At 42.5% G+C, this 126,479-nt stretch overlaps 3 protein-coding genes and 1 long non-coding RNA gene across 19 annotated transcripts in view; 1 reads left to right on the top strand and 3 right to left on the bottom strand.

Moving 5' to 3' along the window:
• Positions 1-9,879: 9,879 nt before the first annotated feature.
• On the top strand, positions 9,880-26,019 carry LOC112217540 (probable ribonuclease ZC3H12D). Of its 2 annotated transcripts, none has more exons than XM_024377886.2 (6): positions 9,880-10,056; positions 20,152-20,706; positions 22,286-22,425; positions 22,976-23,213; positions 23,543-23,649; positions 24,185-26,019. In XM_024377886.2, exons 2-6 carry the CDS (start codon positions 20,378-20,380, stop codon positions 25,216-25,218), a joined length of 1,848 nt encoding a protein of 615 aa, XP_024233654.1. In that variant the 5' UTR covers positions 9,880-10,056; positions 20,152-20,377; the 3' UTR covers positions 25,219-26,019. The 2 variants fall into 2 exon arrangements, with proteins under 2 accessions (XP_024233654.1, XP_024233655.1); XM_024377887.2 differs by having other exon boundaries at positions 9,889-10,056; positions 22,979-23,213.
• LOC112217538 (TGF-beta-activated kinase 1 and MAP3K7-binding protein 2) lies at positions 25,774-97,860 on the bottom strand. Of its 14 annotated transcripts, none has more exons than XM_024377872.2 (8): positions 97,540-97,860; positions 35,737-35,935; positions 33,924-35,631; positions 32,547-32,707; positions 31,772-31,862; positions 29,295-29,390; positions 28,810-28,911; positions 25,774-27,856 (listed from the first exon to the last, which is right to left on the bottom strand). In XM_024377872.2, the coding sequence occupies exons 2-8, from the start codon at positions 35,836-35,838 to the stop codon at positions 27,744-27,746; spliced, it is 2,373 nt and encodes a 790-aa protein (XP_024233640.1). In that variant the 5' UTR covers positions 35,839-35,935; positions 97,540-97,860; the 3' UTR covers positions 25,774-27,743. The 14 variants fall into 14 exon arrangements, with proteins under 14 accessions (XP_024233640.1, XP_024233642.1, XP_024233643.1 ...); XM_024377874.2 differs by having other exon boundaries at positions 29,310-29,390; XM_024377875.2 differs by having other exon boundaries at positions 29,295-29,333.
• A 13,366-nt stretch (positions 97,861-111,226) lies between these two features.
• Positions 111,227-112,876, bottom strand: LOC112218065. The gene is made up of 2 exons (XR_002948554.2): positions 112,548-112,876; positions 111,227-112,442 (listed from the first exon to the last, which is right to left on the bottom strand). It is a non-coding gene; the product is annotated as an uncharacterized LOC112218065 (long non-coding RNA).
• Positions 112,877-114,867: 1,991 nt separating this feature from the next.
• Positions 114,868-126,479, bottom strand: part of LOC112217537 (cyclin-dependent kinase 19) — a 64,308-nt gene continuing 52,696 nt past the window's right edge. For both annotated transcript variants that reach the window (XM_024377870.2, XM_024377871.2), the window contains 7 exons: positions 124,659-124,802; positions 124,325-124,394; positions 124,068-124,140; positions 123,768-123,865; positions 123,341-123,419; positions 117,797-118,036; positions 114,868-115,504 (listed from right to left, as the gene is read on the bottom strand). In XM_024377870.2, the coding sequence (XP_024233638.1) occupies positions 115,388-115,504; positions 117,797-118,036; positions 123,341-123,419; positions 123,768-123,865; positions 124,068-124,140; positions 124,325-124,394; positions 124,659-124,802 (821 nt within the window). In that variant the 3' untranslated portion in view covers positions 114,868-115,387. The remainder of the gene's footprint in view (positions 115,505-117,796; positions 118,037-123,340; positions 123,420-123,767; positions 123,866-124,067; positions 124,141-124,324; positions 124,395-124,658; positions 124,803-126,479) is intronic.

Below are 126,479 nucleotides of genomic sequence, written 5' to 3'. Positions count from 1 at the left end.
CGAATGAGATGCCACTTTGAAGCTCCTTATAAGGAAGGGGTTGTTTTGAACTTTTACTGAGTGAGAGAGCATGCAAGTATTGTTCTCTTTCATTTTCGTAACGGGTCACCAAACGACCTATGGGAACTCCTTCCCCTTCACGCTGTGTGATTGAGATGCTTAATATCAAATATGTTTACAGTCACGCCACACCTTTACTGTACCATGGGACCTGTCACTATAAAAGATGGTGTGGCATAACATACTGTCTTTTCTTCACTCTCACATTTATATATTTTACATTACGCGATTAATATTAATCCCCTTCGGATTACTTTGTTACGGAATTACGATTTTTCAACAACCCGAGGAGGTGCCTGAGGTGATGATTTTATTATCAAATCTACTCCTCTCTCGTTATTGTGCCTGCCTATACTAGCTAACTTTTATTTATTTTTGTCTGGCATTTCCATCTTTGTGTGTTAGCTAGCTTCGGGTCTATCCCGTTACCTCATAAATTAGCTCCTAGCTAGCTAGCTAAATTAGCCACACATACAGTGAGCTCCAAAAGTATTAGGACAATGACAATATTTTTGTTGTTGTTTTGGCTCTGTACTCCAGCACTTTGGATTTGAAATGATACTGTCATGGGGCCCGCACCCAAGTTTGATGAATTCAGTTCTTCAAAGACTAAGACATGCATCCCTTTGTTCAAAGACTGGAGCATGCCAAATGACCGAACCCCTGCCGTGCCAAGCATATGCACTCGCTTAGCTACAGTTCATGGAACAGATGAGAATGCTTTTAGATATTTCTCCCGTATGGACAAATCATTTGCTTTGCTTGTTCTGCCTGCTTCTCTCCAACACATTTCAGGCCAAGAGCTGCATAACAAATGATGCAGGGCATCTAAAAAGGACACATGAAAGCACTTCTTCAGCCGACAGGCTTAAGCAATTCAGCAGCGATACTAGCCTTGCATCAGAAAGAGCTGCAGGAACGCCTCTCCACAAACTATGACGCTGAGACCATGAAAAAACTGGCTACAGTTACAGACCTGATCATCCAATGCCTCCAGGGCAATGCTCAGATGGTTGGGAAATCTTTGGCAACGCTGTCGGTTGGACAACGGCACCTATGGTTAGCGCTGTCCAAGCTCCCTGACAAAGAGACGGTTCCACTCCTGGGTGTACCCATATCACCTGGCCAGACATTTAGCCCAGCAGCGGCCCAAATCCTCAACTCCTAGGTGTACCCATATCACCTGGCCAGACATTTGACCGAGCAGCGGCCCAAATCCTCCACTCCTAGTTGTACCCATATCACCTGGCCAGACATTTGACCCAGCAGCGGCCCAAATCCTCCAAGTGTTTAAGGAAGACAGAGAAACACAGATGGAGCTTCAGCGCCTCATTCCAACGCCTCGAATGCATCAGCCAGCAAACCATTACTCCCGTCCCAGGGCCCCAATTGGGATGCCAATAAACCAGGCTCAGACTCACGCTGCACATGCTCAGGAGTGGAGGAACAGACACTCTCTGCCCTACCGAAGTGGTGGAGCGCAGCATCGCCTCTTTTGATTTGATTTTATTAGGATCTCTTTTAGTCCCCATTTGGACTAATCTTCCAAGAGTCCTTAACATTAAAATACAATTTATAATACAAACACACTTTCACATATAACACACTATTACAAACATACATAATACACTAGCATAATGACCCAATAAATACTCAATCTAAATAAATATTGATTCTTCATCTACTATAGTACCACAACATCTCTATATACTATATTTAAATTGTTTTTAAATAATGTTTAAACTTATATATTGAAAGGTTTCTAGTTTGCTCAGTTAATTTATTCCATTTCTTTATTGCTCTAAATCGAAATGTTCTTTTGACCATTTCTTTTTTCTGTCTGGATAACGCATAGATGGTGGACAATCTATTCCTAGTATTTACGGAATGTCTGTCTCTTACCAACTGAATACCACTGTGAATAGAACTTGGCCATTTTAAATTATGTATATTATAAAATAAGATAAGCATGTTTTTTTCAATTATCTTGTCGATTGATGGCCAACCAAGAACACTGCGCATGACTGCAACAGAAGAACCATATCTCTGCCTTAAAACAATCCTTTATTCTTTATTCTGTGAATTCTGCAGCCTCCTAACTTCACTAGATGACGCATTTCCCCAGACCACCGAACAATAGTTCACTTGACTCTCAACCAATGCCTGTGTTATTTGCTGAAGGATTTTCCCTGGTAAATATTTAGCTATCCTTCTGATTATGCATGCTGTTTTAATATTTTTTTTTTTACATAGATTAGTTATTTGAGACGACCACGATAAGCAGTTGTCTAGCTGCACTCCCAGTAGTTTGGTTTCTACCACATCTTCAATTTGTACTCCTCGCATACTTAATTGTATCCCATGCTGTTTTGGCCTTTTCCTAGTTGAACAGACCAACATAACTTTGGTTTTCTTGGTGTTTAAAGCAAGTTTGTTTTGGCAAACCCATTTCCTGATAATCTCCAAATCTCCTTGCAAAGCTTGCTGTACCTGTTAAACCGATTGTCTTGCTGCATAAATTGTAGTATCATCTGCAAATATAGTAGCTTGAGTTTCAACCAAGGCATAGGGAAGGTCGTTGGTGTATATTAAGTAGAGAAGTGGCCCAAGGCAGCTGCCCTGCGGTATTCCACAGTTTAACACATTAGGGGAAGAAAATGAACCATTGATAGAGGTGGACTGTTTCCTGTCAGTTAGATATGACTGTACCCAATTCAATGCTCCCTCCTTAAAACCATAATGCATTAATTTTGTCAAAATAATTTGCCTCTTGGGCACACCGTATGCAGGCTGCGTCCCCTCTGCACCACAGCATGCAGAGCCTTGGTCACATCAACACCGCTTTCTAGAGCACCACCTTTCTAACTGGTAAAGGTCAACGGCCAACAAATGGGTGTTACGAACTGTAACACAAGGCTATGCACCATCATTTTGTCAGCGACCCCACACTTCAGGGGTGTCTTGAAAACAACAGCTCGCAACCTTGCTCAAAAGCAAACACTCTGCTCAGAAATCTCATTGCTCCTGGAAAATCATATAATCGAAGAGGTAGAACCAGTGCAACAAAACTGCGGTTCTACTCAATCTATTTTCTGGTGCCAGAAAAGGGTGCCTGAATCGTCATCTTTCAGCACTTCCCAATCAAAGACAATCAAAGTCATACTTCAATCAGTACAACCAGGTGATTGGTTCACCACAGTGAACTTGAAAGACACATACTTTCATATCCCCATTCTATCAGCACACAGTAAATATCTACAAAAAAAAATGTGCGTTCAACCCTTCAGCCTTTTGCTCGCCCCTCACACTTTCACAAAGTGCATAAGCTCAACGCCAACCCCACTTAGCCAAGCAAGAGTCAAGGTCCTGAACTACTAAGATGAAAGCTACTGCTTTGGGCAAGCAAACACCTCCCATCAATACACCTTCCGGGGTGTAGAATCTGGCAGCAGACCTTCTATCCTGAGGAGGCCCTCTTCCTTCAGGCTGGATACATCCCACAGTAGTGGAGATGATTTGGGCACAGTTTGGAAGGGCCATCGCCGATCTGTTCGCATCGCAAGACAACCCATTGTCCTATGTGGTTCTCCATAAAGGGTCCAGCAGGCCCACTCAGGTGTGATGCCCTGTCACACAGATGGCCAAGGGGGCTGCTGTATGCGTTTCCACCAATTCCCTTGGTCCCTTAGGTCTTGAGGAAGATCAGTATCGAAAGCGCGTCAGCGCTACTTGTTGCTCGACATTGGCCACGGCATCACTGGTTTTCAGACTTTGTACAGCCGACAACCATCCCGACCATGGGATCTCCCTCTTCGAGCGGACCTCCAATCACAAGCGAGCGGCAGGCTTTTGCACCCCAAACCCAGCATACTGAAGTTGTGGGTGTGGACCCTGAACGTCACCGCCTTATAGCTGCAGGGTTGGCCTCCTTGATAATTGATGCAGTTCAGGCAACCAGGACATCCTCTGGCACATTGGATTACCAACGCAGTGTCAAAATCATACGCTGCAGCAGGTAGACCAACTCCAGACGACATGGTGGCTCAACCCAGATAATAGGTGAGCAATACTTTGAACCCTGTACATGAGATGGATGTTCTATACAGAGGCCTTCCACTCTTGGTGCTGTTGCACCCAATTGAAGCCTCATGTTGTAAGTTCTAGCTTTCGGTTTGCTTGTGTATACAGTTGTATACCACAGTTGAAATTCTGAGTTATCCTGTAATTATATTCTGTTACATCCTGTGGGGGATACAAGGATATCTGGGCTAAGTTAAATGGTGAGCTATCCCAGTCTGTTGTCCGAATGACCTCTTCGGTACAGCCTCTCCCATAGGTCGTTTTGTGACCTGTTACGGGAGGGGGGAGAGAACTTTGGGTTACGGATCTCTGATTAGAGACACGAGTCGCCAAGCTGTCATGTCGTTACTCCACCTCATTGGGGTTTGAGTGAAGTAATAGACTGTATGTCACTGTAAACATCTTTGATATTAAGCATCTCAATCACATTGTGTGAAGGGGAAGGAGTTCCCATAGCTCGTTTGGTGACCCGTTACTCTACTCAGAGAACCAAGGTTACATCCGTATCCTAACATTTTCCACCCCCTTGTCTAACCACTGTCAGAGACTTCCCACTGGGCACAAACATCAGTTCAACATATAGTTTTGATTTTATTTGGTTGAGTCAACTAACGTGAATTCAATGTGAAATTAACAACAAATATCACCATGTCATTGGATTTAGGTTAACAGTTTGGTGAAAAGCATATGAAATGCCCTGATGTCGATGACTTTTTGCAAGTCCAATCGGTTTTACACGTTGATTCAACATCATCACATTGATGTTTTCCATTGAAATGACGTGGAAACAACATCGATTCAACCTGTTTTTGCCTACTGCACTTGACAAAAGAAGTGAATATAATGGCCCTGGAGAAATGTAAACCATGAGCAGACAGTTATAGGATCCCACGGTCAGAAGCTGATTCCCATTATTGACCCGAATGAGGAAAAAATTGGGACAAATTGCACAGTCCTTTGACAGTCACAGTAATCCCGTTTGTTCTACAGACAGACAGGTGTAAAATGTGTAATGTCTCAGTTGCAAAAGGATGGAATGTACTTGTGCAGTTGTAGTCTCTTAATCCTTTTGAATAGTAGTTTAATAAACAAAAAACTAGACAATAACTTATACAGTCAACAATGCAAATGTTTGAAAAACGTTATACCCACTTTCAAGTTCAGTTATTTTCTACTTTGTTATACAAATCAACATGTTCAGTTCTTTAAATGTATTTCTTCCACAGAAGAGACACAGCAGTTGATCATGATGTGTGATACCACAAACAACAACAACAAACAACATCATCGACTCTCATATGGGCCACTTGGGCACGTTGAGCCGACAATGTCTTCCACAAAAAACACCAGGGAGAACCCCCAAGACATTAAAATATCACTTACCTGACAAATTGCCTGATCTCCAGTGAATTTGGTGATTTGGCGATAGGATGTTTGCCAATGTTGATACAGTATCAACTGTCAGAATAAAAGAGCAAGGTTTGTCAGTTCCAGTAATCCTATCAGGTTCAGAATCAACTTAAACGATCCTCCTCTTACTTTATTCCCCTATTATCAAATAAATCTAAAATGTCTCAGGGGAAGTGCCGAGGGCAGAATTGGCAATGCCTCCTGTGGCATAGGGCCCGTGGGTGAGGAGGAGTAGAGAGCTCACATTTGCTTTGCCTTCACAACTGTCAAGTGATATTTGAATGTCTTGGGGGTTCTCCCTGGTGTTTTCTTTGGAAGACATTGTCGATGTGGTACCAGGAAACACTTTTGTAAGCCTACAGCTCAACGTGCCCAAGTGGCCCATATGAGAGTCGATGATCATGCTGAAGGCTGTTGTTTGTGGTATCACACATCATGGTCAACTGCTGTGTCTCTTCTGTGGAAGAAAGACATAGCATTTTAAGAACTGAACATGTTTATTTTATAGAGTAGATCTTACGGACTCACTTTATATATATAGTACCTCATAGATAGATAGTACACCAAAAGTATGGTCTGAGACTTGTGAGGCAGAAACCCATGTATGGATATTTTATGTGGAACTGGTGTGAAATGGCTAGCTAGGTAGCGGGGTGCGCACTAATAGCATTTCAATCGCTCTGAGACCTTGAAGTAGTTGTTTCCCATTGTCTGCAAGGGCTGTAGCTTTTGTGGAACGATGGATAACGGTGCTTCGAGGGAGACTGTTGTCGATGTGTGCAGAGGGTCTCTGGTTCGAGCCCAGGTTGGGGTGAAGAGAGGTACGGAAGCAAAACTGTTACATACACTACCGTTCAAAAGTTTGGGGTCACTTAGAAATGTCCTTGTTTTTGAAAGAAAAGCAAAAATAATTGTCCATTAACATATGTCTCACAAATCCTTAACTGGCAGCTTCATTAAATAGTACCCACAAAACACCAGTCTCAACAGTGAAGAGGTGATTCCGGGATGCTGGCCTTCTAGGCAGAGTTGCAAAGAAAAAGCCATGTCTCAGACTGGCCAATAAAAAGAAAAGATTAAGATGGGCAAAAGAACACAGACACTGGACAGAGGAACTCTGCCTAGAAGGCCAGCATCCCAGAGTTGCCTCTTCACTGATGACAATGAGAATATTCTACTTGTTTTGTTAAATGAACCCTCCACTGATTCTCACTACCGTCCATGCAGGCAGATAAGGATGTAGAATGCAAGACATTTTTACCAGGAATCTCTACCAGCTGGAACTGCCGTATTTTGAACTGTTCCTGCGAAAGCAGCCGTCATGCATGTCCAATGAGATTGCCTCACCTCAATCAGAAATCCATGACTATTTTATGTAAACACTCGGAAGAAATATTCTGTAAACGTATCGCGCATACATCGAATGTCTTATTTTGTTATTGTTAATTGTGTAACAAGTGTTGTATGATCATTCTGTGCCTCACGCATGCACGTTGAGATGTTAAAATAACTGACTAACCTACTGTATTATGTCACCACACAATTTGAATGAGTCGGATAAAGTTTACTGTACCATTGTGCATTATGCTGTGCTGCATGCATGCAAAATATTTGAACTGTGGCTATGGTGATTTTCCTCATCTGTTGTTCAGCCGACTTCTTTGTGACATAAATACTGTATTTTCCAAATACATGTATTGAATATTTGTCATTCATTTCCTGACATACAGTACCGGTCAAAAGTTTGGACACACGTACTCATTCAAGGGTTTTTCTTAATTTTTTACTGTTTTCTACATTGTAGAATAATAGTGAAGACACCAAAACTATGCAATAACACATATGTGATCATGTAGTAACAAAACAAGTGTTAAACAAATCAAAATATATTTTATATTTGAGATTCTTCAAATAGCCACCATTTTGCCTTGATTATATTTTTGCACACTCTTGGCATTTTGTCAACCAGCATCATGAGGTAGTCACCTGGAATGCCTTTCAAATAACAAAACGTTCATTTGTGGAATTTCTTTCCTTCTTAATGCGTTTGAGCCAATCAGATGTGTTGTGACAAGGTAGTGTTGGAATACAGAGGATGGCCCCATTTGGTAAAATACCGTGTCCATATTATGGCAAGAACAGCTCAAATAAGCAAAGAGAAATGATTGTCCATCATTATTTAAAGACATGAAGGTCAGTCAATAAGGAAAATGTCAAGAACTTTGAAAGTTTCTTCAAGTGAAGTTGCAAAAACCATCAAGCGCTATGATGAAACAGGCTCTCATGAGGACTGCCACAGGAAAGGAAGACACAGAGTTAACTCTGCTGCAGAGTTACCAGCCTCAGAAATGGGCAATTAACTGCACCTCAGGTTGCACCTCACAGAGTTCAAGTAACAGACACATCTCAACATCAACTGTTCAGAGGAGACTGTGTGAATCAGGCCTTCATGGTCAAATTGCTGCAAAAAAAACACTACTAAAGGATACCAATTATAATAAGAAGAGTCTTGCTTGGGCCAAGAAACAATGGACATTAGACCAGTGGAAATGGAAATGTCGCCTTTGGTCTGAGGCATCCAACTGTTCGATTTTTGGTTCCAACCACCGTGTGTGGTTCCCACCGTGAAGCATGGAGGAAGAGGTGTGATGGTGTGGGCGTGCTTTGCTGGTGACACTGTCAGTAGTTTATTTAGAATTCAAGGCACACTTAACCAGCATGGCTATCACAGCATTTGGCAGCACTACACCATCCCATCTGGTTTGCACTTAGTGTTGCTATCATTTGTTTTTCAACAGGACAATGAACCAAAACACACCTCCAGGCTGTGTAAGGGCTATTTTACACATAAGGAGAGTGATGGAGTGCTGCATTAGATGACCTGGCCTCCACAATCACCCGACCTCAACGCAATTGAGATGGTTTGGGATGAGTTGGACCACAGGGTGAAGGAAAAGCTGCCAACAAGTGCTCAGAATATGTGGGAACTCCTTCAAGACTGTTGGAAAAGCATTCCAGGTGACTACATCATGAAGCTGGTTGAGAGAATGCAAAGCTGTCATCAAGGCAAAGGGTAGCTACTTTGAAGAATCTAAAATATATTTTGATTTGTTTAACACTTGTTTGGTTACTACATGATTCCATATGTGTTATTTCATAGTTTTGATGTCTTCACTATTATTGTACAATGTAGAAAATAATTTAAAAAATAAAGTAAAACCCTTGAATGAGTAGGTGTGTCCAAACTTTTGACTGGTACTGTAAATGTTTTTAGAAATATAAATTTGCCCTGTGCGTCTCCAAGCATTCTCTCCATACAGCCTAGCCCTAGGCCTATGGCCTAAAGTATAGGCAATGGATCATTTCATTGAGACCACACTAGGCGCACTTGATATTGAGCGCCCAGCAGAGAGTCAGGGATGAGGGGCAGCATCGGGCACACGTTGAGATATAATATGCAACTAATTCTCAAACACTGAGCTATATGACATGTAATCCATTACAAATGACATGACCCTCCCCCGGACTAAATAAAACAATACTAAACCCTCCCCCTGAATGAATTGAAAAAGTATGACTTTCCTCCATTATACGACATATTACACTCATTACCGGGATGGTTGTTCCAGTTTAGATGATTGAGGTACTCTCAGTATTCAATCTTCCCTACCCCAGCAATCATTCTGATTGCAGGTTGCAAGTGAAAAAATGCCACTTAACCCAACTCTGTCCGGATTCAAACTGGAATTACACATCACTTTGCAAGCCAGCATAATGTGACTTGCAGGCCTGATGTGGCCTGTAAACCAGGACTTTCCTAACACAATTGAAGAAAGGCCTTACTATACAGTATATGTAATTACTGTCGTAAAGAATGTTATTTTAAATGCTAATAAGGCTGGTGAAACCGTTCATAGACGGTTCTAGGAAGAACCCTCCAAAAGTGAAATGGTTCTCCTTGCAAGAATCTTTAGATAATTAAATGTTTTTTGGGTAGAACCTTACATAGAGGGTCATAGGTAGAACCCTTTGCAAAGGGTTCTACCTAGCACCAAAAAGGGTTCCCCTATGGGGACAAACCTGAAGAACCCTATATGGTTCTATTTAGCACCTTTTTTTCGAAGCATGTTGTGAAGCGGAATGTAAAAATGGCTCAACTTACCCCACTCTCCCCTATTAAGTCTCAAGGAGACCCACTGTGTTGTAGCCACACCAGGAAGAACAGAGAAAGGGGGAAAACCCTCTGGAAACCCTCTGCTCACATACAACAAGCTTTCTAGCCAAAACTCTGCATGGGGCTACAATGAGGAAGTGAAATGACTGCATTTGTCTTTTGCTTCCTTGCTGGCAATGGTCTGAGTAAAGTCTCAGGAGACTTCCTCTTATGAATAAAAACAGTACACACAGGTTCTGTCTCTCAACGTGACCGAGTTGGCTCTCTCATTCACACAGCAACAGGCTCGCTGCCAGACAAGCAGGCTGATGCTTCTTCTAACCACCACAAAAGTAAGTAGAGAGAGAGCAAAATTAGCATCTAATATCCAAATCTTGTTGAGCTGCAAGGGTTTACAGTAGGGAAATGTTTGTAACTTCTTAGAGCCAATGTAATTTTTTTGTTCGTTTTTGTTTCTGTGATAGTTCATTTGGATTATGTGTCTTCCTGATATACAGTATATGTGTGTGCTTAAAAGAGACTACCCACTGGGCACACAGTCATCAGCCAGTTCTCTTTTCATATCATTTCAAACAGCATTGTAAACATTGAAATTAGGGTAAAACTTCAACTTCAATACATTGACTTAACCTGACTAACAGGTTGTTGCATCAATCTAATTCCAGCATAATCATCAGATCTATGTACTGTGTATGTAGAAATTGCGTTGAAAACTCCATGTAGAAATGATGTTGAATATTAGACATTGGTTATTTGGCCTTGTTTCAATGTTGATAGTAAAATGGTATGTTTGAATCAAAGTCATTGTTTCAATGTTGTGCCATCAACCTAAATAAAGAGATAAATTGAAACAAGATGCAAATGCACAGTCCAAAGATTCCTGTCTGAATAGGAAAACCTCTCTGATCTTTATGGTTGAATCTGTGTTTGGAATTCACTGCTCGACTGAGGGATCTCATAGATAATTGTATGTGTGGGGTACAGAGATGAGGTAGTCATTCAAAAATCATGTTAAGCACTATTATTGCACACAGAATGAGTCCATGCAATTCATTTTACTCCTGACCGCATGTAGGCTTGCCATAACAAAGGGGTTGAATACTTATTGACTCAAGACATTTCAGATTTTCATTTTTCATTCATTTGTCAAATGTTTGAAAAACATAATTCAACTTTGGCCTTATGGGGTATTGTGTGTAAACCAGTGACACAAAATTTCAAATGAATCTATTTTTAATTGAGGCTGTAACACACACAAAAAAAAATTTAAGTCAAGGGGTGTGAATACTTGCTGAAGGCACTGTATCAGAAATAAATCCTAAATAATAAAGGTCAATATCTCATTATTTTCAGAAATAAAAATAAATAATCTCAAACTGCAGTGGTCAAATGATTTGCACACAGAAGCAAGCACCAACGCGCATCACATGTGCATTGAGCGTGGCAAATGCGCTCTACAAATTAAATATTACTTTTATTATCAAGACAGAAAAATATACACGTAAAAGCTTAATTACATAAAGGAATATTCGTGGGAATATAGCCATAATATAAATGACAGAAAGGAGAAGGGAAAATATTTGAAAAGTCTACAGTTTAAAAAATACATTGAGAAGATGCTGCTCCCTTGTGTGGATGCTACTTCTCAAAAATGTTGATATCTCTTATAATATCTGTTGTGCAATTTTTTTTATTTGATTGGAGAAAGAAAATGGTGCAATAAACTAGTGAACTATTTACCACAAAATACAGTTGAAGTCATAAGTTTAGATACACCATAGCCAAATACATTTAAACTACGTTTTTCACAATTCCTGACATTTAATCCTAGTAAAAATGTCCTGTCTTAGGTCAGTTAGGATCACCAATTTATTTTAAGAATGTGAAATGTCAGAATAACAGTAGAGAGAATGATTTATTTCAGCTTCTATTTCTTTCATCACATTCCCAGTGGGTCAGAAGTTTACATACACTCAATTAGTATTTGGCAGCATTGCCTTTAAATGGTTTAACTTGAGTCAAACGTTTCTGGTAGCCTTCCACAAGCTTCCCACAATAAGTTGGGTGAATTTTGGCCCATTCCCCCTGACAGAGCTGATGTAACCGAATCAGGTTTGTACCCTACTGCTCGCACACAATCTTTCAGTTCTGCCCACACATTTTCTATAGGATTGAGGTCAGCGCTTTGTGATGGCCACTCCAATACCTTGACTTTGTTGTCCTTAAGCCATTTTGCCACAACTTTGGAAGTATGCTTGGGGTCATTGTCCAAATGGGAAGACCCATTTGCAACCAAGCTTTAACTTCCTGACTGATGTCTTGAGATGTTGCTTCAAATTTCCTTTCTCATGAGGCCCATCTATTTTGTGAAGAGCACCAGACCCTCCTGCAGCAAAGCACCCCCACAGCATGATGCTGCCACCCCCGTGCTTCACAGTTGGGATGGTGTTCTTTGGCTTGCAAGCCTCCCCCTTTTTCTTCCAAACATAACGATGGTCATTATGGCCAAACAGTTCTATTTTTGTTTCATCAGAACAGAGGACATTTCTCCAAAAAGTACAATCTTTGTCCCCACGTGCAGCTGCAAACTGTAGTCTGGCTTTTTAAAATGTTTTTAAAACTATGGCGTTTTGGAGCAGTGGCTTCTTCCTTGCTGAGCGGCCTTTCAGGTTATGTCGATATAGGACTCATTTTACTGTGGATATGGATACCTTTGTACTTGTTTCCTCCAGCATCTTCACAAGGTCCTTTGCTGTTGTTCTGGGATGGATCTGCACTTTTCGCACCAAAGTACGTTCATCTCAAGGAGACAGAACACATCTCCTACCTGAGCAGTATGATGGCTGCATGGTCCCATGGTGTTTATACTTGCGTACTATTGATTGTTACAAATGAACGTGGTACCTTCAGGCATTTGGAAATTGCTCCCAAGGATGACTCAGCCTTGTGGAGGTCTACAATTTTTTTCTGAGGTCTTGGCTGATTTATTTTTATTTTCCTGTGATGTCAAGCGAAGAGGCACTGAGTTTGAAGGTAGGCCTTGAAATACATCCACAGGTACACCTCCAATTGACTCAAATGATGTAAATTAGCCTATCAGACGCTTCTAAAGCTATGATGTCATTTTCTGGAATTTTCCAAGCTGTTTAAAGGCACAGTCAACTTAGTGTATGTAAACTTCTGACCCACTGGAATTGTGATACAGTGAATTATAAGTGAAATAATCTGACTGTAAACAATTGTTGGAAAAATTACTTGTATCATGCACAAAGTAGATGTCCTAACTGATTTGCCAAAACTATAGTTTGTTAACAAGAAATTTGTGGAGTGGTTGAAAAACGAGTTTTAATGACTCCAACCTTAGTGTATGTAAACGTCCTACCTCAACTGTACTTACAAAATAATACATATAGGAGCAAATCAGCCTGAATATCAGGACACACAACTGAAACGCATTTCAACAACTAATTAATAAGCACATTGCATGTGAAACTGTTCTTTAGAAATTGCAACTCCTCTGTCCCCACGAAAAGTGTGTTTATGGATCCATCTACATTCATTCCACCTGGGTGGGCCTATTGACCCAGCTGTTATTGGGCCTATTGACCCCACTCTTGGACACATACTACAGACTGCTGCATAAACACATACACAATATATACTAAAGTACGTGGACACCCCTTTAAATTAGTGGATTAGGCTGTTTCAGCCAAACTGTTGCTGATAGGTGTATAAAATCGAGCACACAGCATTGCAATCTCCATAGACAAACGTTTGCATTAGAAAGGCCATCCTGAACAGCTCAGTGACTTTCAATGTGGCACTGTCATGGGATCAACCTTTTCAACAAGTCAGTTTGTCAAATTTCTGCCCTGCTAGAGCTGCCCTGGTCAACTGTAAGTGCTGTTATTGTGAAGTGTACACGTCTAGGAGCAACAACAGCTCAGCTGCGAAGTGGTAGGCCACACAAGCTCACAGAACAGGACCACCAAACGTTGAAGCGAGTAGCACGTATACATCATCTGTCCACGGTTGCAACCCTCACTACCGAGTTCCAAACTGCCTTGAAAGCAACGTCAGCCCAATAACTGTTTGTCAGGAGCTTAATGAAATGGGTTTCCATGGTCGAGCAGTCACACACAATGCCAAGCGTCGGCTGGAGTGGTGTAAAGCTTGCCGCCATTGGACTCTTGAGCAGTGGAAACGTGTTCTCTGGAGTGATGAATCACGCTTCACCATCTGGCAGTCCAACGGACTAATCTGGGTTTGTCAGATGCTAGGAGAACGCTACCTGCCCCAATGCATAGTGCCAACTGTAAAATTTGGTGGAGGAGGAATAATGGCCTGGGGCTGTTTTTCATGGTTCAGGCTAGGCCCCTTAGTTCCAGTGAAAGGAAATCTTAACGCTACAGCATACAATGACATTCTAGATGATTCTGTGCTTCCAACTTTGTGGAAAGCCTTCCCAGAAGAGTGGAGGCTGTTATAGCAGCAAATGGGGGACCAACTCCATATTAATGCCTATGATTTTGCAATGAGTTGAAGAGCAGGTGTCCACATACTTTTGGTCATGTAGTGTATATCCAAGCTAGAGGCTTCTATCCCTTATTTCAGGAATAACTTCCTCTATAGTCATCTGCGAGGACAAGGGAGGCACTGTTACTGTACAAGACTACACTGCCTATACCATTGAAGTACTCAGGCAACTGAATGACCCGCAAAACACCAGTCTCAACATCAACAGTGAAGGGGCGACACCGGGATGCTGGCCTTCTCGACAGAGTTCCTCTGTCCAGTGTCTGTGTCTTAATCTTTTCTTTTTATTGGCCAGTCTGAGGCTTTTCTTTGCAACTCTGCCTAGAAGGCCAGGATCCCGGAGTCGCGTCTTCACTGTTGACATTGAGACTGGTATTTTGCGGGTACTTTTTAATGAAGCTGCCAGTTGAGGACTTGTGAGGCATCTGTTTCTCAAACTTGACACTATAATGTACTTGTCCTCTTGCTCAGTTGTGCACTGGGGCCTCCCACTCCTCTTTCTATTCTAGTTAGATCCAGTTTTGCGCTGTTCTGTGAAGGGAATCGTACATAGTGTTGTACGAGATCTTCAGTTTCTTGGCAATTTCTCGCATGGAATAGCCTTCATTTCTCAGAACAAGAATAGGCTGTTTCAGAATAAAGTTCTTTGTTTCTGGCCATTTTGAGTCTGTAATCGAACCCACAAATGCTGATGCTCTAGATATTCAACTAGTCTAAAGAAGGCCATTTTATTGTTTCTTTAATCAGGACAACAATTTTCAGCTGTGCTAACATAATTGCAAAAGGGTTTTCTAATGTTCAATTAGCCTTTTAAAATGATAAACTTGGATTAGCTAACACAACGTGCTATTGGAACACAGGAGTGATGGTTGCTGATAATGGGCCTCTGTACGCCTTATTTAGATATTCCATAAAAAATCAGCCGTTTCCAGCTACAATAGTCATTTATAACATTAACAATGGACAAATAATGGACAAAAAAATTGCCTTTCTTTCAAAAACAAGGACATTTCTAAGTGACCCCAAACTTTTGAATGGTAGTGGATATCAAGCAAGTATTTTTTTTTCCCACAAGTATTATCAGATCAATTGTTTTGTACAGATAATTTTCAGACTCAAGTTACAAATGCTGGTGAACACTCAAATAAAAATGTTTCACAAATGTAGTGCACTGGGCCTTAACTAGTCCTGTATTAGCGTACACATCCACCCCAAACTACTTCCTGTGGCTATGTCCTTATGATATCACCTTAGCTCCTTACATTCATTCTATTGATGAAAACCGTTGTTTACCTCTTGTGTCACACATTTCATTCAACATTTAATTCTAGCTCACAATCAAGGACAGCTGTGTATTCCCTTAAACAGTGGTGAAGTGTGGGCCTGTGACTATGTAGCCTTGTGACACTGTCCTACTGGACTCTGTGCAGGTTCCTAGTTAAGTGTAATGGAGTACTATGGATTGTTGGAATCTTGTTATCTTCCTGCAGATGGCAGTATTGAGTCATGACCTGAGGGCCCACTTATTTTCTTTCTCCAATCAAATCTAAACGTAAACTTTTCAAACATATTCCATTCTCCTTTCTCTTGTTTATATTATGGTTATATTCCCGAATTTCACTAATATCTCTTTATGGAACGAAGCTTTTAAGTGTGTATTTTCCTGTCTTTATATTAATAATAATAATATTTGATTTGTAGGGCGCGTTTCCCACACTTAAGGAAGATTTTAAGCTTTTTGGTGCAGTAGCCTATGTATTGCCTACCTAAAACATCCATTGATACATTTGAAGTCCTTAAAAATAGAAATGTCATATCCTAGTAAAATATAACCTAGATATACATCACATTTTGAAAGGATTCAGACCCCTTGACTTTCTCCACATATTGAGTTACAGCCTTATTCAAAAATGTATTAAATTGTCCCCCCCCCCTCGTCAATCTACACACAATACCCCATAATGACAAAGCAAAAGCATGTTTTTAGATTTTTTTGAAAAACAGAAATATCACATTTACATAAGTATTCAGACCCTTTACTCACTACACAAGCCATTCCTGTGTTGTCTTGGCTGTGTGCTTAGGGTCGTTGTCCTGTTGGAAGGTGAACCTTCACCCCAGTCTGAGATCCTGAGATCCTGAGTGCTCTGGAGTAGGTTTTCATCAAGAATCTCTCTATACTTTGCTCCACTTAATCTTTCCCTCGATTCTGACTCGTCTCACAGTCCCTGCCGCTCAAAAACATCTACACAGCATGGTGCTGCCATCATCATGCTTCACCGTAGGGATGGTGCCAGGTTTCCTCCAGACGTGACACTTGGCATTCAGGCCAAAGTGTTCAATCTTGGTTTCATCCAACCAGAGACTCTTGTTTCTCATGGTCTGAGAGTCTTTAGGTGCCTTTAAGCAAAAAAAACTGTCTGATTAGGAGGAATAATATCCGACAATACCTTTTTAATTCTTTGCGCTATGCATTTTGCGAGAAACACTGAAGTGTAAGGGACCTCCAATTTTTTGAAATGGATTGGATCTTTATATTTACCACCTGGTTCCTGTTTCAGGAATAATGAAATCAGACCTTCTTGTTGAGTATCTGATAATCTACCATTTTATAGGAATGTTTAAAACATATTAATAATGGTCCTCTGAGTACATCAACAAAGGTTTGGTATACCTCAACTGGTATGTCATCCAGCCCTGGAGTTTTCCCGGACTTAAAGGCTTTAATAGCATCAAGGAGTTCCTCCTCTGTAATGTGGCCTTCACATGAGTCTTACAGCTGTTCATTTTACATTATTAATAGAAAAAAAATCCATAGAATTAACTTTGGTTAGTGGAGATGGAGGAGACTGAAATGAAAACATATGCTTAAAGTACTTTGCTTCCTCTTTCAAAATATTATTTCATGAATCATGGGTGACTCTGTCATTAGTTTCAGTAAATCATTTTTGGTAGCATTTCTATGTTGAAGATTAGAAAAGAATATGGGGCATTTTTCTCCATATTCCATCCAGTTCACTTTATTTTTTATAATAAACTCAGCAAAAATAGAAACGTCCTCTCACTGTCAACTGTGTTCATTTTCAGCAAACTTAACGTGTCAATATTTGTATGAACATAAGATTCAACAACTGAGACATAAACTGAACAAGAAGTAACAGTCAGTATCTGGTGTGGCCACTAGCTGCATTAAGTACTGCAGTGCATCTCCTCCTCATGGACTGCACCAGATTTGCCAGTTCTCGCTGTGAGATGTTACCCCACTCTTGCACCAAATCACATGCAAGTTCCTGGGGATTTCTGGGGGGAATGGCCCTAGCCCTCACCCTCCGATCCAACAGGTCCTAGACGTGCTCAATGAGATTGAGATCCGGGCTCTTCGCTGGCCATGGCAGAACACTGACATTCCTGTCTTACAGGAAATCACGCACAGAACGAGCAGTATGGCTGGTGGCATTGTCATACTGGAGGGTCATGTCAGGATGAGCCTGCAGGAAGGCTACCACATGAGGGACGAGGATGTCTTCCCTGTAACGCACAGCATTGAGATTCCCTGCAATGACAACAAGCTCAGTCCAATGATGCTGTGACACACCGCCCCAGACCAAAACGGACCAACCACCTCCAAATCGATCCCGCTCCACAGTGCAGGCTTCGGTGTAAAGATCATTCCTTCGATGATAAATGTAAATCTGACCATCACCCCTGGTGAGACAAAACAACGACTCGTCAGTGAAGAGCACTTTTTGCCAGTCCTGTCTGGTCCAGCGACGGTGCCCATAGGCGACGTTGTTGCCGGTAATGTCTGGTGAGGACCTGCCTTACAACAGGCCTACAAGCCCTCAGTCCAGCCTCTCTCAGCCTATTGCGGACAGTCTGAGTACTGATGGAGGGATTGTGCGTTCCTTGTGTAACTCGGGCAGTTGTTGTTGCCATCCTATACCTGAGGACGATCAGCTGTCCGTCCTGTCTCCCTGTAGCACTGTCTTAGGCCTCTTACAGTACGGACATTGCAATTTATTGCCCTGGCCACATCTGCAGTCCTCATTCCTCCTTGCAGCATGCCTAAGGCACGTTCACGCAGATGAGCATGGACCCTGGGCATCTTTCTTTTGTTTTTTTTCAGAGTCAGTAGAAAGGCCTCTTTAGTGTCCTAAGTTTTCACAACTCTGATCTTAATTACCATCTGTTAGCTGTTAGTGTCTTAATGACTGTTCCACAAGTGCATGTTCATTAATTGTTTATGACTCATTGAACAAGCATGGGAAACAGTGTGTAAACCCTTTACAATGAAGATCTGTGAAGTTATTTGGATTTTTACAAATTATCTTTGAAAAACAGGGTCCTAAAAAAGGACATTTCTTTTTTTGCTAAGTTCATTTTACATTTGATCTTTCTTGAATAAGTTCCTATATTTCTTTTTGTTTTTCTTCTAACTTATTCTGTGTCTCTATGGTACAGTTGTATTTCTATCTATCTGTACTGTTAGTCCTTCTATTTCTTTTGTTGATATGGACTCTTTTGAACTAAATTGCTTTTGTTTTAGAGATGAGCATAGAATTGCATGGCCTCTAAAGGCACATTTAAAAGTGTCCCATACATTAAGGGGATCTGCTGTACCTATGTTACGTCGGAAATAGTCTGTTATAAATTCTTCTGTCCTAGGTAAAAACCAGTTATCATCCAATAGGCTTTAATTAAACTTCCAATATCTTCGCCCACGTGGATTTTACTGCACTTTTGTTTATGTGTAACTCTGTGCTGTTGTTTTTGTCGCACTGCTTTGCTTTATCTTGGACAGGTCGCAGTTGGAAACGAGAGCTTGTTCTCAACTGGCCTACCTGGTGAAATAAAGTTGAAATAAAATTTTAAAAATAAAGTCGGCATGTGTCTAGTCTGGTGCAGAATGATTCATCTCTGGTTTGAGATGAAGTGGTGTGAGGGGATGTGGTTACATGTAGATTGTTCAAGCTGTGAAGAGGTGTAAGATCAGAAACACTGTTCTCACATGCAAATGAACATGGGGGTGTAGGGTACCTTAATGTAAATTGATCTTCAACTTGTTCTGCATGTAGATGACTAACTGGCATGGTGTTCTTCTTTGTTCCGAGTTTATACTAAAACATGGCGATGTTCGTCTTAGCCTTTCCTCTTTATCCAAGTCTCTTATCAAACCGATGACACCACTGCCTTTCAAAGTCGAATGCAAATCAGGAAGAAAGGGTGCTATGAAGGAACACATGATGGGGGTGGATGGCATTTCACATAAGGCCTAACAATTGTATGTGTGCATACAAGTGTAACTTCACATTCTAAAATAGAGATAAGGGGTTTCACTGAGGGCTTGTTCACTGTTCACTGTCTACGATCTGTGTAAAATACACGTTATCTTAGTATCGTTGACAACTTCTTGCTATTCTTAGAGTTAAGCACATTCCGGAACCAGAATAGAAGGTAAAGGGTGGGCTGAACCTGTATGGAATGCATGTCACTTTCACCCTCCCAGTCATTAGTGCAGTCACTTTGTAAAATAATTATTGGGGTTTTCCAGATTATCTTTAGAAGATGTCTGACTGGGTTGGTGTTCATGTTTTTGCAAAACAAATATCATAAAACATTTCTGTTTTGAGACCAACATCCTCAACGATTCCAGTGGTGTATATTTGTTATGACAACGGACACTGGTATCAGACACCAAATGAAAGCATTAGAGCAGGGCTTTATTTAAGTTGGCCTGAGACTACAGGGGCTTTCTCGACCTGTTATGACGTGCGTGCGTGATCATGAGGCTGTGGCAGCGCAAGCAGCCAATTCTATCGCTGCCAGTCTAACCACATTCAAAGTGTCTAAAAGTCCCTGTGACTCCACCATGATACTTCCTGTGTTTACAGAACCAGAGAATGCCTCACCTCAACCCTCGCCTCTTCTGCACCTGTCAAATCTTCCAAAACTGACACTGTTGCTGTGGAAACCATGATGAAATGATAGAAAAGGGAGGCGAGGAGGATTCCCCGACAGACAGAGCCCTGCCAGGAGCCTGGAAGGAGGACACCTAGACTACTTAGAGACACTGACAGAACTGAGGGAGGAAGCCTAACTGAGCTGAGGACCAGCAGCATGGACCAGCAGCATGGGAAAGTGGAGCGCTTCCTCAAGCTGGGCTACTCCCACAGTGACATTGTGCGCGTGTTGGAGAGCCTGCGCCATGACGCCCAGACAAACGACATACTGGAGGAGCTGATCAAGACCTGCCAGACCCCCACTACCACTACCACCACCCCATCCATACCAGCCAGCCGCTCAGCCTACTCCAGCCCACAGCTGATCCCCCGAGGCTGCAGCTCTCCCCAGCCCAGCCAGCCCCTGTGGCCCAGCTCAGCTACAGACAGGGATCCCACTGGGGGATTCAGACCAGTGGTCATTGATGGGAGCAATGTGGCCATGAGGTGAGTTTACTAATCCTCCATTTAGGACTATTGGGATTGTAGCATTAGATGAATACAGACAGAGTACTGGATGAAATGCTGGCACAGATGATTGTAATGTAAAAAAACACAACAGCACATAGGGATTTATCTGGTCACGGACAGTACCTGTATTGTCACGGTACATTGCCCCCAAAGAGAGCATGTGAAGTAGTACATCAATGTTCCTTTCATTTTTACTTTATGCGGCTACCTGACTTGTCCTATTCTGGGCAGATGTTACCCACTGAGGTATAAATAACGGTGTTAACATTGCGTGCCAGTAACTGAATGCTATATCCACTCCAGTTTCACTTCACAGACCAACTCATCTCATGCTTCCTCATTAATAGAGAGGGAAGTGAGAGTGGGCGATGCTTTGAGGTGAATTTCAGAAGAATCTGTGGTGGCTGGCAGGTGACCACAGGTGTATGAGAGGATGACCTTTGCCTTCAACATAAATAACTCGTATTCAGATGCAATGGCAATTGGCTATCGATCAATAGCATCAGATATGCTATAACAATAGTGAGAGAAAAAAATTGTTAAAAATACTCTGCGATAATCAACAGGTGATGGGGAGGGAGGGGATGAAACTATAGCAGAAACTGAGAGGAACAAAACAACAATGTTCACTTCTCATAAATCGGAGATTTTCTTTCTGACACAGATCACTCGTCTTGAATTAGATCTGCTTTTTGTGGGGGACTGTCGCTGAACTTTTGAAGGTTTCTACTTCTAAGGCACAGTCACTCCTCTCATACTCACCCCTTTGGCAGATATCTCAGTGACTGTGCAGTTTGCTTACAAAGCCACCTTTGATTACTCAAGTCCTGAGTTTGCTTGTCCCGAAAGGACTCTGTCTGACTGGAGAGAAAAAAAAATTCTACCCAAAACACTGTCTCAACTTTCTAAGCAAAGGACATCTTTCTACTCATCATTGTGCATTTTCTATAACATCATTGTTGTTCTAGTGTTGTTGTTGGGTTCGGGTGCCCCAGTGGTTTAAAAATAGGCAATGAGGTCTTATGTTTGGTGCAAAGCTGCCTACCACTTCCTGATGGTTGATTGCTCTATTTACTGATGCCTGTAGGCAAATCCTCATCCTCATCCTCTCTCAGTGAGCTGCTGTCAGTCAGGCCCTTTGAGGCCTCCGCGCAACCAGTCTTAGACCTGTCTAAAGTTCCGCTGGAGACATCACGCCACTACCATACAGGATGCTGCAGCTCACATCTGTCATGCGAGGTTAAATAAGTGTAACATTATACCTTATCCAAGCTTTTCCAAGAACAGAAGAGTAGTGTTGTTGAAGAGGCACACAGAGATTCTGAGACTTCCTGTTATTCCAGTTTATAGTCATTTGGGGAGATAGTTTTCCCTTAAGGCTGGTTTCTGGGATTGAAGGACACACAAGTGTCTTTGCTGTGGTTCTGCAAAAGAGTTCACATGAATTGGAGTAGTTGGGTCACACGGCTGACAGGATTTCTGAGAAGGGAAAAGAGATGTGACAGCTGTTTAGAAGTGAAAAAAGGAAGCTAATTTTCATACTCTGTCTTTGTAGCCATGGTAACAAGCAAGTGTTTTCATGCCGGGGGCTGCTGCTGGCAGTCAGGTGGTTTCTGGAGAGGGGTCTTCGTGACATCACTGTGTTCGTGCCCCTGTGGAGGAAGGAGCAGCCCAGTCCCGAGGCCCCCATGACAGGTAGGACACACACCTGTTATACTGTCTGACCAGGGCTAGATGGCACTGTGGTGCTAACGGTCAACAACACACAGAGAGCTACAATCCCTTACAAAACAGATTTGTTTTGAAACTGCAGTACAAGTGCTGTGGTATTTTGCAGAATAACTGCAGTTGAACTGCAGTTATACTGCACTGTAGCTGTAGTTACACTGCAAAATGACTGCAGTATGGACGCAGTATTGCAGCATATTGCTGTTATACTGCACTCTGACTGCAATCTTATTTTTCGTAAGGGACATTAATGGTCCAGGTTTCAATCTTCTTTATGGTCTTTTATAACTGAGAATTGTTGTTCACACCATGTCTTTAGACCAAATGGCACCATTTTCCCTATGTAGTGCACTACCTGTGACCAGGGCCCATAGGGCTTTGGTCAAAAGGCTCAGGTCAAAAGTAGTGCACTATATAGGGAAAAATGTGCCATTTGGGACAAAGACCATGTCTTGTTAATGGCTGACATATGACCCATCAACTCTGTGAAACCCTAACCTCTTGTCACGTGGCCCAGCAGATCAGCACATCCTCCATGAGCTGGAGAAGAGGACGATCCTGGTGTACACCCCGTCACGCTGCGTCAACGGGAAGAGAGTGGTGTGTTACGACGACCGCTACATCGTCAAGCTGGCCTACGAGTCCGACGGCATCGTTGTGTCCAATGACAACTACAGAGACCTGCAGATAGAGAGGCCAGAGTGGAAGACGTTCATAGAGGAAAGGCTGTTGATGTACAGCTTCGCCAATGACAAGTAAGTCTCAACACTGAATCGCTCAGCAAAGGTCAAATCAAATCTCATTTGTCACAGGCGCCGAATAGAACAGGCGTAGACCTTGCTGTGAAATGCTTACTTACAAGCCCTTAATACCTGATGCAGTACCTGATGCAGGGCCTATAAGGAGGATATAAACCATTTTAAATTGGGGTTGGGGACAGGGGATACAGTACGAGAGAGATGGTTCCACCACCTACAGAATCACTCCAGCTTGTAAACATACGATAGATCTGTAACAAAGGCATGGCTTCCAAGAGTTTTGAGCATCATGCTTACTTTCATCTTTCTATGACTTTATATTCAAGGTTCATGCCTCCAGATGATCCTCTGGGAAGGAATGGCCCAACGATTGACAACTTTCTGATGAAAAAGCAGTGGACCCCAGAAAACAAGCAGCAGCATTGCCCGTATGGTTGGTAGATATTTTTTTACAATACACTTTTATGTTCAGTTTCCTTTCTCATTTATCTGGGGGGTTTCGACTGTAACTCCAATATGAGCCAGCTGAGCAGGATTTGATTTCCAGTTTGTGATTAGCAGTTGGGTCTTGTGATTTGATTTGGTTGCCTGTTGGCCATAAGAGAGCAGCTCCACTCCAAGGCACAGTACCACTCACAAACAAAAGGCCTTTTTATCGACACCCAGGATAGTAGAGCTTCAGATTAAACAGCAGGCCTGGGATTATTATTATTATTACTCCTGTCAGGGGAGTACAAAGCTCCCTCATAGCACTCCACCGTGTACCTAGGGGATCAAAAACAGGCTGGTGACCAGACTTTATTTTTGTTTGCCTTGCCAAGTGTGTTTACAGTACTGAAGAAGGGGGGCTTTACAGTGCACTCAGACGGACACACATCCTTGTTGACAGTCTCTTTAAAGAGATACATGGTCCATCTGCAAGCCGTGTTTTGAAAGCCCATAAATATTCCTTATTTGTTTCTTTCCAGGAAAGAAGTGTACTTACGGAGTGAAGTGCAAGTTCTACCACCCAGAGCGCTCCAACCAATCACAGCTGTCTGTGGCAGATGAGCTGAGAGCCAAGAGCAAACCTACTGCTCAAACAGACAGGGAGCGGTCATTTCTCCCCTCAGGCCCCAGCCCTGCTCTGATCCAGGAAGTCAGCCAGGAGGCCCACCCTTACATATCCCCTTATGAGCTGGATCTAACTACTACTCATCTATACAGATATCTATCCACACCGCCTCCCCTTATAAAAGAAGAGCATTCCCATTCCCATTCCCACAGGGCTTCGCCTAGCGATCAGTTCACCAGCCAGAGAAAAACAGGCAGCCCAACTCTACACCACAGGTCCAGCCTCCGCCTCTGCCCCAGCCCAGACACTGACGAGGCCTTCAGCTCCCTGGAAGCCTCCCTGTCCAGACTCTATGTCCAGGACCAGACCAACAACACCAAGGGGCCAGTGGTGTCCTACACCTACAGCAGTGGGGTGGCCAACTGCAGCCAGCACAGTGGGGACTTCTACCCTTCCAGCACTTCCAGTAGCCACGCCAGCAACCAACAGAGGCTCAGCCTGGGTAGACCCTCCTCAGCCTGGGATGCCCCGCAAAAACTGCCACAGTGTGGCTGTGACGACTCACAAAGCTTTGAGTGCAGCCCGTGCATGTACAGACAGCAACATCTCCAGTCAAAGCTAGGAGGGTGCTCCTATGCTGTACACAGTAACCATATCCATTTCACAGAGCAGCAGTACTTCCAGAGTCCTCCCCCACAAAGGCAGAGTCACAGCCTCCCAGAACACAGCCCGGGACAGGGCCTCTCTGGCGAGAGAGTGGGGATGACCAGGTCCAATGGAGGTAAAGCTCCAGAGAGTGAGCAGAGGAGGAGTGTGAAGAACCAGCTCAGCACCCTCTTCCCCCACAGCATGGTAGACTATGTGATGAGTGTGTACCCACACACCCTCAATATGTCAGAGCTGGTGCCTCTGATTCAGAGGTTCCGAATCAGCCACATTCCTTTCTAACATGCAAGACCTGTGATCATTTCTCTGTAAGCATTAAACACAGTAGTCTTCAGCAGACTAGAGGAAAGCCTGAAATGTAGCAATCTGAGCTGAATGTGTTATGTCAAGTGCAATGCACTACTGTCTCCTGAATGATGCTAGTTCATTTTGAATCTAGCATTGACTTAAATATATTCAAAGCAGCATGTGTTGTTTTATCATGTAGCCTCAAACTGAGGGAAGCTATAAGACAAAATGGATGTTGACCTGTATGGTATGCAGAATAATGCTGTCCTTGTCATTTTTCTTATCCATATTAAACATAAGTCATTGGCAATTGTCTGATTATCCATCTCATTTACACACTGCCAAGCTCCCTGCACTTTACCGTACCAACTATTTTAGGTCTCTACTGCCATCTATTGGAGTGAGGAGAAATGATCCAAAGACAATTGTCATCACGTCACCACAAGCCAACAACCAATGGAATGGAATCAACATGTAGAATATCCAATAAGAAATCCACAATAGATTATTTTTTTTTACAAATAACTTCCCAGCTAAAATCAAAAACACTTTAGATATCCAAATTATTTTATTTTGTTTTATTAATAAAACAAGTATGAACTGACTCTTCACAACGAGCTTTGCAGATAAAGCTGAAAACTGGGTTTCTTTGGGGTTTTTAGAGAGAAAAAAAAAAACATGACATAAGTGCTTAAGAGAGACAAAGAATTTAGCTTCTACCTAATTGTTTTTTTTAAACAATATACTATGCTTTGGTAAAAAAAAAAAAAAAAAAAAAATCTTGATTTGTGACTGCATACATAATCAATACAAATGCCAATCTAAGGCATTAATGTAAGGCAACATGTAAAAAAAAATTCACAAAGAATAATAAACTATTCCACAATTAAGGTAAAATCATTACAATGGTAAACTTTTAAACCATCCGCATCAAACAAAAGCTTCACAGGACAAATGAAACCAAATAAAAACAAGATACAAAGAGGACAGTCACCATTTTGTCTCACTTTACTAGAAATGTAAAGATGGCACTGTCCTTGTCGTCTTTTTTTTGGAGGATATATTCTAAACTTCTGGCCAGGAGGAGATATGGTAAAGCACATACCTATATAAATATCTGCTGATTTTGACACAGGAATACTTTGAAAACATATTCATTCTGATCTTTGGAACACTCTAGAAAACCCAATTTATACTGCATAGCAAAATAGTCTGATTTCTGAAAGCCCTCGGGAAACAGTTGCCTTCCACCAAGCTGTACATAGACAACACCTTAATACAATTACCAAAGTCTTTTCTTCCATCTGATTTGAAAGCGTCTATTTTGATGCAAGTTTTAGGATGAACTGAAAAATTCACGGGTCTCGTGACGCTGAGGTGTAAAAGTCCCCAAATATTAAGCCTACATTCCAGTTGTCAGATAAGATGTAATTCTGCTTCGGAGCTTTTTTTTTCACCAGTCCAAGAGCTCTGGCATCCTAGAAAACTCGTCCATCTTTCGATTTTGCCGCATCTGCAGATCGTACACAGGGAAATCTGCATTTACACAAGCGATGAACAACAGACGGAGTGAACGAAGCTTCAGGACTGCAGAGTTTTCATACAACTGCTCCCCCTTTTTTTCCCTTTTTTTTTTAAACACGATACTTAAAATTCTCACAGAAATCAAGTAAAGAGCTTAAAAGGGACACTGTGCTTATTGGTTTGAAAGAAAATGGAAACAAAACAAAGTTATTAAAGTCTATAAAGCTATGCTTACAGGAAATACAAGTGTTTCATAGTGTGAGGAAGAAGGCATTTAAGGCACATTCAAAAATGATGTACAGTAAAAAGCTCAGGGGTATTTCCTCCCCCTATGTACTGTACACAAAGCATGCAATTTATTTTCCGTTCTTTTTACTGTAGATTGAAGAGATTGATAAGGGACACTACAGGGGAGAACGAGAGGCAGGTTTTGGTGGCAGTAATAACACTGAGTTTCCCCCAGCCATCCTATAGAAACAGAAACCAAACAAATAGTCCACAAGTAGTCTGTTAGTTTTCCCTTCAGGTGTGAGGTGACAGCTGACCAAAGTTCCCATTCCTGATTAGGCCATCACAAATCAGCAAAGGCACCCATGTTGGTTTTCGTGCGTGTGTGTGTGCCCTCACACTGCAGGACACCGATAATACTGTATAAGGAAGCAGCGAGGCATCCCCAGGGGTAAAGTCGCCCGTCGAGCGTTGAGCAGGGAAGGGGGATGACCCCACGCATGCAGAGACTCCAAGGTGAGGTATCATCCAACTCTGCTGGCTAAGTAAAGTAACACAACCTGTAAACACTATCCAGTCAAGCCTTCAGCATTCTACAAACCTCGGAGGAGGGGGGGAAAAGAAACAGGCCCAAAATGGAAAAAAACTACAAACCCTGTCCATTCATTTTCTTACCACTAGCAAAAGAAAAACCTTTCAAATCTAGTTTCTTTGACTCTCATAGAAAAGTGGAGCAGGGTGTTGGATATTGTCGGCGTCTTTGTGGCTCAGAAGTGCCGTGGGAACTCGCACTGTTCACAGCGGTTGAGGGCGGGGTGGTTGAGGAAGGTGCAGGCAGTGCAGCTCCACTGCGTACCCTCGTCTTCCTCCTGGTCTGACTCTGGATAGAGGGGAGGGAAAGAGAGAGAGAGAGAGAGGGAGAGAAAGAGACTTTAGTCACTCAACAGACTACAGAGAAACACACAGACATACAGGCAGCTGCAGGCAATGAACATCAATCAATGTGTTCTCAGACTGTCAAGGGTGAATCAATGTGTCAATCAATGTGCTGGTTTGTTTTTCAGCAATAAAAAATGAATTTTGTCACTGCACCACTGATGGTTTGAGTTGGCAGTTGTTGGTAGTTGCTGAATCACTGTGGTTCTTTTACCCTCCAGGATGTGTATTGCACAAGAAAATGATTAAAGGGGCAAGCCGCAGTTGAAACAATAAAAGCATCCCTCTGCTTTTCAGTAAAAAGCAGAGGGATGGGCCTGGAGAAATACAACCACTCTCAAATTCATAGACAGAGCTATGGATGCAAGTATTGACCATTGATGATATTAAAATGATAGATTTAACCATGTTGACACTACAGTGTTTGTTTACATGCACTGTGTTTACATTGGAGTAAAACAAGCTTATTCTTTGAGTTTTGATGGGGTACAACAGTTGAACTAAGCTCCTGAGGCATTTATAAGTTATATTCTTCAATAATCAATGGGTATATATCATTAGTTTATAAGTCCAAAAATGGGATGTAGCAACTGCATATTGCCCTTTTAATGCTAAGAAAGTATCCGAGTGCCAAGAGAATCCTGTCAAATGTTCAAATAACAGGAAAACCTTTCATCAACAAATGTGCTTGAAGGGATGACTCAAGTTATTTTCTAGTGGTCAATGGTGCTTTCTAAGTATGAAATGGCAAAACGTTATGTAAAGGTCATCTGTTGAAAGATTGTTATGGTGTGCAGGTTGGATGGACAGGACTGACCCAGTATGACAGAGGAAAGGGGAGAGGTTGGACCACTGGGACAGACAGAGGGACAGACAGACAGAGCTACAGGTACCAACCCAGGGGGAGAGCAGCGGGAGGAGGAGGGGCAGAAGAGGGCTCCATGGTTAGCGTGGAGGTGACATTAAATATTCTTCCGTCTGTCCCCTGACCCTCTGGCTCTGACAGGTCCCAAGCACAGGATGGAGGGAAGGAATGAAGCAAGAGACGGAGGCGAGGAATGGCATGAAAACAAAGATGACATATGCAGAGGTGAAAACAACACCGCAAGTATGAATGAAAACACCAATGATGCCAGGTTTTACAGATACTTGAATGAAAACACTTAGGATGAAAGGTAACATACGTGATGAGAATGATCTAAACAACGCAGACTTCACCCAGATAGACAGAAATAACCCCTGATAGAAACCATAACAAGTACAGATCTCAAGCCCCATTATCAATAGATATTCATCGATGAAACACCAAGAGAGGGGAAAGTGGAAGCGGAAGAGAGGGTCAGGTTGTCCAGAGGCGACCATGCAACCTTTCCTAAACTTACCAACACGTAAAGTACCTTTGGGTTTGGGTGGGACGGGACCTAGGAATCCAATGTTGTCATAGAAGTTATGAATTGCACTGGGATTAAAGTGGGGTCCTGCGACAAACAGGACAGAGACATCATAAGCAAAACTGAAAGCATCAGTACGCATAGCATACGAACATACAGTTGAAGTTGGAAGTTTACATACACCTTAGCCAAATACATCACAATTCCTGACATTTAATCCTGGTAAAAATTCCCTGTTTTAGGTCAGTTAGGATTGTCACTTCATTTTAAGAATGTCAGAATAATAGTAGAGAGTATGATTTATTTCAGCTTTTATTTCTTTTATCACAGAAGTTTACATACACTCAATTAGTATTTGGTAGCATTGCCTTTAAATTGTTGAACCTGGGTCAAATGTTTCAGGTAGCCTTCCACAAGCTTAAGTTGGGTGAATTTTGTCCCATTCCTCCTGACAGAGCTGGTGTAACTGAGTCAGGTTTGTAGGCCTCCTTATTCACATGCGCTTTTTCAGTTCTGCCCACACATTTTCTATGGGATTGAGGTCAGGACTTTGTGATGGCCACTCCAATACCTTGACTTTGTTGTCCTTAAGCCATTTTGCCACAACTTTGGAAGTATGCTTGGGGTCATTGTCCATTTGGAAGGCCCATTTGCGAATAAGCTTTAAATTCCTGACTGATGTCTTGAGATGTTGTTTCAATATATCCACATCATTTTCCTTTATCGTGATGCTATCTATTTTGTGAAGTGCACCAGACCCTCCTGCAGCAAAGCACCCCCACAACATGATGCTGCCACCCCTGTGCTTCACGGTTGGGATGGTGTTCTTCAGTTTGCAAGCCTCACCCTTTTTCCTCCAAACATAACGATGGTCATTATGGCCAAACAGTTCTATTTTTGTTTCATCAGACCAGAGGAAAGTATGATCTTTGTCCCCATGTGCAGTTGCAAACCGTAGTCTGGCTTTTTAATGGCAGTTTTGGAGCAGTGGCTTCTTCCTTGCTGAGCGGCCTTTCAGGTTATGTCGATATAGGACTCGATTAACTCTGGAAATAGATACTTTTGTACCAGTTTCCTCCAGCATCTTCACAAGGTCCTTTGCTGTTGTTCTGGGATTGATTTGCATTTTTTGCACCAAAGTACATTCAGCTCTAGTAGACAGAACAAGTCTCCTTCCTGAGTGGTATGACGGCTGCGCTGTCCCATGGTGTTAATACTTGCGTACTATTGTTTGTACAGATGAACATGGTACCTTCAGGCGTTTGGAAATTGCTCCCAAGGATGAACCAGACTTGTGGTGGTCTACAACAGTTTTTCTGAGGTCTTGGCTGATTTCTTTTGATTTGCCCATGATGTCAAGCAAAGAGGCACTGTGTTTGAAGGTAGGCCTTGAAATACATCCACAGGTACACCTCCAATTGACTCAAATTACGTCAAATAGCCTATCATACGCTTCTAAAGCCATGACGTCCTTTCTGGAATTTTCCAAGCTGTTTAAAGGCACAGTCAACTTAGTGTATGTAAACTTCTGACCCACTGGAATTGTGATACAGTGAATTATAAGTGAAATAATCTGTCTGTAAACAATTGTTTGAAAAATGACGTGTGTCATGCACAAAGTAGATGTCCTTACCTGACTTACCAAAACTATAGTTTGTTAACAAGAAATGTGTGGAGTGGTTGAAAAACGTGTTTTAATGACTCCAACCTAAGTGTATTTAAAATTCTGACTTCAACTGTACATGCAACAGTCACACATACAGCAGCAACTGTGTAGGAGTCACAGACCAATAAAGTAAGAGACTGCAGTCTAACACACAAAGACAAATAAAGAACTCAGAAAACAAAGCCATGACTCTTTACTCCTCACAAATCCATCTATTGAATAGAAGCCATATTCAATTCTGAGCCACCTTAAATTCTCCATTCACCTGTGTGGCTGTGCTAGCTGGTGTATTAATCCTGTCGGCCGTGGAGAGCGGCCAGGTGGGCTATAAATCCCTTGTTACCAACCAGCAACAGGATGCAATTCAGGAAACAACTGGTAGTTAACATTACAATGGCAGCACCTTGACTGCGTGTGCCGAGGGGATGTGACCAGACCAGGCCTGGCAGAGGCAGACAGACCTACTACTGTACAGCTGTACTGAACACAGGTCATGCTTCCCCACTCTGCTTCACTCTGTTATAGGCCACATTAGTTTCCCCTCTCTGACTCTCTCGCTCTCTCTACAGAGCTACCCATTAGAACATACAGAAATATGACTAAACAATGAAATATGACAACCCGGGCTATACGAAGGAGTCGATCTTAAAGCAACAAAGACAGCACGTTAAAACACCATGAACACACTGGACGTACAGCACATGCATGCACACCACACACAGAGAGCTGGTGTCACGTTCATCCCAACACCGGCAAGCACGCTGACAAAGCGCACCCCACGAAACCAAGCCGAGCTGCCTACCTCTTGTTTGAAGATCGATTTCTTTGGTTAAAAGGTCGATGTCAATCTGCAGTATCCTGTTTTTGCATCGTAACTGCTGCATTTCCTCAATCTGATAAGAGAGAAGGGAACAGGGTCATATAAACCGCCATTTACAGGCAGGCAGCAGCATGGTATGCTGATGAGGCACAGTGGAGGAGTAGAGAGACTGAGAGCCTCGGCACATGCTGTTCGGTACAGACTCACAACACAAGCCTGTAATAAGTCAACGGAGGTGCACGGAGCCAAGTGGGCTAACAGTGTCAGGAAGAGAGTTATCTCCAGGTCTTCCTGGCCTAGTGAATACACAGAAAACACAAGAGCTACTGAGTTCAACTCCAGGCTTTTAACTTTAACCTTCCACGTCCGCGGCCCTGACTAACACACAGTGATAGTTGACTCCAAAAAATGCTGATTCAACAGAAAACTCCGAGCACCACTTGATTTGCGGTCTGATATAGTTCAATAAACCCACAGCTGCACGCTTAACGTAAACCTGACATTGGGTGAAAAAATGCAAAGGGAGGGTGTGTGTTTTTTGAATTGCCCCAAAGAATCATGGTTTCCTTAGAAAATACATTAAATACACCACGCGACTCAGGAGCGTATTGTTGAGTCAAATTGCCGAAGACCTCTATTAAGACAGTTGAATACAGCTGCTGCACAAGGAAAGGAACATTGATGTTCTCGTCGCTGTAGTATCTCTCTGTGGGAGAGTAGTGTGTGTAGTGGGAGAGCAGTGTCTGTGCGGACTTACCGAGGGGATTTGGGACTGGGAGTTGGATCGTTCTAGCCGTCTCCTAGTCAGGTCATTCTCCATCTCGTTGACCTCCTCTTTTAGCTTCTCCAGCGTCCTCTTTTTTAACTCCAGCTCATGCCACAGCCGGTCCATACGGGCCTTCTGGTGAACCAACAGGGCTACAAGATACATAGTACACATTAACCCTGTGACATGGGGACAGACTGATGGCTTATCTCTGACTGCTGAAGTACATGCCTACAGCACAGGCTTATGGTGTGTTTGAAGAACCGCAAAAGCTAGATACATTTCCCTTTTGGAAATAACGCTACGTGCAGTGGGGCTGAGTAAGAATCATACAGTAGCATATTCGTTCTTCATTTCATGGCCTATTTTAGAAAGGGCTTCTGGGGGAGTGAACAATGATCCCGGGGAAAAACTTGCTCAAAACACATCCTAAGAAGTGTTACATTGTCTTATAACGCATTCATAACATGCTTGGTCTTATAACGCATTCATAACTGTCCCTGCTTTAATTCATTCATTCCCTACACAGAAAGACCAAAGTAAACAACAAACATAATACCCCCCCCCCACCACTCAGAAGTAGGCTTTGTGTTTTTCCAGGCAGACGAGGAATGCATGTAGAGGGCTGCAGTGAAAGATAAGGGTCAGAAGGCACAGCCTCAGGGCTGGTGAGAGAGAGTAGAAGCCCCACAGTAGTCGCAGCAGCAAGTAAGCGTCTAGCAAAGGCCACAGGCACCGACTTGCACGTAATCCAGTCAAAGTCCAAAAAAGGAAACGCTGCGCTCCAACACATTTGACTCACACTGCCGCAGTCCAAGGGCTGTCAGCGCAAACCCAGCATTATAGCAGCCGACTCATGCTCCAATCACACCCCTCCCCTATGCGAGTCACCTTCAACAATTCATCTGCTCCCTCAAATCAGGCTGAGATGAAGCAGGGTTTTAAAGCCAAGAGGTTTTTAATGAGACAAACGTAGATGCAATTTGGCTTTAAAAAAAATGCATTAGTGTCAATATTACAGAAATCAAAGTTAAAAGCAGGCATAAACGATACGCAATAGTCAAATGACTTTCTTGGCAGAATGCAGTGGAAAAGGCATTTACTACTGGTGGACAAAAATGCATTCTATTCCTTACTGTCATGGGGGAAAGTTATTCTCAAAGTGGATGTTACGTCTCTTTGGCCACTTGACTTTTGTTGCACATGTGACTGAGGGATACCATAGTTCAACTTAAACAATTGCACAACTAACTGTATCCGGATGTGTGTTTGTGGGTGAGTGTCTATACTTCCTAGTGACAGACCGTAACTGTCGACAAAGCAAAGCAGCTAACGGCTGAGATTTTAGTAACCCTGATCCTGTCTTACCTTGTGTGTATGCAGCGTCATCTGAACCCATGCTGAGTCTGCGTGGCTCGCTGGGCCTCTCCCTGTATGCAGACAGAGGGTCTGAGAGATGATGGGGCTCTGGCTCCACAAAATGGTGGTCTGACGGGAGGCTGAGGAGGTTGGTGGCCTCAAAGGTAGGGGAAACGACGCCAGGGGACACTGCTGGGGGCTTGTTGGGGGACACTGTGATTTTGAAAGTGTACTTGGTGTTGGGCTGGGTGACCACCACCCTGGGTGAGGTGGCTGTGCCTGCCCCTCCCATAGACGCGCGGGACTTGGGTGGGTGGTGGTGGATGTAGGCGGGGCCCATGCTCACCTGGCCCCCCATATTCCGGGCCCCCTGCGACCCGTGCGGAGGAGGTTGAGCAGAGATGTAGACGGTTGGAGGATTTCTGCCTCCACCGTCATCGTTATTAGCAGTAATGTAAAACTTGGGCTGGGAGCGAGAGCCGGTTGGGACCATGACGGCCTCGTCAGAGGGGGTGGTAGTAGCAGCGGTGGGCGGGCTGGCAGAGATGTAAACAGTGGGCTGGCTGCGGCTTAGGCCCGGGCCTCCGATGGACAGGGGGGTAGTGGTGGTGCCAGGGGCTGCCCCGACAGAGGAGGAGGATGACGGGCAGGAGGAGGAGGTGGAGGAGTTGGAGCGGGGGCTGCTGCTGGTGCGCAGTGTGGTCGTGGTGGAGTTGCTCCTCTGAGGAGATTCAAGTTTGATCTCTATCTGGTTCTTGCGCGGTCCGGTGGAGATGTTCTGGATGTTGTACTGGCTGAAGGAGGACATGCCAGAGGGCATGACCGAGGACGAGGCACCAGAGGAGGAGGCCTGACCTCCAGAGGGGGCCTGGAGTATAGAGGGGGCCTGTGGGTTGGTAGGGGAGCTGATGGGCATGTAGACATGGGAGGTCTGGTGGCCCTGTGACTGGTGCTGTGAGGTATGTGAGGAGCCGTGCTGGTGCTGCTGGCAGGAAGGGCCTGTCCGGGAGCCAGGCAGTGAGGTGGGATGGGAGATCTGATAGATCTGCTGCTGGGGCTGGGAGGTGGGGCTATACTGGGCCCTGCCAGCCTGCTGCTGCTGGCTTTGCCGGGTCGTACCGCCGGGCTGGGTCACATAAGGCCTGATGTAGATAGAGTTACCCTGTGGACTGCTCAGTCCAGACTGTGTATGGGGCCCGCCGTGTATGTGCAAAGAGGTGGGGGTGTTACGTCCCGTCTGGATGTTGGGGGCCAGGGTGACGGTGATGGGGTTGAAGCGGGGCGTCTGCTGGCCATGATGGCCCATGGACTGCCCTTTGCCCCCCAGCTGGTAGAGTCCCAGGTGCTGGGGCGGCTGGGGCTTGCGTGTGGGCTCCATCACGGCAAACACATTGAGGCTGGAGGGTGCCTGCACAGGGGCTGACTGGGGCTCCTGCTGGAAGAAGTCACTGTTGGGGGTCTGTCCTGTCTGGAGGGGCCCGTCACTCAGGCTGTGGGACAGAGTCCTGCTGCCGTTCATCCTCAGGCCGTCCCGTCCCGGGGCCGCATGCACATTTTGAAACTGAGACTGCAGGCCCAGGTTCAGCTGGGTCATGTGATTGCGGAGCCTGATGAAGCTGGGGTCGTCGTTGTTGCTGAGGTTTCCTCCTTCGCTGTACAAGTACCCCGGGCTCACCTGAGACAGGTACTCACAACAGGCGTCCAAATTGTTGTCGTTCTGAGGAAAAGAGAAGCTTCAAAATCAGTCATTTGTGATATATCAGCTAAATATATTTTGGTGGGTAAAACCTATGGATTGGAAAGGAGGATACCCCAGACTCACCTGCAGAACACACTGGGAAACAACACCCTCTGGAACTTCAGGGAACTTCTGGCGCAGGTCGTGCAAAACCCGGATGTCAATCTGGTGGCTTCCCTGGGCCATTCGTGTACTGCCAGGTCAGGACTGCTCTGCTCGCTCCGTTCAGCACACTGACGACGCCTCAGTGGTGGCAGCACCTCAGCCACAACTTGAGCATCTTCTGGAAAACAGACGCTTCGGTTAGTCGCCCCAGTTGTAACTGAACAGACACACATGTAGCAGTTTCTGGGTTCCCCTACTACTCTCATACACACCCTCTCTTGGTCTACACAGAGTAAAGAGACAGTGTGTACTGTACCGGTACCAGTCTGTGTTTTGAAAGTATGTTAATGACAAGGTAGGCCTATGCGTGACGCAGTGACAGGGAAGGAGGGAGCACACAGCAGCCTATTCAAACTTCATACTGGTGAAAAAACACCCGTCAGACATTTTGAGGTCGCCTGTTTCATCACGGTGGGGGGAGCTCTCAAAACAATATTTCAGAAATCCTTTTCAAAATAGGAAAGGCTTTCATTTTCACAGCCCTTCCCCTCCCCAAAATCATCTTAATAAAAGAGTAGGAAACCACCTCGGACTATTGAGGAAGCAAAAGACTCTCCAACCGATCTTAACGTCAACATTGTCTTATTAAGGACAGAGCAGACCCAAACAGTAGCTCCCAGAACTGTAGCAATCTGCACACGATCGTCAGTTAAGTCAATGCTACAGAGGAGCTTTGAGGCAAGCAAAAAAACACCGCTTTACCGCCGACAGACCAGCGTCATTCACACTGAGCGACAGGGCCACACGGTGTGGATGATGCTGACCTTCTCAAGAGCACGGAATTGAGGGTCTTTTGACCCTGGTGAATATTTAGCCTAGATATAGAGTCGAGGAGAATAGTGGATGTTCACGAGAATAGCACGGTGTAACTTGGTGAATGTCTTTCGCACATGCCCACACTCTGGAGCTATTTCTAACCGCACTCAATCAAAACGTCCTCGAGCGGGAGGCTCAGAATTTGCCAATTCAAAACATTGTGCTGTAGGCCCCGAAAAAACCTGCAGAGATGAATCCAGTGTGGGTGGAGGATGAGCATTCTGGATTCTCTCAAAGTTATAGGTCCCTTGATGGTAATCCAAGCCATCAGATTGGACGTCGGGCCAAATTAAATCCAGAAGCTACTTTAAAAATATTAAACACAAAGTATGACCGTCTGATAAGAGGAGTGAGACATTGCAGCTTTGAGGCACATTACTCCTGTTGTGCCAAGGAAATGACATAGCAAGTAGCAGTGCTGTCTTATCTGAGCTGGGAGCATGTGTAATGTCATAACTGAGGAGATGTCAATCTGGATGACAAAACATCCCACCAGAACTGATGATAACAGTGGGAGGAGTCACAGGGCTACTGTCAGAAGAGGGAGCCAGCAGCAACAGGGCTCTGGAACAGCCTGAGACTGACTCAAACGAGACCGGCTGGGATAACATCTGAAAACTGGCAGGATATTGACTTGGATGATACAATGAAACAACTAGCCCGATCGTGACACACTATTGCAATGTGTCCTCACATGAGAAAAACGTGTAAATCATGTTTCAGAGAGTGAGACACAGAACAACAAAGGCTGGGTACATCATTTTCTTTCAGCCCAGGCACTCAAACTGTCAGTCAATGCCTTCTTTTGTCCTTTGCAATACAAGGAAATGGAAGGTTTTGCAATCACACCAACCAGACTGAAGAATTCATTTCACTGCATAAAAAGATGAGCAAAGGAGTAAGCAGGAAGGAGAGGCTCTCTCTGCAAATACAAACTAGAGGAATATAAATTTGCCATATCACAGATTACATGTTTGGAGAAAACGTAACCGCCTCCAGCTAATAAGGTCTATGGAAAACAAGGCTTTGATGTTTCAATCACCGAGCCAAAGCTGGGGCTCCTCAACACTACTAACGCAAATCTACCTAGTGTGATTTAGAAACAGGAGCATAGGTCAGCCCAAAGGGCATAGTGGTGAACTCTTATGATCCACCATTCAGGCTCTTCTCGTAGGCTGGGCTGCAGGACTAGTCTGTCTGTGGGAAAGGAAATTCACTACTTGGCAACTGACCCAACTACAGGTCAACATTGTGGTTAGAGTTTTTTCCAGCCTTCAAAAAACAAAAAAAGGTCCACACTTCCTTATTGCACATAATTACAGCCCAAAAAGAAAAGGCCCTGGTTTGGCTCAGCTTCACAGCCACTCCTGGGCCTGTGGAGGGAGGGAGCAAAGGGGGGGGGTGGGGGGGTGGTCATAGGTCCTGAGAGGAGAACTATGGAACCAGGGAGATAAATAAACAAAGCTCCCATTGCAGAGCTGTTATTCCCAGTGCCAGAGCACTGACCCGCAGCTCCAGGCTAATTTCTGGAGGTAACAGCCCCTGCCACGCTCTTGTCAATGGACTCATTCACTCAGTATGAGTGGGTGCACCATAAAAATGTCCGCTTCAATTAGAGAAAAAATGTAATGGGTATTAACGATCAATGCACGGGAGCCTTAAGTGGAGAGATTGTAACTGGACACAGTGCTGTCGCAGCATTCCTGACATTTTTATTTATTTATTTTACCTTTATTTAACTAGGCAAGTCAGTTAAGAACAAATTCTTATTTTCAATGATGGCCTAGGAACAGTAGGTTAACTGCCTGTTCAGGCAGTTAACCTATGACAGATTTGTACCTTGTCAGCTCAGGGATTTGAACTTGCAACTTTGCGGTTACTAGTCCAACGCTCTAACCACTAGGCTACCCTGCCGCCCCACATAAAAAATATATTCTAAATATATCCGCCCCACATTACATATTCTAAACAAACAAGTTATAGCCTACTTCATCTATGTCTTTTTATGTTCATATGAAGATGATGAATACAACTTTGTTACAACCTGAGGTGTGTTACTTTCCTGATCTGGTGTGTAGCTGCAGTAGGTAAAGTTCACAGCTTCTATAAATGAGAACCTGGAGGGTTGTAGGTCCAAGGTAACCCTATTTGTGGGGATCAGATATCATGATATATGGCCAGCACATTTTACTCTGATTGATAGAAAATAGAGGCCCACTACGCAGCCAGCCAGCCTTTCCCTCCATCAGTGCCCCGTGCCTAACACACCTTTCAACACGGCCAGTCCCCTAGGTTAAACCAGCTGGTACATCTTCTGGTTTATGCCATCGACACGCCAAGGCCATTACCACGGTGAAAATCCCTATAAATCCCACAGTCTTCAATCAGAGCAGTCCTCTGCAGCGTCAGGCACCAGGCAGCAACACGGCTTGGAATGTCTAACTACCTCGCAGTCCAGCGAAATTTAAACAAATAAAGGGACTAATTGGCAGTGGACGCTCTGAGGCCTGCTGGCAGGGGCCCCAGTACTCCAGTGTGGCCACGTGGTACACACACACACACACGCACGCTACCGTGCAAACACACATCTGCTGTGGGTCAAGGTACGACGACCGAATCATTCACTTCAATATTTGGGGCCAAGCACAATTGTGAACAAAGGAGTGTTGTCAAATCCTCAAAATCAGTGCTACACCTGAGAGCTTCAAGGCCTCATTCAACAACCCAACATTTCTAACTATCCAAGGAATATTTGAACATTGGAGTGAGTACAATAAATCCTATTCCAAATACACTGAGTACACAAAACATCAGGAACTCTTTCCATGACATAGACTGACCAGGTGAACCCAGGTGAAACCTATCCCTTATTGATGCCCCCTGTTAAATCCACTTCAGTGTACTGTAGATGAAGGGGAGGAGACAGTTTAAAGAAGGATTTTCAAAAGACAATTGAGACATTGATTGTGTATGTGTGCCATTCAGAGAAGGCACAAAATATTTAAACTGGGTATGGTAGGTGCCAGGCACACTGGTTTGAGTGTGTCAAGAACTGCAAAGCTGCCGGGTTTTTCACGCTCAACAGTTTCCTGTGTGTATCAAGAATGGTCCACCACCAAAAAGACATCCAGCCAACTTGAGACAACTGCGGGAAGCATTGGAGTCAACATGGGCCAGTAATCTCTGTGGAATGCTTGACACCTTGTAGTCCATGCCCCAACTATTGGAGGCTGGTCTGAGGGGAAAAGGGGATGCAACTCAATATTAGGAAGTGGTTCCTAATGTTTTGTACACTCAGTTGTATATTAAGTCCATTTAAGCAGCAGCTCATCTGAGAAATATTAGTTCATGTTTAAAATATTTACAAATGAGTCCCATTTTGATGCACTGTGGTTCAGACCACCGTCAACAGCTTGTCTTAAAGGGTAGGTAGGAAGCATGAGTTTTTAGTCACCAAAGTAACAACACAGTGTGGTCAAAGACTTAGTAACTTAGTTGTTGTCACGATCTGGTTACCTATAACTACACTGCTCAAAAAAATAAAGGGAACACTAAAATAACACATCCTAGATCTGAATGAATGAAATATTCTTATTAAATACTTTTTTCTTTACATAGTTGAATGTGCTGACAACAAAATCACACAAAAATGATCCATGGAAATCATATTTATCAACCCATGGAGGTCTGGATTTGGAGTCACACTCAAAATTAAAGTGGAAAACCACACTACAGGCTGATCCAACTTTGATGTAATGTCCTTAAAACAAGTCAAAATGAGGCTCAGTAGTGTGTGTGGCCTCCACGTGCCTGTATGACATCCCTACAACGCCTGGGCATGCTCCTGATGAGGTGGCGGATGGTCTCCTGAGGGATCTCCTCTCAGACCTGGACTAAAGCACCCGCCAACTCCTGGACAGTCTGTGGTGCAACGTGGCGTTGGTGGATGGAGCGAGACATGATGTCCCAGATGTGCTCAATTGGATTCAGGTCTGGGGAATGGGCGGGCCAGTCCATAGCATCAATTCCTTCCTCTTGCAGGTACTGCTGACACACTCCAGCCACATGAGGTCTAGCATTATCTTGTATTAGGAGGAACCCAGGGCCAACCGCACCAGCATATGGTCTCACAAGGGGTCTGAGGATCTCATCTCGGTACCTAATGGCAATCAGGCTACCTCTGGCGAGCACATGGAGGGCTGTGCGGCTCCCCAAAGAATTGCCACCCCACACCATGACTGACCCACCGCCAAACCGGTCATGCTGGAGGATGTTGCAGGCAGCAGAACGTTCTCCACGGCGTCTCCAGACTGTCACGTCTGTCACATGTGCTCAGTGTTAACCTGCTTTCATCTGTGAAGAGCACAGGGCGCCAGTGGCTAATTTGCCAATCTTGGTGTTCTCTGGCAAATGCCAAACGTCCTGCACGGTGTTGGGCTGTAAGCACAACCCCCCCCCTGTGGACGTCGGGCCCTCATACCACCCTCATGGAGTCTGTTTCTTACCGTTTGAGCAGAAACATGCACATTTGTGGCCTGCTGGAGATCATTTTGCAGGGCTCTGGCAGTGCACCTCCTGCTCTTCCTTGCACAAATGCGGAGGTAGTGGTCCTGCTGCTGGGTTGTTGCCCTCCTACGGCCTCCTCCACGTCTCTTGATGTACTGGCCTGTCTCCTGGTAGCGCCTCCATGCTCTGGACACTACGCTGACAGACACAGCAAACCTTCTTGCCACAGCTCGCATTGATGTGCCATCATGGATGAGCTGCACTACCTGAGCCACTTGTGTGGGTTGTAGACTCCGTCTCATGCTACCACTAGAGTGAAAGCACCGCCAGCATTCAAAAGTGACCAAAACATCAGCCAGGAAGCATAGGAACTGACAAGTGGTCTGTGGTTATCACCTGCAGAACCAGTCCTTTATTGGGGGTGTCTTGCTAATTGCCTATAATTTCCAACTGTTGTCTATTCCATTTGCACAACCGCATGTGAAATCTGTTGTCAATCAGTGTTGCTTCCTAAGTGGACAGTTTGACTTCACAGAAGTGTGATTGACTTGGAGTTACATTGTGTTGTTTAAGTGTTCCCTTTATTTTTTTGAGCAGTGTACAAACATAGTTATGTTTTGGGTTGTTTACATATTTATTAACTTATTTACGGATATCTTCTAAACTACCCACAATTTGTGTCGTCACAATACCAGAATTTTGACTTCGATACCGATACCAAGTTTAGTGTAACGATACTCTATACCATCGTGATACTCGATACCAAAACGATACCCCAAAAATAAAAAACGTATTACCCAAAGTCACAGAATGGCACTTGATCCAGACAGATCAACTCTCGCTACTGCTCTGTTCAACTGTTGGGCATCTTTTGAGTTCAATATCATTACATTAGAACATTTGTAAGTCAATTTTTTGGAGACAGCCATGTACGCATTCATTTATAAATGATACAATCATACAATAAATTTGACTTTGTTTTTACCAATCTAACTACAAAACAACATAAATGGTAAATCTCTATTGATAAACTGGGTAAATCAAGATGTATCTTAGGTCTATTCCCAATACAGGTGAATGCCTATTAATTAATCACGTTTTTTGGTGACAATCAGCTTCGAAATCAGTATATTTTGCATTATGGTTAGCATTTTATCACAAACAAAGTACTAGGGTAGTGAACTCTGCCGTAAGCTAGCAAGGAAAGTTAGCCTACAATTAATACTGGAAGCTACCGGTGTCGTCTTGCATTGTAAAAGCGTTCTAGCCTTTACGGACATTGTTTCAACATTTCTGCATGCGGTGTCGCATTATTCAAGTATGTTAACATCTGTGCAGCCTGAGTGGGGAGCTAACAGCAGCCCAGACAGCTCTACCAATGAATGAGCAAGTGGAGCAGGCCCTTTCTTATCTCTGTAGAGGCTGCGTCAATACAGACGGGATCCTCTCAATCACGAGACACATTTGACAGAAGTACTGAACATAACAAAAATTCTAGTACCTAATGTTTTGTACACTCGGTTGTATATTAAGTCCATTTAAGCAGCAGATCATCTGAGAAATATTAGTTCATGTCTAAAATATTTACAAATGAGTCCCATTTTGTTGTACTGTGGTTCAGACCACCTTCAACAGCTGGTGTACCTCAGATTACAGCCAGGATGGAAACAGCTCATCTTAAAGGGTAGTTTTTATTTACCAGATTTTACTCATGTAGTTAGCATGTTGGTAGGGCTAACGCTAGCAGGCTAGTTGGCTAGAGACCTTGCAAGCTGATTTGTAACTGTAACAGCTCTCATTTGTAGAATGAAGAGTGGACCAAGGCGCAGCGTGGTATGTGCACATCGTAACATTATTGATGACACCAAACAAAATAACAAAGTCAAAAAACGCACAGTTCTGTCACGCTACAGAAACTAAACAGAAAACAAGATCCCGCAAAAGGAAAATGACAACTTATATATGATCCCCAATCAGAGACAACGATAGACAGCTGCCTCTGTTTGGGAACCACACTCGGCCAAAAACAAAGAAATAGAAAACATAGACTTTCCCACCCGAGTCACACCCTGACCTAACCAAACATAGAGAATAATAAGGATCTCTAAGGTCAGGGCGTGACAGTAACAATAAATTCATAAAGTATTTGCTTGTAAATTGGGTGAAAATGTCATTGAAACCAGTAGTCATGAGTGGAAACTACTGGTTTAATTTGAGGTTATACATTTAAAGTAATTTCTGTAGGAGTTAACATTATAGAGAATAGGCTGGCTTGCCGGGTCCTCCATATTACGTCATACCCCCGCAAAAATATTTTCCGGCATGACTTCAGACATGACTTGAGGTGTAACTTTGCATTGGGACCTGATGCGTATATTAATGCCAATCCATAAGTTACATGTGGTTACGTTTATGCTACCTACCATTTAAAGCTTGGTGTACCTCAGATTAAATCCATGATGGCAACAAGCTGAAGTTAGGCACACAGAGGGGACTAACTCGCCCTCTCTCTAACACACACATGTTCATATTCACCCACCCACGCACACACACACACACACACACACACACACACACACACACACACACACACACACACACACACACACTTCGTCTTCTGGAAGCATGGAACTTGACCCATTCTTTAACATAGATATTGTTTTGATTCAACACTGTGAGGAACTTTCACCTTCACGAAAGGATTTTGAAAGCTTAAGCCTGAATGGAAACTTCATTGAGGTGCCTGGTCTTATTAACAGAGAAGCATTTATACAGCAAAGACCTCACAGAGCCTCCCCTCTCGAAAATCAAGGTGGTTTACCACTACATTAATGTCATATTGTTAAACAGAATGAACATCTAGACTTTAAGAGAGAACACACTGCACTGAATGTTGATGTGCCGATTATCTGGTGTTCGTTTCGGCTTGCTGACTGCGTGGTGTGTTTTGGGGACCACCTGCAGATAGCGTCTGACTGATGACATTTGCTCGCGTTTACATGTAGAATCCGATTACCTGTCGGGACAAAAAAAATGATACTTTAGGTCAATCAGAGAGCACGAGTGGGGAGCGTAAAGGACAGCCAACAAGAAGTAAAAGAGGCTACTTTTCCAGGTGACATCTACCCCTTTGCAGCTTGCTAAATGAGCCAGTCACACTTCACATGCATTGTAGGCAATGGGATGGTAGCTAGCTAAGTGCACAATGCACACAACACTAAATAATTCCTCAAAGCTAGCTAGCTGGCCACTGTAGCTCCAGGTAACTGCCAAAATAATGGAAACACTTGAATAAATGAGGGATACAAAGTATATTGAAAGCAGGTGCTTCCACACGTGTGGTTCCTGAGCTAATTAAGCAAATAACATCATGCTTAGTTAGGGTCATGTATAAAAATGCTGGGCATGCCATTATTTTGGCTACGATCATGGCTTATGCCCCCATAGGATGACAATGCCCCCATCCACAGGGCATGAGTGGTCACTGAATGGTTTGATGAGAATGAAAACATATGTAAACCATATGCCATGATCGTTTCAGTCACCAGATCTCAAACACCTATGGGAGATTCTGGAGTGGCACCTGAGACAGCCTTTTCCACCACCATCAACAAAACACCAAATTATGGAATTTCTCGTGGAAGAATGGTGTTGCATCCCTCCAAAGGTGCATTGAAGCTGTTCTGGCTCGTGGTGGCCCAACGCCCTATTAAGACACTTTATGTTGGTGTTTCCTTTATTTTAGCAGTTACTTGTAGTATTGACATTATAATTAAATCACAATGGATTAGATTCCATGAAGTAGCTGCCTGTGTTAACTGCCAAGAGTTACTGCAGTGTCTTTGGCTAGCTAGCTATGTTGTGCTGGCTAGCGAATTACATGCTAACCGTTTAGTTAGCAAAAAATGCGGCTATGGGCTGGCATTGGCAGTATGGGGATTTAGAGGGAATTAAATTGTTTCTTTGTAGTCTTGCTAATACGTTATCTAGCTGTGGCTATCTGGCTAGAATCAACAAGTGCTTTCTACAACGATAGCAACATTAGCGCTGCAAGCTAGTTAGCTAACATTGGCTACCTACAAAGCAACACATACAGGGAAACTAAGCTCAAGAATGCAACGCTACTGCCACCTTCTGGTTTGGAGCATTTTAACAAGGCTGTCGGCTTCAAGGTCTGTGCTATGTGAACACAAACTGATTGACTGCCAACCCTCTGTTCGGAAGTACTAGGTACTCTCGGCAAGAAAATGTTTGGCAATCCTACCGGTGTGTCTCAGTCCTAATAGAAAGTACGATCACACGACTACATTTTTAGCATAAACTAAAACCAGACTATCTCATATAGAATTCGTATCTAGAATCTCTTGCCAAACTAATATATATCTACACAACAGTATGATTCTGCGGGTTTTTTCCTCTATGTACATTGTCACTTTAAATGTAAGCGTTTTTTTAACACACATGCACAGTGCACAAATGCATATCGTTTTAAACCTCTGTCATTACGGATAAAAAAACAATCTACTGTATAACCCAACAAATCGATTAACAACATGTAGACTAGACCTACATGTAGACTAGACCTACATGTTCCCATTTCACATACACGCGAGTAACTGAAGAGCTTTTGTTCCAAGCCAGGTCTTCAAAGCAGAACCATACCCTACTCAACTGTGCCATGAAGCTAGCGCCTCACGCTGCACATAGAATTGTTGGATCAGCTCAGCTTTGGCACAACCGTTGGAAGACAGGCTGATCTTTTAGTTGCCCACAAACAGGGGTAGACGGTGCTGAATAAAACAAAATATTCAGCACCACAGCCTGGTTGATTGGAAGCAGGCAAGGGCACCAGCTCCCCAGGTCAACCAACCCCTCCCCCTCTCTGGGCAACGTGGGAAACTGTGAGTTCTCACAAACACAAACACAGACGAACCTGAACCTCCATTACACTTCTTGTCTTCGTGAGCATTCAAAGGGGTTGTCAATTGTCACTGTTTGTTTTCCTCTGTAAACAATGTAAATAACATGGAAAAGCTGCCTGGCAGGTTGTGTCTTTCCTGACCGTATAAGGAATTAGCAGTAGGGGAAGGGGGATTTAAAAGCGGTAAGTGGGTGAAGCTCTCTTCCAGGCGCTTGCTGCAGCTTGCTTTTCAGTGTGTGTGTGTGTGTGTGTCTCTCTTACACAACAGGCTCAATCACTGGTTCACTCCCTCCACCTCCTCCCTCCCCTTACTCTGCTCCTCCCCCACCTTTTTAACACAACATTTCTGTGGGCAACAAAATGCTGAGTTCACCTAGCAGCCACTTGGAAGTGGAAATGCTGTTGCATTCCATCAATGAGTATTGACAACTGGGTTTAACCTGCAGTTATCTGGATACAAGGGGTAACTGGGTTGTGGACAGGGTAATCTTTATTTATGTTTTATTTTTTTATTTAGCCTTTATTTAAATAGGCAAGTCAGTTAAGAACAAATTCTTATTTACAATGACAGCCTACCAAAAGGCAAAATGTATACTGCGGGGAAGGGGGCTAGTATTAAAAATAAAAATATAGGACAAAACACACATCACGACGAGAGACACCACATAAAGAGAGACCTAAGACAACAACATAGCATGGCAGCAACACATGACAACACAGCTTGGTAACAGCACCACATGACAACAACATGGTAGCAGCACAAAACATGGTACAAACATTATTGGGCACAGACAACAGCACAAAGGCAAGAAGGTAGAGACGATAATACATCACTCGAAGCAGCCACAACCCAGACTATTTGAATTGCCCCCCTCTATTTTACACCGCCGCTACTCTCTGCTGTTATCATCTATGCATAGTCACTTTAATAACTCTACCTACATGTACATATTACTAACTGGTGCCCCCGCACATTGACTCTGTACCGACTCTGTATATAGTCTCGCTATTGTTATTTTACTGCAGCTCTTTAATTACTTGATATTTTTATTTCTTATCCATATTTTTTAAAACTGCATTGTTGGTTAGGGGCTCGTAAGTAAGCATTTCACTGTAATACACCTGTTGAATTCAGCACATGTGACAAATAAAATTTGATTTGACTATCAGAGTGTCCATGATTGAGTCTTTGAATGAAGAAATGGAGATAAAACTGTCCAGTTTGAGTGTTTTTTGTAGCTTGTTCCAGTCGCTAGCTGCAGCGAACTGAAAAGACGAGCTACCCAGGGATGTGTGTGCTTTGGGGACCTTTAACAGAAGGTGACTGGCAGAACGGGTGTTGCATGTGGAGGATGAGCGCTGCAGTAGTAGGTATCTCAGATAGGGGGGAGTGAGGCCTAAGAGGGTTTTAGAAATAAACATAAACCAGTGGGTCTTACGACGTGTATACAGAGATGACCAGTTTACAGAGGAGTATAGAGTGCAGTGATGTGTCCTATAAGGAGCATTGGTGGCAAATCTGATGGCTGAATGGTAAAGAACATCTGGCCGCACGAGCACACCCTTACCTGCCGATCTATAATTACGTCTCTGTGAATCTAGCATTGGTAGGATGGTCATCTGAATCAGGGTTAGTTGGCAGCTGGGGTGAAAGAGGAGCGATGACGATAGAGGAAACCAAGTCTAGATTTAACTTTAGCCTGCAGCTTTGATATGTGCTGAGAGAAGGACAGTGTAACAGTCTAGCCATACTCCCAAGTACTTGTATGAGCTCTAAACCTTCAGGGAGGTAGTAATCACACCGGTGGGGAGAGGGGCATTATTCTTACCAAACCACATCACCTCCAAAACCAAGGTATTCAGAACAATGTTAAGGGCAGAGAAACCTTGTTGGACACTATGAAAACTTTGTTGTATATCGTTTAACATTCATTCCGGGTAGGGAACAGCTGAGTATAAGACTGTAACAACTGCATATAAATGGATGAGAGAGCTTCCTACTGCCCAAGCTATGTTGTTGTTGTAAATTGAGAAGAGCGTGGGGCCTAGGATTGAGCTTTGGGGTACTCCCTTGGTGACAGGCAGTGGCTGAGACGGCAGTGGCTGACACAGCAGATGTTCTGACTTTATACACTGCACTCTTTGAGAGAGGTAAATAGCAAACCAGGCCAAAGGCCCCTCAGAGACACCAATACTCCTTAGCCGGCCCACAATAATGGAAAGGTCTACTGTATCAAAAGCTTTGGCCAAGTCAATAAAAAAAGCAGCACAACATTGCTTAGAATCAAGAGCAATAGTGACATCATGTAGGACCTCTAAGGTTGTAGTGACACATCCATAACCTGAACGGAAACCAGACTTCATACCAGAGAGAATACTATAGACATCAAGAAAGCCAGTCAGTTGATTATTGACAAGTTAATCCAACACTTTTGATAAGGGCAAAATAGAAATTGGCTTATAACAGTTAGGATCAGCTTGATCTCCCCCTTTGAATAAAGGACACACCGTGGCTGCTTTCCAAGCAATGGGAACCTCCCCACAGAGGAGAGACAGGTTAAAAAGGTCAGAGATAGGCTTTTTGCGACGATAGGGGCTGCAACCTTAAAGAATAAAGGATCTAAACCATCTGAACCAGATGTTTTTTTGGGGTCAAGTTTAAGGAGCTCCTTGAGCACCTCAGACTCAGTGACCGCCTGCATTTAACATTGTATAAACTACAATTTTGATCCCTATGGACAATAAACCCAACAATACTATATCAGAGCATAATAATGTTAAGACATATTATGACAAGACGTTGTTGGAAAACTAGAAACCGGTCTTAACTAGATATGTGTGTCCTCTTTTTGCTCAGCCCATTAGGCAGGGCTCTAGACTGCGACCATTTAGTTAGCTTCTTCCAAAATCAAGCTTCGCTTGGTAACAGCAGAGAATCCCCTCCTGGATCAAAAGCCTTGCTGTCAAATATTTGTTTTGTGCATGCAGTAATGACCTGGCCTCCACAATCACCCAACCTCAACCCAATTGAGATGGTTTGGGTTGAGTTGGACCGCAGAGTGAAGGAAAAGCAGCCAAGTGCTTAGCATATGTGGGAACTCTTTCAAGAATTCCAGTTGAAGCTGGTTGAGAGAATGCCAAGAGTGTGCAAAGCTGTCATCAAGGGTGGCTACTTTGAAGAATCTCAAATATAACATATATTTTGATTTGTTTAACACTTGTTTGGTTACTACATGATTCCATATGTGTTATTTTATAGTTTTGATGTCTTCACTATTATTCTACAATGTAGAAAATAGTAAAGATAAAGAAAAATCCTGGAATTAGTAGGTGTGTCCAAACTTTTGACTGGTACTGTAAATACAATAGCCTAATTGTCAACCCAAAATGCATGACAATCACTGGATTAGGTTGCACATACAAATATTTTTTTATCACAACATGAAATTACTTACTTCTTGAATACCATCTCAGTAGTTTATTACCCTTTTTAATAAAGCACTGTGAATGACTTTAAGATTATCAAAACATTTGGTGTGACCAAATCATGTTCTGGTGCCACCAACTGAAAATCTTAGTGGCACCAGTGCCACCAGGGGAAAATGTTAGTCTGGGGCCCTGACATTAGGTGATTGTAGATGTGCAGGTCAGGCGTTCACCCTACAGCTGGGCGTGATTATGTCGGTCTACAGGCACAGTTTATGCAATAACAATAGTTCCCCCGGCCTGGCCTGTGGCACTGATCTCACTGCTCAACCGAGCCAGGCTGGGAAACAGTTTGGTTCAGGTCAAATGGAGACAACCTAGATGAGTATAACCTAGACGGCTCTGATTACTTCATGACTTTAGGCTTGTCATGCTACTCTCTTGCAGGCCTTGTGTTCAATAAACCACTGATGAACATGCTGGGTATTCCTTGCGGCATAGGCCTAAATAAAACCAATCAGTAAAATGGGCTCAGTAAAATGAAGCAAGCATCTGTCAAACACTATTACAATAGTAGAGGATTCAACTCATTCAGCCAAACCCAGTCTTTTAGTTTTTATCAGACACTTCTCCTGGCCTACAAGTGATGAATCTCAAGTCAACATACTAGCACATTCACTGGATTATTCCCACACACTCAGACATACTTACATTTACACTCCAACACACACACACACACACACACACACACCTTCACACTCTCCACATCCACTGCTGATGCTCTGTTTATTATCTATCCTGATTGCCTAGTAATTTTTACCCATATCTACATGTAGATATTACCTCAACTACTTCGTACCCCTGCACACTGACTTGGTGGTATATAGCCTCGTTACGGTTATTTATTATGTTACTATTTTTATTTGCTTATTTTATTTACTTCTTAACTCTCCATTATTGGGTTAGGGGCTCGTATGTAAGAGTTTCACGGTAAAGTCTACACCTGTTGTATTCGGCTCAAGTGACAAATAAAATTGTATTTGATATGCAAACAGATGAAAAATCAACTATCGATAATTACAGAAAGAGCACCCCTAGAGAGCTATTATATCTACCTAGTAAAATATGTAAATGTATTTCAGAGTAAATAAATAAACTCAAGTAAATGTAAAAAATGCAGGACACATCTGGTCTACATTTCTGGAATTACTGACAGAAAAATGAAATTAACATTTAACACAACCGGCACAATTTCCAATTATCTTTGCCACGGAGGTCGTAAATAAGGCATTGCTCTGCATCATCGGGTGGTTTCGACTCTGCATGAGTACCGTGGCTGTGGCAAGGAACCCGAGAGGTGAAAATGTTCTGCATTACTTCTGAATTAAAGAGAACACTGTGCATACTGGATTTACATGCACACCAATCAGGGCAAGGCGCAATCACTAATACGCTGACTGGTGTAAGCAGTTTTCATGGATGTTTTTTCAGCCAACAGCCATAGAAATCCCAAGACATGGAAGAAATACCTAGACTAAATCTAGGCTACTTGTCCTTTAGAAAATACAATATTCATCCTCCTGCCAGTGCCATCACAGGAATAAAGCCAAAATGTTGACAGACATGTATTTTTTATTTAACCTTTATTTAAGTAGGCAAGTCAGTTAAGAACAAATTCTTGTTTGCAATGACTGCCTTCCAAAAGGCAAAAAGCCTCCTGCAGGGACGGGGGCCTGGGATTAAAAATAAAAAATTAATACAATATAAATATAGGACAAAACACACATCACAACAAGAGACAACACAACACTACATAAAGAGAGACCTAAGACAACAACATAGCAAGGCAGCAACACATGACAACACAGCATGGTAGCAACACAACATTGTAGCAGCACAAAACATGGTACAAATATTATTAGGCACAGACAACAGCACAAAGGGCACGAAGGTAGAGACAGCAATAGATCACACAAAGCAGCCACAACTGTCAGTAAGAGTGTCCATGACTGAGTCTTTGAATGAAGAGATTGGGATAAATCTGTCCAGTTTGTGTGTCTGTTGCAAGCTAGTTCCAGTCACTAGGTGCAGCGAACTGAAAAGACGAGTGACCCAGGGATCTGTGTGCTTTGGGGACCTTCAACAGAATGTGACTGGCAGATAAAATGAAGCTTTCATGCACTGATCACCAGTAAAAAAAATACAATATTCAGCGTGCCACCAAACAACCAGCCTTGCCAAATTGAATTTATATACATAATTATACAGGGGACATTCAATTTATATTTTTGCTTCCGCAATAAACATTTATGAGTCAATGCTTCAGGCTGCTTTATTTATTTCCATCCCTTCTGAGTAGAAAAAGTCATAATCTCATAAAGAAAGCGTCCAATAAAGGGCTATCTAGGATCTATTTTAGGGACAAAAACACTCACTAAAATGCTCTGTTTGAAAGTAGAAACCATTGCTATTGTTATATAATAACTTGAATGGATAAAGAACTAGAAGCAGGCCTAATCTGGGACTGAGACATATGGGAGGAATTCAGGAGACACAAAAGCAAGTAAAAAGACTGACATTTGTAATTCTACCACCCATGTCATTATCCTTCCAAAGTCCCACCAGCTGCTGTCAAACAGCAACACAGTTCAAACGTCTCCCCAATTGAATCAACGCTGGAAGTTAATTTAAGACCCGACAGATATCGCTTGTGTATTTCTGAGAGGACCATGTCAATCAGACAACAGCTAGGACTGGGCCTACGCACCAGAGGATTCCCCATATCCATTGTGGAAAATTTGAGTCCTTGTGAGGAGACAGACCTATGTAGCCAATTTCGTAACGCTACATGACCCAGGATGGGGGCATACGCTTTCAAAGTTTGCATTTTAAATCGTTGTTGTCTTGCCACCAAGTGGCCAATTGGCAAGACATTGCATTAGAGGGTGTGGCTCTTGGCCCTTTACCTTCATGCCAAGATGCACCCTCCTAGGCCTTACCATCTCACAATAATTTTTGTGAACATTTTGGAACCGGAATAGTAATTATCAACACCAACAAATACAATAAGGTTGCAACTCAACTTTACTGCTTAAACCCCTATTCATTTATTAATTGCCTTCAAACAGAAACTATTGTACAGATATCCTTAATAGGGCCGGGATGATACCAGTATCGTGGCAAAAAAACAAAACACAAAGCGGATTTAACTTCTTTAGGAAAACAGCCCTAATGTTGGAAACAAACATCATTATGTTGTCATCCAGTCACATTTATTTTGTAAGCTATAAAACACAATATGTTACATTCAGCAGGTATTTTCAAGGACCAAAGAGTTTGGCATGCTTTGTGTTTTCATTTTTGCCATGGAAAAAATATTGCAATACTTGTACCATCACAGCCCTAACCATTACGGCGATTTGCATATCGCTGGATTTCAGCATTCACCAATATTTACTGTCCCAGTCCCATGTAGTCTGAATGCTGCCCTTTCATCAAGCCTTAAAAGCATGGGGAAATGTAGTGTGCACCAGAGTACAGAGCTCTGGTATGAGATTGTGCAACCATCCTCCACCTCTGCAGCTGTGTGGCCTGAATGCTCCTTATTTCTGAAGACCCACCCCCTCCTCCTCCTCTTAAAGGCAGTATATGTCAAGACCACAAGCTAAACTCGAAATAGAAACTTCAAAAACACAAAAATCTTAATCCTAAACCACTAATCTCTTTGTTTTGTTTCTGCCAAAAAGTTAAGTCCATTTGAATTAAGAAAAGAGGGTGTGACGAATCTTTGGAGTAAAACTGAATATGTGAAAATATAGCCTAGCAACAACATTAATTGTCAGCTGACAAGACCGAACAGACTCTCATTTAGCAGGTAAAACGTATAGCCTAAGTTTACAAACTAAGACTAGAGAAAGATTAGGTTTTCAGAGAAAAAACTATAAAGCATTTGGGCATAGAGAGCTAGCAGCTACTTACTGAACATAAATGCTTATACTTTCTTTCACACCTTATTAGGACAGTAGCCTATACTTACAATGATGGTTGGAGCCAGATCTTAAGAAATAGTTGGCAATCAATTGATGACATTGCCCCTCAAAAATGTGATATGGATACGTCTTAAAAACAGTATTTCTGCAGAACTTGGTGTGGAATTCAATTCACTGGACTAATCCAAAGCAAATGTTTTGTGAAGTGCAAAAACAAAGCCTCAAAGTTGAAATACACATCCTAATCTACACTGCATAGTCCTACACATCAACCAGTTTGATGCCTGGTTGCTTTATGTCACAGTATAGTAACTTCAGCAAGAGGATCTTAACCTTCTGAATAAAAAAAAACGCTGAATATCTTCTTTTAGCGAATCCCTTTCTGCTCCATATATTGTTATTTATGATACCCACCACGGCAAGTCCATGCAGATCCGGCTATATTTGGACAGTGTCTCAGACCAATGGCGGTTCTATCATGAGAAAATCCTATTTTGTCCCACTTCAAACATTTTAGTGCATCAAGGGCAGAACAATAGGAGTTGAACAACACAGACTGTCTGAGACAGTGAGCTCTGAGCTAGGAGATGGGCCTAGTTGGAGTCTTGCTTCAGGAAGGACGCCAGACGGATAGGAGTGTTTTCCGGTGGCTTCTAGACAGAGCCCAGTGATGCAGCTGGAGACAGAGGTCTTTCCCCCCAATCCTCCAATCTCCTCTGGAGACATGCCTGGTCTGAGAGACCCATACAGAGGTGCTCTAACATCCTGGCCCACACCCTCAGGGAGAGCTTACAAAGCGGGTGGGGGCATCCACAACAGCCAGTGTAGTAAGTGCATTGTAGTAAACTTATGGCTTTGAAATACAATGAAGAAGAGTTATGTGGTAGGCAGACAGTCAATGCTACTATGCCTCCAAGTACACAGGACTGCAATGTAACGAAACAAATAGGTTATTAAGTGGTACAGTATATTATATAGTAGCCTTTGGTGTAACACTCAAACCCATTGTATAAAGCTTAATCATAAATTAACTTTGTCTTTGGAGAGAATACCCACAGAAAGGTGAGGAGGCCGTATGCATTTTCAAAATATACTTAACCTGAAGGTTTTACGACATATGAGGCATGACTTACTTTGCTTCACAATAGCCTATCCAAAATCAGACCATATACACGGATAACTATCATTGTCCAGTAGCCAAAGGCACAATACGAGTCCTAATATTACCAACACATGCTAGTTGTTGCATATTAGATCTCCCCTCTTTTAAAATTTCTAACAAATATTTTCATTTCTGTCACATGAAACAGTGTGCTCTTGACAAGAGTTTTCCCGCTAATTTCATTATGCACGTAGCCTACTGCGTTGTGCGCACTGCTGTTCTTATAATATGAAGAAATAATAGTTTATCAACATTTTAAGCTGCATTTTCAGATCTTTTGAATCAGACTCAGTGCTTTAAAAAAAAAAATGTATGTAGCCTAGGCCTACTGGTCGTTGACATAGGCTAGAGATTTTGCTGTTCGTTACTCATCTTGTTGACTGAGGAAAAGCAAATGTGGACAGTTGTTCTAACATCTTTAAAGTCAGCATCAGAATTCAGTACGAAGGACCGCACATCGTTGCATCCTCGACTTGCATGTTCTGTTAATATGAATTACCATAATCGTATGTGATTTCTGTCATTTTGAGCACCATTGGTGGACGCCCTAATAAGATTACGCACCCAATGCATATGGGCCCTGTGAATTTCCTCAAATGTCCAGTAAATTAAAATTCTGCATGTCAAATGTCCAGCGCCACATATTCATAACGAAAACCCTGGTGGAGACCTGGTGTAAATCAGTGATGCTTCACCACCCGTCAAACCAACCAAATGCCTCACTAGGGCGGACCTCTAATAGTGCTCACTAGATTAGTGTCATAGGTGCAGCAGTGCGTGACGTAATCTATCTACAGTTTATGGTGAGGATGGCAGGGAAATCGCCGATTTAAAACCCCATCAAAATATGTTGATGCACTGCATGTCGATGTTGTGTATAGAGCACACTTCTGGCTTTTTTCCATTTTCTGCAATGTTGCAAATGAACAACTCTCTGTAAAAATGTATCCTTCCCGGTCTGAAAACAGTGAAAAAGATAACATGTAGCACCAACGGGCATGTGGGGGGAGGGTTCTTGAAATGTAACATCCAATCAAAATCTTGCTCCCAGCGGACCATTCAAACCGTTTTTGCAATACAAAATTCTCCGGACCTCCAATGGATGCTTGACAGCGATGTGATTTTGGAGGTATGGCAATGCGAGACTACTACTAAGCTAACATATGTCATTGTTTTAAATGGTCATACCAAGGATTATTTAGCTATTTGAATTAGAATTTTAGAACCCTGTAGGTACAAAAAATATATATATAAAAACATTATTTGATGAAACATTGAATTTGGCCTTACTACTATCTGCCCATAGAAACGCATTGAATAACAGATTAATACATGGAAAAACACAGACACTTCCTTTTGACAAAATGTTTGACTGTCTAATATCCGAGAGATTCAGTATAAGAAAGCTCTGGGAAAAAATTATAATATTTTTTTATTTTAATTACCTGTATACCTTTGACGTGGAAATGCCCTATTCACTTCCATGAATGTTTTGACCTGGTACTGGGTTATATTCAGTCCCGTGACACTTGTGGAGGTCGTACGGGGAAACTGAGAACACCGTCGTGTTCGCCTTTCCATAGAGAGGTCATATTAAACCGTTCGGACGCAACAGACGTTTCCGTGAGAGGACTGACTTTTTGAGATGTTTCCTGGTCTAACTAAACACTGCTGTAGCTCTGCCACCTTCCACCGCAGATGCCGAAGGTTGACATTGGCGGATGCGGTAGATTGAACAGCCCATGTAAAAAAACGTATCTTAAAAAATATATATTTTTTAATATTTTTTTTATTATGCCTCAAGAAGATCAATTATTTTCATATTTATATATATATAAAAAAATGTAATGCCCAGCTCATGCGGCCCCTTGATGATGTTGTGAGGCCTGAGACAATTGCCTCTTCTGCCTAATGGTAAGTCCGCCAGTGGGTACTACTTCCAGGTCTTAAGCGGAAGCCTTCTCTCCCCCTGACTGATTCATTAGGGATCACACCGCAGTCAGCCTTAAGTTTCAAGCTCGGGGACTCAGTGGTGTAGCCTTAGCTTAGCATCAAGGCGCAACAGCAAATGGCATGCTATTATCTATTGGAAGGAAGAAATATAATAAACTGACAGTCAAATATCACTGGGTTACATCTTCATGACTGCTGTACACATGCCATAGAGCTGGAACAATGCTTAGGGCAGTCTCTCAAAGCGAACTGTGCCCTGTCCTTGGGATCACAATGCAACATGCAGAAAAAGCCATAAATACCAGACATAACGTCCCTGTTACCATACCACAGCCACACCTTCAAAAGGAAGTCACACACCTCTTTGAATGGCACAACAATGCAGGCATGCACAGAAAGCAAGCAATCACTCTGACAAGATCACAACCTATATTTCCTACTTAACACAAGCAACCTTTTTGTATTGCAGAGCATAGGTTTGTTATCGTTAGGTTAGGTTTGAACAATTGCAAAATACCTCAACGTCCCACTGGGTTGAAAGCTGCGATACAGTGGTCATCTTGTCCCATGCGGTGTTACTGTAATTGAACAATGAAGCTGGTTGATGCAGAATGTTCACCACTGATATGCAAGGTATGCACGGGCAAACCTTCACTCTTTACTGCCTTAGGAAATACACTTACGGCGTGTCATCACGCTCTTTAGAGCAGCACATAGCCAGCAGGTTATTAGTACCGTCTCTCCCTGTGGCTTTGGCCCATTATATCACATTACTCCACCACACTGGGGTGTAAATAGGCCCTCGCACACTGAGAGAGAAGCCCTCTGTCAAGCCGGTGGATCTCGTCAGTTCATATTACCACGGCAGCACTTCAGTGTTTTGCAGCAGGCAGGACAGACCTCCATGTGTTCCGCTAAGGAGAAAACCCTTCGCCGGAAATGCTTTCCGCAGCTGCTAGGAGTATTATTCCCCCACCTTGAGGCCAACCAAAAGACAAATGGCAAGCCAAGTCACATGGCTCGTCCGCAGTGAAATGGCATTGGTGGAAAGATGTTCTATTCCATCCCTCTCTACACATTCTAGTCATACTTGTCTCACTGTGCTACTTTTTCACCCCATCACTGTAAATGAGTTGGGATGCAACATGGTAGCTAGCTACAGTATAAATGTCATGACTGTTATGCTACATTGAAAACAGGCCAGTCAAGACTGACAGAAATGCTTATCTATGACTAATTAACACAACAGTCAGTCACCCCTGTTGACAGTATGAACTTATGCCATAAGTGGCTCCGCTCCCCCAGGTGTACTATAACAGTGTGTCCATTAAGTCTGACCCAAAGGACCTCAGTGACCCTGGAGATGCTGCGTGGAGAAATGTGAATTTGTCAGCCCCCTTTCCCACCACAGACTTGTGCTGGGCAGGCCTGGCTGTGTTGCATGTGGAGGGGTGTGGACTGGAAGCTCTACTGAGTGGCTCTTCTGGTGCCCACAGAGGACGGGAGGGACAGACTGGCACTGACAGGTGTGCCTGAGAGGGTGCCAGCGGCAGCCAGGCCTGATCCGCAGCGCAGACAGCAGCCAAACCAAACACAGCACCAGGACCTAGGGCCCATGGCAGTGCATTCCTCTGAGGAATAACCCAGCAGAGCCACAGCCACACTGTTATGACATCTTCAACCTAGAGCAGGGACGGGGTATTAAGCGGTGGGCCATAGAGGCCAGAGAGCAGGGAGGAATAATAATAATATTGTGGGTGATTATATTTGTCCTATTTCATACTAGTGTCACACGGTATACCGAAACTTTGGTACTTTTTCGATACTAGATCATCAAAAACAGAGTCAAATTTTTGTTACTTTCGGTACTTCTGTCAAATGTTGGTTTCAGAGCTGGTCATGGGTGCACCTCAGCCACGCTCAAGGTTCTAAACGACATCATAAGCGCCATTGATAAGAGACATTACTGTGCAGCCGTGTTCATCGACCTGACCAAGGCTTTCGACTCTGTCAATCACAACATTCTTATTGGCAGACTCGACAGCCTTGGTTTCTCAAATGATTGCCTCGCCTGGTTTACCAACTACTTCTCTGATAGAGTTCAGTGTGTCAAATCGGAGAGCCTGTTGTCCGGACCTCTGACAGTCTCTATGGGTGTGCCACAGGGTTAAATATTCGGGCCGACTCTCTTTTCTGTATACATCAATGCTGTTACTCTTGCTGCTGGTGATTCTCTGATCCACCTCTACGCAGACGACACCATTCTGTATACTTCTGGCCCCTCCTTGGACACTGTGTTAACTAACCTCCAGACGAGCTTCAATGCCATACAACTCTCTTTCCGTGGCCTCCAACTGCTCTTAAACGCAAGTAATACTAAATGCATGCTATTCAGTCGATCACTGCCCGCACCTGCTCGCCCGTCCAGCATCACTACTCTGGACGGCTCTGACTTAGAATACGTGGACAACTACAAATACCTGGGTGTCTGGTTAGACTGTAAACTCTCCTTCCCGACTCACATTAAGCATCTCCAGTCCAAAATTAAATCTAGAATCGGCTTCCTATATCGCAACAAAGCATCCTTCACTCATGCTTCCAAACATACCCTCGTAAAACTGACCATCCTACCGATCCTCAACTTCGGTGATGTCAGCTATAAAATAGCCTCCAACACTCTACTCAACAAACTGGATGCAGTCTATCACAGTGCCATCAGTTCTGTCACCAAAGCCCCATACACTACCCACCATTGCGACCTGTACGCTCTCGTTGGTTGGCCCTCGCTTCATACTTGTTGCCAAACCCACTGGCTACAGGTTATCTACAAGTCTCTGCTAGGTAAAGCCCCGCCTTATCTCAGCTCACGGGTCACCATAGCAGCACCCACTCATAGCACGCGCTCCAGCAGGTATATCTCACTGGTCACCCCCAAAGCCAATTCCTCCTTTGGTCGTCTTTCCTTCCAGTTCTCTGCTGCCCATGACTGGAACGAATTGCAAAAATCTCTGAAGCTGGAGACTCACATCTCCCTCACTAGCTTTAAGCACCAGCTGTCAGAGAGCTTACAGATCACTGCACCTGTACATATAGCCCATCTGTAAACAGCCCATCTATCTACCTACCTCATACTGGTATTTATTTATTTTGCTCCGTTGCACCCCAGTATCTACCTGCATATTAATCTTCTGCCGATCTACCATTCCAGTGTTTAATTGCTATTTTGTAATTACTTCACCACCATGGCCTATTTATTTCCTTAACTTACCTCATTTGCACTCACTGTATATAGACTTTTTGTTTTCTTTCGTTCTACTGTATTATTGACTGTATGTTTTGTTTATTCCATGTGTAACTCTATGTTGTTGTTTGTGTCGCACTACTTTGCTTTATCTTGGCCAGGTCACAGTTGTAAATGAGAACTTGTTCTCAACTAGCCTACCTGGTTAAATAAAGGTGAAGTAAAAAAATAAAAACCTCTCGCCTGCCTCAGCGAATGGTGTCAGGCACTCCCAAGCTAGCCCTCGTCATGGAAATGGGGGTGGCGACACATGCATTTGGACCAATCCATGACAACCCATACATCAAAACGTAGCTACGAAGCTTTACTTTGTAACCTTTTTCCATGTCCCTGAAAACATTGAATGACAGCAGTGAAGGAAAAACGTTTTTACCTTATGTTTCTGTCAAAAGACGTCTGATGACTGTGAAACACCCTCAGGACTTTCCCATACTTCTTGGCAATATAATGTCACATCGATCTTACTCTAATAGGCAGAGGAATACCCATCGCAAAAAGCACATTTGAACACACGCAGGGCTGTCCCACAGATTTAAATGTTCTTAGCACGGGCTCATTTCGCGTAAACATCATAACATACAGTATTGGGATGTACAGACATGGATAACTGCCTAATTAATGTTTTCAAATGATTTATTATGCATTTTGACGACCATTATTGACATTTAGTGAAAACAGATTTGTTTAATGTGTTTTTCAGTAGAATTCAGGCATACTGTCCATTGTTTGTCACGTCAACCTAACACCCTATTTGTAGGCTAACTTTTCTTGCTAGCTTACAGCTGAAGCTAGCGTCAATTCACTGCCCTAGTACTTTGTTCGTGATAATATAACCATAATGCAAAATATGCTGATTTCAAAGCTGATTGCCACCAAAACTTTATTTATTCACTTAATTGCTGTCTCTCTCACGTTTGTCCCAAAGATTATCTATTGCCTCAGCAAACTGACTTTGTCTGTGAATAGGGTTACTGCAGGACCCCTCTTGCCTCATGAATGACGTCATTACGGGATTGAAAGACAGTGCGCACTTTAATCAAATAAGCTAGTCTACTCCTCTGCAAATGTTGATCAGTACAATAAAATAAGTCCCAAATGGAAAAGAAACAGAGAGCAGCCAAAATAAGCGCAGTAACTCAATGCACCCACTCCAACTGACTATGCGTTCACTTGTATTGTAAATACGCCTAGGCTACATCTTGATTCTAACTAGCAACCTTTCGGTTACTGGCTCAAGGCTCTAACCACTAGGCCACCTGCCACCTCGCTAGGCTATCTGCCACCTAGGTAGGTAGTAGGGGGGTGTACAGGGGGTGGTAGGTTGCACTCAGCTACCTAGAGTAGGATTAGGTACTCCCTGCCCCCAGCTCTGCTGCCCTCCTCTCTAGTCACCAGTTTCAAAGTCAAGAGAAGTTTCCATGGATCAGCGACAAGGAACAAGGAAATGGACAAAAAATACTCAAACAAAGGAGGCTCAGGGCAGCTGGGAGAAACAAAAAAAAAACTCACTCAATAGCAGCACTGTGGCCCACTTACACCTTTACAATCCTGCACTCAGCATGCTCCTCTCTAAACTAATTCGGTAGGCACTCATGGAAACTTTTTTTCTTAAGCATTGATGAAAGTAATTCTGATCTTTATGAAAAAACCAAGGTCGTGGGGGAAGGTTTTGTGTACGTTTGCAGCACTATTGTGCAATCTGTGTGTTGGAAAAAAAAATTGTCTCCAAGCTCAATGGGAAGTATGGCTTGTTTTCTTCTCCGGGGCTCATGAGGTTGCGTTCGAGATGCAAGTGTTGCAAAACATTGGCAAATGTAATTTAATGGACCACTACTGCTGCTAAAATTACAGAGAGAGATAGACCCTCACTGTTGCCCTTGGTAAAGCCATACTCAACCACGACAAACAAAAGCATTTGAACTGTGTGAACTTCACTGTCCACCACACCCTGACAATATGTTTTACGAGAGGGAGAGAGAGAGAGCACTCTGGGAGAGGAGAGAGCGAGCGAGAGAGGGAGAGAGAGAGAGGGTGAGAGCCTCTGCTGATAGGGCTACAGGACATCAGATCAAAGCCCTTTCACATCATTAGTGAGTCAAAACCTGAGAGAGGAGACAAGAGATAAAAGACCATCAGCAGACTGTGGGAGCAATGATGAAGGACAGAGCAGTCTTGGTCCTCTCTGCATGGCAGTAAAAAACAACAAAGAATAACACAACTGGAACAGCAATGGTCTTGTCTGTCTGCAGCCAGGGGAAGCAGAGCAGTGATAAGACAACTGACTGTTGTGTAATATCGAAACCTCTCAAAACAAGCAACAAGCAGGTCAACACAATCTGCTGGACTCATTACGTGAATACAGAAATGTCACTCTTACATTGTAGCACTAAGCAAAAAAGACTTGTTTCTTACACACAGTTTCTTATAAACTCAATAGTGTAATGTGGGTAGGTAAACCATTTAGTTCGTAATGTATTACTGCAGCAGCTCGTTTGTGACAATTTGCAGTGCTATGGGGAGACAACTGCAGCAGCAACTATGTATTGTCTTTCCATTTCCACTTGTTTCCACAGTTTTGCATTCTTCTGTGGATTTGGACGGCCGCCAGCACCAATTAACGGAGGAAAATATTAGTAAATCAGGGCTGATGTGTTGTCTAAGAACCAGTAGCTTGCTTGCAGGGGGGGGGGGTGCTAGTGGTGCAGACCTACATGATTTGACTGATTGTATTTATTTCCTTCATGCTCACAGTCAACAAGACTGAATTACGCAGCATGCAGACAGTTCAGACAATAATTAAAAACCATTTAGGTGTGTGTACATGGAGAAGGGGGGAGAGGCCGGTTCCCACCCAGAAACATGTGCAGTCAGCTGCCTGCAGAGCGAAGCCATCATCTGTGTACACTATCAGGTGGTTGCTACACTCCTCTAAACCATTCACTGTCACATCATAGATAGACAACTCCACCAGCACCAGCCTATCTATCTTGGTCGCCACTATCTGGCTCACTTCCCCTTAAGACTTCGCTGGTCTCCTCTCCTCTAAATAAATAGAAACTCAACGCCCCATTTCCTCTGAATCCACCACGTTGTCTTGACTGGCGTTTTAACTTTAGCAGGGCTGTCTGAAGGTACAGCCGAGCATGTCACAGAGTAGTAGCCAGTAGACACAGTGAGAGAGACAACAGATCCAGGCACCACCTCACAACCACTACTTGTGCAGGATGAGAGACCCCACTCAGACTGCTGTCAGGCCCCAATATTACACACCTGGGAGGAGACTCAGGAGAGTAGTGCACAGCCTCCTTGAGCTGCATGGGGGAGGAATGGAATTAACTGTACAGACAGACTGATGCTCCTATGATAAACTGGCACCAAAATGAATTAAAGACGCATCTCTTTCAGTTCATGAGGAAATGCAAGCTACCAGTTAGCATCTTCTATGATGCTATTATTCCTTTAGAATTCCTTCTGCATTGAAGATGAGCAGTGTCTGTCTTATTCGGTGTGAATAAATATTGAGGTGGGGTGGTTATCAGAAATGTCCCTAACAAGAGGAAGTGTTTGTAAGTCACATACACATATGCTGCCGCAGTGTCTGGCTGCAGTCCCCTCAATCCCATGGTGTGCAATGTTACGATCACTGCTGCTGTCTTCCTGTGTGTGCACCATGTCCTTCAAACCCTCAGATAGCGGATGGCAGCAGAATGACTCGGGATACAGCATACAACATAGCCCCCTCCCCCCTTTTCTCCTAGACCCCACTGGACTACTGTTCCAAGTCCATTGACCTACTGCTTGCTCATAAATGGAAAACAGGAAAACCATTCCTTAAGTGCACAATACAGCATTTCTCTAACAATGCTAAATAAACGTGACTCGAGAGTTGCAGTGCTGTCTTTCCAAATATCCTTGTTTAACACACAAGGCTGCTCTGTTTTGAATTAGTTTACCTTCTACATTAAAAAAAAACAGGCTGAGGTGCTCTCCTATATTTCTTCAATTGATGGTTGCGCTACTATCCTATTTCATAGCATTTCCCCTTGCAGCTCAGTCCCACATTGCACCCTATATTGGGCCCATAGGGCTCTGGTCAAAAGTAGTGCACTATGTAGGGAATAGGGTGCCATTTGGGACGTAGTTGCAGCAAGGGATCTGATGCTTGAAAACCACTTCATTAGCAGGAAAAGCATGCGCTCTCATTTTTCTGCTGTTTTCTATGCTGATATACTGCTGGTGTTGCTGAGGAGGGCTATTGGCTTGGTTTTTGTCCTGACATGCACTGTCAACTGTGGGACATTATATAGACAGGTATGTGCCTTTTTAAATCATGTCCAATCAATTGAATTCACCACAGGTGGACTCCAATCAAGTTTCAGAAACATCTCAAGGATGATCAATGGAAACAGGATGCTCTTGAGCTCAATTTCGAGTCTCAAAAGGGTCTGAATATTTATGTAAATAAGGTATTTCAGTTTATTTTGAATACATTTACAAAATTCTAAAAACCTGTTTTCGCTTTGTCATTATGGGGTATTATGTGTAGATTGATGGGGTAAAAAAATATTTAATCCATTTTTAGAATAAGGCTGTAACGTAACAAAATGTGGAAAAAGAGAAGGGGTCTGAATACTTTCCCGAATGCACTGTAAGTTCTGGTTTGAATACGACATGTTCAATTAGAGGCTCAGGTGAACGAATACAAACTGAAGGGAAGGTGTACTGATTTCAGTTGAGGTCATAGTAGGGTAACTTGAAAGAGAAGATGCTTTGAATTGAGTAATGACACTGATTTTAGGGGAAAAGACACTAGTGATTTGAGGTGGAGAATACAGACTGATTTAAGTAGTGGAAAATACTACCCAAGTTCAAGGGGAGGGGGGAACAGAGTCTCACTATAGGATATACTTCTCCAAGTTCCTGAAGCAACAGACACTAAAAAGGTAGCTAGGCTATAATACATTTGACCACACACAGCGTGTTGAGCACTCAGAGGCATGAAAACGGAACCAACAAAAGTGGAAGTGAATCTCTCACAGCATTTACAATAACTTTCTGCCCCCAATTTACAATGATTGGGGGCAGAACAATGGCTAATTGTGAAGTTTCCACCTGATCATGGCATAGAAAAGTGAATTTATTTGCTTGGCTTGAGAAGTTGTCTGATCTAGGCAATAAATCACAACCCAAGGTTAGGCCTACTTCCTACTTGTGCATGAGCAAAATGACAATACCCACACATTTATCAAAACAGCAGACAACTGTGAAGTAACCAGCATATCACACATCATTATGCACCAAATACATCCACAGAGAGGTGGAGCAAGTTCACTCACATAAACACATCTAAATTGTTGGCAAATAGACCTTAAGTCTCAACTCAAGCTATAACTAGTCCTTGAAAGTCAAAGCATCACTTTAATGACACATTTAATTGGTCCAATGCAATAGTGAATGTGAATGCAGAGGCAGGACAATAAACCAGTGTGTTTCCTGCACCAGAGCACAGAAACAAAGATGTGATATTCACATCACAGATCTCAGAACTGACAACAATTAAGAGAGCGAGACAGAACACTGTGCTCCTGAAAACATTCCCTACATAGTGCACTACTTTTGACCAGAGCCTTACTTTTGACCAGAGCCATTTGGGACACAATCCAGAGACAGAGACCCTGTGGTCCTGTCCAGTGTGTTCTGGTAGAACAGCCTGGAGACATCTTCCATGTTCCCAGTCACACAAAAACGGAGCTGGCCCATTACTAATAATGACAGAAGCCTTTCTTCTCCAATTCAAGCAAATGGAGAGATAAAAATGGTATAAAATAGTTCAACTAGATTACATGCTTTAAATGGCACAGTCATGATGAACTATTTCCACTGCCGCTATGAGGATTGTTTAGTCACAACCTCTTTTGTTACTGAGTCTTTCTATAAATAATGGGGCTAATGTGTGATATTGGGATAAATATTTCAAAATGGTTTGAAACATGCAGTTCCACATGTGTACTTAGAGGATTACAGGCCGAGGACTGTACATCCTTTCATAAGCAGGGTTCATACAGACATTGGCAAGTCAAATTCAAGGATTTTCAGGGACTTTTTCAAGCACTTCATTGTAATTTGAGGGCCTCAATGTTATACATTGTATAATTGTACATATAAGGCCTAATATAGAAGCCCCTGCCCTCCGCTCAAAAAGCATGCAAAAACAATTTTAAAAAAATCTAAAAGTAGGCCATTACCACTAAGAATAAGGCATTATTTAGGCTTTGACAATGCATTGATGTTCAAATAGTTATTACATTCTAAAATATGTGAGAATGACGTAGACATTGCCTAACTAAATAGATTGGATGCATTAATGACGATTTTTATGTAGCCCGTGTGGCCGACACAGGGACACAATGCCATGAATAGCTGTAGCATTAACCTCACCCTTTAATCTCACCATCACTGTTATTATAATGAGAAAGTGACCAAAAACCAGGTTCCTTTTTTAACTGAAAGATTTGTATGGAAAGCCAAGTTGAAGCCAATAGATGTTGTCGTCCTCATAATAACCGCACATGATTTTATCACAACAGAGTAGCGCAAAGCCCTTCAATTGAAAAAGCGCGAAACAAACGAAAGCGGCCGCATCTCTCACAAAAACAGATACAAAATGTAATAATTACAAGGAAGCAGGAGAATTTATAAATTGGCAACAATGATTACAAGGACTTTAAGCACCAAATTGAGGAAATGTCTAATTTAAGGTAGGCCTATTCCAGTACTTGAATTTGAGCTCCAAATCCAATCACTAGGTCATCAGAGTGCAACGTATGTTTGTTGCTGTTGAACGCCGAAACCTGAACTAAAGACCTCGGTTTAAAAGCTGACAGTGTTTTTATATACTTTAAATTTATTTTGAATCCTGCGGCTCTGTTGGGCTAAATTGCTGTGAGCGCTGCTATCCGTCCTGGGATCCTGCCAGTTTCCGTACAGGGGAAGAGACGCTAAAGCCCAGCTAGCCTAGCTGCCTCAAATGGAGGCCACTATTGAACGTTTCCAGCGTTGCAGGAGCTGTGTTTACTTTGCTTTGTTCCGGGACAATGTGGACCACTCTGACTTTCAATGTAGCAACTGCTTGCTTGTGGAGGACTATAGGAGCGAAGTAGCTACTCTTAGCAAGCAAGTAGCTAACCTACATAAACTACTGGGGAACCCACACCCACCTACTTTTTATTTTTCTTCTACCCCAGTAGCCGGACGCCGCTCTGGTGGAAGTTTCGCCGTGGTGTTGGCTCTCTACAGCCGACTGGCCATTGCTAGGCAGGGTTCCATCTCCGAAGGGGTCTCCCCCTTCTCTGGATAACAGAACTGTTCTCGACCCAACCAACCAGCCTTGGAGGTACGTCACTCGCCGTGGAAGTCGAAGAAGGCGTCCTCTGGCAATGGGGGTCTCAATGGAGATGTTGAGCCTGGGAACTGAGAGACCAGAAACAGCTTTACCGCCCTGGATCCAGAGGTTCCGGCTCCTCCGTCCTTGGTGGCTTCCCAATCAAGATCGGATCCGGAGGTACCAGAGTCTTCGGTTCCTCGTACCTCGGGTTCAGATCCTCGGAGCTCCCGCCTGACAGACTGGCCCATTCAACATCACCAGCTGTCTTCATAGGCAGCTCTATGGTGAGAAACATCACGGTCCCCAAGGCAAAAACCCTGTGCTACCCAGGAGCACGAGTACAGGACATAAGGCTGCTTCCGACTGTTCTACCACAGATGCCGGGAGCTGACACTGTCGTAGTTCATGTCATCATTTAATTTATGTCCCCCTAATTGCACCGAATACATCTGTTTATCCTACAGCTATTGTAAGCAGTAATCATGAGCCTATAAACCAGAGTTACTCTGTTAGCACTGAGGCGGTGTGCAATAGTAGGAAGACCACTTTATGCAGCTCACCCTGCACTAGCAACTCCCATATAAATAACATGAGTAAGTCTACCTCTGATAAGCTTCCCAGTAAAACATTAAAAACAATCAAGCAACCCAGAAAAGTGCTAAAAATAGCCCATATTAACATATGTAGCCTAAGAAACAAGGTCCATGAAGTCAATAACTTGCTTGTAACAGATGACATTCATATTCTGACTACCTCTGAAACTCACTTAGATAACACCTTTGATGATACAGTCATAGCAATACATGGATATAACATCTACAGGAAAGACAGAAATGCCAACGGAGGCAGTGTTGAGGTCTATATTCAGAACCACATTCCTGTAAAGCTTAGAGACGATCTAATGTTAAATACTGCTGAGGTAATATGGCTACAGATTCATCTGCCTCACCTAAAGCCCATTAGTCTTGGAAGCTGCTTTAGACCGCCAAGTGCTAACAGTGTAACGGCCGTTGTTGGTGGAAGAAGGTGAGGACCAAGGTGCAGCGTGGTATGTGTCCATATTTATTCAAATGAACACTGAAATAACAAAAATGCCAAAGAGAAACGACCGAAAACAGTTCTGGCTGGTGCAGACACACAACAGAAAACAATCACCCATGAAACACAATAGAAAACAGGCTCCCTAAATATGGTTCTCAATCAGGGACAACGATTGACAGCTGCCTCTGATTGAGAACCATACCAGGCCAAACATAGAAATAGCAAATCATAGAAAAACTAACATAGACAACCCACCCAACTCACGCCCTGACCATACTAAAACAAAGACACAACAAAATAACTAAGGTCAGAACATGACAAACAGTCAGTACCTGGATAATATGTGTGAAATGCTTGAAAATGTATGTGATATCAACAGAGAAGTATATTTTCTGGGTGATTTAAATATTGACTGGCAATCATCAAGCTGCCCACTCAGGAAAAACGTCAAACTGTAACCAGTGCCTGCAACCTGGATCAGGTTGTCAGTCAACCTACCAGGGTAGTTGCAAACAGCACAGGAATTAAATCATCGACATGTATTGATCACATCTTTACTAATTCAGCAGATATTTGCTTTAAAGCAGTATCCAAATCCATAGGATGTAGTGATCACAATATAATAGCCATATCTAGGAAAACCAAAGTTCCAAAGGCTGGGCCTAATATAGTGTATAAGAGGTCATACAATAGGTTTTGTAGTGATTCATATGATGTAAAGAATATTTGCTGGTCTGTGGTGTGTAATGAGGAGCAACCAGACACTGCACATGACACATTTAAGAAACAACTTATTCCAGTTACTAATAAGCACACACCCATTAAGAAAATTACTTTAAAAACTGTTAAATCCCCTTGGATTGATGAGGAATTTAAAAATGTTATGGTTGAGAGGGATGAGGCAAAAGGTATGGCAATTAAGTCTGGTGGCCCAACTGATTGGCAAACGTACTGCAAATTAAGAAATCATATGACTAAACAAAATAAAAAATAAAAAACTAAGATAATTTATTTAAAGAATGATAGTAAAAATCTTTGGGGCACCTTAAATTACATTTTGGGGAAAAAGCCAACTCGGCTCCTTCATTCATTAAATCAGACTGCTCATTCATCACAAAGCCCACTGATATTGCAAACTACATTAATAACTTTTTCATTGGCAAGACAAGCAAACTTTGGGATGACATGCCAGCAACAAACGCTGACACTACACATCCAAGTATATCAGACCAAATTATGAAAGACAAGAATTGTACTTTTGAATTCCATAAAGGCAGTGTGGAAGAGGTGAAAAAATTATTGTTGTCTATCAACAATGACAAGCCACCGGGGTCTGACAATCTGGATGGAGAATTACTCAGGATAATGACAGACGATATTGCCACATCTTCAATTTATGCCTACTAGAGATCATGTGCCCTTAGGCCTGGAGGGAAGCTACAGTAAAGTCGACCAATCAGCCTGTTACCAACCCTTAGAAAACGTATGGAAAATGGTACACCGCTATTTCACAGTAAAGAAATAGTGTTGTAGAAGAAGCAGAATTTCAGCATGCTTATAGGGGAGGACAGTCAACAAGCACAGCACTTACACTAATGACTGATGATTGGCTGAGAGAAATTGATGATAAAATGATTGTGGGGGCTGTCTTGCTAGACTTCAGTGCAGCTTTTGACATTATCGATCATAGTCTGCTGCTGGAAAAACACATGTGTTATGGCTTTACTATAATGTGGATAAAGAGTTACTTGTCTAACAGAACACAGAGGATGTTCTTTAATGGAAGCCTCTCAAATATAGTCCAGTTAGAATCAGGAATTCCCCAGGGTAGGTGTTTAGGCCCCTTGCTTTATTCCATTTTTACTAACGACATGCCACTGACTTTGAGTAAAGCCAGAGTGTCAACGTATACGGATGACTCAACACTATATACGTCAGCTACTACAGCGACTGAAATGACTGCAATACTCAACAAAGAGCTGCAGTTAGTTTCAGTGTCGGTGGCAAATATTTCTAAAACTAAAGCATTGTATTTGGAACAAAACACTCACTAAATCCTAAACCTCAACTAAATCTTGTAATAAATCATATGGAAATTGAGCAAGTTGAGATGACTAAACTGCTTGGTGTAACCCTAGATTTTAAACTGTCGTAGTCAAAACATATTGATGCAGTAGTAGCTAAGATGGGGAGAAGTCTGTCTATAATAAAGTGATGCTCTGCCTTCTTAACAACAATATCAACAAGGCAGGTCCTACAGGCCCTAGTTTTGTCACACCTTGACTACTGTTCAGTCCTGTGGTCAGGTGCCACAAAAAAAGGACTTAGGAAAATTGGAATTGGCTCAGAACAGGGCAGCACGGCAGGCCCTTGGATATACACAGAGAGCTAATATTAATAATATGCATGTTAATCTCTCCTGGCTGAAAGTGGAGGAGAGACTGACTTCATCACTACTTTTTTTATGAGAGGTATTGACATGTTGAATGCACCGAGCTGTCTGTCTAAACTACTGGCACACAGCTCGGACACCCATGCATACCCCACAAGACATGCCACAAGAGGTCTCTTCACAGTCCCCAAGTCCAGAACAGACTATGGGAGGCACACAGTACTACATAGAATCATGACTACATGGAGCAGTAAAACTAGCCATTAGGAACGATGGGCCTAGGAATGGTGGGTTAACTGCCTTGTTCAGGGGCAGAACAACAGATTTTCACCGTGTCAGCTCGGGGGATCCAATCTTGCAACCTTACAGTTAACTAGTCCAATGCTCTAACCACCTGCCTCTCATTGCACTCCACGAGGAGCCTGCCTGTTACGCAAATGCAGTAGAAGCCAAGGTAAGTTGCTAGCTAGCATTAACCTTATCTTATAAAAAGTAAACAATCAATCATAATCACTAGTTATAACTACACATGGTTGATGATATTACTAGTTTATCTAGCGTGTCCTGCATTGCATATAATCGATGCAACGCTGGGGGATGATTTAACAAAAGCGCATTTGCGAAAAAAGCACAATCGTTGGACGACTGTACCTAACCATAAACACCAATGCCTTTCTTAAAATCAATACACAGAAGTATATATTTTTAAACCTGCATATTTAGCTAAAAGAAATCCAGGTTAGCAGGCAATATTAACCAAGTGAAATTGTGTCATTTCTCTTGTGTTCATTGCACGCAGAGTCAGGGTATATACAAATGTTTGGGCAGCCTGGCTCATTGCTAACTAATTTGCCAGAATTTTACGTAATTATGACATAACATTGAAGGTTGTGCAATGTAACAAGAATATTTAGACTTGGGGATGCAACCCGTTGGATAAAATACCGAACGGTTCCGTATTTCACTGAAATAATAAACGTTGTTTTCGAAAGGATCGTTTCCGGATTTGACCATATTAATGACCAAAGGCTCTAATTTCGGTGTGTTATTATGTAATAATTAAGTCTATGATTTGATAGAGCAGTCTAACTGAGCGATGGTAGGACGCAGCAGGCTCGTAAGCATTCATTTAAACAGCATTTGCGTTTTGCCAGCAGCTCTTCGCAAGCACATTGTTGTTTATGACTTCAAGCCTATCAGCCTAATGGCTGGTGTAACCGATGTGAAATGGCTAGCTAGTTAGCTGGGTGTGCGCTAATAGCGTTTCAAACGTCACTCGCTCTGAGACTTGGAGTAGTTATTCCCCTTGCTCTGCATGGGTAACACTGCTTCGGATGTGGCTGTTGTCGATGTGTTCCTGGTCCGAGCCCAGGTAGGTGCTGACAGAGATGGCCGCCTCGCTTCGCGTTCCTAGGAAACTATGCAGTTTTTTGTTTTTTTTACGTGTTATTTCTTACATTAGTACCCCAGGTCATCTTAGGTTTCATTACATACAGTCGAGAAGAACTACTGAATATAAGATCAGCGTCATCTCACCATCAGTACGACCAAGAATATGTTTTTCGCGACGCGGATCCTGTGTTCTGCCTTACAAACAGGACAACGGAGTGGATCCCATGCAGCGACCCAAAAAAACAACTCCGAAAAAGAGGGAAACGAGGCGGTCTTCTGGTCAGACTCCGGAGACGGGCACACCGTGCACCACTCCCTAGCATTCTTCTTGCCATTGTCCAGTCTCTTGACAACAAGGTTGATGATGAAATCCGAGCAAGGGTAGCATTCCAGAGGGACATCAGAGACTGTAACGTTCTTTGCTTCACAGAAAAATGGCTCACTGGAGAGACGCTATCCGAGGCGGTGCAGCCAACGGGTTTCTCCACGCATCGCGCCGACAGAAACAAACATCTTTCTGGTAAGAAGAGGGGCGGGGGCGTATGCCTTATGGCTAACGAGACATGGTGTGATGAAAGAAACATACAGGAACTCAAATCCTTCTGTTCACCTGATTTAGAATTCCTCACAATCAAATGTAGACCGCATTATCTACCAAGAGAATTCTCTTCGATTATAATCACAGCCGTATATATCCCCCCCCAAGCAGACACATCGATGGCTCTGAACGAACTTTATTTAACTCTTTGCAAACTGGAAACCATTTATCCGGAGGCTGCATTCATTGTAGCTGGGGATTTTAACAAGGCTAATCTGAAAACAAGACTCCCTAAATTTTATCAGCATATCGATTGCGCAACCAGGTGTGGAAAGACCTTGGATCATTGTTACTCTAACTTCCGCGAGGCATATAAGGCCCTGCCCCGCCCCCCTTTCGGAAAAGCTGACCACGACTCCATTTTGTTGATCCCTGCCTACAGACAGAAACTAAAACAAGAGGCTCCCACGCTGAGGTCTGTCCAACGCTGGTCCGTCCAAGCTGACTCCACACTCCAAGACTGCTTCCACCACGTGGACTGGGATATGTTTCGTATTGCGTCAGATAACAACATTGACGAATACGCTGATTCGGTGTGCGAGTTCATTAGAACGTGCGTTGAAGATGTCGTTCCCATAGCAACGATTAAAACATTCCCTAACCAGAAACCGTGGATTGATGGCAGCATTCGCGTGAAACTGAAAGCGCGAACCACTGCTTTTAATCAGGGCAAGGTGTCTGGTAACATGACCGAATACAAACAGTGCAGCTATTCCCTCCGCAAGGCTATCAAACAAGCTAAGCGTCAGTACAGAGACAAAGTAGAATCTCAATTCAACGGCTCAGATACAAGAGGCATGTGGCAGGGTCTACAGTCAATCACGGACTACAGGAAGAAATCCAGCCCAGTCACGGACCAGGATGTCTTGCTCCCAGGCAGACTAAATAACTTTTTTGCCCGCTTTGAGGACAATACAGTGCCACTGACACGGCCTGCAACGAAAACATGAGGTCTCTCCTTCACTGCAGCCGAGGTGAGTAAGACATTTAAACGTGTTAACCCTCGCAAGGCTGCAGGCCCAGACGGCATCCCCAGCCGCGCCCTCAGAGCATGCGCAGACCAGCTGGCCGGTGTGTTTACGGACATATTCAATCAATCCCTATACCAGTTTGCTGTTCCCACATGCTTCAAGAGGGCCACCATTGTTCCTGTTCCCAAGAAAGCTAAGGTAACTGAGCTAAACGACTACCGCCCCATAGCACTCACTTCCGTCATCATGAAGTGCTTTGAGAGACTAGTCAAGGACCATATCACCTCCACCCTACCTGACACCCTAGACCCACTCCAATTTGCTTACCGCCCAAATAGGTCCACAGACGATGCAATCTCAACCACACTGCGCACTGCCCTAACCCATCTGGACAAGAGGAATACCTATGTGAAAATGCTGTTCATCGACTACAGCTCGGCATTCAACACCATAGTACCCTCCAAGCTCGTCATCAAGCTCGAGACCCTGGGTCTCGACCCCGCCCTGTGCAACTGGGTACTGGACTTCCTGACGGGCCGCCCCCAGGTGGTGAGGGTAGGCAACAACATCTCCTCCCCGCTGATCCTCAACACTGGGGCCCCACAAGGGTGCGTTCTGAGCCCTCTCCTGTACTCCCTGTTCACCCACGACTGCGTGGCCACGCACGCCTCCAACTCAATCATCAAGTTTGCGGACGACACAACAGTGGTAGGCTTGATTACCAACAACGACGAGACGGCCTACAGGGAGGAGGTGAGGGCCCTCGGAGTGTGGTGTCAGGAAAATAACCTCACACTCAACGTCAACAAAACTAAGGAGATGATTGTGGACTTCAGGAAACAGCAGAGGGAACACCCCCCTATCCACATCGATGGAACAGTAGTGGAGAGGGTAGCAAGTTTTAAGTTCCTCGGCATACACATCACAGACAAACTGAATTGGTCCACTCACACAGACAGCATCGTGTAGAAGGCGCAGCAGCGCCTCTTCAACCTCAGGAGGCTGAAGAAATTCGGCTTGTCACCAAAAGCACTCACAAACTTCTACAGATGCACAATCGAGAGCATCCTGGCGGGCTGTATCACCGCCTGGTACGGCAACTGCTCCGCACTCAACCGTAAGGCTCTCCAGAGGGTAGTGAGGTCTGCACAACACATCACCGGGGGCAAACTACCTGCCCTCCAGGACACCTACACCACCCGATGTTACAGGAAGGCCATAAAGATCATCAAGGACATCAACCACCCGAGCCACTGCCTGTTCACCCCGCTATCATCCAGAAGGCGAGGTCAGTACAGGTGCATCAAAGCTGGGACCGAGAGACTGAAAAACAGCTTCTATCTCAAGGCCATCAGACTGTTAAACAGCCACCACTAAAATTGAGTGGCTGCTGCCAACACACTGACACTGACTCAACTCCAGCCACTTTAATAATGGGAATTGATGGGAAATGATGTAAATATATCACTAGCCACTTTAAACAATGCTACCTTATATAATGTTACTTACCCTACATTATTCATCTCATAAAACATATTTCTTGGCATATGCATACGTATATACTGTACTCTATATCATCGACTGCATCCTTATGTAATACATGTATCACTAGCCACTTTAACTATGCCACTTTGTTTACATACTCATCTCATGTGTATATACTGTACTCGATACCATCTACTGTATCTTGCCTATGCTGCTCTGTACCATCACTCATTCATATATCCTTATGTACATATTCTTTATCCCCTTACACTGTGTATAAGACAGTAGTTTTGGAATTGTTAGTTAGATTACTTGTTGGTTATTACTGCATTGTCGGAACTAGAAGCACAAGCATTTCGCTACACTCGCATTAACATCTGCTAACCATGTGTATGTGACAAATAAAATTTGATTTGATTTGATTTTGATTTGATTTACTATAGTGCCTATAAGAACATCCAATAGTCAAAGGTATATGAAATACAAATGGTATAGAGAGAAATAGTCCTATAAATACTATATTAACTACAACGTAAAACCTCTTACCTTGGAATATTGAAGTCTCATGTTAGCAGAAACCACCAACTTTCATATGTTCTCATGTTCTGAGCAAGGAACTCAAACGTTAGCTTTTTTTACATGGCACATATTGCACTTTTACTTCTCCAACACTTTGTTTTTGCATTATTTAAACCAAATTGAACATGTTTCATTATTTATTTGAGGCTAAATAGATTTTTATTGATATATTATATTAAGTTAAAATAAGTGTTCATTCAGTATTGTTGTAATTGTCATTATTACAAATAAATCAAATAAAAGAATTATCCGATTAATCAGTATCGGCTTTTTTTGGTCCTCCAATAATTGGTATCGGCGTTGAAAAATCATAATCGGTCGACCTCTACTGTAGCTATGTGGTAGTGCTGGAGTAGGGGCCTGAGGACACACAGTGTGTTGTGAAATCTGTGAATGTATTGCAATGTTTTTTAAAATTGTATAAACTGTCTTAATTATGTCTTAACTCAGGAAGAGTTGCTGCTGCTTTGGCAGCAGCTAATGGGGCTAATAGGCTATTTCAAACCCCTTATATTGTTTAAAATTGCGGGTGAAATATGGAAACCAAAATGTATTTGTCATGTTATTTCATTACCAGATCATGTTGTGAAGAAGCCCACTAAACTATGTAATTTGTTGTCACTATATCCAGAATAATTCATAGGAATAGCGTTGGGTGCTGCGCAATAGTCTATCCAACACAATTAGGCACAGTAGATCTAACGAGACCATGCTGTAAATCGATCAGGCAACAACAGATGACATCAACATCAATTTGCTAGGGATATTGGATCCAACGTGGATCCAGGCACAACTGTCTTCACTTTTCTCCTAGACCCGCATGAGTAATGTTCCTTCTCCATTGACCTACTGTACTGCTTGCTCATAAATGGAAACAGGACAATCATTATTTAAGTGCACAATACAGCCTTACTCTAACAATGCTAAATAAACTTGTCTTTCCAAATATCCCAGTTTAAAATTGCACCCTATACCCTATATAGGGCCCATATGGCTCTGGTCAAAAGTAGTGCCATTTGGGATAAAGCTGCAGCAAGGGAAGGGATGCTTGAAAACCACTTCATTAGCAGGAAAAGCATGCTCTCTAATTATTCTGCTGTTTTCTATGCTGATATACTGCTGGTGTTGCTGAGGAGGGCTATTTTGGGGCTCAGCTGAACGAATACAAACTAAAGGGAAGGTGTGCTGATTTCAAATGAGGTCATAGTAGGCTAATTCGAAAAAGAGAAAATGCTTTGATTTGAGTAATGACACTGATTTTAGGGGAAAACACACTGTAGTGATTTGAGGTGGAGAATACAGACTGATTTAAGTAGTGGAAAATACTACCCAAGGTCAAGGGGAGAGGGGGGAGTGCACAGTCTCACTTTAGGATATAGTTCTCCAAGTTCCTGAAGCAACCGGCACTAAAAAGGTAGCTAGACTATAATACCTTTGAATGCACACACAGCGTGTTGAGCGTAACAAATGAGACACCAAAATATTCTGGACATTCCTTGCGAACACCTTTTTTCCAGCACTTGGGCTGTTGTTGCATCGCATGCGCTATCACAACAACAGCTGTTCATCACTTGACCATTATTCTGAAAATTCTTTCAGATGGATCAGATGATTTGGATCAGATGATCTTGTGAAAATAGCACGCCGTAACTAATCAGCTGGACACCAAATGCGCATCCCAACAACTATTATGCATAACTATTGAAGAACCACGTTTAATGACAGTATCAATTTGGGCTTTAAGTATCAACGTAAGGTGACTCTTTCGGTTAGAAGCATTTGATTTTGCAATCACAAACATAATGTTGGATTTGTGTGCCCATAAAAACTGTTTTCACCTCATGACATAAGGAGAGGGTTAAACATAAGGGCTAAAAATATGTTTTAGCCTCCCGAGTGGCGCAGTGGTTTAAGGTACTGCATCACAGTGCCAGCTGTGCCACTAGATTCTGGGTTTGAGTCCACGCTCTGTCGAAGCCGGCCGCGAGTGGGAGACCCATGGGGCGGTGCACAATTGACCCAGCGCTGTCCGGTTTAGGGGAGGGTTTGGCCGGCAGGGATGCTCTTGTCCCATCGCGCACTAGCGACTTCTGTGGTGGGCCAGGCGCAGTGCACGCTGACACGGTCGCCAGGTGTACGGTGTTTCCTCTGACACATTGATGTGGCTGGCTTCCGGGTTAAGTGGGCATTGTGTCAAGAAGCAGTGCAGCTTGGTTGGGTTGTGTTTCAGAGGACGCACGGCCCTCAACCTTCGCCTCTCCCGAGTCCGTACGGGAGTTGCAACGATGAGACAAGACTGCAACTACCCATTCGGATACCATGAAAATGTGAAGAAAAAGGGGTTAAAGTTTCTAAAAAATAAAAAAAGTTTTAAATCAACTTGTGAATTTTATTGAATATAGCTATGTTTCCCCCTTATATCTGAATGTAATGACATTAAGAAAATTGGCTGAGGATTTCTCATCAATGACATCAACCGCTGTAACAAGTTGTCCAGTGTAGGAAATCCTCACTGTTACCCTAGTTTATAGAAAGACCCTACTCCCTAATTCCATGACTTAGTTAATTAACCCCATTTGTTATGGATTCACTCTTTAGCAATATCTAGATTTCCGTCAAATTGGCGACAGATTTTCACAAGAATATTCTGAAATCTGCATTAAATTAAATATGTGCATTTTCCCACCAGAGATGTGTTTCCATCAAATTGACTTGTTGTGGATAAAAGGCTGTGCGTGATGGAAATACAAATACAATTTTGCCATTCAATTCCCATCTACCGAACAAAAAGTGAATTGGATTTCCATTGCATTTTCAACTCTACTGATGGTTTTGTCACACAAAATGTTGCGTTATATAGCGAATGTGCCCACTCTGATATTGGCACATGCTCTCTAGCCAAAAGCTTGACGCGAGTATAGCTGATAATGAAATTATTATGGACAAAAGAGCGAGATTATTTTTACTTGTCAAACTGCAGCCAAGCATCGATCATCATGTCACCAGAAAAAAGACCATCGACATTTATTGGAAAGGAGCATCAAGCTAAAAAGTGTGCACTTTCTCCACTCTGTGAAGTTCATCATACCTTATTTCACCTGTAGCCTAAGAAACTGCATGCTTTCCCAGCTCATAGTGGGAGGACCACACAATATATCAAGTTCACTTATTATATAAATATTTGCGCATAAAAGCGTTTCCACCGCCATTTCTAGCATTATTCATTTTACAGACACAAAAAGATCCCACATTGTCCAGCGTTTTTTGGTATCGTCGACATTTGGAAAGTTTACCGACAAATTTGCTGCTCCATTAGGCCTGTCATAACATTTCTTATCCGACATGTACTTTACTTGCATAAAAAAGTTGGATGGATACCTGGATATAGTCCTTCTCTTAAAAGTGTGGTGGTTCTACTGGTTTATGTCAGGTTACAATTTTGTGTTTAACTTTGTTATGTTAGTAAAAAAAAAAAAAAAACACAATCCACCTCAAGTGGTTGGAATCTTTTGAACTGAGAGATTACATGCAGTGGACCCTGCAAAATCTACCACAGTGGTATTCCAACAATGTGTTAATAACCTTATCAACATTTAATAATTCAGCTTACGACTAAGCTCTAATGGTTGTGGATTCAACATATCATTTGCAGTGTCATACTCAGTCGATGCATACAATTTAACCCCTGAACTGGAAAGTCCACCATGTGAAATGAAGGATTGCATTGAAAGCTAAGGAGTTATAGGAGAGCTGCTTTACCAAGGGGGGCGGGGTTCAACTGAGTCTCTCTTCCTGACAGCCAGGCAGCCACACACAGGCCAAGGTGGGGGAGGGTAAAATCCAGATGCTCTTTCTCTTCCTGAGACAGACCTGCTGCACTGGGCAAAATGTAATGCATCCTTATAGTATACTTACCACTCTCATAGAGATAAGGCCACATGACTATAACAAACTATATCAAACCAATCAATAAAAATGCAGTGTCCACCTGGTAGGGTATTTGTGATGTAATATTTCACCTACTTTCATCTACTTTACGGCGTAGCTATTACTGAGCGGACTATGAACATGCTCTGGTGCTAAAATTAACAAAATGCGGTGACTGACAGAAAGGAAGGTAAGCCAACATGACTTCCTCGGTTAAATTGCCTCTGTACTGTTGACCCAAACAACAAGCACTTGTACTCAAGCCTAGTGTTGCACAGTATCCTGAAACATCGGTACCTTTTTGATACTAGAGCATGAAAAACTGTTTGGTACTACAATTTTTGTTACTATCGGCACTTCTGTCAATAATGTCTCACCTCGTCTACTGATTGAGAGAGGAACCAAGTCTTTCTATCAACGCAGCTGATGTTCCCTTATAGCACAAGAGTGCCTGCTCCGTGACTACTCCACTTACTCATTGCTAGCTCTAGCCTGTCCTGAGGAACCACTGCACTCACTCGGAGTCTAGGCTGAATCACCACTCATGCTGCACAGAAGTTAAAGGGATACTTCAGGATTTTGTCAACGAAGCCCTTAATCCAATCTATACCATTTTTATGTCTCTGCATTCAGTATGAAGGAAGTTAAGAGGTAGTATCTGGAAGTTAATGGTATCTACCAGCATGCTAGCAGTTACAATACAGTCATTGTGCTAACGCTAGTTAACAATTGCACTAAAGCTAGTTAGCAACTTCTTTCAAATTGCGCACAGAGTCATAAAAAAAGGTATGGGCGAGTTCATCTGACTCCGGGGAAGAAGATAAAGGGCTTCATTGCCAAAATCCCGAAGTGTCCCTTTAACACACTTGAATAATGCGACACAGCATGTAGAAATGTTGAAACTGTTAATTGCTGTTCGCAAAACAATGTCCATTACAGGCTAGAACACTTTACAATGCAAGAGATACCGGTAGCTTCCAGCTTTGTGGGCTAACTTACCTTACTAGCTTACAGCTAAAGCTAACATCCATTGATTAACCTAGTACCTTGTTTATGATAATATGCAAACCATAATGTAAAATACTGCTGATTTCAAAGCCGATTGTCACCAAAAACGAATTCACTTTGTATCCCCCGCCTCATGTCTCTCCCAGTCAAGGGCTGCGGTCCAATCGTTTTTATTTTTACATCCTCAGCCCTCGCGCTAGGCACTTTCCCTCGGGGGAATCCCTGTTGAAACCGGATGCAGTGAGATTTTGATCTTAAGTGGCAGTTCAATTAACAAAAGTTGCCCCCTCGGCCCATGATTTAGCTTAAAGGAACTAGTGAACAACTTTGATAACTTGAAGGGTTGATATTACCCCTAATTCAATGCAAACTGTAGTCAAATGTTAAATTTAATCAACTCGCAGTATTTTGGGGCATTTGAGACAAAATTACCACGCTAGCTTGCTAGGTGGCTAGCTAAAAATATATACATAGATGACATTGATTTAGCTGTGGCAAATGGGAATAAAACGCTCAAAATGGCAGACTCATAATGAGGATCCTACAAAACATAGCTCGCTAGCTAGCGTCATAAACATATTTTTGGCAATTCTGAAATATTATTGGAATAAATGACCAAACTATAAAACTAGCTAGCCAGCTATGGGTAACTGTAGCTAGCTACCTGACAGGAGTGCTAGCTATGCTAGCTTGCTAGGTACGTTACATCAACAGCTTCAGATTGATTGTTTTTAGGCTCAACTTTGAGATTTCCATCAAGGACGTTGCCTCTCCAATCATCACTCTACCTCGTTTGGATCACTTGGAGGTGACGATGTAAAACGTCATCCATGTGCTGAGGGTTTAGGGCCGAGGGCTGTCTACTTCACGTTTAGACCGCAGTCAAAGATCATCTTTGCTCGAGCCTTGAACTGTCTATGTGTGAATGATGTCATGGATCTTAAAGAGACAGATACTTCTATAAAATAAGAGATTGCTTCTTCTGTGCAAATGTTGTTGATCAGTAAAATAAAATACGTCCCAAAATGTAATGAACTCAAACGATCTGTCTGGATCAAGTGCCATTCTGCGACTTTGGCTAAAACGCCTTCTTTTTTTGCTGCAGTATAATTTTGGTATCGAGTATCTTGATTAGAGTTCGACCGATTAATCGGAATGGCCGATTAATTAGGGCCGATTTCAAGTTTCCATAACAATCGGAAATCAGTATTTTTGGACACCGATTTGGCCTTTTTTTTTTACACCTTTATTTAACTAGGCAAGTCAGTTAAGAACACATTCTTATTTTCAATGACGGCCTAGGAACGGTGGGTTAACTGCCTCGTTCAGGGGCAGAACGACAGTTTTTTACCTTGTCAGCTCGGGGATTCATTTTGCAACCTTCCGGTTACTAATTGAACGCTCTAACCACCTGCCTTACATTGCACTCCACGAGGAGCCTGCGTGGCAGGCTGACTACCTGTTACGCGAGGGCAGCAAGAAGCCAAGAATTAAACTTATAAAAACAATCAATCTTCACATAATCACTAGTTAACTACACATGGTTGATGATATTACTACTTTATCTAGCGTGTCCTGCGATGCAAATAATCGATGCAGTGCCTGTTAACTACTCATCGAATCACAGCCTACTTCGCCAAACGGGTGATAATTTAGCACTGTCGTTGCACCAAACCTAACCATAAACATCAATGCCTTTCTTTAAAACCAATACACAAGTATATATTTTTAAACCTGCATATTTAGTTAATATTGCCTGCTAACATGAATTTCTTTATAATTAGGGAAATTGTGTCACTTCTCTTGCGTTCCGTGCAAGTAGTCAGGGTATATGCAGCAGTTTGGGCCGCCTGGCTGTGTGAAGTCAATTTATTCCTAACAAAGACCGTAATTAATTTGCCAGAATTTTACATAATTATGACATAACATTGAAGGTTGTACAATGTAACAGCAATACTTAGACTTAGGGATGCCACCCGTTAGATAAAATACGTAACGGTTCCATATTTCACTGAAAGAATAAACTTTTTGTTTTCGAAATGATAGTTTCCGGATTCAACCATTTTAATAACCTAAGGCTTGTATTTCTGTGTGTTATTATGTTATAATTAAGTCTATGATTTGATATTTGATAGATCAGTCTGACGATGGTAGGTAGCAGCATGCTCGTAAGCATTCATTCAAACAGCACTTCAAACAGCTCTTCACAATGCTTCAAGCATTGAGCTGTTTATGACTTCAAGCCTATCAACTCTCGATATTAGGTTGGTGTAACCGATGTGAAATAGATAGTTAGTTAGCGTGGTGTGCGCTAATAGCGTTTCAAACGTCACTCGCTCTGAGACTTGGAGTAGTTGTTCCCCTTGCTCTGCATGGGTAACGCTGCTTCGAGGGTGGCTGTTGTCGATGTGTTCCTGGTTCGAGCCCAGGTAGCGGCGAGAAGAGGGATGGAAGCTATACTGTTACACTGGCAATAATAAAGGGCCTATAAGAACATCCAATAGTCAAAAGTATATGAAATACAAATCGTATAGAGAGAAATAGTCATATAATAACTATAATAACTACAACCTAATACTTCTTACCTGGGAATATTGAAGACTCATGTTAAAAGGAACCACGAGCTTTCATATGTCCTCATGCTCTGAGCAAGGAACTTAAACGTTAGCTTTCTTACATGGCACATATTGCACTTTTACTTTCTTCTCCAACACTTTGTTTTTGCATTATGTAAACCAAATTGAACATGTTTCATTATTTATTTGAGGCTAAATTGATTTTATTGATGTATTATATTAAGTTAAAATAAGAGTTCATTCAGTATTGTTGTAATTGTCATTATTACAAAAAAATAAAAAATAAAAAATGGGCCGATTAATCGGCAGCAACCTTTTTTGGTCCTCTAATAATCGGTATCGGCGTTGAAAAATCATAATCGGTCAACCTCTAATCTGGATGGTATCGAGTATTGTGATACTAAACCTGCTAAACCTGCCAACACACTCATACAGTTATCCTTCCCCCTACCTAGTGAAAAACATTGTCTCTCACTGACTAGCAAGAGGTTGCTGTGCAAATGATTAACCTCAAAACAGGTTTTTCAGGAGACAGCATTCATGTCTTGGCAATAATCGGAACTGACTATTCGTGCATGAAATAAAAACTAATGCATATTCTTTGTTTTTCAGCTTTGGTTCCATAACATCTACCTACAGATGTGTCATGAATATTACCGAAGGTGACTCCCCTTCTTGTTCGGGTGGCGCTCGGCGGTCGTCGTCACCGGTCTACTAGCTATCGCCTATCTGTTGTTCTGTGTTCCTTTGGTTTTGTCTGATTGGTATCACCTGTTTCTTGTTTGGTTGTTAGGGTAGGGTTATATATAGTTTGTTCAGCCCGCTTCTGTTTCGTGCGGGCTTGTTAGTCTGTTTTGTTGTTTGAGTGTATTTTGTTTGTATTTAGGTTTCACGCTGTCCGTTTATATTTCTGATCATTTGTTTTCTACTTTTGGTTCATGTTATGTTTCCGGGACATTAAAGCGTGTTTTTCCCCACATCTTTTGCTCTCTGCGCCTGACTCCACACCTCCTCACTCATTTATCGTAACAAGATGTATGATCTTAATTTGATCACCCTGATGTTGCAGGAAATGTGCTGCATAGCAGGAAATGCAAACGTGTAGTGTATTTGAGGTGTAAAAGGGCTTCTAACATTTGTAATTTCCACAGAGAAAATGTCAGACTTGATTTGTATGCATCATAAATGTCCTTTCATTATAATCGACACAATAATTCACATTTCCTTTTGTTGCAAGATTATTTATCTTGTCCAATATGTGTGTTTGCAAACAGCACATTTGTAAACCACAACTATGCAGGGAGACAATACATTGACTGCAAGCTTGCAAACAATATCAAACAAGTCACTTCATTCTAATTCACTAACTCAACACTCACAGCCTAAATGTTTACTCTCCCTTCATTCACACACACAAATCACAGAGCAGTGGAGGGTGCTGAGGGGAGGACTGGTCGAACACATGGAGCGCCAGCCATTCCCACGAGCCCGTCCGCCCCAATTAAGGTGCCACCAACCTCCTGTGACACAGAGTCATTGAAGAAAAACCCTCACCCCACTCTCCAAAGAATGGCTAATCAGCAGGCCTTTCCCAGCAAGCAACATATTTGCCCAGCTAAAGACACACATGGTTGCAGTTAGGGGTCTACACCTATAAACAGTTGGCCATGGCAGCTTATTGGTCAGGAAGTTCAATGTTTACTGCAAGTCAAGACAGGCACAAGCTGTTAACGAATAATACTCTACCCCCAACACCATCAGCAACACCAACACAATCATTGAAGACCAATAGAGAAGTGATTCTAGAAAGTCTAGTAGTCCTGTAAATGGACTGCACTTGGCCCTTCACAATCAGGCTATTGACAAATCACGGTTGTTGAAAGTTCAATATTTGAACATTGTAGTAACAGGAATACCACAAATGAACATTCACACATTGAGTTTTAATACATGGAATATCTGGAATATCACCAAATTATTTGGAATAGATTTAAAGATGCAATATGTAACTTTGTGGGCGACCTGAACAAAATCACATACAAATCTGAGTTATAGTTCTGTCATTCAAATTGAAAGCGAATCTACGGTTGTGTCTACCCTTAACACTTACATGCGACTTCTGATATCAGAATACGAAGCTCGCAATGAAAAGATGGTTCTAGAGGCACAGAAGTCGCTTTGTGGTCTTATTGTGTTCAGATCTGGTTGACCACTTCAGGTGGTCAGGTATGCATTGTGTGAGGATTTCTCCCCAGTCTGGATGCATTCAGGCTACCGAAATCGCATACAGTGGGCGACGTCATCAGCACTCCTCCCACAAGTCTTCAGAAAATGTGTTGTGGGACAGAGAGGGACCTTTTCATTCTAACATTGGATGAAATACACTCCTAGTTTGTGGTGTTTGCTGGCCTCATAAGTGCTAGCCGGCCAGATAATATTTAGAGCAATCATTTTTTGTTTGGCTAGATTTATGCCCCCTTTAGCTTTGCTTGCTGGCTAGCTACAACAGATAGCTGGATACTTAGCTACAGTAGTTAGCTACTGCCATTAGTTGTTGTAGTGTTATTATCATATTTAGCCTATTCCAGTTTGTAGAATGCATACTGGCATTTGAATATAGCGCGGGAACAGACTCAATGTGGACATGGTGGACACATTTAAATGTAAATGTAGACGTGTGACTTGTTCGGAATTCCATGATCAGAACTCCATTATCATAATACAAAATCTGCAAGAACTTTCAATTCTAGACACGGTCTAAGAAGAGGAAGATCTGTTCTATGTGCACTATTTCTATACTTCCCCATTCTTAAGTTTCGTTTTTGCGTCTTTTACTTTTGGTTTTGTACACCAGCTTCAAACAGCTGAAAATACAATATTTGTGAGTAATTGAAAATATATTTCACAGTGGTTTAGATGGCACTGTAGGACTATTTTCCATTGTTTGTGTTATTTGTTAACATCTCCCCTTCACGTGAGAGATCGCTATCACCTTTAGCTTGTGGATTCAGCCAATCAGACTGTCCCCATGCACCCCACACTCTGCCCACTCTGACCACTGATCACATATCCTGTCATTGATCAGATGCCCTTAGCTAGCTCAGCACTGGCCAGTCAGGTCCGTTGCATGCTCTCTCAAACATATAAGTATTGCCTGGGCCTGAACAGTTTAATTCCATTCCATGAACGTGTTGTTCCCCTTGCATGGGAAGCCGGACTACAAAGTAACTTGTTGTTTAGCTTACCTTTGAATATCTCTATGTAGCTATTGCTAAGTTATATGCTGAAGTTGTTATTAGTATTGGCTGTTATTATCTCTAGCGTAATTTCTATGTGTAACATCTCAATCCAAAATCATGAGCATTAGTATGGAGTTGGTTCCCCATTTGCTGCTATAAATGCCTCCACTCTTCTGGGAAGGTTTTCCACTAGATGTTGGAACTAGAAGTTGACCGATTAATCGGAATGGCCGATCAATTAGGGCCGGTTTCAAGTTTTCATAACAATCAGAAATCAGTATTTTTGGGTGCCGATTTGCCGATTAAAAAAACAAACATTTTATACCTTTATTTAACTAGGCAAGTCAGTTAAGAACACATTCTTATTTTCAATGACGGCATAGGAACGGTGGGTTAACTGCCTCGTTCAGGGGCAGAACGACAGATTTTCACCTTGTCAGCTCGGGGGATCCAATCTTGCAACCTTACAGTTAACTTGTCCAACGCAATAACGACCTGCCTCTCTCTCGTTGCACTCCACAAGGAGACTGCCTGTTACGCGAATGCAGTAAGCCAAGGTAAGTTGCTAGCTAGCATTAAACTTATCTTATAAAAAACAATCCATCATAATCACTAGTTAACTACACATGGTTGATTATATTACTAGATATTATCTAGCATGTCCTGCGTTGCATATAATCTGACTGAGCATATAAGCATACAAGTATCTAAGTATCTGACTGAGCGGTGGTAGGCAGGCGTGTAAACATTCATTCAAACATCACTTTCGTGCGTTTTTCCAGCACCTCTTCGTTGTGAGTCAAGCATTGCACTGTTTATGACTTCAAGCCTATCAACTCCCGAGATGAGGCTGGTGTAACTGAAGTGAAATGGCTAGCTAGTTAGCGCGCGCTAATAGCGTTTCAAACGTCACTCGCTCTGAGCCTTCTAGTAGTTGTTCCCCTTGCTCTGCATGGGTAACGCTGCTTCGATGGTGGCTGCTGTCGTTGTGTTGCTGGTTCGAGCCCAGGGAGGAGCGAGGAGAGGGACGGAAGCTGTACTGTTACACTGGCAATACTAAAGTGCCTATAAGAACATCCAATAGCCAAAGGTTAATGAAATACAAATGGAATAGAGGGAAATAGTCCTATAATTCCTATAACAACTACAACCTAAAACTTCTTACCTGGGAATATTGAAGACTCATGTTAAAAGGAACCACCAGCTTTCATATGTTCTCATGTTCTGAGCAAGGAACTCAAACGTTAGCTTTCTTACATAGCACATATTGCACTTTTACTTTCTTCTCCAACACTTTGTTTTTGTATTATTTAAACCAAATTGAACATGTTTCATTATTTACTTGAGGCTAAATTGATTTTATTGATGTATTATATTAAGTTAAAATAAGTGTTCATTCAGTACTGTTGTAATTGTCATTATTACAAATAAATAAAATCGTCCGATTAATCGATATCGGATTTTTTGGTGCTCCAATCGGTATCGGTAAATCATAATCATAATCGGTTGACTTCTAGTTGGAACATTGCTGCGGGGATTTGCATCCATTCAGCCACAAGAGCATTAGTGAGGTTGGGCACTGACGTTGGGTGATTAGGCCTGGCTCGTATGCGGCGTTCCAATTCATCTCAAAGGTGTTTGATGGGGTTGAGATCAGGGCTCTGTGCAGATCAGTCAAGTTCTTCCACACCGATCTCAACAAACCATTTCTGTATGGACCTTGCTTTGTGCACAGGGGCCTTGTCATGCTGAAACAGGAAAGGGCCTTCCCCAAACTGTTGCCACAAAGTTGGAAGCACAGAATCGTCTAGAATGTCATTGTATGCTGTAGCATTAAGATTTCCCTTAACTGGAAATAAGGGGCTTAGCCAAAAGCATGAAAAACAGCCCTAGACCATTATTCCACCTCCATCAAACAGTACAGTTGGCACAAAGCATTGGGGCAGGCAGTGTTTTCCTGGCATCTGCCAAACCCAGATTAGTCCGTCGGACTGCCAGATGAGGAAGCGAGATACATCACTCCAGAGAATGCGTTTCCACTGCTCCAGAGTCAAATAGTGGCGAGCTTTACACCACTCCAGCCGGCGCTTAGCATTGCGAATGGTGATCTTAGGCTTGTGTGTGGCTGTTCGGCCATGGAAACCCATTTCATGAAGCTCCCGACGAACAGTCCTTGTGCTGACGTTGCTTCCAAGGCAGTTTGGAACTCAGTAGTGAGTGTTGCAACCGAGGACAGTCGATTTTTATGCGCTACGCAGTCCCGTTCCATGAGCTTGTGTGGCCTACCACTTCGCGGCTGAGCCCTTGTTGATCCTAGACATTTCCACTTCACAATAACTGTTACAGTTGACCGGGGCAGCTCTAGCCGGGCAGAAATTTGACAAACTGACTTGTTGGAAAGGTGACATTCTATGAGGGTGCCACGTTGAATGTCACTGAGTTCTTCAGTAAGGCCATTCAACTGCCAATGTTGGTCTATGGAGATTGTATGGCTGTGTGCTCGATTTTTATACACCTGTCAGCAATGGGTGTGGCTAAAATAGCAAAATCCGGCTTCCGAAGTGGCGCAGCGGTCTAAGGCACTGCATCGCAGTGCTTGAGGCATCACTACGGACCCTGGTTCGATCCCAGGCTGTGTCACAACCGGCCATGACCGGGAGTCTCATAGGGCGGCGCAAAATTGGCCCAGCGTCGTCCGGGTTAGGGGAGGGTTTGGCCGGAGGGGCTTTAGTTGGCTCATCACGTTCTAGCAACTCCTTGTGGCAGGCCGGGCGCCTGCAGGCTGACTCTGGTCGTCAGTTGAACGTTTTTTCATCCGACACATTGGTGTGGCTGGCTTCCGGTTAAAGGGGCGGGTGTTAAGAAGCACACTTTGGCGGGTCTTGCTTCGGAAGACGCATGACTCGACCGTCGCCTCTCCCGAGCCTGTTGGGGAATTGCAGCGATGAGACTAGATCAAAATTGGGGGGGAAAATAGTGTAAAATAGAAAAACATTTAAGGGAAAACCACTCATTTGGAGGGGTGTCCACATACTTTGTATCTATAGTGTACTTGTTATTTATGTTGACCATTTGTATAGCCTAATTGTATGGTATTAGGCAACATGTTTATACTCTGCTGTTATTATTATTGGTAGCAATCATGATAGTCGTTACGCCTGTATTACTATGTAGGGATAGTGTACCTATTAAGCCAACCAAAATCTAAGTTTAGACATTTCTAACATATACTGCCCTTAATTTTTGTAAGAAAAGAGGTCATGAAATGAAAGATGAATCTCATGTGAAGAGAGACCAGGGAACCTCTGCACACATAGACAACAGCCACCTTCAAAGCATCGTTACCCATCGCTCCACAAAAGCCACAGCACTTGCAGAGCAAGGGGAACAACTCCTTCAAGGTCTCAGAGCAAATGACGTCACCGATTGAAACGCTATTAGCGCGCATCCCGCTAACTAGTATAGATCATATTGAACAATATTGCCATTTACATTCTGTATAGAGGGAGTGCTTTTTGTGCTACTGTACGCTTTATGCCCACCTGAGCTAAATGTAACATTTTCAAAAATGGCATCCATGTATAACAATGCAAGTTTAATTTAAAAGTAATATAATATAAAATGCATTTAAAATATATTATCTTATTGTAGTTCACCAAGTTATGTTGCTACTGTAAGACTGACATGCAGGAACAACTGCTAGCATGAAAAATAAATATTTTCAATTAGCAAGAAATAGTCGTGAATGCTCATGAAATATGCTATCATGTGCATAAATCAGCACATGAATCTATTACTTTTAGATAGAGTATGATCACTTATCTAAGAAGGTACTAAAAATATCTGGAAAATGTGTTCCTCTGAGGGTCACCTCAACACCCCAAAAATGTTCCAGCTTTGAAATTGGCCACTAGTTGGAACTTACTTAATGGCCTATAACTTAATAATAAAACATCTGATTGGGTTAGAAATAAATAAGTTATGGATATAACAACAAGATAAATTAGTTGTACATTAAACAGCAGAAAATGTCATTTTTCTAAATCCAAAGATGGAAGTGGGCTTAGTTGGTACATGCGCATAATAGGAACGCTTACTCTAATACCTAGTTATTAGATACAGTCCTTAACTAATGTGCTATTGCAGTTCTGTTCCATTTCTATTCCCTGTTGTAGGCCATTTGATATGCATAAATACATTTTGCTTTATTCATTCCATTCCATGTGTATATTCATTATTCCTTTCATGTCTATTATACAACCATCCCCATGTACATCTCCTTATTCCCCCCTAGCTGGGCCGTTATTTTTCACCTATAATGTCAATTTCTATGCATAATATGGGTCATATCATTAAAAGTACCAGAGAGACTACTCTGGAAATGTGGTGTGTTTGAAGTAGGGCTGTCAAAGAATTAAAATAATTAATTGCGCTTAATCGCATGAATTGCTGTAGTTAATCATGATTAAATACATTTTTGAATTTGCTCAAATCTGGCCCTAAAGAAAGATTTTTCAATTAAAAAGCAGTGCATTGGGCCTCCCGAGTGGCGCAGCGGTCTATGCAACATGTGGCTGCGTCACTAGGGATCCTGGTTCGTGCCGGGCGCATGCAGTCCGGTCGCCAGGTGTATGGTGTTTCCTCCGACACATTGGTGCGGCTGGCTTCCGGGTTAAGCAAGCATTGTGTCAGGAAGCAGTATGGCTTGGCGGGGTCGTGTTTTTTCGGAGGACACACGGCTCTCGACCTTTGCCTCTCCCGAGTTCATACAGGAGTTGCAGCGATGGGACAAGACTATAACTACCAATTGGGGAGAAAAATGGGAGAAAAAATATATATAATAAAGGAAACATGGAGCATTGAGTTACAGGCATACTATGCTTTGATTGTAAGGCACGGAAACACAAAATAATCTGTATCAGAAACAAAATGAACCCAGTGTTTAGGCAGACCAACCCTCTCTTATCAATGTTCTTGAAGTTATTCACTTGCTCGCAGGCGCACACACACACACGCGCACACACACACACGCACTGTTATAGCTTAATTCAGCCAGGCGTTCTAAATTACTGTTCTCACAATTTCTGATTGGAGGGTTGAGTAAAGGAAAAAAGAACTGTCTCTATGGATACAAAGAACAAAGATCACTTAAAGTGGAACTGACAGTGTTTTAACTACTTTTCAGATATGAAACAGACAATCATAATATCAGTCACAAAGATCAAATTCCCAGTTTATGCTACAAAACCAACTTTATAAGAGGTTTTAAAAATAGGTTTTATTTGCCTCAACATTCTAATGAGGTACACTAAGGCATTGTTGGCAGAATAGATGGATACAGTTCAATGCATGATTAATATTATTCACCCATACATTTCTTGGTAGTCCAAAAAATATTGCTATCAGGTTGTAAATCACAGCTGGCCAGGTACACTGTTTGCTGCCTCCATTTGGGATGCACTGTTTCAGTTTCAATGACTCAATATGTTGGACAATAACGGATGAATGTAACTAAGGCTGGGAATGTCAACACAATCAAACTAGCAAGGGCAATGATCACAAGTAAGTCATAATGTGGTTAATAGTCTAGCGCATCAACAGTGCATTCGGAAAGAATTCAGACCCCTTGACAATATTCCACATTTTGTTACGTTACAGCCTTATTCTAAAATTGATGAAATAAAACATTTTCCTCATCAATCTACACACAATACCCCATAATGACAAAGCGAAAACAGGTTTTTAGACATTTTTTTTTACATGTATTAAAAATAAAAAACAGAAATACCTTATTTACATAAGTATTCAGACCCCTTGCTATGAGACTCAAAATTGAGCTCAAGTTCATCCTGTTTCCATTTTTCTAAAACTTGATTGGAGTCCACCTGTGGTAAATTCAATTGACCTATATATAAGGTCCCACAGTTGACAGTGCATGTCAGAGCAAACATCAAGGCAAGGGGTCGAAGGAATGTCTGTAGAGCTCTGAGGCACAGATCTGGGGAAGGGTACCAAAACATTTATGTAGCATTGAAGGTCCCCAAGAACACAGTGGCCTCCATTATTCTTAAATTGAAGAAATTTGGAACCACCAAGACTCTTCCTAGAGCTGGCCCCCCCGGCCAAACTGAGAAATCGGGGGAGAAGGGCCTTGGTCAGGGAGGTGACCAAGAACCCGATGGTCACACTGACAGAGCTCCAGAGTTCCTCTGTGGAGAAAACCTTCCAGAAGGACAACCATCTCTGCAGCACTCCACCAATCAGGCCTTTATGGGAGAGTGGCCAGACGGAAGCCACTCCTCAGTAAAAGGCACATGACAGCCTAATTGGAGTTTGCAAAAAGGCACCTGAAGACTCTCAAATCATGAGAAACAAACATTCTCTGGTCTGATGAAACCAAGATTGAATGCTTTGTCCTGACTGCCAAGAGTCACGTCTGGAGGAAACCTGGCACCATTACCTACAGTGAAGCATGGTGGTGGCAGCATCATGCTGTGGGGATGTTTTTCAGTGACAGGGAGACTAGTCAGGATCGAGGGAAAGATGAACGGAGCAAAGTACTGAGAGATCCTTGATAGATCCTTGCTCCAGAGTGCTCAGGTTGTCAGACTGGGGCGAAGGTTTACCTTTCAACAGGACAACGCAGGAGTGGCTCCGTGACAAGTTTTTGAATGTCCTTGAGTGGCACAGCCAGAAAAAAAAACACGGGGCCTTAACGTTAGCTAGATAGCTAACTAGCCGCTAGGAGATAGTCAAGTCATGCCATTGGAGGAGTGGTTGAGTGACTGACTTTTTCCCCTCATATTGTTTTTCAGTAGCTATACACAGCTAGAGATGGAGATGTTATTTGGTTTGCTAGCAAGAACTTGAACGACTGTTATTCAGTTAGCATATCTCTTGCATTTGCATAATCCCTCTGGCTATCTACTCCGATTTCAGAGCACTCTCATCTGAGTGTGCCAAAGCGCAGAATAACTGATGAATGTATGCAAGACAGTAAACGCAGGCAAAACAATAGTTAGTCACGGATACTCTAGATAATATGTTAACAGCCTAGCTAACCGGCTCTACTAGGATGAGTAAAATGGTCAGAGTGAGGTGTTCTCTCATTTGTGTCTGGAAGCAGCTAGCTAGCAAGCTACAATTTCCCATCGTTTATCAGTGCAATTTTGACAGCCAACTACAAGCTGAAAAAGTTTGAGAGGGTGTATCTAGTGCTCCTTCAGTATATTTTAGCTCATCTTGTGCTGGCTAGCATTAATTGTTCTTGTTGTTGTTGAAGTGCATAACTGAGGGAGACAGAGCCTACCTTTTCATGGTTGTTTGATCAATAGTTCCCAAATGTAAGAGGACTCCTGTGGTATGTACACATTTGCAAAAATCCATTCAGGTGTATTTGTGGCTTTTGGCGAATGCGTTCTAATGATCTAAAGGCGCGCTGTTGCAACTTCCTGTAAACACACAGAAGGCTAAAGAAATTTGGCTTGGCCCCTAAGACCCTCACAAACTTTTACAGATGCACAATTAAGAGCATTCTGTTGGGCTGTATCACCGCCTGGTACAGCAACTGCACCGCCCGCAACCGCAGGGCTCTCCAGATGGTGGTGCAGTCTGCTCAACGGATCACCGGGGGCACACTGCCTGCCTTTCAAGAGACCTACAGCACCCGATGTCCCAGGAAGGCCCAAAAGATCATCAAAGACATCAACCACCTGAGCCATGGCCTGTTCACCCCGCTACCATGCAGAAGGCAATGTCAGTACAGGTGCATCAAAGCTGGGACCAAGAGACTGAAAAACAGCTTCTATCTCAAGGCCATCAGACAGTTAAATAGCCTTCACTAGCCAGCTACCACCCGGTTACTCAACCCTGTACCTTAGAGGCTGCTGCCCTATATGCATCAACATGGAATCACTGGTCACTTTAATAATGGAACACTAGTCACTTTAATAATGTGTATATACTGCTTTACTCATTTCATATGTACATGTATATACTGTATTCTATTCTACTGTATTTTAGTCAATGCCACTCAGACATTGCTAGTCCTAATATTATTTTACTTTTAAATTTCTGTGTATTGTTGTGAATTGTTAGATACTACTGCGCTGTTGGAGCTAGGAACTCAAGCATTTCGCTACACCTGCAATAACATCTGCTAAATATGTGTTTGTGACCAATACATTTGATTTGAAAGTGAATAATGGCAAGCCTGTGTGGCAATGGCTTGTTTGCATAAAGGCCTACTGTAGCTCTGGTTGGCTATGGTGCACCAGTCTGCGTAGACTCCGGTCCTGGACAAGACATATGTTTTTATTACGTTTTATTTACTGCAGTGTCTATTACTTGTCCAAACGCACGGCCGTGTTCCCACTCCATATTGATATAGAATTTTCACAAATGCCTTATTATACGTAATTCCCAAACATTCTATGAATTTATGAAAACGTGAAAATGATCTAAGTGATCGCTTGTCAGACATTTTTAAAGAAAGTGTCATATTCTTCCTGGGGGTGTATATGAACAGATTTTAATACGATTTCAGGTTGGTAAAATGCTGTCATTTCCACTTTAAACCTTCCAACAATGTTATGAATTTCACAGAAGACAATAACAATAGGTCAGCCAGGTCTGAGTTCATGTAGGCTGTTAAATCTAGCCTAGCTAGGCTACTTCAACATGAACTAGTCACAAGCTGCTACAACAAGAATTGGGATAAAAATCTTTTGACCTGAGAACTAGAACAAAAACAGTAGCTAAATGGAATAAAATGTTCTGAATTGAGGGAAGTTTGAGTTATATCAAGAGGCACTCAGCCATGGATTTGCAAACATTATTTTGCTTAGCTAGCTCACTAACATTAGCATAACTAGCTACTTCAGTACAAAAATATGTTTTTGCTGTTATTTATTTTTTACATTTAACTAGGTAAGTCAGTTAAGAACAAATTAGTATTTACCATGGCGGCCTACCGGGGAACAGTGGGTTAACTGCCTTGTTCAGGGGCAGAATGACAGATTTTTACCTTGTCGGCTTGGGGATTCGATCCAGCAACCTTTCGGTTACTGGCCGAATGCTCTAACCAGTAGGCTACCTGCCTCCCTTATTTAAAGAAAAGCCTGGCAATGTATTTATAGTTAAACTTTCCGTACATTTTCATTCAGAATTGTTGCTTAAAGCTGCACGCACATGGGAGTTTTGAAACAGACAGCGCTACCAACGGGTCGCTGCCACCGGGTCATCACTAGTTACCACAGTCACAAGGTCAAAAAACCCACCTATTTCTACCATTTCTCTTCTTACAATCTGATTTGAAACCTAACCCTAACCTTAAACGCACTGCTAATCTTATGCCTAACCGTTAAACTAAGAACAAAAAGCAAATAGTTGTTTCATGATGTAATACAATGTAATACTTTGGCAGTCCTAGTTTGAAGAGTATATTGTTTTCAACAATATGTATAAAAAAATAAAAATAATAATAAGTAAAATCAAAAAGGATACTTTTGAGATATTCATATTAATATTTTGGAGGTTGAATAAATTAATTGTATTTCAGAATCTAGACATACTCCAAATTTGAGAGAACACTATAAGGAGTATAGACACCACAATGTTGTCTGTATCATGTACTGTTCACAGAACATAGGGTCTTACATGAGGTATGTATAGGTCTAAAAAGGGCCTAAAATGGCTACTTTGATCATGATTTTCAAAAAAAAAATGGTTTGTGATAGAAAAGTAAAAATCATGTCAAACATCCTTTATACCAATTGAGATTCTATGTGAGAATTGCCAGAACAACCTGAGATACCCTAAATATTTGCAGGCTGTCCTGGCATGGAATCACCCTATAATTGTATCAACATTTACGAACAAGGTTAGTCATGTGTCAAATCCACCTCTATACACATGCTCCCCTGCACCTATACATATGAAAGCTGTCAAACCTTTCATCTGAAATTCTCCTGAAGGGACATTTAAATGAAGAGCTTGGTCAAGTCTGCTCAGATGATCAAACTAACTAACATTCACTAAAATGATCTGTATCAAACAAACAAATATAAACCAAATAGAATAACATACACATTAACATATAGCCGAATTGAGAGAATGTGTAAAAAACATATTTCATTTCCATTGTATAGAAGGGAAGGTGAGAGTACAGGACAGGCTACTTTTAGTTTAATTGCGTTTGACTCATCAAGGTAATTCGATTCGTGCATCAATACAATTCATATAATGTAGGCTAGTCTACACGAGACTTTCGATTAACCTACTTATTATAGGTTGGGCCTGTGCTATGCCATTCGGTACTCCTAGTTAATACGACTCTAGGCAATATTTGGAGAAGGCCCATCAATGCAACGAAAGGAAAGACAGTCCATCATAATCGCAAAGCAGTGTTTTGTGTGTAACACGATTAAGGTTAGATGCTGGAACTAAATTGTAACACAAAGTGTTACTTTTTCGAAGCATCGAACGTCACCGTAAATTACCAGCAAAACTATCGCGACTTGCGAGCTGCTATGTTAGTTATCAAGCTAACTAACTTTTTGACAAGCGTAAAACTACTTCAAGGTTCTTTGAAGTTACAACACTTGATATAATCATATTGACGTAGTAACTTAGTTGTGCTCTCAGAACACCATGGATGACGAGGTTTTTCAAGAAAACTCAATGGAAAAATGTAGCTACAGTGTAGCCTATAAGCTACAAAACATGCACGTCAGCTTTAAAATGTACGGTGGACCTATAAATGCAATGTACACAGCTAAATGTGTTATTACAAATGTAATAACACATTCATGCTGGACACAACAAATCGCACATAGACTAAATAGCTCGCCTACACCAGTTGCAGTCAAACACTTTTTCACACTTGAAAAGCCGACAGCCAGAACGTTTTTTCTGCGTTTTCTTTTTACCAGAGGGATGTGGAGTCGCACACGTATTTCGAGCATGTTAGCCGGGAAAGTTAGACCGAATTTTAATCTACAGTAACTAAACTATAACTTCAAACCACTTCTGGGCCTATTCTGAGGCATTCGCTTACCGTCTCCGCCGCCGCTCCCCGGGCCACCTTCAACACCCGAGACACAGCCACCGAATCTCCACAGGGCCGTGGTGCTGAAAGAAGAGCGGAGGGAGGGGGGTGACTTCGTGAACGGAGTTTCTACGGCACTCTGGACTTCTCTGTTTTGACTCGAGTGGGGGGTTACTACAGCCCCCCGCTGTTTCAGAGACACGGGAATTATTTTGACAGCTCTTCTTCTTTACCCCCTCTACTCCCACTGTATTTTCTCTTTTCTTTTCTTACGTCCAACAGACACCAATCAAAATACTGTCACAGAATATGGCGGCTGCATATGCGAGCGCCTATCGCGAGACTATTTTTTTCTCCTAGGGGAAAGTTTTGTTAGGGGAGAGGAAGTATGATTGCTACATGCTTTGTAGAAGCAGACGCAGACAGAGAATGAAACGTTTGTGGTAACCGGTAATGTTATTTGAAGGGAAACTGTCAACAGGCGTGTGGAAGAAATACAGGTGGGGTGGTAGAGGGTGCTTGATAGGTCTATGTCTAGTAATCTCAACTACTGAGAAAGTTAGTTTACAATAGTTCCAGTCACCTACAAAATGATTGACAATTATTGTAGGTGACTGCACCTTTGATAAAGATAAGAAAAAAATACAGAATAAAATAAATAATACAGAACTGAGCTATATTGTAGGCCAAAAAAATAATATTATGTTATTTTATATTATATTACTAGAATTGATCATAGTAATAGATTTTTTTTCACAAGTAATAAGTTATTGGCACTGTTATGGGATAGTTTGGCAGCCCCATGCATCTCAATATAAGAATATTAGCAGGCTGGTTAATCGTTTTCATAGCAGCACCCCTAAATATTCTTATAAATAAAATAAAACAACAAAAGGCCTCATGGCCACCAAACCAATGTGCATTAACATTCTATATTTTGGTCAAAGCAATAAAAATAACTAGGGCTATACAAAACTTAGAGAAATGTTGGGGTTAAGTGGGTTAAAATCTTCAGAGAAATCACAGAGACTGCACAGAGGAACATGTAAAAATGCAGAATTTTGGCACTTTAGCAAGTCTTAATTCATATTAAAAATCGGATGTATTGAATTGTCCATGTGTTCTATATTAAAGGGCACGTCAATTAATATAACATGCTTTTAAAATGCAATATTGGTGCACAATTTCTACATAAAATATAAAAGGGACACAAAAGGGACTTGTGGAATGACCCACCTGCTGTAAAATATGGTGGTGGATATTTAACGTTATGGGGCTGTTTTGCTTCCACTGATCCTCGAGCCCTTGTTAAGGTCAACGGCATCATGAACTCTACCAAGTACCAAGACTTTTTAGCCAAAAACCTAGTTGCCTCCGCCAGGAGGATGAAACTTGGCCACAAATGCATCTTCCAGCAAGACAATGAGACCAAGCACAAAATCAACATTTTGCAATGGCCGTCTCAATCTCCTCAATCTCCGGACTTGAGCCACATTGAAAACCTGTGGTTTGAAATGAACAGGGCAATCCATAGCACAGACTGGAGGATCTGGAAAGGTTCTGTATGGAGGAATGGTCTAAGAGCCATCCCAATGTGCTCTCCAATCTCATTAAACATTATAGAAAAACGCACAATGTCGTTATTCTTGCAAGGGAAGGGTGCATAAAGTATTGAAAACAGGGGTGCCAATACTTTTGGGAGAAAAAGTATTAGTTGTTAAGCAAAATCTTTTTCTCTGAGGAATTGTATTAGTATAAAATAATATCATTTTCTAAATTTTTTGGAGCATGCAATATAGCTCAGTATTGTAACTATTTATATTATACTCTTTTTTTGCTCATCTTTATCAAGGGTGTCAATTATTTTGAAGGTGACTACACTCTTAGAAAAAAAGGGTTACAAAATGGTTATTTGCGGAGGGATAGGGTTCTACCAAGAACTGTTTTCATCTGAATAACCTTTTTTTTGGAAAACAAGGGTTCTTTGTAAGGCAATGGGTTCTAAGAACCGTTTTGGAAGAAAGGGTTCTTGAATCATTCTCCGTAAGGCAAGAAGGATTCTTTGGAAGACAAGAATAATTCTTTGGAAGGCAAGAAGGGTTACATAGAACCCTTCTTAATCTGAGTAAGCTTTGTTATTGTTGTTTTTTTCTTTATTTTAAATAGTGCCTCAGCATTAGGGTTTACCTCAGTGTTTAAACTTTAATATCAGGAGTTTGAGTAATCTGACACATTTAAAAAGATGTGAGAATGTTTAAAACGACCCATTTTATGAGAATATTTGTGCATGTGTCTGGTATAGCCTTAATCATTTTACATATACAGTACTGACATAGTTGATTTATTTGCCATTATTTATGACTTTCAAATTAGTATTTTCTGTGATTTTATTGAGCAGAGAGTAGGAGATTAGAAGGAAATTAGTGAACCAGCAGTGTATTGTGTCGTTTACAGCAAATTGGACAGTTTTACCTAGTATTGACTTTTTCGTTGTAACATGTCTAGTGTTGATTGTGAGTTCAAGTGGAACTGACAGTGTTTTAACTACTTTGCAGATATGAAACAAACAAACAACCATAATATCAGTCAAAAATATACAATTCCCAGTTTATGCTACAAAATCTACTTTATAAGGTTTAAAAAATAGGTTCTATTTGACAAAACATTTCATGACGTAGAGTAAGGCATTGTTGGCGGAATAGATGGATGCAGTTTAATAAATGTATTTGTGATCCAACAAATATTGCTATCAGGTTGTAAATCACAGCTGGCCTGGTACATTGTTTGCTTTCTCTACCCATTCAGTGTGCACTGTTTCAGTTTCAATTACTCAATATTTTGGACAAAAATGGACGAATGTAGCTAACTAAGGCTGGGAATGTCAATACACTCAAATTAGTCAGAGCAATGATCACAAGTCAGTCATAACGTGGCTAATATGCTAGCCTATTTATTTATGAGGCTATTTATTTAGCATGCTAAAAACACAGAACCTTAGGTAGCTAGCAAGCTGCTAGGAGGTTGTTATGCAATCGAGGCCATTGAGAGGAGGACGGCTCATAATAATGGCTGGAATAGAGCAAATGGGATGGCATCAAACACATGGAAATCATGTGCTTTATGTATTTGACACCATTCCACCAATTCTGCTCCAGCCATTATCACGAGCCGTCCTCCCCAATTAAGATGCCACCAACCTCCTGTGATATGTCATTGGAGGAGTGGGTGAGCGGCCGACTTTTCCCCCCATATCGTTTTTCTGTGGCTACAGCTAGAGATGCAGGCGTCCTTTGGTTAGCTAACAAGAAATGTGAATCACTTTGCTAGCTAGCTATGCTCAACTTGTACGTCTGTTAACCAGAGTTAGCATATCTCTTAGTTGTCAATCAAATGGATTTGGCATCGATCAAATGGGCTGGAAGGCAAGTTCCCATTCAGTTGTCAAAACGTGTGTTGGACAGGCATGCATTGGCAGGCAAGATGTAGAAGGGAGAAGAAGCTACTATCGTTTATCAGTGCAATTTTGAAGACTGAAAAAGTTTGAGAGGGTTTCCCTCGTTATCAACGGTTCCCTCGTTAGCTTTTAGGTAATCTAGCCCTGGCTAACATTAATTGTTGATCTTGTTGTTGTTGATGTGCATAGGCAACTGAGGGAGAGAGCCTACCTTAAAATTCTAAATTAAATAGCTAAATAATCCATAGTATGACCATCTTAAAACAATTCCATACGTCAGTTTAGAACCCCCCCTTCCCTCCCCCTTTATGAACAACCCTACAAAGAGAGTTTGCCTTTCATGCCAGCTACCTGGGTTTGCTTCCGTGCCCCGCTGCTCGATACATTGGTGTCAGAAGTGGGATGGCGTCCGTGAGGCCATTGGAAAGCATGGCCGGGACATGTGTGAGTGGGCTGAGCAGTCGAAGAACTTGGACGTGCCTTCCCGTTCGGAGTGGTAAGTGTAGCGATCCTCGCTATATGAGCCATATTACAATTCCTACCAAGTGGGTTAGTTCTATTGGCGTAATGCATGGGGCGTTTGCCTTTCACGTCAGCGACCTGTTGTTCCCTTCCCTGCTACGCTGTTCGCTGCAATACTGTCAATTAGTAAGTACACAACCACAACAATATCTCAACCGTAATAATAATACACTCATAATATGAACAGAAAAAGGTATCCAACAGACAGAACAGATTGATTTTTTTTTAAACAGCATTACCATGATAACAGCTGGTGGACTGCCATACTAGAGCTGGGAGCCAGTAGGAGGTCAGTATGGACATGTGGGTGGTCACTGTGTGTGTGTTTGCCATGAAGAGAGGAGTTCTGGGGGAGGGAGACCTACAGTAGAGCAAGAAAAAAAACAACTGTAGGTTCTAGCGTCCCTGTGTTCGGTGTAGGATTTAGAGGTTATTCATATAGTACAAAAATAACTTACTCTACTGTAAGTCTGTGTTATTTCTGTAGGTATTTGTGTGAATTTCTATACTTATTGATCGCCATCCCATTCCTCATTAGGCTTACCACCATCACATTATATTATGGAGTGAGAGCATTCCCACTACAGAGATGGAACAAAACTATTCAGTGTTAACAACAACTTTAATTACATGCCAACTCTCCCCCAATTGAACTGGGAAGTGGAAGTGAGGATTTAACATTCCTGGTACCTGTCATGGTTAATTAAGACATGTGGGAGTGAGGAGGAAGTGGATAGGGTTGTGTGACTCATTCATTAGGGGTCACTCTGAGCAATCAACCAGTCTTTGTAGGGGAGTGTTTATACGGCATCATTCACACATTGGGCTTGTTCGACTTCAACTGCCAACTGATTGATTTACAAATCACTATGCGTCACAAATAACTACTCATTATTAGTAGTCAGTCACAATTTACTCACCATGCATCACAGATGTCATGCTCTCCAACACGGCCCTCACTCCATTGGGGATCATGGATGGCCAGCTATGACAGGACTGGGAGTTACACTTAATACATCATCATACACTGTGTCACTGGGTTCACCCTCCTCCATTACCAGGAGATTGTAAACACACAGGACAGGTCCTCCTGGGTGAAACTACTGTTTCCACTTTCTGGGTGCTCTGTATGTGCTGTTCATTGTCATTTAGTCAGCCCTCAGTGTTAAATTGGATGGTTCAATATGTCTGTCAAGACACCATAAACAGGTGTCCCATTTAAGTTGTTTTATTGATGTGGACCGAGTCTCTTACTGGGTTGCATTAACCCACACGTGGGGTAAGTGAAAAAACAGACGTTTCCTTGTGAAAAAGGACGGCACATTTGTTCTTCAGTGGACTATGTGGAAACATATGGCATCTCGTGTGTCTGCGTAATGCAGTGACTCACACACACACTCACTCAGTCTTACACATAGACATTTATTTTTTAACCTTTGTTTAACTAGGCAAGTCAGTTAAGAACAAATTCTTATTTTACAATGACTGCCTACCCCGGCCAAACCCTCCCCTATGGTGTGCCGCCCTAAGGGACTCCCGATCACAGCCGGTTGTGATATAGCCTGGGATTGAACCAGGGTCTGTAGTGACGCCTCTAGCACTGAGATGCAGTGCCTTAGACCACTGCTCCCGCCGGGCCACACACACACACACACACACACACACACACACACACACACACACACACACACACACACACACACACACACACACACACACACACACACACACACACACACACACACACACACACACACACAAACACATAAACACAGACTGTGGCCCATGCTATCTGCACAGAATGTGATCTGCGTGATATACACATGGGGGGTGAGGACTCAGAGATACTCAGTGTGTATGTCAAAGGGGAGGGGCAGTCAATGAGTCATCAAAAGATATGTATTTTTTAAACTTCCCAAAAACGTCCAATAACATAACACTATTTTGGATAGGAATTTTATGAAGTGGCTTTGTCTCATTCTCCAAGTGCCATGTGTGGGATAGATGTAGACACTGAACAGGGTGCATTGGCACCTCCCAGTCAAACATCAAGAGGGAAAGGGGTGGCCCTGGTCATACTCCCTGGCCGTCGCCCTGGCCGTCACCTTGCCTTGGGTCAAAGTGAAGAATATTTCACAGAATGTCATAAGGAGCTTTACACTGTTACCAAATCCCTTCCTTCTCATGCACATGCTGTACTGATCTTCGAGCACATAGATTATCACAGTGACAACTTGATAGGGGGAAAGAGGGGAGGAAAAGTGCAGCTCATGCCAAAAAATAAGACTGTTTGCAGACCAAAACAAAGCCACGCCACTGCATGTGCAGCGCGCTCCTCAGATAGGCTTCCTGGGAAACAAGGCCGGCCACCCACATTCCTGGCATGGAAAGAGGCGCTTTTCTCACGGTCTGAGGACAGCCTGCCTGTCTTGGGTCAACAGTGGTGATTTAGTTTGCAGCGGTTGTGGTCTCCACTCATTGTTCTGCTCCGAGCAAACTTTAGGCGCCCAATGTGCCTATCCAGTGTCCACTGACCTTGGAGCAGGTATAGTTTCCCTCCTACTAACAAGTGTGAAACAAGGCTTGTGGAGGAGCGTACTTAGGCGGCAGGAGGGGTTGTGTGTGTGTGTGTGTCTTAGGGGGAGGCGAATGGGGAGGTGAGGACAGGAATGTTACCCAGTCCTCTTCAGGGATCAGCAGCATGAGGGGATGTTGGACTGGACATTCTAAGCACAGAGAAACTGTTATTCTCCTTTATGAGTTTTACAGAGCACTGACAGTAATTATAGGTACAGGGAGAATTTGCGCTCCATATTGGTTTTCAGTTTCTAAACAAGCAATTATATGCTTACTAATAAGTGTTGTTATAATAATATAACAAGTTATACTGTAGCATTGTTGAATACTTGTTTCTGATTGTCTTGAAGGACATTCTGGAGCGTACATTATCTAAGTGATAATACAGTGCCAGTATATCCTATAAACACGTCTTTGAGGGCATTATTACTTTAATATAACGGGTTACCAACATATTCAAATAATATTTTTTATTTAAACAATTATTTTGATTAATTGATTCATGCTATTTCATCCTTCCACAATATATAGTCAGTGGACTGCGCAGTCAGATGGAACAGAGTAAATAGGCATTTGAACATCATAGCTTTAGCTGGTGGTAACTTGTGAAATAGACACCGAATGGAATGGGGTTTAAAACAATCAGCGTCCAGGATTAGACCCACCCATTGTATAATTCCCTATAATGCTCAGTATTCAATCGCTATAGTTCATTCTTGTTTGAGCTGCTTTTGAGAGCAAAGGTCGAATTGAAAAAGTTGTTGGCATTGTTGAATTCGGTTTTCATAATGGCAAGCTAGGACTGATGGTTTGGTTAGCTAAACTACCAAGTATGTTTGTTTACCAAGGCAACTATTGTACTGTAGCTATGCAGTTAACCTGCTAGCTACTTCAGTGGATGTTTGAACACAATTCTAGCGGCAAATGTGTTACATTTGGTATAAAAGTGATAATCAACTCGGGGCTATATGCGCTCTCCGTAAAGTAATGCAACTTTGTGGAAGGTCAGTTCAATCCGGTAGCGCGTCGTGGAACACACCTTCCAAGTCCTCCATTATTTTCCATAGAACGCATAGACCCTCGTTGATTATCCCATACATATGACCAAATATCTAGGCAAATCCAATTTTATGAATTTGGGTTTTAATTCAACAGTTGTGAACTGGTTTCTAAAATCTTTGTTCATATGTCAGTTTTAACCAATAAATGAATTGTAAGACTTTGCAGCTTAATTGGGTGTTTTAACGTTTCTGTTGTCAAACGTAGCCCTACCCACCAAGCAGTGCTGTGCTTCTTTAAACAGTAGAGTTGAGTGGTTTAAGGGCTGAGATCCGGACCTAGATATGCTTCTCTCCCCCATCACAGTCAGCCTGACCCTCTGTAGATCAGCCCAGCATTCCTCTCTCCCAACCTTTAGGGGTCTGAGGGAACACACTCACAACCACCACTGGCTTCTTCTGGAGAGGACACACAACCAGAAACCAACATCATCTCTCCCCTGGGATGTTCCCTGAGGCTCCTAGCTAGGCCCCATAGGGCTAGCAAGAACTTTCCCCAAATGAGGATGGAAAATTAGTCTCACTAGGTGACCTTTCCCTTTAGATGATTCCTTAGTCGGAGTTCAAGCAGTGGACTCCACTTCCATAACTGATGCCCATGTGACTCCCTTAGAGCTTTCACTGATGCTGTAGCCTCTCCACTGGGGCTGAAAACACAGGTGTTTTACTGTCTGTCTGCCTAATATGGGTCCCTGAGCCTCTATAACAGGGTCATGAGACAGCGAATAGGAGGAATTTGACCCATGTGTCCAGGGAGTCAGTGTTTGGCTGCTGTATGGGGAGTTGGTCACTGCTGTGCAACTCAGACATTTTCAGTCTCACTGGACAAAGAATCTGTAGGAAGACGCCAGGCAAGCAGGGCTGTGTGTGGGTGATGGGAAGGTGTGGCACAATAACTCAGCTTGGGAGGGGCACCTTGAGACAAATGGGATCACATCTGTGTTAATACATTCTGCGGAGAGCCCTTCGGCTCATACACTTCTCTAAGTGATAGGACGAGTAATACGTCAGGGTCCTGGGAGTTCACACGGGTGCTGCCTCAAATGGAACACTATTCCCTATTTAATGCACTATAAAGTAGTGCACTATAAAGTGAATAGGGTGCAATTTGGGACACACTTTGGTCCGTTCCTCATGGCTGCATGATTGATGATTGCTTGCCCTGCCTGCACTGGTCTCACTGTACAGTCTCCAGTGGCTTCCAGACAATAAAATGACCTTGAATGTGGCACCCATTTGACACATCTCATGGAATCCTGTGCAAATACATAACACAGTGTAGACAGTGAATGTGACAGGGCTTGATTTTAAATATACATTGTTAAATATTGAACTATAGAAAATCTTCATGAATAAAATGTATTTGAAACCAGTCATATCTTGCTCTTTCTCTCTCTAGGTGCTTGAAAAGGTACTGGGAGCTGGTTACAGGTAGAGAAATGAAAGCTGGTGAAATTTCGGGAAAAACACTGTATATTGTTACATTTTCACTTGCTTAGATAATAGTTTGTTCAAGCATGGCTTAAAATAAGGTGTCTCAAAACACAGTCCAGTCAGACCATTAAATAGACCCCATCATGCCACCTGACTGGATTGCAGCTGGAAAATCATGCAGCTCACTTATGACACCCTGTGGCCAAGCAAGAGAACACCACCTACATTCTTCATCCGTGTTGCAAGGTGTACTCTATCAGTGTTCCTGTGACCATAGTTGAGTATTTCAATATCCAGAAGTCAAGAAAATAAAAATCCTGTAAAATGTAAACCCTGGTTCCTCCCATTTGAGCCTTGCATTCCAATTGACCCAAGCATCTAAGTTAACATTATTTGGCTCAGAACAGCTCAAAACAAGACTAAGATAGATTTAAATTGCTATGCCACAAGCCCCGTGGATAAGATCCAATGACACAAAGATATCAGACAGTGTGGCACTGGCACATCTCTCACACTAGAAACTGACACAAAGCTGTTTACACTCAAACTCAGGACATTGGAATGAACCAGACATGCTATCTGAAGCAAAATAGATTTTATTATAATAGAGGATATTCACTGAGTATAAAACATTAAGATCACCTTCATAATATTGAGTTGCCTCCCCCCTTTGTCTCAGAACAGCCTCAATTCTTCGGGGCATGGACTCTACAAGGTGTCAAAAGCGTTCCACAGGGATGCTGGCCCATGTTGACTCCAATGCTTCCCACAGTTGTGTCAAGTTGGCTGGATGTCCTTTGGGTGGTGGACCATTCATGATACATATGGGAAACTGTTGACCGTGAAAAACCCAGCAGCTTTTTAAAGTGATTGCAGTGGATTTAACAAGTCACATCAATAAGGGATCATAGCTTTCACCTGGATTCACCTGGTCAGTCGACGTCATGGAAAGAGCAGGTGTCCTTCATGTTTTGTACACTCGGTTTAAAATAAATATACGTGACTTTTTTCTCATTTAACAGTCATTTGTACAGTGAAATTAGGGCAACGTAGCTAAAACCAGCTGAATAAATGTGTTATTTTTATTTCCTGCACTGTGCTATTGCCTTACATGCCATGGAGCCAAAAGAGAATGTGGACCACAAAATGGTGGAGCACTTCATGTCTTAATACAACTTAGTTTGCGTCCCAATGTAGTGCACTGCATCCCAAAGTGGTGCACTATGTAGTAAATAAGGTGCCATTTGGGATGTACCCCTTAGAGATGAGGAGGGCTCCTTGACGTAAACATGCACAAACAATTATGTTGCTTTTTGTCTTTCTGTGAGACTTGAAATTGCATGCTCTGGTTAAATGGGTAAATTGGTTTCATATTGGAGGACAGAGAGCACCACGCCACATGCACAAGAGACCTAAACCGCTTCTCAGAAGCCATTTTGAAGTATCACAGGAGCACTTTGCAAATGGGAGTGTCTGTCTTTCTGTACAGACTGTTGAGAGGGGGGGAGGATAAGTGCTTAAATTCTGGATTGGAAAAGGGAGGTACATGCAACACTAGTAAAAGGAGAACGTGAAGAGGTATAGACCTAGAGGTGCACTATCATTCATATGTGTATTCATTACTAGTGTGTATCTTTAGGATGTCCACACAACAGGCAAGAAGTCCTAAAAAAGCTTTGTCTGGCATAGAACTTTTATACAACCTCCATATCTTTAGTGTCTAAACAAAACATGAAATACTTTTCATTTACCACTAAATACTTCAGCTAATAACAGTGCATTCAAAGAAAATGATCATATCAATGTTTCAATGAGAAATTATTAACATGTGTTTATGTACAGCATTTTAGGACAATATTAATTAGAATAGAAAATGCAAAATCATCCTACGTTGTACTTTTTGCAGTCATTACATTAGAGATGGGACATATTGAACTCAAATTTGATATTTAACCGCTTGAGGTCATTTTGAAAATAACAGATCCTACATTTTTAGATGACAACAGCACAACAAATACAGAAACAAACTCAAATGTAACTCAAAGGTATTAACAGATCAGAAAGCATAGGACAAGGAGAAATAAACACAATCCTGAACATCCCATCATGTGTTGGCAACTTTAAACATAAACACTAAAAAGGCACTGTCCACACGTTAAAAAATGCCTTGTTTCAACCCTGTCAAACTGAGGAGTTTGTGCTGATGTGAGAGAAAGTCCCTGGACTCTATAGACTGAGTGTTGCATCACAACAGTATCCAACTAGATTCATTATTTCATATGTTTTTATAGAGAATAATTTCCTTTGAAAAAAACTAGGAGCTATCAAGTTGACAAGCAGGTTTATGGTAGATTGGTTATTGGAGTGATTCAGGCTCTGTTGGACAGAGGTGCCCGTCTATATCTAGCTTAGTGTATGCGTCATTAAGGCAAGAAGCGGAAAGCTCTAAAACATGGGTATTATTCATATATACTGTATATACACAGTGCCTTCAGAAAGTATTCACACACCTGGACTTTTTCCACATTTTCCACAGTGTTACAGGCTGAATTTTATTGGTTTCCATTTAGATTTTGTTGTCACTGGCCTAGACACATTACCCCATAATGCCCATAATATGTTTTTTGAAATATTTACAAATTAATTACAAATAAAAAGCTAAAATGTCTTGAGTCAATAAGTATTCAACCCATTTGTTATGGTAAACCCAAAATAATTGGAGTAAAATATTGCTAAACATGTCACATAATAAGTTGCATGGACTCACTCTGTGTGCAATAATAGTGTTCAACATGAGTTTTGAATGACTACTTCATCTCTGTACCCCACACATACAGATAATTGTAAGGTCCCTCAGTCAAGCAGTGAATTTCAAACACAGATTCATCCACAAAGACCAGAAAGCTTTTCCAATGCCTCGCAAAGAAGGACACCTATTGGTTCGCAAAGAAGGTCACCTATTGGTTCGCAAAGAAGGTCACCTATTGGTTCGCAAAGAAGGTCACCTATTGGTTCGCAAAGAAGGTCACCTATTGGTATATGAAAAAACAAAACAAAAAAAACAGACACTGATTATCCCTTTGAACATGGTGAAGTTATAATTTACACTTTGGATAGTGTATCAATACGCCCAGTCACTAAAAAGATAAAGGTGTCCTTCCTAACTCGAAGGAAACCGCTCAGGGATTTCACCATGAGGCCAGAGGTGACTTTAAAACAATTAGAGTTTAATGGACGTGATAGGAGAAAACTGAGGGTTGACCAACAACATCGTAGTTACTCCACAATAATAACCTAATTAACAGAGTGAAAAGAAGGAAGCCTGAACAGAATAAAACCTATCCCAAAATATGCATCCTGTTTGCAACAAGGCACTAAAGTAATAAAACTGCTAAAACAATTTGCAAACCAATTAACTTCTTGTCCTGAACACAAAGTGTTATGTTTGGTACAAATCCAATACAACACATTACTGAATACCACTCTCATTAGCATAGTGGTGGCTGCATCATGTTATGGGTATGATTGTAATCGTTAAGGACTGGGGAGTTTTTCAGGATATAAAAAAATAAACGGAATGGAGATAAGCATAGGCAAAAACACCTGGTTCAGTCTGCTTTCCACCAGACACTGGGAGATGAATTCATCTTTCAGCAGGGCAACAACCTAAAACACAAGGCCTAATCTACACTGGAGTTCCTTACCAAGAAGACGGTGAATGTTCCTGAGGGGCCGAGTTAGTTTTGACTTAAATCTACTTTTAAAAAAATATATGGAATGACCTGAAAATGGTTGTCTAGCAATGATCAATAACCAGTTTGGCATAGCTTGAAGAATTTAGAAAATAATAAATGGGTAAATATTATACAATCCAGATGTGTAAAGCTCTTAGAGACATACCCAGATAGACTCACAGCTGTAATCGCTGCCAAAGGTGCTTCTACAAAGTATTGACTCAGGGGTGTGAACTTATGTAAATTATATATTTTTGTATTTCATTTTCAATAAATTTGCTAACATTTCTAAAAACATTGCATCTCAGTGCTAGAGGTATCACTATAGACACTGGTTCGATTCCAGGCTGTATCACAACCGGCCGTGATTGGGAGTCCCATAGGGCAGGGCACAGTTAGCCCGCGTCGTCCGGGTTAGGGCTTAGCAGTCATTGTAAATAATAATTTGTTCTTAACTGACTTGTCTAGTTAAATAAAGATGAAATAAAAATCAAATAAATACATGTGTTATTGTGTGTAGATGAGCGAGAAGAAAAATATATATTTCAGCCATTTTGAATTCAGGTTGTAACAACAAAATGTGGAATAAGTCAAGGGGTATGAATACTTTCTGAAGGTACTGTATATGGAAACAATACATATGATTGTATAATGTATACTATATATATATATATATATATATATATATATATATATATATATATGCATTTTTTCTTTTTTTCTTTCTTAACAATATTTAATTTAGAGTACAATTTACAGTGCTGTAAGAAACAAGTGAATGCCTTCTTCAATTACAATATTCAACATTAGATTTACAATAAGGAATGGATATCCCAATCATTTTCAAAACCACAAGATAACTGAACTGCATGCTTTCATAGTAAAACTGAAGCATGGTGCAAGTGAAATCTTTTCTCTTTGATTTTGCATAGGAACTGTTTTGAGAGTTATTTACCCCACCTGTTGAATAATACTTTTGATACCTCGTTTGTGTGGAGATGAAAATTGAGAAACCGTCTCATTTATTCTTAATGCTTCTTCAGCTATACTTCAAATACATGCCGTAGGGAGAGGGAAAAAGAGAGAGAAAAACCTTTTTGAATAGCTGCTGGTTTTGTTCCCGAGGAAAACACCAATGTTCTGGGAAGGCGGGTTGTTAATCCACCGGGCCTGTGTGCCTACCAGACCATCGGGGAAATAGAAAAGAGAAACTCAAAACCGAACCAATACGTTGACATTGTATCAACACCAAAGAAACAGTCAATCAGACATGCAGAAACATTCTGGGCGACTGTTAGGAACTCATGTTGTGAACAAGGAGCAGTCCTTTTCGCTCATGTGGTCTTCTGGCGTTCACCTCAACACACATAAGATATACTGGAACTGTGATCCAGTGAGCTGGAAGTGCTGAGAAACACATCGGATATGTGTGAGGAGAGAGAGAGAGAGAGAAGGAGAGAGACATCCAGACGGCGGTCAACAGCAGAACTATCAATATGATGGGCTCTCGAAACCTGTTTGACTGAGCCGGAGATAATAGACCAATGCATCACTGACGATCTGTGCAGTATCACTGTCAGAAGCAAACAGCTTCACAGAGAGCAGTGTATCGGTTGGGAAAATACATGGTAGTACCTTGTACTGTGGCTGTGAATATTTGTACAATAGAAAACAGAATACATCTCTCTCTCCTTTGGCAACAAAAGGACAGTGTTGATCATCATCAATATATACCAGTTGAACATGGCTGATGATTTTCGAACATCCCAAAAGGCCGTTATAATAGTCGCTAAAAAAAATTCACACATTTTCACCATTGCTGCAAAAGAGGTCTAGTTCTCTCAATGGCCAGTACATGTCAGTGTTTCTACACCCCTTCAGCAGTCACAGAACAAGCTAAAGTGGCTGCCTTATTCCATGTCCGTCTATCTCTGTGTGTTTGGGCACACACAAACAGTACCTTTCCAGTCAACTCGTTTTCAAAGGATAAATACTATAAGAAACCACTTCTCTGCCTTGGTTTATACTCAGTGCGGCAACCAGCGGTGTGGAGTTGAAGAGGACGGGGCATAATAATTCACCCCAAATTTGTTCCAGCTCTTTGCAGATCCGTTCAGCAGTGCAATCCTTTGACTGAATAAAATAAAATACAAACTGAAACTGTAAAGGGCAATAAATGTGAGAATAAAAATGTAGAACATTACATTAACAACAAAAACTATCAGGCAGTAACAGTACCTGGAACATACACACTTTTGGCTTCCCAATATGATGACGACGCACACCTTCGGTGACCTTCGGTGACGTCTGTGGTAAGATCCGTCAAGCAAAGGTGTCCACAAAGAGGCACCTCACACACTTAAACACTTCCGGCTTGAAATGAGATCGTTCAGATTCACCAACAAATGTTTCCTTGGTGGACACGACCCATGGTAAAGAGTAGCTTGGTAGTTGTAACCTGTCTGACGACAGGCGGTACCTAGAGTTGTTGGAGAGAATGAAAGATTACATACAGTGCCTTGCGAAAGTATTCGGCCCCCTTGAACTTTGCGACCTTTTGCCACATTTCAGGCTTCAAACAAAGATATAAAACTGTATTTTTTCGTGAAGAATCAACAACAAGTGGGACACAATCATGAAGTGGAACGACATTTATTGGATATTTCAAACTTTTTTAACAAATCAAAAACTGAAAAATTGGGTGTGCAAAATTATTCAGCCCCTTTACTTTCAGTGCAGCAAACTCTCTCCAGAAGTTCAGTGAGGATCTCTGAATGATCCAATGTTGACCTAAATGACTAATGATGATAAATACAATCCACCTGTGTGTAATCAAGTCTCCGTATAAATGCACCTGCACTGTGATAGTCTCAGAGGTCCGTTAAAAGCGCAGAGAGCATCATGAAGAACAAGGAACACACCAGGCAGGTCTGAGATACTGTTGTGAAGAAGTTTAAAGCCGGATTTGGATACAAAAAGATTTCCCAAGCTTTAAACATCCCAAGGAGCACTGTGCAAGCGATAATATTGAAATGTAAGGAGTATCAGACCACTGCAAATCTATCAAGACCTGGCCGTCCCTCTAAACTTTCAGCTCATACAAGGAGAAGACTGATCAGAGATGCAGCCAAGAGGCCCATGATCACTCTGGATGAACTGCAGAGATCTACAGCTGAGGTGGGAGACTCTGTCCATAGGACAACAATCAGTCATATATTGCACAAATCTGGCCTTTATGGAAGAGTGGCAAGAAGAAAGCCATTTCTTAAAGATATCCATAAAAAATGTCGTTTAAAGTTTGCCACAAGCCACCTGGGAGACACACCAAACATGTGGAAGAAGGTGCTCTGGTCAGATGAAACCAAAATTGAACTTTTTGGCAACAATGCAAAATGTTATGTTTGGCGTAAAAGCAACACAGCTCATCACCCTGAACACATCATCCCCACTGTCAAACATGGTGGTGGCAGCATCATGGTTTGGGCCTGCTTTTCTTCAGCAGGGACAGGGAAGATGGTTAAAATTGATGGGAAGATGGATGGAGCCAAATACAGGACCATTCTGGAAGAAAACCTGATGGAGTCTGCAAAAGACCTGAGACTGGGACGGAGATTTGTCTTCCAACAAGACAATGACACAAAACATAAAGCAAAATCTACAATGGAATGGTTCAAAAATAAACATATCCGAGTGTTAGAATGGCCAAGTGAAAGTCCAGACCTGAATCCAATGGAGAATCTGTGGAAAGAACTGAAAACTGCTGTTCACAAATGCTCTCCATCAAACCTCACTGAGCTCGAGCTGTTTTGCAAGGAGGAATGGGAAAAAAATTCAGTTTCTCGATGTGCAAAACTGATAGAGACATACCCCAAGCGACTTACAGCTGTAATCGTAGCAAAAGGTGGCGCTACAAAGTATTAACTTAAGGGGGCTGAATAATTTTGCACGCCCAATTTTTCCGTTTTTGATTTGTTAAAAAAGTTTGACATATCCAATAAATGTCGTTCCACTTCATGATTGTGTCCCACTTGTTGTTGATTCTTCACAAAAAAATACAGTTTTATATCTTTATGTTTGAAGCCTGAAATGTGGCAAAAGGTCGCAAAGTTCAAGGGGGCCGAATACTTTCGCAAGGCACTGTAACTTGCTGCAGAAACATTTCCTTCCAATGCAGACTTTTAGACTACAAATCGAGACAAACAAAATGCCTAAAAGTAGAAAACCCTAAATATTAATATACCAAGATTAAAATAAATGGTGTATTTCATAGTTTTAAGACTTTCTCTTATGCAAATGTGATTTCCAAGCCAACCGGAGAATAGGAGATTCTGTCTTGTTTTCTCAACAGGAAAGTGTTGGCTCATTTTCTTTCTTTTGCTTTGATTGTTATCTATATATCATAGATATCCAGGGTAAATAAATGTACCGCGAAGGAAAGTGATGATAGTAAAGGGCTATTTTCCTTTGTCAATATCCAACAACATTTACAAAAACGTCAACGATCAAAGTAAACTTAAACTCCACTTCGCAAACAAGCAAAAAAAAAAGTGTCTTGTTAAATTAATAGAAAAAGGTGCTATATAGTATTTATATATATATATATATATATATATGAACAGAGCTGCAATTCTTCCTCTTGAAGAACATGTTTTTTGTAAGTGCTGTGATTCGTAGTCTTTGTGTAGTAGGCGTGTGTAGTCAAAGTTGCACCTGATGTGTTTTCCTTCTTATAATCTAGTATCAACAGATTTTGTCACTTAATAATAATAGAAAATCTTGTCCGATGCCCTTAGGTGGCAGGGTTTGTTTTTGGTTCCTATGTTGAGTTTGCCTTCATATTGCAGTGCCCTCCGGTAAGTGTGAGGGCATTGGGTGGAAGTGAGGCCAGGGTCACTCTGTGTAGTAAGGCTGGCATGAAGGAGGAGAGAAATGACTGTTACGTTGTTGAAATGATCTGACACATGATGAGGTCTGATCAGGATGAGGGAGATAAGAGGTTATGCTAAGGTTTGTTTGAGGTCGAGGGTTAAGTTTGGGAGAGGCCCCTGCTGTGGATTTGGAGAGCAGTTCTCGGAGCCTCAGTAGCGGTGTGATTGGTGGGAGTACTGTGAGCTCTGCTGGGATGACGACGAGTATCCCTGGGACTGAGTGGAACCTTGGACGTTGCTTTGGTATCCAAGGCGGGAGCTGGAGTGCTGGAGAAGAGAAAAGAATGGAGAGGAAACCGTAAACCGTTGACGGCTAGAGACCCCTGTCATTAATTATTTATCAAGTCGGCATCACTGGAAAATACCATTGTCTATTTCAACCTCGCATGGGGTTTGAGAATAAATAATTCAATAACTGTACCTTGGGAGACCTTGCGGGAGGGGGAATCACTTTTGTTGGCCATGTTTTCAATTGTAAAGCTGGCTGAATAATTTACAGATCAAGAATGAGTCCTATAGAAAAGCATGACGCATTGCCACAGATCTGTAGTGTTGATCAACATACCTCTGTGGCTTTCCACTGTTGTTTTTACTTGGCATCCAAAGATGTGGTATACTTCTCACCGATTTAGAACAGAATTAGCAATTCGGAGCAATTTTACAGTGCCATGACAATTCTATATCCTAAACAGTATACTGTATATCACGCGACAGAGTAAAACCTGCTGCCTGTTTTGTTTCATGATGTAAAAACAGGACCGTTTCTTTGTGCTCTGTACTTTGCTCAATGATTCCTATGATTGCTTTTGTTCATCTGAATAAATAAATAATCTGGGGGACTGAGCCACCACATCAATAGAAGGGCTAACCACCCACCTTATACTACAGCTATACAGAAAGCCGACTCTGAATCAGATGTCTGATTACGGACCGTGACTCACTCTAACCAGCTCAGACTGGGCCGAAGGCCAAATGTCCTAAAAAGGCAACAACAAAAAAAAGGCAGAAGTCACTGGCCTTCAGATGAGAAACCCTTCTTCTGAGCCACCAGAGTGGCCCTGAGGACCTGCTGCTGGACTGGGGCCCAGGGGGCTTGGGTGGAGGGTGGAGGGGATGGGAGCAGAACGTGGCTGAAACTCCTGAAGTATGGAGACCTCGTAAAGAAAAAATACTCCCATACATCTCTGACTACAACCCACACATCGCCGCCTGTCTTGCAGTCTATCTATCCGCACTCACAGAGAGAGGGGGGGAGCGAGTGGTGCACATTGGGATACCATAGCCTCGGGGAGAGTGATCAATGAAGAGAAAATTAGGGCGCGGAATGTGACGCCACAGCAAGCTAGCTCTCTGTTCCACTCGGTCTGCCCATCCAGAAAGTAAGGGGATATTTATACATCTGTTCTGGTGAGTCTTGAATTTGAAGAGCCCAGCAGCTGTCCACATGCAACCTCAGCCCCCTGCTAAATATAGCCCAGTCAGTCAGTCAGTCAAGCAGCACCCCACACGGCACGGGCCAAGCCAGGAGACACCTCTGAACAGACTACAGTTGTGGTCCGGACAAGGTCAGGGAGGTCACCTTTATCTCACCTTCCTCATACGTAATAAGACTCTCTCTTCCTCTCTACCACATTCTCCACTCTGTCCCCTTTATCAGTCACTACTCCAGTCACCCGAGCCACAGACTGTTCACTCTGTTACCATCTGGCAGGCGGTATCAGAGTAGCTTCTTCCACCAGGCCATCAGACTGCTGAAAGGTTAAACCTAGCTATCTCCCTGCACAGACCTGCACCTTAGAGACTATCTGCACATTAGAGATGATTTGCATGGACTACCCACACATCCAACCCTTACACACACACACACACACAGTCAACTCTGCTGTTCTAATACATACTATTGATTCCACTACCCACTTCATACACTGAGTGCACAAAACATTAAGGACACCTGTTCTTTCCATGACATAGACTGACCAGGTGAAAGCTATAATCCCTTCAACCTTGTGGAAAGCTTTTGACACCTTGTAGAGTTCCCCCGCCAAAAGTTAGAGCAGGCGCCAAGACGGGGAACAACAGTGATAGGGCAGCACAATGTTTTGCTTACACCTTTATCAGCAGGCTAGTGCGAACTAGAGGAAGGACACTAATCATCCTGATATCACATGACCTGTATTCCCACTAGATAGCACAATGCTCCGCTCTGGTCTGAGTTGAGGCTGTTGTGTCTTTTCACAAGTGTTGCACGTCCCTGACATCCCCTTCTGTACATATCTTTGCTCTCTAGTCAAATCATCAATAAAGAAGCACTGGGTCCTTCGGGTCTCCCAAGGGCCTACATTGACATATGTTGACATTTTGAATCAATTACATTTGCTGACATTTGGATTAAACACATTTAAATCTCAACTCCAGATAATAAATGTAGGCATGCTCCTCAAAAGACAACCACAAGCGATCAACCATTGGTGACTGAAGCGATGTCTATGCCTTTCATCTCCTTTCAATCAAAATGGACAGTAACACTATGGATAAGTGTAAAGCTGTAAAAACTCTAACCTGGTACTCGGACTGGTGGATCCCAGTGCCGGAGGAGGCCCCAGAGGGCCCGATCCGAGGTTTCTTGTTTGGGGGCCCCTGGTCCTGGCCGTGCTGGAGGCCTCCACCTTTGTTGGCTCCCGTAGCACCTGTGTTACCGTTGGTCTGGGCAGAGTTCTGTTGGGTGGAGGCTTGCTGGGTGCCGCTCTGCTGCTGGGCCTGGGCCTGGGCTGTCGTCTGCTGGTGCTGTTGGGCCTGGTTCTGATGGAGGACAAACACACACAAGTGTTCAGTTAGAGAAGGACACCCTGACAGGTTCCTTAGAGTATAACTGTTGTAATGTTGTAATCTGCCATTGTGCACCAACACACTCACTACAGTGTAGTCAGACATTCATACACAATGTACATAAGGTCACTATGGAAAATGCTCACTCAGAAAATGGCATCAAGGCAACATTGCTGTGCAACAACAGCCAAATGAACAATGTTTCACTGATCCATCATTGTCACCCTCCCCAAAAGTTGGGAACTGGTTAGTACAGTATGTACCCAGTATTGTGGTCAGGGGTTTGTTTGCTCAGAGTCCTCAGCCCAGCTTACCACTTCTCAACCACAGGTGGGTGGCACCTGGCTGGAGTGGAATGGTATCAAATACATGGTTTCCATGTGTTTGATGTCATTCCATTCGCTCCGTTTCCACCATTATGAGCAGTCGTCCCCTCAGCAGCCTCCTGTGTTCTCAATCTATCCACAACCACAAGGCTGAGACATGTGAACTTTGGGGTCAGGAAAACAAGAGTGGTTTAAAGTACTTAAGTAAAAATACATTAAAGTACTACTTAAGTCGTTTTTTGTGGTATCTGTACTTTACTATTTCTATTTTCGACTACTTTTACTTCACTACAAAATATTGTACTTTTTACTCCATACATTTTCCTTGACACCCAAAAGTACTCAGTTACATTTTGAATTTTTAGCAGGACAGGAAAATAGTCAATTTCACACACTTTCACACACCAACCAAACATCCCTGGTCGTCCCTACTGCCTCTGATCTGGAGGACTCACTAAACAGAGAACATCCCTGGTCATCCCTACTGCCTCTGATCTGGAGGACTCACTAAACAGAGAACATCCCTGGTCGTCCCTACTGCCTCTGATCTGGAGGACTCACTAAACAGAGAACATCCCTGGTCATCCCTACTGCCTCTGATCTGGAGGACTCACTAAACAGAGAACATCCCTGGTCATCCCTATTGCCTCTGATCTGGAGGACTCACTAAACAGAGAACATCCCTGGTCATCCCTATTGCCTCTGATCTGGAGGACTCACTAAACAGAGAACATCCCTGGTCATCCCTATTGCCTCTGATCTGGAGGACTCACTAAACAGAGAACATCCCTGGTCATCCCTATTGCCTCTGATCTGGAGGACTCACTAAACAGAGAACATCCCTGGTCATCCCTATTGCCTCTGATCTGGAGGACTCACTAAACAGAGAACATCCCTGGTCATCCCTATTGCCTCTGATCTGGATGACTCACTAAACAGAGAACATCCCTGGTCATCCCTACTGCCTCTGATCTGGAGGACTCACTAAACAGAGAACATCCCTGGTCATCCCTACTGCCTCTGATCTGGAGGACTCACTAAACAGAGAACATCCCTGGTCATCCCTACTGCCTCTGATCTGGAGGACTCACTAAACAGAGAACATCCCTGGTCATCCCTACTGCCTCTGATCTGGAGGACTCACTAAACAGAGAACATCCCTGGTCATCCCTATTGCCTCTGATCTGGAGGACTCACTAAACAGAGAACATCCCTGGTCATCCCTATTGCCTCTGATCTGGAGGACTCACTAAACAGAGAACATCCCTGGTCATCCCTACTGCCTCTGATCTGGAGGACTCACTAAACAGAGAACATCCCTGGTCATCCCTACTGCCTCTGATCTGGAGGACTCACTAAACAGAGAACATCCCTGGTCATCCCTACTGCCTCTGATCTGGAGGACTCACTAAACAGAGAACATCCCTGGTCATCCCTATTGCCTCTGATCTGGAGGACTCACTAAACAGAGAACATCCCTGGTCATCCCTATTGCCTCTGATCTGGAGGACTCACTAAACAGAGAACATCCCTGGTCATCCCTACTGCCTCTGATCTGGCGGACTCACTAAACAGAGAACATCCCTGGTCATCCCTATTGCCTCTGATCTGGCGGACTCACTAAACACACATGCTTCGTTTGTAAATTATGTCTGAATATGCCCATGGATTTCCAAATATAAGGAATTTGAAATAATTTCTAATTTTACTTTTGATAGTTAAGTATATTTTAAACCAAATATTTTTAGAATTTTACTGAAGTAGAATTTTACTGGGTGACTTCTACTTGAGTCATTTTCCATTAAAGTATCTTTACTTTTAATCAAGTATGACAGTTGGGTACTTTTTACACAACTGGAAAACAATGAGTCCCTCTCATACCCTCTTGGCCCAGGTTGGCAGAGGCCCTGCAGCCTTCATGACGGCTGCTCTGAGGCAACACTTGTATCAGGTGTTGCATCCTTGAAAACAGCTGCTAATGTGATGTAGGGTTGTGGAATGGCAGAAACCGCTCTGTGAGGAGGGGATTAGTATCTTTCTGGCTGTAGTACGCACATGCACTCCCTTTCACCTCGTATACACTGATTTGGCTCGGTGTCATACTTTCTGTATGGTCTGGCATATTCATAACATGGTGTTTGATACTCATGCTGCGGAACCAGCCAGCCTACATGATCAGTAACACTATTGTCCAAATAAAGCCTCCTGTAGCCTATCTTCTATCAGGAGAAAGGCTCAACATTTACCTTAAGTGAGATATGCATAGAGAGCTTAGTGAGATATGCAGGGGTGCAACTTTGGTTTTAGAAGTGGGGGGTGACATTTTTTATATATATATATATTTTTTTATCCAGCCGGATAAACACTCCAAACAGCCTACCCGACCACTCGGAGGCGTCCACATTCTCCTAAAGCACACCGTTGCCTCGTTTTGTATCACATTCCAATGATAAAACTGGGGGGGCAAAAATGCAATTACAGAGTGTGTGGGTGGGGGGGGGCACATGTCCCCAGTTAAAGTTGCGGCCCTGGAGGTATGCATCGAGAGTGTATGACAGAGAAGGCCTGGGATTTCCTCTTGATTCGTATCTCACTCATCCACCGGTGGCCTATGAACTATAGACCACCACCTGACAAATTCAGTTTTACTTAATTTATTTTATTTTCCTATCATTATTTAGACTGTGTGCTATCAGGGGGCAGGCTAACTGGAGTGCCTTTACTTCCAGAGGTCAGTGGATCTCTTCTGGAGTGCTGGGTGCAGCTGCTGCTGTTTGTGCAGCTTGTCCTTATTATCCCATGGCATGCCATTCCCTCTCCTAAAACACTGACTCCTTTAGTGCATAGGACACAAGTAGAGATGAAATTGGATCAGATGTGAACTCATGCTGCAGCGGTATATGTGATCCGGAGGCTCATGCTGCAGCGGGATATGTGATCTGGAGGCTCATGCTGCAGCAGGATATGTGATCTGGAGGCTCATGCTGCAGCAGGATATGTGATCTGGAGGCTCATGCTGCAGCGGGATATGTGATCCGGAGGCTCATGCTGCAGCGGGATATGTGATCTGGAGGCTCATGCTGTAGCGGGATATGTGATCTGGAGGCTCATGCTGTAGCGGGATATGTGATCTGGAGGCTCATGCTGCAGCGGGATATGTGATCCGGAGGCAGTGTCTTACGCAAGTGGTTCCCAAACCCCTTCCCTCATTTTGCCATGCCTTGTGTGTGTTCACATGAAATCTGAGTGACTCAAATGCATATAGAGGTGTAACTTAGCTAGACATGTTGGCAATGGAATTTGAAATGATGCCGACATGACCAGATTGTGATTTATAAATGGACCGTTTTTTGGAACGTGTAAACAACAACAGGAATTGTGTGAAGGTCGGGGATGCAGGGCTGTGTTCCAAAGAAAACCAAGTCTGCTGGCTCTAGTTCCTCAACGGCATAGCTATGAGAGACTCTTCTTTGAGTCATAAAATGCATTACGTAGGACCTGTGCACACTCTAGAGAGGTGTGTGGCCACTTGGAGACACCAGTTAGAACTCTCCCTCTTGACTTATGTTGCACCTACCCACATTTCCATTCATATTCGTATGTTACTGAATGTATACAGAGTATTTTCATATTTCAAATGTGTCAAAGTATAGTAAATGTAAAAAATGCACATAAAATCAACAGCGTAATGTTTGGATTCAGTCTTGTGGCAGAGTAACTGTTTTGGCCTCACATTTAGTCTAATAACTTTCCAATAATCTCCAAACTGTTCCCTTTTCATTGCCACCATGGTTATGCATATGCTTTCCATATTCCTTCTGTAAGACACATTTCAATTTATCCCTATCTATATACAGTGCATTCGGAAAGTGTGTTTCTACAGCTTGATTGGAGTCCACCTGTGGTAAACTCAATTGATTGGACATGATTTGGAAAGGCACACACCTGTCTATATAAGGTCACACAGTTGACAGTGCAAATGCACACAATCTCAGAGCAAAAAGCAAGCCATGAGGTTGAAGGAATTGTCCGTAGAGCTCTGAGACAGGATTGTGTCGAGGGACAGATATTGGGAAGGGTACCAAATTCTTTTGCAGCATTGAATGTCCCCAAGAACACAGTGGCCTCAACCATTCTTAAATGGAATAAGTTTGGAACCACCAAGACTCTTCCTACAGCTGGCCGCCCTGCCAAACTGAGCAATCATGGGAGAAGGGCCTTGTTCAGGTAGGCAGGGACTGGGAGACTAGTCAGGATCGAGGCAAAGATGAACGGCGTAAAGTACAGAGAGATCCATAATGAAAACCTTCTCAGGAGCGCTCAGGACCTCAGACTGGGGTGAAGGTTCACCTTCCAACAGGACAATGACCCTAAGCACACAGCCAAGACAATGCAGGAGTGTCTTCGGGACAAGTCTCAATGTCCTTGAGTGTCCCAGCCAGAGCCCAATCGAACATCTCTGAAGAGACCTGAAAATAGCTGTGTAGCAACGCTCCCCATCCAACCTGATGCTTGAGAGGATCTGCAGAGAAGAATGGGAGAAACTCCTCAAATATATGTGTGCTAAGCTTGTAGGTCATATCCAAGAAGTCTCGAGGCTGTAATCGCTGCAAAAGGTGCTTCAACAAAGTACTAAGTAAAAGGTCTGAATAGTTATGTAAATGTGTGTATATATATATGAGGGGGGAAAAACAATTCAATCCATTTTAGAATAAGGCTGTAACAAAATGTGGAAAAATTCAAGGGGTCTGAATACTTTCCGGATGCACCGTAGGCCAATTCCCACGAGTGTAAGGGGTTAAGGGGTTCTGGGTATTTTTAAACAGCATGATGGCAGTTGATAATAACAGCAAATGGCTAAGGATTGTCAATTGTGAGGGGTTCTCGATGCATATCCTAGTATTTCACTGTTAGTCTACAGCCCAAACCTTTCCACCGAAACTCTATTTACCTTCTCTGTTTTCTCTTCCGGCTCATCTTCGTTCAGAAACTCTCGTTTCGGGTAAGGTATCTGACATCCGGCAAATACACTACAGGAGAAAATGAAACGAGGGATACACACAATCAGTTGTTTGTGAAATAACTGAGTAGCTGGGTGTGGTGTGTACAAATAACAAAAATCTATGTCAAGAAACCAAAACCCAACCAGGCTGACCAAGATAAAAACAGGAATCTAGAAATTCAAAACATACCCGACTATGAAATCACAATTCAAGGAATGATTTGGAAGTGCTCCGTTTTAAGTTCACTGAAGCAACGGCCTCCATTGTTAGTTTATCAAACAGACTTCTCGTGATGAAGATGTGAATGGGTTCATGTGTGGAGAGGGTAGCTAGAATCATGACCGAGTTTGGAAAATAAAGTTTAGGAGGTCTCACTCTGAGGTTGGTAAGGGGTCCTCCAGGAAATAGGGGTCCTGCAGTGCCTGTTCAGAAGTAATCCTTTTGGTGGGGTCCATTGTGAGGAGTTTCTGGAGCTGAAAAGTGGTGGATGAACACTAAGTTAGTGGTGCCAAGCAAACCCAATCAGCCAGCCAGGCGTATTGGTTTTACAGCTCTTATATCTAGATAGGTCCTTATCTTATACTCTCCAGTGAAAATGAAGGTAGCAGTAGCATGCCCTCCATAAACTGGCAATTAAAGTTCAAGAATATACTGGTTACTAGACAGTGTGCTTACCAACAGGAAAACCTTGCTGTCAGGTTTGACTTTATGCTTCTCCATGTATTTGATGAGGCTACTATTTGCATACCTGTGAATGGGTGAAGCACAGCACATGTAAAACAGACATCTTATAGCAAGTGAATAGTCTCAGAAGGCTGTCAGCCTGAGAGAAAGGTTCAGATGCGATGTTCGATGTGTGCGAAGGGTTCAGGTATCTTTTGAGAGCCGAGCGAGCCCAGGTATGGTCAGAATGTCAAGCCTTCTCCACTCACGTCGTTCTCCTGAAGTCTTTCTGAAGGGTGGGGTACTCGGGCATCTTCCTGATGTCTTCCCAATCTTTATCTGACCAAATTTAAAAAACAGACAAAACTTCAGGTCACTTTAACCCAAATCTTATACTTGCTGCCTTCGGAGGATAATGTAATCTACTGTACATATTGTACAACAACAAGTACAAGAGAAGGACAAGGTTGATGTTGAGGACTTTACCAAAATACTATACGTCACGACGTTCATGACCGTGAGAATCTAACTGGGTTCTTAATGAATGTTCTACATGGTCTCATCAGGTGTGTGTGTGTGTGTATATGTGTGTGCTGGTCAGACCTGCTGGGAAGCCCATGACACTGAATATCCTGTCCAGCTGGTCATGGTGGAAGGGGTTACTGGTCTTAATGTCCTCCTGGCGACAGTGGAAGATGGGCTCGGACGTCAGCAGCTCCGCAAAGATGCAGCCAATCGCCCAAATGTCTGCATCAGATAGACAAGCAGTTAGCAATTAAACAGAGTGGTCCGGGCCTACACCTTAGCAGGAGCGGACACAAAAGACACTCGTCTAAACTTGCCAAGGTGTATCCGAATATCTCTCACACTAATGGAGACTGGACAGTCCCAGGAGTTTCCTCTTAAGAATTCATCTTAGGAATTTGGCTGTACCCTGCAATTACATCTGCAACCCTGTGCATAAACTCATATAATCTCATATGTGACGGCTGTAGTGTATGCCTAGGGCCTTTCAGTGTGTTGGCCTGCTACATGCATCTGTGATGGCAGACACCCTGAAGGGCCTGTTGGCTTCGGCCAGGGGGGGGCTCTATTGAAGAACATATGCCATTCCTATACAGTAGGCCGTTCATTCACTGCTGTACATGTAGAAAAAAACGGCAATTCAAGGGGTGCTACCAAATGAATGTCAAAACTTATTGCAAAGAAAACTGTCATTACAAATGACATGGAATCATTAGATTGTTCACTACAATATAACATTACTATATTTGTACTTGACAGTGTTGATTAAATAAAAATGTTAATTTGCGGTGACCGTTGCCAGTTTAGACTGCGCCACTCTTGGTTATGTCTTCATATTTGGCGTTGTGAGGTGGTACCATTAGGAGGCGTTTCCGCTGGTTGGGCCAATCAAAATCAACGTATCACCTGTATATCACCTATATCCCCTGGCAAGACGGGGGGCACTAAAATGTTTTGCCCGTGAGGTGGGGCGGACCAGACCAAATATCGCTTAGGGCCCCCAAAAGGCTAGACATACTCTCATTACTGTAAGTGCAAATACGGTCTGGGTAAAAAAAATCAAAAGAGCAAAGTCCTACTGGTCTGTGTCTGCTGGTCGATTTTCAATTAATTTCCATTTCATCTCTGTGCTTTGGTTGCAAAATAGGAAGCATGTGTTAGGTATGAATATAATGAAGTTAAACAATAACTTCTCTGGAATGTCTTTTGATGTACACTCTCCTGTGTATTTATTTGGACAGTGAAGTTAAAAAATTTCATTTGGCTCTATACTCCAGCATTTTGGATTTGAGATCAAATGTTACACATACATATATACACACACACACACACACACACACACACACACACACACACACACATATATATATATATATAGTGGGGCAAAAAAGTATTTAGCCAGCCACCAATTGTGCAAGTTCTCCCACTTAAAAAGATGAGAGGCCTGTAATTTTCATCATAGGTACACTTCAACTATGACAGACAAAATGAGAAAAAAAATCCAGAAAATCACATTGTAGGATTTTTAATGATTTTATTTGCAAATTATGGTGGAAAATAAGTATTTGGTCACCTACAAACAAGCAAGATTTCTGGCTCTCACAGACTTGTAACTTCTTCTTTAAGAGGCTCCTCTGTCCTCCACTCGTTACCTGTATTAATGGCACCTGTTTGAACTTGCTATCAGTATAAAAGACACCTGTCCACAACCTCAAACAGTCACACTCCAAACTCCACTATGGCCAAGACCAAAGAGCTGTCAAAGGACACCAGAAACAAAATTGTAGACCTGCACCAGGCTGGGAAGACTGAATCTGCAATAGGTAAGCAGCTTGGTTTGAAGAAATCAACTGTGGGAGCAATTATTAGGAAATGGAAGACATACAAGACCATTGATAA

The sequence above is a fragment of the Oncorhynchus tshawytscha genome, linkage group LG18 (genome assembly GCF_018296145.1).
Source record: "Oncorhynchus tshawytscha isolate Ot180627B linkage group LG18, Otsh_v2.0, whole genome shotgun sequence".
In the NCBI taxonomy this organism is placed as follows: Eukaryota; Metazoa; Chordata; class Actinopteri; order Salmoniformes; family Salmonidae; genus Oncorhynchus; species Oncorhynchus tshawytscha.
The sequence above is the reverse complement of the archived record's forward strand: the minus strand, read 5'-3'. Positions and strand labels throughout refer to the sequence as shown.

Bases quoted from the DNA above. Each gene is read 5' to 3' on its own strand.
- LOC112217540 (XM_024377886.2), top strand. From the start codon at position 20,378: ATGGACCAGCAGCATGGGAAAGTGGAGCGCTTCCTCAAGCTGGGCTAC. The intron at 20,707-22,285 runs GTGAGTTTACTA...CTGTCTTTGTAG, and splicing joins GGGAGCAATGTGGCCATGAG to CCATGGTAACAAGCAAGTGT. The intron at 23,650-24,184 runs GTTGGTAGATAT...GTTTCTTTCCAG, and splicing joins GCAGCAGCATTGCCCGTATG to GAAAGAAGTGTACTTACGGA.
- LOC112217538 (XM_024377872.2), bottom strand. From the start codon at position 35,838: ATGGCCCAGGGAAGCCACCAGATTGACATCCGGGTTTTGCACGACCTG. The intron at 31,863-32,546 runs GTAAGTCCGCAC...CTCTCTTATCAG, and splicing joins CCCAGTCCCAAATCCCCTCG to ATTGAGGAAATGCAGCAGTT. The intron at 29,391-31,771 runs GTAGGCAGCTCG...TGTTTGTCGCAG, and splicing joins AATCGATCTTCAAACAAGAG to GACCCCACTTTAATCCCAGT.